A 121,896-nucleotide genomic window follows, 5' to 3' on the forward strand; every position below is an offset into this window, starting at 1 on the left:
CTTATTTTGGTAAACTCACGCGTAGACAATCGCCTGTTGACAGATTTAAAAAAAAAAAAACTAAACATCGCTCATCGGTCGCTCAAGCAACAAAATGATCGAGTAACAGCCGATAAAGCGACTCCACAGTTGTTTAAACGACAAGAAGTTTACGGTACTCTTGATAATTATGATCAAATTTTGTGATCATGGTCAATTTCGAATAGGAGATCACTACCTTTATTTTTTTTTCGAGGGGGAAACCTTCAAAAGGTACCCTATGCCGTGGGAGCGATACGGGGTTATGTGGGATTCTTACCGCACTAAGACCCCCCCGGTGGCCGTCCTCGGTGCTGCGTAGAGGACTCCGGGATCTCCAAAGGAACGCAACCGGAATCCTCTTAGCGCGTTGCCCCGTCGAGGAGATCACTATTAATAATGAATTAAAAAAGAAAGACGAGACTATTTTATCGATATAGATAGTCTTCGCGACTGTACAAGTGCTTAGTTCAGTAGCACGCTGGCGATTAGTAAAATAATGTCAATGCTGAATACCTAGTGTCAGATGCGCCGTGATCTCCTTACATTATCTCATCAACTAGCTGTAATCTGCCACAACGCCACAGATTGTAGAAAAAATGGATAGAGCAGCACTTCACGGGGACTTCGAAACAGTGTCCCTTACTCATTCGTATGGCTCAGCTTTTTTACTTTTTAGGATTTGCATGCTCGTTTATTACTTCAAATTTATATAAATACCTAATTGGCCGAGTCCAATATTGTATGCGGAGGGTTCCGTACCACTAAAATGTCATTTTTTTATTTTTAGTATTTGTTATTATAGCAGCCATTGAAGTACATGCATTGGGAAAAATTGGACTCTCTGTGTATTACGGTTCAATAGACATAGCGAAAATTGACGAAAAATAGCGGTTTCTTGTATGGCGACACCCATTTATTTTCAACCATTTCATTTACTAATTGTTGTAATAGCGGCCACCATTATACATACAATGTGAAAATTTCAAGTGTCTAAAGCATTGCGACAGACGGACAGAAAGCGGAGGCTTAGTAAAGGGTTCAGTTTTTATTGGGTACGGATCCCTTACTTAAAAGAACTAAACACTGTTTCAATGCACTGTGTATTATTTCTATAAGACTGGCAACTGCTGCCTATAGATACCTGTAAACAATAAAACAGCGGTTCTACTTGAAGCCGAGCATTGCCATTCCTGAGGATTAAACTGGTAGATTCATAAATTAATTACATTACGTTAGGATTAAACATTAAGTTAGGATTAAAACTACTTCGCAACAATCCGCTACTAACATGTATGATAGCGTTTTTATCAGTGATCGAAGATGATAGCATATATTTTAAGCCATGCAGTATGTACCACCCTCCTTTCCACAAAAGATGCATGCAGATGCAAAAAATAAAATAACACCATACATACACAAACATACCACCACCATGGACCACCAACACGTATTCCGCTCAAAAACGGAGCATCATCAGGGTAAGTTGACTCTACGACGGTTAATCGTTGAGCAGTTGGCATCTGCTTCACGTTAGAAATACCTGTTGCGGTGGTCGATCCATACCAGTTCTACCACCATTATATTATTATTTAACTACAAAATATCATGGTAAAATTAAATATTTGATTCAAACTTGAATAAAATATTTAAATGTTGATATTTGCTACTTTTATCAACAAGGTATACTACAGGTATACCGTGGCCAGACTGACCTACTGCGACCATCATATGTTCCCGTCACATTAGATGAATGAGCGAGTTGGCAGGCGCTAGCTCACGCGTGACTCATCTGTAGGGTTATCAGGCGAAAATAGATAACGGGACTAGGGGATAAATAATTTATCCCCTAGTCCCAATATTAGTGTAAGCTACGTACCATGTTTTCGTAAGGTTATATCAAAAAAGTTTTAAACTGTTTTGCCTTTTATTTTAAGCGTTATTACAAAACGGACATAACAAGATTACATATCTTTCGTTTGACATGTTTTTTGAGATTTCGTTGAGGTATATCTAATTAACTTGCATTAGTAGAGTGTGGTCTCCCCAATTTCGGGGAGGGCCGAGGGATACAAAAAGGGTTTTAGTCACTAGTAGCCTGAGAATAATATATAACATATTTCAAAATAGAGTACTTAGTGTGTTATTATCCAATTTTGCTATCAACGAAAGGTAACAGTGAAAGAAAGAATTCTTGTAAATTTGTCATCGTCTAAAAAATGCAACATGTCCTGTAATATTCGGACGCCTGGTAACCCTATCTGGGACAACCGCACGCTTATAGCTTGTTGCGTCTATTCTGTGCGGTAATCGTAATGATTTTGATCTTTATAATTACTGAAACTGAAGCTTTGAAAGGTTAATTAGTCTTTTTATAAGTAGAAGTAGCAAACGAGCATGCAATCCACCTGGTGGTAAGTGGCTACTGCCGCCCATGAACATCTGTAATCAACCCCAGATAGGATTACATATTCCTACCTTAGGTCGGCCACAGATGGGCCGCTACCCCTGAGGACTAAGCTGGAACGCCTCGGAAAAGTCTGTCTCCCTTACCACACCCTTCAAATTGGAACACAGTATCGCCTAACACTGCTGTTATTAGATAGAAATAGGTGAGGCGGTGGTGCCGCCGGAGTCGAACCACAAAGGGTTCTACCACCAGCAACTGAAGCTGAGTGTACTACCTTAGTTCCCTGCAATCCCTGTGGAATAAGTTGCAACACCTATGTCTCCCTTATGTTTCCCTTATGACATTCTTAAGACTAGAACACAACAGCGCTCAACACTGCTTTTATTAGGCACAAATAAATGTGGCAGTGATGTTACCTGATTCGGACCACAGAGGGTTCCACCACCTTCTAACTTGGCTACTTAAAAAGTCAAAGAATCTTACTCGTTCCTTAACAAAACCTCTTCTAGTTTTTCTATAGCTGTTAAACGTAATAATGAAAAATCCAATAACGTATCAGAAATAGCATTGAAGCATACAGGTAAATACTTCAGAGAGATATTTCTAAAACAAACAGCACAACACTTGAGCATTCCCTCGTCGGAAGCCAGCTCAAGATTGATCAACACTTCAGTATTATCTGTATTAAATACCAACTTCTCAATGTAACATATACCTATCATTTAATATAAATGGTATTATACAAAGTATTGTAATGGAAAAAATATCTAAATATATTTTGAAGGTGGTAGAACTCTTTGTGGTTCGACTCCGGCGGCACCACCACCACACCGATTTCTGCATAATAACAGCAGTGTTAAGCGCTGCTGTGTTTCGTTTTGAAGGGTGTGGTAAGGGAGACATACTTTTCCGAGGCATTCCAGCTTAGTCCTCAGGAGTAGCGGCGCATTTGTAGCCGACCTCAGGTAGGTATATCTAATCCTATCTGGGGTTGATTACAGATGTCCATGGGCGGCAGTAGCCACTTACCATCAGGTGGACTGCATGCTCGTGTGCTACTCCTGTATTTAAAAAAAAGTGCTGGTGAAGATCCGCTTCAAAAAGTTCCCGGTATCTACACGGTCTCTTGTGTAAATCAGCCATCCATTCCCTTCCATCGAAAGGTGGTACCTGAACCCTTTGTGGTTCGACTCCGGCGGCACCACCGCCACACCTATTTCTGCCTAGTAACAGCAGTGTTAGGCGCTGCTGTGTTCCATGGTCTATATTATAAAAAAATGCTAGTGCTACAGAAATTGCTGCACTAGTAGCATACAGGCACTCAATGCGTTTATTAACAAACACGATACCATATCGCCTAACAATAAATCGAGCATCTGGCTTCAGTCAAAGGAATTTCCAGCACAAACAATGCTAGGATTCTTGAACCCTTATTACACGGAATGTACAAACATTGTTGAGATCAGTTTAGATTATGTCGCCTTGCACACAACCTCGGGGTAAGTGGGTAGATAGGTATTGTTTATTTAAAAGAGTTTATAGCTTCGTGGTTTGGAATTTGGTCCCTTATACTGGAAGTCCAGGGTTTGCACAGTTGCCTCTGATTTTCTGATTTTTATTTGTATATTAGAAATTAATTATAACTCGTTTTAATGGCGAAGGAAAGCATCATAAGGAATAACTTGTAAAAGGTACTCTACCTTCCCAATTGTAGAGACATTTTTGAAGGTGGTAGAACTCTTTGTGGTTCGACTCCGGCGGCACCACCGCCACACCTATTTCTACCTAATAACAGCAGTGTTAGGCGCTGCTGTGTTCCGGTTTGAAGGGTGTGGTAAGGGAGACAGACTTTTCCGAGGCATTCCAGCTTAGTCCTCAGGGGTAGCGGCGCATCTGTGGCCGACCTCAGGTAGGAATATCTAATCCTATCTGGGGTTGATTACAGATGTCCATGGGCGGCAGTAGCCACTTACCATCAGGTGGATTGTATGCTCGTCTGCTACTCTTATATTATAAAAAAAAGACATATCGAGCTATTAGCATAACAGTAGAGAATTAATATAAAAACGAAAAACCCGACTGCTTCGAAAATAAAACCTATTTCACTACCACTATTTGGATGAATTCCACGACGTCTCTTATGTTAAAATCCGTTAATCCGTTTGGGCTGCAGGACATGTTATAAAAAGAAACATACATACGCTCTAAATAGATTTCTTTCGCAACTATTATATTACTGAGTGTTTAGTACTGTCTATTGTATACCCCCCCCCCCAATTACGTGAAATTCGATCAAAATCAATCCAGCTCTTTCGTAGTTAAGTTATGCAAATAAACAAACAAACGTTTAATTCCTATTAGCATTATTTTACATAATAGAACGAGCGTACCCCTGTGCAATGGCTCGTATCTAATACAATAGGTAACAGACAGACAGGCCTTGTTATCGCATTAATTGAGACTTGAAGACGGAGCACAATAACATAACATTGAACCCGAGGTAATGCTGAATATTGTTATTTCAAGATCTGTTTCACGACCGGTCATAGGGTGGTCTAGAGTTTGATACAAAGCAGGATATTTTAATTCCTTGTTCTAGATTAGGACTGAATAAAATAATGGATTTAATCGGTAAGTACGTTTTTTTAAAATAAATCGATAAATTTAAATAAGCCGACTGCAAAAATTTGAAACTTTTTTTTTATAATATTGAAATAGAAAAGGAGCATGCACTCTCCGTTATGGTAAGTGGCTACTGTCAACTGGACGTTTTTAACCCCAACAAGATTAGTATTCTAGCTTACGTCGGCAACAGATATGTGCTAATGTCTCCCTTACCACACCCTTCAAACCTGAACACAGTAGCGCTTAACACTGATGTTATGAGGCCGAAATATGTTAGGCGGTGATGCCGCTAGAGTCGAACCACAGAGGGTGCTGCCACCTTCGAATTTACAAGTGATGTACTAAAAAGATAAAGATTGAGAATATTCGATTTGACAGACTAGGTATATTATGAGTCTCAAACCTAACTTAAATATCCACAATAAGTTTAGTACAGAGCGGAACCCAATAATTTAAGTTTGGTTTAATAATTGCAATTGGGTTTCGGCTTTGGGGCTATCCTTGAAAATATAAATAATTGGGCACTTTACAACGCATCTTGCGTATCCATAAATATAAATCTATCAATCTGTGAGTCTGAAGTACAGGACGGTGAATTTGGGCTTCTATGTAAATTATGATCTATTTTAATGGAGAATGTAAATGTGAGGAAACGTGTAAGCTATTGAGAATACCATAGTATTCTCAAGAGTGTACAAAGTCAATTCACAGTTAGTTATTGGTATATTTAAAGGTAGAACCCTCTGTAGTTAGTTTGTAGGTAGTTTGAAGGTGGTAGAACCCTTTGTGGTTCGACTCAGGCGGCACCACCGCCACACCTATTTCTACCTAATAACAGCAGTGTTAAGCGCTGCTGTGTTCCGTTTTGATGGGTGTGGTAAGGGAGACAGATTTTTCCGAGGCCTGTAGCCGACCTCAGGTAGGAATATCTAATCCTACCGGGGTTGATTACAGATGTCCGTGGGCGGCAGTAGCCACTTACCATCAGGTGGACTGCATGCTCGTCTGCTACTCCTATATTATAAAAAAAATAGACTCCGGCGGCACCTATGTCTGTATAATATTTGCATTGTTTAAGCGCTGCTTTATTCTGGGTTGAAGGGTGTGGTAAGACAGACATACTTTTCGAGGCATTCCAGCTTAGTAGCGGCGCACCTACGACCCGCGTGGCGGAGCGGTTACCATACCCATTTGACGCGCAAACGGTTCCGGGTTCGGTCCCCGGCCAGATATATATCTGAACGATGAATTTAGATATCTGCTCTGGGTCTGGGTGTTTGTGTATTCATCTTTGTGTGATTTCATGACATCCACAGTACAGGGATACCTAGTGTGGGGCTGTGAGTATAGGAAGAGTTTATTTTATTTTTATTTTTTTATCTGTTTTCGAACTCAGGTATAAATTAACTCTTATCGGGGGTAGTTCACACATATCTATCCACGGGCGGTAGAAGCCACTTATCACCAGGTGGACAGCATGCCCAGCTACTTCCATATTATAAACTGGCTGGCCCGGCAAACTTTGTACCGCCTCAAAATCTATTTATCAAATATATTTCATATAAAATATAGCCTATGTTACTCGTAGATAATGTAGCTTTCAAATGGTGAAAGAATTTTAAAAATCGTTCCAGTAGTTTTTGAGCCTATTCATTACAACCAAACAAACAAACAAAGTTTTCCTCTTTATAATATTAGTGTAGACAACCGCTTGCTTACTACTTCAACTACCTAAAAACTAGACCTAATCTAAGATTTTGACCTATACCAAACTGCGAAGTAATATTGATTAATGATCTGCTTAAGATGTTTCGCCTTACGTATATGAATTGCGAATGATTTACGTGTAAGTGTTTATTTTCCTTGTAACGCTGCCTTTTGTGTTTTTATGGTCCGCGAATAAATATGTCAGTTCAATGCAGTGGTTCTCAACCGGTTGTTAAGAAAAGTCGTTGTCTAAAACAGAAAAAAGAACTTTTTAATTATGTTTGCTTATCTGCCTTCAAAATGGTCACTTAACTGGGTTATTTTCAGGTGGTACCGTGTTCGATTCGCGATAGGTACATAATCATTATTAGGAATGTGGCAGTACCTTATATTATATATAAAAAAAATGATCGTATCACAATGTTAGTTACCGTACTCCTCCGAAACGGTTTTACTGATTTTCACCAAATTTCATATGCATATTCAGTAGGTCTGAGAGTCGGCTACTATCTATTTTTCATACCCCTAAGTGATAAGGGTTGTTCCTTAACATTTTTATGTATAGGCAACACAACGTTTGCCGGGTCACCTAGTTCTTTTATAATATCTTTTGATCCCTTTGGCCTTACTAACATTTATCAATGAGTCGCTACAGGTTGAGGACCACTGGTGTATCTTTTCATAGGAATTGACACCTTATAATTGTGTGCACAGTTTAAATATAAACGTGATTCGATGGATTTGCTGTATAATTAATGAGTTAACTCGTTTTACTTGTGTGATGAAAATACTTAGAAAATCGTGTATTCAATAGTACAGACAATATATCTGCCTTACGACAATAGTGATAAGGGCTGCTGTGTTCAGATTTGAACTTTGAAGAGTGTTGTAAGGGACAGACAGACGACGAAATCTAACTGGGCAAGTTAGAAAGGCGCTAGAACCCTTTGTGATTCGACTCCGGAGGCACAACCACCACACTTATTTATGCCTAACTAGCTGATCCGGCAAAATTTGTACCGCCTCAAAATCTATTTATCAAATTTATTTCATATAAAATATACCCTATGTTACTCGTAGATTATGTAGCTTTCGAATGGTAAAAGAATTTTTAAAATCGGTCCAGTAGTTTTTGAATCTATTCATAACAACCAAACAAACAAACAAAGTTTTTCTCTTTATAATATTAGTGTATATAGTGTAGATTAGTGTAGATAACAGCAGTGTTAAACGCTGTTGTGTTCTGGTTTCTGGTTGTGGTAAGGGAGGCATACTTATCCGAGGCTTTCCGACTTAGTCTTCATTGGTAGTAACACATCTGTAGCCAACCTCAGTTAGTAATCTTATCTTATCTGGGTTTGATTACAGATATTCATGGGCGGCAGTGGCCACTTGCCATTAGACGGAGTGCAGACGGGCGGATAAGACGGATTCCTCTTTCAGTGATAATAACAAATAGAAGACTTATTTATTACATTTTTCGTATACTTTTAACTCAAAGTTTAGGAACATCCTTATGTTCCTAAACTTTGAGTTAAAAGTATACGAAATAGGAGCGGGAATTTTATTGTCATCTCCAATAAATTATATTTAACTACGTCATTGGTTAGCCCGGGTTTTTTGTAATACTACGTAACATTTAATAATAGTTTTAAAATGATTTCGTGTTAGGATTGAGGAAAATTGTGTTGTTACGGCATTCTATTTTAGTTCTTCATTGTATTATGTTCTCACGATCAATGTGTAATGAAAGGTTGGAGGCAGGACGAAGATATGACAAGTGGATTGATAGGGTTGCCATCTTCGATCAGTTCCTATTAGTGATCGAAGGTTTCCATAAAATAAAAAATAGGTATTTATTGTTACTTGTAGAAAATGCATTTTAATTTAGTCCAGAAGTACAACGTAAGGCTATGATGATGCGATTTTACTTAGTCCAAAATCGTGACCATAACCAAATCAAAATATTTTTGTCGTCCATTTTATTTTGGTGAAACAATTAGGCGTCATTTTTAAAGATAATGAGTTGCATTATTGAAGATAATTTTTACAAGATTTTTTATAGCAACAAGAATTCCATAAGGTAAAAATCTAGTCTTATTTGGGATAACAGATGACCATGGGCGACAGTAGCTACTTACCATTAGGTGGACTGCATGCTCTTTTATATGCCATATCAATATTAAATAAATAAAATACAATATATACTACAACCCTGATAAATGACACAAGTAGATGTTCTAAGAAATTTCCTTTTAAATACATTTCGTGAGACAATAGTAACTTAACAGACAGGCCTTTTTATGACAATGACGTGTAATTACGTAAATAGTTACGTTTAAAAAGATTACGTGTAAATAGTGGACAGGTATAGATTATACCTGAAGCCTCGGGACCAGGATAGAGTTATGGTATCCCGTGTCTGTCGTGAGAGGCGACTTCTGGGTTTGCGGGTGGCAAGAGTGGGTGATCGAAGCGTCCACTTATCCTCTTAATCACCAAAAAGAAGTTGTGAGATGAACGTAAATCTGCGTGTAACTGGGGCACAACGCTCTGAGGATTCTGGTTGCGCCCCGATGGAGATCCCGGTGTCCTCTATGTAGCACTGAGGAAGGCCATCAACGTCTTGGTGTATGAAATCCCCATTATTTGGTGTCGCTCCCACGACGTCAGCATAAAGGTATAACCATATATGAACATGTATTATACCAACATAAATGTTTTTTCTTGTATTTTTCTTTTGCATCCCCGGGAGCCCAAATAGTTTGACGGATTTTAACATAATATTATGACGTGTGGCTTGAATTAAATTGTAGGAGTGACCTATTTTGAAGTCGTCGGGATTTGTTATTGTACAATAATTATTTAGTTTATATTTTTTGATTTAGACAAAAGGCGTTGCAGTTTTACTCTGTTGTTGTGTTGTGAGTATCTTATGTACTGCCAACAAACCATATATTTATTTTATATGATATATTACTTATTACAAATGTTTTATGTATTTTTTAGTATTACAAATTGAATTTATGAGCACAATTTCACATACATACTTTACACGCCAAGTGCAGTGGCATAGCTTTTCAACCACAGACGAAATAACTATATAGACTAGTAATCAAATAAATGATGTGAATAAATGAAAACTAGGTGTCTGAATGGAGTTTATCGGGCTCTTATTAAAATATTAATATTATAAATATTACTGGTATAATATAAACTGTATCTACGTATTTGTGGCAAGGGAAATCAACATTTCTCATTTCGCAGAGGCATTCCAACTTAGTCATTAGAGGTAACAATACATCAGTGGCCCAAGCTAGGACTCTGATCTTACCTGGGGTTGATTACAGATGACCATGGGCGGCAGTAGCCACTTACCATCAGGTGGACTGCATGCTCGTCTGCTACTTTTATATTATACTAATACCAATATTAAATCTCCAACCAATATTAAATATTAAATACTCAGTAAATCAATCACCCACCCACACACACACACACACACTTTAAATAAAAAAATAAATAAATAAATAAATAAAACCAAAAAAACAAACAAAAAATAAAAAAAGAAACTTTACATAAATATACCATAAATAAACTAACTTACCATTTAGGTACGCTCGAGCCGTATCTAGTAGCTTTATGTCGTTACACTTCCTTATCTCTTGACTCGACGTGTCGTATACGTTTGTCTTACTACCCTCTTCTTAAGATAGCTAATTACTTTAACAAATGTAATTGTACCTACCTAAACACGCTTATGTACGCGTAAACTAATATGTAATATTTAAGTTTCTCATGTAAGTGAATTGTATAATTCTTAATGGGAAATAAAGTTTCTAAAACCTAAAATACCTTTGCATTCCTTGACTGCAACATCGAAGATTACAAGTACCTTCAGTGAAAAATGCAGTCACATGCTGACATCTAGATCACAGACTTACCCTTGCACATCTCGGAGTCTATAACATTAGTTCGTCTACGTGTTACATACTTGAAGCGGTGCCAAGTGTGCCGTGAACTTCTGTCTGTGACTGTGAATGGGCCGAGTTGCGAAACAAGTTAATTTATACACCTCCTGTTACATATTTCAAGATTATTTGGCAAAATGTTATTGTTATTGTTATTACTAGCACGATTTAGTAGTATGAGTAGTGATTAGTAACTTTGAAGAAAATGATACATTCGTTATATTAATGTTATTAAAGAATTTTTTATTGTATTTTTTGTTAAATATAAGAGAGGCTGACGAGCATGCAGTCTCATCATCAACCCATTATTGTCCCACTGCTGGGCACGGGTCTCTTCTCAGAACGAGACGGATTAGGCCATAATCCACCGCGCTGGCCAATTGCGTATTGGTAGACTTCACATACCTTTGAGATGTTTTTTTATAAATCTCTCAGATATGCAGGTTTCCTCACGATGTTTTCCTTCACCGTTTTAGCAAGTGATAATTAGTTTCTAATACGCACATAATTTCGAAAAATCAGAGGTGCGTGCCTGGGATTTGAACCTCGGACCCCTCGATCGAGAGGCCGAGTTTCTTAACCACTAGGCTATCACTGACTTTATGCAGTCAGTCTACCTAGCATGCAGTCTACCTGATGGTAAGCTACCGACGCCCATGCTCGTCTGCAATCAACCCTAGACAAGATTAGTGTCCTTCGTGAGGTCGGGCACAGATGCGTTACCTCTGAGGACTAAGCTGGAACGCCTTGGAAAAGTATGTGTCCCTTACCATAGTCTTCAAACTAAAACACAGCAGCGCTTAACACTGTGTGTCGGTGGTGCCGCTAGAGTCGAACCATAAAAGGTTCTACCACCTTTAAGGCAAGATACATGCGAACGAACAAAACTAAGGCATTCCAGCTTAGTCTTCATGGGTAGCAGCGCAACTGGCCGATCTCAGGTAGGAATCTAATCTTATCTGGGATTGATTACAGATGTCCATGGGCGGCAGTAGCTACTTGCCATCAGATGGACTGCATGCCTCTCTGCTACTCTTATATTATACAAAAGTTTGTAATACCACAAAATACTTACATAGGGACGGAAGTTGCAATTATATACTTATATATAGACATTTTTTGTTAAGAATTTCGGGGACATTTTATCAGCTGTCTATCTTTCAACCTTTGCCGTCCAAACGAGGTATTGTTACAACAAATATAGAATTTCCTTTCAAAAGACAATATGCTTAACCTTGACTCCTGCATGTGGGCGCACCTGGCTTCGTTCATCATTGTCTAGAATGATTTGTAAGAACTGACTTTGAACTGAACTGAAATGAATTTATTTTGCCAGACTCTATGAAGTTGAACATATTTAGTAGGTAATTTATTGTTGGTAGTTTAAAAAAGCAGTGATAGCCTGATGGTTGCAACTTGGCAATTTGCAACGAGGAGTCCGAGGTTCAAATCCTAGGCTGCTGATTTTTCGAAATTATGTGCGTATTAGAAATTGATTGTCACTTTCTTTAACGGTAAAGGAAAATATTGTGAAAAACCTACCTACCAACCTGAGGGTTTTTTTAAAAGTTCTGAAAAGTAAAGCTCTGAAAATATCTACCAATTCGCACTTGGCCAGCTCGGTGGACTATGGCCTAAGGCTTCTCATTAGCTTAATTCTTAGAGATATTTTATTTGAGCATTGTGCACTGGAACAACTGTCCCGTCATGCTCCATGAAAACCAAAGTTATTGGGTACTCAAGTCTACAACGGCAGAGCGTACACTAAAACTTGCAAAGCCTAGCCCATTTTTGCTATGGCCTATCAGATGGTAACATATGATAACATATCGAGAAGATATTGATATAGAAGAAAGATCCCCGAGTGGCGACATCGTTCAGGTAAAAGTAGCACGGTCGCCCCTTGCTCAGGTGAACCGAGGACCTGTACCCTTACCATGAGTTTTTACGTTTTGACAAATATGACTGTTTTGGTATTTGTTTACGTATTGGCCCGTACTATTTGCAAGATCTGACACAATCCGCTAGGGGCGCTGATTGGAAATTGTATGGGCAAATACGTAAACAAATACCAAAACAGTAATATTTGTCAAAACGTAAAAACTCACGGTAAGGGTACTGAATAAGAAAACGGGCAACTGCTGGAGTCAGAGAGCACGGGAGCAGTTTCAATTATGCCAATTAGGAAGCCTATGTCTAGTAGAACATTGCTGATGGATGGATGGATGACAGAAATATGTATACACAGTTCTCCATCTTACCCATCAGTTATAAATCATCATGAGTGTATTGCTTTGGAATTAGACCGTGAAGAGAATGTGGTTTATGATCGCCCAGGCACGTAGGGCGGGCGGGACACGTGTAAGTGTGTGTACGACTACACGTGATGCGTAATTGTTGAGTGGCTTGGCCTGCGGTGTCTAGATCGTAACTTATCTTGGATATCTATGATCAACCCTAGATAGGATTAGACTCCTACGAGAGGTTACGAAGGGTTGTCACTCTTGTAGAATAACTTGGAATAACGCATATAAGTACCCCTTATGTGTATGTATAGTATATTTCATTCATTGACACGCCCCGTAGCCCAGCTGCAAGCTTACGTCATCCTACTTCCATTATATAAAGAAATACTTACGATTATCCCTAACCGATTCGTGATGACATTGAAACTCTCTCATGCAATTTAAACTCTCTCATATCATTGAAACTTTCATGACATTTAAACTATTTAAAGTCTCTCATGACAATAAATCTCTCTAATGACAATAAAATTCAGTGACAATAAAAATCTCTTACAACAAGAAAACTCTTTCATGTCGTTGAAACTTTCATTATATTTAAACTCTGTCATGACAGTAAACGTCCCTAATGACAATAAAAATCTCTCACGACACTAAATCTTTCTCATGTTATTGAATCCCTCTCATGTCATTAAAACTCTCTCATGTCATTGAAACTTTCTCATGACGTGGACAAGCGTAATCGCTAACTATAATGGATTAGAAATGACGATTCGATTGCCAAGAAAAGCTACATGTGGAAGCTAAATCAAAGCTTGCCACCGAAGCTTTTATTACTCGCTATTGTTGACCATAGATCACGTTTTGGCCCACGAGATCAAAAGATTTACGCGTGCAATAAATGTGTAGTGCTATTTTGTAAAATACAAACACGAATTCGATACATTACAATCGCTGTAAGTCAATTTAGATTTCGAAAACAGGGTAATTGGAATTTTTGAAGGTGAAGTAGAATCATTTGTGGTTTGAGACCGAAGGCACCATCATCAAACCTATTTCTGCCTACAATCAGCAGTTTTAAGCGCTGCTGTTGCGGTTTGAAGGGTGTGGTAAGGGAGACATTATTTTCCGAGGCGTTCCAGTTTAGTCTTTAGGGGAAATAGCGCATCTGTGGCCAACCTCAGGTAGGAATCTATTCTTTTCTGTGAGTCCTTTCTTGATTATAGATGTCCGTGGGCGGCGGTAGGCACCATCAGGACTGCATGTTCGTCTGCTACTCCTATATTATAAAAAACCAACTGTAGTGCAAAAAAATAATATTCTTCCGTCTCTTGTTCGTCTTATTGTAAGTATGGTATGTTGGTATGCACGAACCTTTTAACTTTTCTCTCATCTTTTACCTAACGCGCACATTGCACAATCAGTCAATATGGTTATTTTTAACTCCCCGTCATGGTTAAATACTCTGTGTCGTCACATCCTAACTATTTCATTCATCGTATTGCGGTGCGCGGTAAAAAGTTGTTTGTAAACACATTTTTTTAAACGTGAACGTGGAACGACTTTTTTTACTTTTTCCTAATCCGATCCTAAGTATTTCTAAGGTTTTCAAACTGCGTGGCGGAGCGGCGACCATTCCACCCTGACACAGAGGGTTCCGGGTTCGATCCTCAGTCAAGCCCTAAAAGATGAATTTATTATTTTGTTCTAGGACTTTTGTGTATTTGTCTTTGTACATGTCCATAGCACCCACGATACTACCATTTGATAGTAAGTGGCTACTGCCCATGGACCCATGGACATCTTTAACCAACACCAGATAAGATTAGATATTCCTACCTGAGGCCGGCCACAGATGCGTCGCTACACCGGAGTACTAAGCTGGAACGCCTCGGAATGTATGTCTCCTTTACCACACCCTTCAAACCAGAACACAGCAGCGCTTAACACTGTCTTTATAAGCCGAAATAGATGTGGCGGCGGTGCCGCCGAAGTCGAAGCACAAAGAGTTCTACCACCTTATAATGTGTGGATGAATAGTACTTATGAACATTCTATTATGGTATTTATGAACATTCGAAAGCACGAGTTTACATGAGTAAATTCTGAAAATAGCCACAATTTAGAAGATAAATGGTCTCTCGGGTATTTTTAGTTTCTCCTCAGTTTTGTTTATGTATTTCGAGTCATTTAACGTCACAAATAACCAATATTTTGTAATTTAACAGCGGATGTTGAAGGGCGTGGGACGTTTTGCAGTCTCTAGTCAAAGGGTCATAAAATAAATCTATTTCTGCTTAATAAAAGCAGTGTTAAACGCTGCTGTGTTCTGGTTTGAAGCGTGTGGTACGGGAGACATACATATCCGAGGCATTCCAGCTTAGTCCTCGGAGACAGACTTTTCCGAGGCGTTCCAACTTAGTCCTCAGGGGTAGCGGCGCATCCGTGGCCGATCTCAGGTAGGAATATCTAATCCTACCTGGGGTTGATTACAGATGTCCATGGGCGGTAGTAGACTTACCATCAGGTGGACTGCATGCTCGTCTGCTACTCCTATATTATATAAAAAAAGCTACCTGGAATGCCTCGGGCTAGGTAGGAATCTAATTTATTCAGGGGTTATCTGCTATTCGTAGATAATAAATACTCCTATATTAAGAAAAAAAACTCGCCAAATCATCTAGTGTGTACAACGGTATGCCACCCTTCTCGCAACCCTAACAGCCCCTCTTACGACATGCAGAGGATACCGTAGCCTGGTTCCGGAACTAAGTACAGGGACCAATTATATTATAACTAAGTGACTAATAAATAAGGAATATCAACATCTTACATAACGAATACATTGTTAACGTCTGCTTTGATTAGAATCGGGGTGATTAGTTTGTTAATTCATATACATGTAAAAACAGAAGCAATTTACCGTAAGACCTAATGACTTAGTGTAATTATAGTTATGTATGAAACGACAAGCAGTGAGCCTAGTGGACAAGAAACTCGGTTTCTTGATCGAGGGGCCCGTGGTTCAAATCTCACGCCTCTGATTTTTCAAAGCAGCCCACAGGGCTACATAGATTTTTACACATCGCTTCTTTGCAAAAATAATGGCACAAGTAAAAAAAGGTAATTTCCAGGAGAGCCAGTTTAAAATTAAACAATGATTTTGTTTCGAAATCTTCTATTTAAATGAGAATAAAAATAATGATAAATACAATTATAAGTAGTTATGTATATAAGCACAGTTGAGACCCATTAAATAGGAAATATTTGGGTTTAAATTGTATTTTTAACAGAAAAGTGAATTTTGAGTTCTTGCAAAGAAGCGATATGTGGACTCGTTGAATTCGTTGTGGGAGTGACATGGGCTATTTCAAGAAGTTTCTAGTTACTTAAAAGTTTAAAGATAATTTGAATAACGTTGACGTAAAGATGTTATAAATATACAATAAAGGAACGTCAATCTGAATGTATAAATGAATACGTTATATCGCTTCCGCAGGCTTGCCAAATTGTAACAAGTTCAAACGTATGGATAGAACGTTTGATAGAGTTTGTTTAGTTTTGCAAGCGCTTGTGGCATAGCTTATGATCAAGTCAAATGTTTGTAGACGTTTTTTTATAATGTAGGAGTAGCAAACGAGCACGCAGTCCACATGATGGTAAGAGGCCATTGCCGCCCACGGACATCTGTAATCAAGCCCAGATTAGATTAGATTCCTACCTGACGTTTGCCACAGATGCGCTGCTACCCCTGAAGTCAAAACTTAAATGCTTCTGAAAAGTCTCCCTTACCACACTCTTCAAATCAGAACACAGCAGTGCTTAACACTGCTGTTATTAGGCAGAAATGGGTGTGACGGTGCCGCCGGAGTCGCACCACAAAGGGTTTTACCACCTTCAAAGAGGTTTGGTGTCTTCGGCAAACGTCAAGCGTGTGGACGACCATTATACAAATAATGACGAATCTTTTTACAAGACGTTAACCCTAATATACTAAATATGCAACGTGAGAGATTATTTTAGGGTACTGTTGATTTAGGGTTAGGGATTGGGCTGGTATTGTTTATTTTATTTATTGTATAAATTAAAGTTTAAAATATATTTGAAGTATACCGAGAATGTAAATGATTCAACTCCAATATCTTAAATAGTAAATATAGATATATCAAAAATGAACTGTTAATTATATGTTCTGAAATAATAAATAATATATTTACTTTGCAGATTGAAGGTGGTAGAACCATTTGTGGTTCGACTCCGGCGGCACCACCGCCACACCTATTTCTACCTAATAACAGCAGTGTTAGGCACTGCTGTGTTCCGGTTTGAAGGGTGTGGTAGGGGAGACAGACTTTTCCGAGGCATTCCAGCTTAGTCCTCAGGGGTAGCGGCGCATCTGTGGCCGACCTTAGGTGGGAATATCTAATCCTATCTGGGGTTGATTACAGATGTCCATTGGCGTCAGTAGCCACTTACCATCAGGTGGACTGTATGCTCGTCTGCTACCCCTATATTATAAAAAAAAAGTTATTAAATAGACATAAATTTTTATTTATAAAAAATAATAAATGATTTTATTATTATTATCTTATACATAAAATTCTTGTGTCACAATTTTAGTTACCGTACTCCTCCGAAACGGATTTACCGATTTTCACCAAATTTTACATGCTTATTCAGTAGGTCTGAGAATCGGCTACTATCTATTTTTCATACCGCTAAGTCATAAGGGTTGTTCACCCTTAATATTTTTTATTTATATGGCAACACAACGTGTGCCGGGTCAGCTAGTTAACTATAATTTCCATGTATCGCGACGTTTTCCATAAATATTTTATCTTTTTTTTAATTGGATCATCATCAAATTTGTCTTTTAAACATATCAGCCACTTAAAAATATTAAGTTAGTTTTGTTATACCTAGTTATAAGCATTTCTTGAATTTTTTTTTTCTTTTGATTTTAAAATGCATTTTTTATACTGAAGACCCGGTGCGCCTTTGAATTACAAAATTTGTAAGCGTCGCATAACTTTAGATCTGTTAAATTGATACTATACCAGAAGTTATATTTCTCAGTAACAATCTACTATCCTCTTCCTCCTTCTATACATACTTGTTGTGGCAACACGTCAGCAACTAAATGGGACTTTGTCCGAAGTTTACCACTTGACCTATGTCCTGCTAATTGAACGCGTAGTGTGGATAGCCAATTTATGGTGACTAAGGTTTAAATTGATGTGAGCATAACTTCAAATGACCTCACTGTTTAATTGGCTGTTTATCAATATTTGTGGGCTGCATCCTGAAATTTCGATAAAATACGTTTTCAAAACCACAGCACCACTAAAGGTATGTTTGATGGTGGTGAAACCTTTTGTGGTAAGGGAGGGATTTTTTATGAGGTATTATTCCTATTTGGGAGGCTGAACGGGTAACATGGAAGCAGCTCGTCAGATCATCCAAAGAGGCTAACCAGAACGAGCTCGACCTACAGAAATGAAGAAAACAACGAAGAAGATTCCTATTTAGTCTTAACAAGTAGCAACGCATTACTGTTGTCGTCAACCCTTTACTATCCCTTCACTTTACTGATAAGTAAACATATGAAAGTGGTAAAACCCTCTGTGGTTCGATTCCGGCAGCACCACCACCACACCTATTTCTGTCTCATATTTTCCGAGGCGTTCCAGCTCAGTCCTCAGGGGTAGCGGCGCATCTGTGGCCGACATCAGGTAGGAATATCTAATCCTATTTGGGGTTGATTACAGATGTCCATGTGCGACAGTACCAACTAACCTCAGGTGGACTGCATGCTCGCCTGCAACTCCTATTATAAAAAAAAATGGCTAATTTCACCCATACTGTCCGCATTCCAACCTGAGCTACTCGTATGTCAATACGCGCAGCTACCTCTGAGGACTAAGCTGGAACGCCTCGGAAAAATACGTCATCCTTACCACATCCTTTAAACCAAAACACAGCGCTTAACGCTTCGTTATTTGGTTTGTTGGAACCACAGAGTTCCACTATCTTCAAATTTTATATAATTCATCATTACGTCATGTAGATTACTATGGTGACCAATATTCTGTTATATTTCACCGGAGGGGACTTTTTTACCAACCTCGGTCACGGCCAAGGCGATCGCTTATTCAAGACGCGGCCGAGTGAATAAACATTAATATTAATGACTAAACCCACGGCTAGAGGGTGACCAGGTAACTCGAAGGCGCGGGACGTCTTGTTGCAGTCTTGACTATAATATTTTGAAAAAGCATCAAAGTGAAAGGATCAAAAGTGTCAAAGCTAATAACGCCGAAAAAGCGGATTCTTGTAAGGAGATCCCCGTTTGTTTTCATTTTTTTTAGTATTTTGTTATAGCGGCTACTGTTGTACCTACTTTGTAAATAAAATTTCAAATGACTCTATTACAATTTAAGAGAAAGAGCTCATGTGACCGACGGACGGACAGCGGAAGCTTAGTAATAGGGTTTTTAACCTTTGGCTACAGAACCCTGAAAAAGGACCACAGAAGACGAAACTACTCATACGAGACAGAGACAGATAGCGGTAGTAAATCCTTACTTCCTTACTAATATTATAAATCCGAAAGTAACTCTGTCTGTCTGTCTGTCTGTCTGTCTGGTTGTCTCTTCTTCACGCCCAAACCACTGAACCGATTTTAATGAAATTTTGTACAAAGACAGTCTGAGATCCGAGAAAGGACATAGGATAGGTTTTATCCCGGAAATCCCACGGGAATTAGGGATGGCGATCTAAGATCGATTAATCGGAGAACCGATCTTTTGGACCCAAAACATCGATTATTATTATTGATATTAGTAAGGATTGAATCTTAAACTATTCATTTGATCAAGTGATGATCTTTAGCAAAGTTGAAGGTACGAATTTTCAGTTTTATGTATGTTATATTATCTTTTAAACGCGGGCGAAGCCGCAGGCAAAAACTAGTAAATAATATATTTGAGACATATTCCATCAACCTAGTGGTTGTTTGGTCACCCTACATGGCCACACACGTCGTATATGTAACGTGTTGTTTGTTGGTTAGTAAATATTTCTTTGTTACTGACCGTGTTGCTATACTTATTCGGGTTTTTTGCAACGGGGACTTCTTTCAGTCTCGGTGACGTTCGGTTTAAATTGTAGACTGTGATTTTTTGATAGCGAATAAGAGGATTTATTCGTAGCAGGGGATGCCGCCAGTAATTTAGGAATCGAAGCCCACGCTACTATTTTATTTAAGATAATATATGTTTTTCATTTATAACATTTCTTGTTTATTCCCGCTGGTTGCATAATATCTTATATATAAAATTCTCGTGTCACAATGTCAGTTAGCGTTCTCCTCCGAAACGGCTTTACCGATTTTCACCAAATTTTATATGCATGTTCAGTAGGTCTGAGAATCTGTTACTATCTATTCTTCATACCCCTAAGTGATAAGGGTTGCTCACCCTTAACATTTTTTTATTTATATGGCAACATAACGTTTGCCGGGTCCGCTAGTATAATATAATATAATGTAAATTAGAAGTATTATTATACGTATGTGTCTATTTGGTTTTTTAATTTTTATGCATTTTTTTATTTTTGAAAATGTACAATTTATATTTAATTATTTAAAATTTGAACCTAATAAAAAGTATAAAAATAATATGTAAAACAGGGTTTAAAACACTTATGGTAAAAAATTAAATAAGTGTATTGTATAATTATAGATAAGTATAGATATCTCACCGCCTTGTAATTGAAGGAAGCCATTAAATGACTTAAACAGCTGACAATTCTGTCAGCCGTTTAATGGCTGTCATGCTGTAATTTACGCGGAACAATGCCGACATGTGCAGTTAAGACACGAAATGGAAGAAAAGAACGAAATTTTAATATTTTTCAAACACGAAAATAGATGACAGTGACAATTGTCAAAAGGTTACAATTTCTTGTTAGGATAATAAGCTTTATCCAAATTGTTGTCCTTTGGAAGCATAGATTAGTAAAGATTACTCACTCCTAACAAGAAAATGTACCCAGTTTTGAGAATTGAAATAGTTGCGTAAAAAAGTTTTGCCACGTCTCCGTGCTAAAATGTTCCTAAAATATTTGAAATAATTATTTATTTATTACGTAAATTACGTAATTATTACGTAAATTAGTTATTTATTCGTAAATTTTCTCTAAAAATGTTTTTATTTGTCAAGGATTCAAAACTTACTTACTAAAATAAGCCGTTTGTGGCTTCATTCAAGTACAAGGCGGCGAAGTATCTTTACTAATCTATGTTTGGAAGACTCCAAAATGTGTTTTAATGTTTTCTGAGAAAAAATATTAAAATGAACATAATTATGTAACTGCTTGTACTTATACCTACAGTTTATGTTTATAAATATGACTCTTTAATTAGTTAAATGTGAACGTTGAACTTATTTTTTATCTTCGAAAATAATTAATTCACTAGTTAAAAACGGTAATGCTTGACTGACTGTTTTATTTTTTCTGTCGTTACATTAGGGTAAAACTATATAAAAACATCGTAAATATAAATGTAAATTTTTTGTAAAAATACAACAACGAGACATATGTAAACACCGTTATCTGCAACCCATTAATGTCCCATTATATCTGCCTAATAACAGCAGTGTTAGGCGCTGCTGTGTTCCGTTTTGAATGGTGTGGTAAGGGAGGCAGACTTTTCCGAGGCGTTCCAGCTTAGTCCTCAGGGGTAGCGGTGCATCTGTGGCCGAACTCAGGTAGGAATATCTAATCCTATCTGGGGTTGTTTACAGATGTCCATGGGCGGCAGTAGTCACTTACCATCAGGTGGACAACATGCTCGTCTGGTACGCCTATATTATAAAAAAATAAGGTGGGCATGGATTTTCTTTCATAGTGGAAAGGAGCATTTCACCACGCTACCAAATGTAACTTAGTTTGTTGGTTCAATTATTTCACCTTTGTGAACTTTTTAAACAGAAATCTTAAGTTTCTAGGTTTCGTCACGATGAACTCTTTCATAATTTGTTGAAAGAAAATGGTGTTAAGCGGAAATTCAACCATTCAAGAATCCATCGAGATTACATGCTTGCGGTCGTATTGATGACCAATTGGAAAACTTTTTTTGAAGGTGATAGAACCCTTTGTGGTTCGACTCCGGCGGCACCACCGCCATACCTATTTCTACCTAATAACAACAGTGTTAGGCGCTGCTGTGTTCCGATTTGAAGGGTGTGGTAAGGGAGACAGACTTTTCCGAGGCGTTCCAGCTTAGTCCTCAGGGGTAGCGGTGCATCTGTGGCCGACCTTAGGTAGGAATATCTAATCCTATCTGGGGTTGATTACAGATGTCCATGGGCGGCAGTAGCCACTTGCCATCAGTTGGACTGCATGCTCGTCTGCTACTCTTATATTATAAAATAAGCAAAAAAAGAAAATTAAAAGAAAAAAAATCAAATAATGATGTTAAGTGGAAAGAGTCAAAAAAGATATTCCATGCTTGCGGTCATTGTGATGATCAAGTGGAACATCATTACAGTGTTTGCACAGGAAGCAAACTAAATATTCCCACAGTTTGTAACAGTAAATTAAATCCACAACCAGGTGTTCTCGTAAATGTTTTGTTGTTGCGCAAAATATTATTTTTCGAAGATTTACACCGCTATTAACATAACAGTCGCATTAATATTTAAATATCTTGAAGCTTCGTCTAATTTACAGTATGTTATCTGTGGTACTTCCCGCGCTTTTCTCAACGTCAAGTTACTAATGTCAACTACAAATAAAATATATTTTGGATACATATTAAATACGCAACAGATTATACAAAATTTAAATCATTCTTCTAATATAATTTCGTATCGCCACCTTTATGACACGTAGGGAATACCGTAGCCCTATCCTGGTTCCGGAACTACAGGGACAACCACCATACCTAACTTCTATTTCTGCTTTAAAGCAGCAGTCTAATTGGTATGTTCTGGTTTAAGGGGCGTGGTAAATCAAGTGTAAGGGACACGAAGCCTTCCAACTTAACCCTGAGGTCTATAAGAACGGGGTAGCTATGCATTTGTAGCTAACCTCAAACACAAAAATCTTACATCAAAGATCATCATCATCAACCCATTACTGTCCCACTGCTGAGCACGGGTCTTCTCTCAGAATGAGAAGGATTAGGCCATAGTCCACCGCGCTGGCCAAGTGCGTATTAGTAGACTTCACATACCTTTGAGATTTTTTTATAAATCTCTCAGGTATGCAGGTTTCCTCACTATGTTCCTTCACCGTTTTATCAAGTGATAATTAATTTCTAATACGCACATAATTCAGAAAAATCTGAGGTGCGTGCCTGGGATTTGAACCTCGGATCCCTCGATCGAGAGGACGAGTTTCTTAACCACTAGGCTATCACTGCCATCAAAGATCACAAACGATTATTTATTTCCATGAGCAACAGTGATCACTTACCAATAAGACACTGCCTGCTCATTTGTTATTTTAAGGCTTAAAAAAACTACACGTAAGTATACATATAAATTAATTACCAACCTATTAATTAACATAATAAGTCTATTTATGTTCGTGAACAAAGCGAAATTAGCAATCGGAACCGCTTTCAAAGCAACGGCCTCGAGCCACTACCTTCACTTCCTTCACCCAAATACATTCACTCGTAAACTAATATAAACTTCCTTCAAACTCTGGTGTTTCAATTAATATTTAAACTATATAGTGAATTACTTAACTACTACAGTAAGTGCATTAGTATGTAGTAGTAGTAGTACCTGATGGTGGCTACTGCCGCTCATAGACATCTGTGATCAACCCCAGAGGAGATTAGAGTCCTATCTGAGGTAGGCCACAGGTCGTCGCTACCCCTGAGGACGAAGCTGGAATGCCTCAGAAAAGTATGTCTCCCTTACCACATCTAAAAAGCCAGAACACAGCAGCGCTTAACACCGCTGTTATGAGGTAGAAATAGGCGTGGTGTGTGTACTTAATTGATAAATGTACATTAAGTAATGATACTCATAAGTTAAAAGCAGTGGTTAAAAACTCGACTTCTTATTCGAAACAAAACCATACTTCTTATTTTATTAATTATGTGCTAATTTAAAATATTATAATTCGCTTAAGTTGCAAAGGAAAACATCGTGAGGAAACCTGCATGTCAAGGGATTAAAAAAATCTTATAGATAGACTTCACACAGTCTACCAATTCACACTTGATCAGCGTGATGGGCTATGGACTAAATCCCACGCACTATAAGAGGAGATCCGTGCCCAGCTGTGGCATTAAATGGGTTGACGACGTTGAAAATCTAGCTTATTGCCAAAAAAATTCTAGCAATTGAAACTAGCACGCAATTGTGAGGTCGTGCGCCCTAATGATAGTTTATTTTAAGGGCCTTGCCCTTAGATTAAGGGTTGCAGCTCTAATTGGAAGATGTTGACATCTCGACCGCTAGCTAGCTTTTATTGTGTCAATAAATTAAAAAAGACAATAGACTTTAAGTAGGTGTAATTAATTAAAGGACATTATTGACTTCAGTATTAAGAATTACAGCTTTTGTAAATGTTTCTCTATCACAAAGTACTCCTAGTGCCTAATAACATAGAAGGTTAAACGCTGATGTGTTCGGGTTTTTAAGTGTGTGGAAAGGGAGACATCGGTGGCAGAACTTACGTAGGATTCTTATATGGAGTTGATTACTGATGTTCTTGGGCGACAGTTAAGACTCACCCTCGGGTGGACTGCGTGTTCGATTGACAATTCTATTCGAGGTATCTATTGGAGTAGTAGCAGACGAGCATGCAGTCCACCTGATTGAAAGTGGCTACTGTCGCCTATGCACATTTATAATCAACTTCAGAAAAGATTAGTTTCGTGCATGAGGTCGCCGACAAAGGACTAAACTGGAATGCCTCGGGAAAACGTGTCTCTCTTACCACATCCTTCAAACCATAACACAGCAGCGCTTAACACTGCTGTTATTAGGTAGAATTCGGTTTGGCGATGGTAACGCCGAAGTCGAAACGCCACACCTAATTCTATCATGAGGGTTGTATACATCGGCGGTTGTGTACTTTTACTGATTTACAATCAGATGGACTACAACCTCCTTTGCTACTTAATTTTCATTTAATTTTTCTCTCTTTTAAACCATGCAATAATTACCCGTGATATATTACAGAGCCTTCTTTAATTGCGCTCATATTTTTCTTTAAACTTTTCATGTAAGATGGGTTTATGACGATGAACTTTAAAGATTTATGAACCTTATCTATATCTTTTCTGTATATAAACCCGGAAAACGAGTGAAAGGGTTAATCTAAAAAGAAACGTAAGGTCACGGAGGAGTCTTGGTTCTAAGATAAGGTCATGTTGGGCCGTTGTGAGAAACCTGCGCTTGTAGGGTTGTAACTCGTACTAAGGGCCCTTTTCATATGCTTAATGTAGGAGTAGCAGACGATGTCCCTGTAGTTCCGGGACCAGAATAGGGCTAGGGTATCCCCTGCCTGTCGTAAGAGGCGACTAAAAGGGGCTTCCGGGGTTGCGGGCGGCAAGAGTGGGAGCTCGAACTGCCCGGCTAGTGACCCCGGGAAGGACGGCGGTATGTGCGGTCGCATACCGTCGTGCCCACCAGACGGTGTGGCGAGCGTCAAGCTGACCTGGGCAGAGCCCGATGGGGCAACGCGCTAAGAGGACTCCGGTTGGGTTCCTTTGGAGATCCCGAAGTCCTCTACGCAGCGCCGAGGACGGCCACCGGGGGGTTTTAGTGCGGTAAGAATCCCACATAACCCCGTGCCGCTCCCACGGCATAGGGTACCTTTTGAAGGTTTCCCCCTCTTAACCAAAAAAAAAAAAGGAGTAGCAGACGAGCATGATGGGAAAAGACTGCTGCTGTCCATGGACATCTATAAATAGTTAACCTCTGATAAGGTTTACATTCCTACTTCAAGTAGGACTAAGCTAGAATGCCACGGAAAAGTATGTCTCCCTTACTGCTAATACTGCTGTTATTAGCAATTACCATTCGCAAGCGAAATTGACAGGAAATGTATATGCCGGAAAAGTATGTATGAAACCATAGTATTTATGTTGTATGAGCGGACATCCATGTGACTGAAAAGGGGAAGAATTACACTACTGTTTTACAGATCCCTGTATGCATTATGTCCGAAGTTTCGTATAAAGTGTCAAGCAGTTTATACTCCATCGAAAGTCTGTATATCTGTCATCAACAGATTCAGACAGAATTCGCTTTAGCATACTTCAAATAGAAAATATTTTGTTCGGAAAAAACAAAATATTTTCTTACAGGTAAAGTCCACTACTACCATTTCTTTTTATACCATTGAAGTAACAAGGGGTTATTGGTCACTGCTACTCATGGGCATCTGTATTCACTTCCATATAGTAGTCGACCACATGTATACATAGTATGTAACTATGTACAATAATTATAATAATTTAATTATTTATTTCAAGTAACAAAGACTTATTTTTTAATTACAATTAATATTTTAAGTTACATTACAATTTTATATGTAGAAAACTGCAATGAGAAATAAATCTACAGTCTACTCTATTACTTATCATCTTAATATCATATATTATATCTCAATATGCATAATAATAAAACTTTAAAAATTTTATTAAATCATAATCGACAGCCCTAATGAAGTGAAACGTTCCGGGTTCAGTACCCGACGCTACAAGATTAATTGTAGGTGAATATTAAATGTTTTCTTTTAACTGATAAAATATTGAAGCAATTTGTCAATTTCGTTTTTAACGGCAGACGGATAACTATACATAATTGAATTGTGATAACCATAAATAAGGCGTGATTTTGCAGGGAAAAGTAATTAGTGCGTGAACACCATTAATAACAATGAGGAAATCAGTTAAGTATTTAGTATTATTTTATTTTTATTTTTTAGTTTTATGTAATGTGACTGTAACACTCGTGCTGGAGCCTAGTCACACCCTAGACACCCTAGTCTTTTCCGAAAAGAGAAAGGCACTTCAAAGATTGAAGGATTGATTTGAAGGTGGTAGGAGCCTTCGCCTGTAGTTCCTGCTGTTCCTTGAACTTGTATTTCGACTCTGGTGGTACCACCGCCACACCAACTCTCTGCCTAATAACAGCAGTGTTAAACGCGGCTGTATTATGGTTCGAAGGGTGTGGTAAGGGAGACATACTTTTCCAAGGTGTTCCAGCATAGTCTTCAGGGGAAGCGGCGCATCTGTGGCCGACCTCAGGTAGGAATACCTAATCCTATCTGGGGTTAATTACAGATTTCCATGGGCGGCAGTAGGCACTTACCATAAGGTGGACTGCATGCTCATTTGTTACTCCTATATTATAAAACTAGCTGACCCGACAAACTTTGTACCGCCTCAAAATCTATTTATCAAATATATTTCATATAAAATATAGCCTATGTTACTCGTGGATAATGTAGCTTTCGAATGGTGAAAGAATTTTTAAAATCGGTCCAGTAGTTATTGAGCCTATTCATTACAACCAAACAAACAAACAAAGTTTTTATCTTTATAATATTAGTGTAGAAAAAAGATAAACAAATATTTATTTATTTATTTATTTAATTTTTGAAACACCTTAAAGTAAGTGTTACAAGGGTAAACTTAATGCCTAATGGCATTCTCTGCCAGTCAACCCTGGGTGATGGCGATAATATGTGGTAGGCTAATATAAAGAAAACAGTAACCTGCATACGATGCAAATGAAACAAATTAATACATACAAACATACATATCTATATAATATATACATATATATATATACATATAAATATATAATATATATAATACAACATAACAACATAACAAATATGTTTCGAGTAAGAAGGTAGCATCACGACACCTATTTCTATCATGAAGCAGTTTTGCGTTTCGGCGGTAAGGTGTGGATGTCGGTTGACTAACATATGAACTGACTTTTGTCCTGGATGATCTCAGTCCTCGGGCGTGGCAACGCATCTGTGGTCGGTTTCAGATCGAACCCCTATTACAAGAAGTGGATGACAGATATCCATGTGTGGCGGTCACCATTTACCATTAGGTGGATTGCATCTTTTCTACTTCTGTATTATAAAAAGCGAGAAGAAGAATTCTACCACTTACTCAATACTATCATACGTTTACCCAAATCCGCGTGCGCACATATTCGGGTTGAGGTTATTTATTGACTTATCTTCACTGACATCAAAACCGGTCCAAAAACCAATTTTGCGTATCCTGCGTCAGAATGCCGCACGTAATACGTTTTTGTACTTAATTGAGTAGCCATGATGGAATAACTGCTTTTTATAATTATAACAGCAAGAACAACTGATATTTTGTATCATATAACTGTTATTATTCAAATATATAGCAAGGTACTGGAGATGGCTTCATGTTTCATGTAAAAGCAGTTATTAGACAAATGTAGGAAAAGATATTGGGGTTAGTTTTATTCCATGTAAGCTTAAATGTGGTAGATGCTGTGTGATTCGTCCATAGGCACTACCGCCACAATTGTTTCTACTTAATAATAGCAGTTTTAAACGCTGCTATGCTCTGGTTTGAAGGGTAAGGTAAGGAAGACATAGTAATCAGAGGTCTACCAACTTAATCCTCAGGGGTAAAAAAGCAAATGTAGTTGATATTATATCTAGCCTAGTACGTCACTGGCCATAATTAAGACGAATAAAATGACACCTCATATGTTAAATCTGTCGTACCGTTTGCTACAGGGCGTATCAAAGAATGAGACTTATCCATATACCCTCGAAAAATAATAATAAAAAGTTAATTTATTATTGTAAAATTGAATACTAAACTTAATTGAAACATTACTTGTCGTAAATTAATCATTTAGCGATTACCTACATTTGTTATTCAAATAACCCGTGATTGTAACACTTAGCTATTAATATTTAGGTATGTATTGTACTGCAAAGTATAAAAAACAAAATAATTAAAACCCCTTCGTGGTAAAACACTTAAAATTAATATTAATGAATTGTAACAAACATTACCTTTTACCCCATTAGCATGCTAATTAATTAGTGAACACAATGAGAATTAATTTCTAACATATATTTTATTATTATAGCTATATATATAAATTATATATAAATTAGCAAAAAATAGTATGGAAATCAAGGTTATCGTAATATTAATTAGTCACTATTTATTCTAGTAAAACACAGTGTGTTGAAAAAGTAATGTTATTGCAATGTAAAACCCACTGATAAAGTAGTTAACTCTTATATTATTCATATAAAAGTAATGATAGCATGTATCATGTATTTAAAGGTGGTAGAACCTTTTGTGGTTCGACTCCGGCGGCACCACCGCCACACCTATTTCTACCTAATAACAGCAGTGTTAGGCGCTGCTGTGTTCCGGTTTGAAGGGTGTGGTAAGGGAGACAGACTTTTCCGAGGCGTTCCAGCTTAGTCCTCAGGGGTAGCGGCGCATCTGTGGCCGACCTCAGGTAGGAATATCTAATCCTATCTGGGGTTGATTACAGATGTCCATGGGCGGCAGTAGCCACATCAGGTGGACTGCATGCTCGTCTGCTATTCTTATATTATAAAAAAAAAAAAAAAATAGGTTTTTCAATATATTTTGCCAACGAGACTAAAAAAGTCAGACAAAAACAGTGATAAGATAAAGTGTAATCCGGGAGATCCGAGTTCGAATCCCGGGCATGTCTCTGGGTTTAATGTATGTTCTTATTTATTTATTTATTTGATGGCTTATTTTATTTATAATTTTCTTGTATTTATTTTGTAAATTAGTACATTTTGTAGTTTATTTGTACACAAATAGATAATTAATATAAAATACTTATAAATAAATGTCGTGCAAAGGTACTTCTTATTCCTAACGAAATATCTTCCAGCAGACCTGTAAAAGGAGATGGGTTAACAAATGATGGATATGCGTGCACGAGACTGAATAAAGATATGTAATCATATTTTTAATTATATACATTACATACATATAATACCGAATAACGCAATGATATTTAACATATAAATAAACGTACATTTATAGATATAGTTATATAAAGAAAACGGTGTAATACATATTATTATAATACAAATATAACAATAAATAATATATAATCAGTTAAATTACAGTTCTTCTTGAATCAGGGGATTTATCGAAAGGAAACCAAAATGCCTGGGGGTTCTGTAAAATAAGATCTCAAATCGTTGTCGACCCCCTATATAAACCCTTCTAAATCTGTGACATCTATTCATAGATGGATTACTTAGATTCAACAGAAATGGATTGAAAATTATGTTTCTAAAAGAAAATCATTTCTCAACTTAAAGATTGCGTTCCCCTAAAGAACCACAAAAAATATGTTTATATCACGGCGTGCGTAAATTGACGTTTTACGCACGCTTCGCGTGCGCAAAACCCCCATTTCCGACCCCGTAATATAAAATTTTATACAACACGCGGACGAAAAATGTTTTTCTGACTCGTGTGATTGCAGTCCTCGCCTGCGGCTCGGCCTGCAAACTCACACTTGTCAGAAAAAAATTTTTCGTCCTCGTATCGTAATGTACTATTTTCAACAATTTCAGCTTTTCTTAGTTGTTGGTTGAAGAATAGTGTCATATACAATTCCTTTGAGTCAGTTGACAGTAAGTCTGCTACATTTGACCTTGACCTCAGGTCCCTACTCATTTGAAATGCAATGATTTGGCTTAAATATTACGTTTATACCTACAAACTTTACAAAATACTGAAGAGATTTGATATGGTAAGGATACTTATCCGAGGCACTCCAGATTAGTTCTCAGGGGCAGCGGCGCATCTGTGGCCGACCTCAGGTAGGAATCTAATCCTATCTGGGGATAATTACAGATGACCATGGGCGGCAGTAGCCTACCATCAGGTGGACTGCATGCTCGTCTGCTACTCCTATGTTATAAAATATATAATTAAAATGGACATGTTTTCGAAGTAGCTCCAGCTCCATATGTTCCATTAGGTTAAGTTTATCATTGTAGATTAAATTTTTTTAAAGATGTGTGTTATGGAGTTTCTTTCGCCGCTTCTTCTTCATAACGGAACACCTTGCGAAGTGGTGGTAGATATGACGTTCAAAAAGAGTTCTGTAAATAATATCATCATTATCATCAACGCATCAACCCATTACTGTCCCACTGCTGGGCACGGGTCTCCTCTCAGAATGAAAAGGATTAGCCCATAGTCCACCGCGCTGGCCAAGTGCGTATTGGTATATGAATAAAATATTTTCGATTTAATTTGATTTGATTTGAAACTAGACGAGAGTACCTACTAATAAACATTTTTATGCGAATTTCTTAATAACCGTAAAAAATATTTTTCCGATAACTTTATCACATTTCCGTATTTGCGAAATACAAATAGCATAAGGTCACTCTTGAACAAATTGCGAACATTTTAATTAGCGCAAAATTACGTAATTGATCGATTATCATTATTGAATGAGATGTCAAGTGCATATGGTAACCGGATATTATTTGACTAGTTATGCCAATAAATTATTTTTAACTTTTTTGGTAATGCTCTTATATGCATTTTTTATATTAAATTGGACAAATTGTTATTATTTACTTGCCCGTCAATTAATAACCCATGATATCTAGATCAATATTTGGCAATTTCTTACCACAAATAATCAAATCTATCCAACATTTTTCTTACTGAAGAAAAATTGTCATGTTTCGATATTCGGTAGGCAAAAATCGGATAGATGGATTTTTAATAACGGGCGGTAATCATTAAAGGTAATAATTAATTATTTTAAGAGTGGTAAAATCGTTTGTAAACAATAGCCACCAAGACATATGAAGATTGAAGGTGGTAGAGCGCTTTGTGGTGCGACTCCGGCTGCACCACCGCCACACCTTTTTCTACCTAATAACAGCAGTGTTAGGCGCTGCCGTGTTCCGTTTTGAAGGGTGTGGTAAAAGAGACATACTTTCCGAGGCGTTCCAGCTTAGTCCACAGGAGTAGCGGCGCATCTGTAGCCGACTTCAGGTAGGAATATCTAATCCTATCTAGGGTTAATTACAGATATCTGGTGGCTCGCCTGCTACTCCCATATTATAAAAAAACATAAAGCTCTACCACCTTCAAACAGCCACATTAAATTCATAATAAAACGCATCCTGCCCTAAATCTAGTTTTTCAAGACATAAGGGCACCTGACCTCGGCTTGGGCTGCCACTGTGGCACATCTTTGTCTCCCTCCATTGTAAGGGCAGTCACGTACGTCCCACTTAGCTGTCCTTGTCGCACGCGGAACACACGTGTTTAACATTATCATGTGCTTTCTAGTACTTTGTTTATCTGTTATCTATAAAGGTTCTATACTGCGACATTGTTATACTTGCATTGTACCTAATGCATTGTTGACCTTAAGGTCTAAGGCTTGTAACACATAAGCGACTATATGCGTCGATGACAGGCGCTAATGGTCGCTGGTGGTCAATGGTGATTGTTGGCGACAGTCGACGGCAACTGTTAATGACAGAAATCGTTCTGGGCCTTCGCTCGTGTAGCAGCTACCTTAATTGGAACATATATATATGACGGAAATGGCGGTACTGAGGCGCTTCCGGAGCGCTAGCGCCATCTAGTGGTACTTGATAAAGTTAGTGTTGGAATGCGCCGGTGTGGGAACCGACCGGGCTTGCGAGCGAGACGAGACTAGACTTTACTGTTGGCGGTCGGCCGGTGCGGACACTAAAATTATCACGCGTTCCTCGAGCTACTTATACCTGCCTACCTAAGTTAATTCTAAATCGAAGCGAATTCCTGTGTTGTAATAATGACCACTGAAGCCCGCAGAAGATTACTATGAGCTATAAAGAACCACCTATTCCAAAAAAAAAAATATATATACACAAACACACAGACACACACACACATGCACACAATCACGCACAATTTACCTACGCACACATTCACACGTAAACTACATACAACCGTAAAACATTATCGTTTTCTGAGGCAATTATATTAAACGTCTTTAGTTCACACATTATTAAAATGGTGTTATGATTAATCTATTAATAAATTCTTGAAATTGTCTCTACAGCAATAATTACAATAGAATCATTTTCCACTACGTGATTCTTTTATCTTTCGTGTTATTTTTATACATTTAATTAATACCTACTTAGGTTTTAAGCGAATTATATTGGCTCTAATGTATTTTCAACACAATCATCTGAAACCCATTTCTGTCCCACTGCTGGGCTTGGGTCTCTTCGGCAATTGGATTAAGCCATAGTCCACCGCGCTGGCACAATGCGAATTGATAGACTTACACACCTTTTAAGATTTATTTCAACGAATTCCCAGGAATTTAAGTTTCCTCATGGTGTTTTCCGTCGTCGTTTTGACAAGTGATAATTAATTTGTAATAAGCACGTAACTTTGAAAACTCGGACGTGCCTCATGCGAGATCTTTGGACCCCCAACTGCGACCCAAAGTTTCTACTACTAAGCTATTGCATAATAATTTGGACATCCTTAAGTAATTATTTTCGCAAGCTGGTATGTTCAGTATAAAATTACATCATCAAGAACCTATTACTGTCCCACTCCTGGGTTTCCTCTCAGAATGAGAAGAATTAGGCCATAGTCCACCGCGCTGGCTAAGTGCGAATTGGTAAATTTTACATACATTTAAAAACTTTTTTTTTTAATTTCTCAGGTGTGTAGGTTTTCTCGCAATATTTTTCTTTACAGATTTTTTTTTATAGTTTAACCTAACGATTAGGCAGACGTGCTACCTGATGGAAAGTAGTCAACGCTGCCTATGGACATTTGCAACACCAGAGGAGTCGCCAATGCATTTCCGGCTTTGTATGAGAGCTCTTTTTGCACCTTTTTTGAAAAGCCCCATGACATAATTACATGAACCCATGTTATAACAAATGATATTTTTTTTTATTTAAACATTTATTTATTTTACATCATAATTTATTTTTAATTTATTTGACTTTACTTTTAATTTATTTTACTTAATTTTTAATACGTACGTAACTTTGAAAAATCTGGGTGTCAGGTTTTACGAATATCAGACACCGCAACTTAAAGGCTAAGTTTCAACCGGCTATCATTACATGATCATTTGACCACCCTGTAGTTTATTTATATTTTCGCAACCTGGCAGTCCCCAGTATAAAATTACAAGGTATCAGAACGGTTATGAAGACGATATAGACACAACGGATTCATATTTCTCAAGGCTGGAACACTACCGTTTTTCTAGGTAATTCTCGGCTACGATATCTTCTAACTATCGTAAAGGCGAATATAAGGGAGCTTCAGCGGTTGTGGGCGGCAAGAGTGGGAGCTCGAATCGTCCAGAAAGCGACCTTGGGAAGGACGGCGGTATGTGGTCGCATTCTGTTGTAATCGTTAGACAGTGTGGCGATCGTTGCTCATCTGGGCGCTGCCTGAAGGGGTAGAGAGTCCTCTACGTAGCGTTGAAGATGGCCTCCAGGGAGGTTTAGTGCGGTAAGAATCCCACACAATCTCGTGTCGCTCCTACGGCACTAAGTACCTTTTGTTTCGACATTGCGGTTGGCGGACTTCGGTTGTGTTCCGTTGGAGATTCCGGAGTTCTCCGCCAGTGCCGAGGACGGCCACCGAGGGTTTTAGTGCGGTAAAAGTTCCACATAACCGGCGCCGCTCCCCCGGTCTCTGATATATTTTAAAGGTTTCCCCCTCGATAAAAAGTACCTTTGAAAGTTAATTAAAAACGGTATCATAGCATAATCATATGACCACCCTGGCAATCCCCAGTATCAAATTACAAGGTATTATTACGATGGAAATGGAGACGGTATAGCTCCGTGGATTCATATTTCTCAAGGTTGGAACACTACGGTTGTTTCGAGAATAATTATGTAAACAGAAACATTGTTATGTAAACAATGTTATTAGTGATTATGGTTATGTAATTGTGTGATAATCGATCATAGTTCAATTATATGGGCAAATTATTGTTTGAATTTCATGCGGTAAAATAGACATTTTGAAGGTGGTAGAACCCTTTGTGGTTCGACTCCGGCGGCACCACCGCCACACCTATTTCTACCTAATAACAGCAGTGTTAGGCGCTGCTGTGTTCCGGTTTGAAGGGTGTGGTAAGGGAGACATACTCTTCCGAGGCGTTCCAGCTTAGTCCTCAGGGGTAGCGTCGCATCTGTGGCCGACCTCAGGTAGGAATATCTAATCTCATCTGGGGTTGATTACAGATGTCCATGAGCGGCAGTAGCCACTTACCATCAGGGTCCACCTGGTGCATGCTCGTCTCTTATATTATAAAAAAAATACAACTAATTTAATTACATCAATTGGAAGTGCTTTGAATTGGTTTGAAAGATGAAAGAATTAAGTTCTTAAGGTGACAAAACCTTTGTAGTTCGATACCGGGCGCATCACAGTCGCAAACTAATTTTTGTAAAATTACAGCAGCGTTGATTACGCTTTGAAAGGTGTGGTAAGGAGACATTCTAACTTACCGAGGCGTTCTAACTTAGTCTGTGTTTGACGCTTGGTAGGATTCCAATCTATCTGGGATTGCATCCAGATATTCACGGGTGGCAGTTGCAACAAAACATTAATTGAATAATCAACTAGATCTCGTGCCTTCCATTCATAAAGCATTTCGTTATGGCAATTGCATTCCGTTTAATCACCTTAAATCACACAAAAACCTTAATTAGGAATAATTAGAAATAGTAATTACGCTTAAACAGAAGACGTTCGTGTTGTCAGCAATAATGTGTGCCCATTACGATCCTTGAAGATCGAGAACGGGGTGTCGGAGTAAATAAAACTTCATTGGGGTTAATTACTGTTCACAAAAAATGGTCCCACGAACAATGACCGGAACGACCTGTAGAAGACATTAACGGGCCAATCGCCCGAACCGATTCCCTAGGTCCCTGAAGATCTCGAACCGTCCAGCAAGCGACCTTGGGAAGGACGGCGGTATGTGTGGTCGCATACCGTCGTGAACACTTGGTTTGGGAGGAGCGAAAATTGCTCTCCCAGGGCAGAGGATCCTCCGATTCCGATAGGGATCGGGTCATCGCGCTTGGAGGACTCCGGTTGTGTTCCGTCGGAGATCCCGAAGTTCTCCAACAAGCGATGAGGACGGCCACCGGGGCGGTTTTAGTGCGGTAAAAATCCCACATAACTCGACGTCGCTCCCACGTCGTCGGGTACTTTTATGAAGGTTCCCCCTCGTTAAAAAAACAAAATAAAGGTCCCTGAAGATGTTCGGCCCTCCATTTTTTACGAGGGAAAACGCATGGGTTTGTTATAGCCCCTCACGGTGTTCCTCTGAGAGCCCTTCGTCCACGGTCCTGACCGCCGCAACCTAGCTCATCTCGATAAGTTTGCTTCCCCTGTGAGATTTTTATAGTGAGAGACCTTGTGTTCTTCATTGTTCACTAAGTGGTATTTGATGTGCTATTTGAAGGTGACCTTTGTGGTCCGACTCTGGAATAACCACCGCCACACCTGCGTATTTCTGTCTAATAACAGCAGTGTTAAACGATGCTGTCTGGTTTGAATGATGAGGTAACGGAGACTCGTTCCAACTTTGTTTACATCAGGAATCTAGTCTATTTGGAGTTTATTATATGTATATATTTAAGGGCGGCAGAAGCCACTTACCATCAAGTAAACTGCACTCTGGCTTGCTATAAATTCTTATTTATAAAATTCTCGTGTCACAATGTTAGTTACCGTACTCCTCCGAAACGGCTTTGCCGATTTTCACCAAATTTTATATGCATAGGTCAGAGAATCGGCTACTATCTATTTTTCATACCCCTAAGTAATAAGGGTTGTTCATCCTTAACATTTTTTTATTTACATGGCAACACAACGTTCACCGGGTCAGCTAGTATTATAATAATAAAAGGACAATGCCCATGAAAGTATGGACCGCCGTCCAGAGTTGCATCAAATTGACACTTGTTGTGCACGATGTATAATTAACCAAATACTACCACCAATAATTATTTTTTAGATCAGCACCCGGGTTCTGAAGTTATTTACAGAAATGTTACATAACCTCAAAATCGAAAATATCCGACGATAGATTGATGGTCGGTTTTAACTGATAGTAGGTACCTATAATGTAGTTCGATTAACATATTCCATTTACTTTTAAAGGTAGTAGGTAAAAAAACCTAAAATAATGAATTCCGAGTATAAAATACCACCATTTTAATTTTTAAGAACAACAATCAACATTTCGTCTTATTTTATCTTAAATGGAACCCCCTTGTTCAAATAAAATATTCTGATCGACAAACTATGTAAAAAAATCAAAAAATAATTTTAATATTACTTTCATTTTGACGCATGAGAAAAATCAGTACCAAGAATGGGCATTCTCCTTTGGAAAATTAAAAACTAATCTAACAAACTAATCTTAGTCTAACAATTGCCTCGTGTGTCGGTTCATCAAAATGACCTTCTAGATCATGCCTCACTCAACAATTTTATTATAATTATATAGCGTTTATTGTACATCGTTGCTAAAAAGTCACGTTCCTGTCAATGAATGACCCCTGGGGCTGATGCATCCATTTTTAATGTAAACAGGATCTTACCTAATATTACTTAATTTTGTTTTTATTTATTTTTTTATAATATAAGAGTAGCAGACGAGCATGCAGTCCACCTGATGGTAAGTGGCTACTGCCGCCCATGGACATCTGTAATCAACCCCAGATAGGATTAGATATTCCTACCTGAGGTCGGCCACAGATGCGCCGCTACCCCTGAGGACTAAGCTGGAACGCCTCGGAAAAGTCTGTCTCCCTTACCACACCCTTCAAACCGGAACACAGCAGCGCTTAACACTGCTGTTATTAGGTAGAAATAGGTGTGGCGGTGGTGCCGCCGGAGTCGAACCACAAAGGGTTCTACCACCTTCAAAATTGTTTAATCATTAATTGTTTCTATTGCTTCATATTTATGTCATATTTGTTATGTATCTAAAAATAAAACTTATACGCGTAAAGAAGAGTGTGGTAATGTGGATGCTTATGAGGCGACCATAATTATTCTTCTATCGACCTTATTTTTAATCCGTGGTCGTCTTTATGTAGAACCGTTGGTCACTTACCACCAGAATGAAGCTTATGATTTTTTTCACATTGATTTAATACATTTATACCTATTACGCTATTCATACTAAGCATATTTACATTATATTTACACATTTACATTATATTGTAACTATAATTATGTACATTGTACATATATAAATAATAGATTTTAGACTAATATTATCGTGGAATTCAGATATTTTAATAAGTAAAGGCATAGATTAGTAAAGATTACTCACTCCTAACAAGAAAATGTACCCAGTTTTGAGAATTGGAATAGTTGCGTAAAAAGTTTTGCCACGTCTCCGTGCTAAAATGTCCATAAAATATTTGAAACAATGATTTATTTATTTCGTAAATTACGTAATTATTACGTAAATTACTTATTTATTCGTAAATTTTCTCTAAAGATGTTTTTATTTGTCAAGGATTCAAAAAAAGAACTTACTAAAATAAGCCATTTGTGGCTTCATTCAATTTCAAGGCGGCGATGTATCTTTACTAATCTATGAGTTAAGGGTACTTACAAAACACGCTTTTAATGTCGTGGCTCAATTTGCAGTAACAAAATAAAACCGCAAGTCGTGAGTACCCGTTACATATTAAAATGACTGCAAGTTTGTTTGTTATTTGAATCTTTTAATTTTTCGTTCTAAATTTTATATTATGACTTCGAGTACAGATTAATTGAAATCTGAGGATAGTAACTTGAATCTCACATATAAGTAACGAGACATTTTTTTTTTATCTTTGTTCGTTTTATTTGTATGGCCATAGTAAGTAATAGTGGATATAATTGTATCTTCATAGTATTAGTATTTCTTAGAAATCTGATTAAATCTCTACATGAAACAATACGTGCTACTAACCCAAACACGTGGCCTTGATTAATTATATCTTGCTATTTTATAGGTAGGTAAAAAAAATGGTTGCCTGTAAAGTCGGTTTTACGGGCGAAGATTTTACGTGACAACGTCTTTTTCTCGGTAGAATATTTATTGATATGAATATAATTAAATTCGGCGGGCCTCTCTCTCGTTCGGTGACTCATCGTAACGTTACCGGGCGTTACACTTTTTCATAAGTGACTCCCAGCCGCAACCTAATTTAAGACGTTGTCACGTCAATTACAAGAAAATCAAGTATTCGCTTGTGTCAGTTTTTAATCAACCCCAGATAACATCAGTCTTACCTGAGGCTGTTAACAGTTTCCAGCCTGAAGACCAAATTGGAACGACTCTGTAGTAGTGGTAGAACCCTCTGTGGTTCGACTCCGGCGGCACCAACGCTACACCTATTTCTGCCTAATAACAGCAGTGTTAAGCTCTGCTGTGTTCTGCTTTGAAGGGTGTGCTAAGGGAGACAGACTCTTACGGGATGTTCCAGCTTAGTCCTCGGGGGCAGCGGCGCATCTGTGGCCGACCTCAGGTAGGAATCTAATTTTATCTGGGGTTAATTGCATATGTCTATGGGCAGCGGCAATCACTTACCATCACGTGGCTGCATATTCGTCTCCTACTCCTACATAAAAATATATTATTTTCTTTTTAATTTCACTTTATTTTGTAGTAAACGGAAGGCTACATTGTTTTCGATAAGGAATATCCGGTTAATGGCTACTTTCGGCAGTTAATTATCGTTTGACCTTGTGTACCCGGAAAACCAGAATTTCTCAGTAATAATGATAATCAATATTTTTGAACGCAGTTGTTTGAGACTGATTGTGTTCTAGTGTTTGTGGTTTTAGTTTGTACTAATTACAAAGAATTTATATTAAAATCAGTGATAACCTTGTGGTTTAAACACGATCTCTCAACAACGAGGTACAGGGTTCAAATCCCAGGCTTTTGTGATATTTTTCAAAGTTACCTATGAGCATATTAGAAATAAACTAAAACGGTGAAGGAAGATATCATGAGGAAATCCTTTCATGTAACCGTTCCTTAAAAAATGTTCTTAAAAGGTGTGTGAAGTCTACCAGAACACACTTGGTTTGCGTGGTGGACTATGGCCTAAGACCTTCTCACTTTGAGAGAATCCTCGTGCCCACTGCCAGTAATAAGTAAAAATAAATAAACGTCATTTGATTTTTTTTATTAAGTATCATATTTATCGTATTAAATGATCTCAAAAAGTTTGGACCTTTGAAAAGGGGTTGAGAAGGAGTCCTGAGGAATCATAAGCATGAGTTCCTCACGATTTCTCAGGTTTCCTCATGATATTTTCATTCATCTTTTCAGCAAGTGATAGGTACTTATTTTTTAATACGCACATAACTTTAAAGAGACCACATTTTATTTTAATTATAACAATAAAGTATGAAATCCTAAATAAACAATAAAGTTTTAATTATTCAAGGCTCTGACCCGGAATCGAACCTATCAAAGGATCTTACATATTTACATTAACGATATCCGTACACTTAATGGTTATTACATGAAATTGCACTCACGGAACGAATAACTGGCACATCACAATAACTTTAATGTTTCAATTCTTTACAAGTGACGTCAAGGATGCAATAACTTTTCATTCAATTATTTCGTCCCAGACATCGATTCTCAAACTTTATGCTATCATTATCTACTATAAATCAGACGATAAATAAAATATTTATTTAAGAATTTAGCTATAAATGTGTATCAAAAAATTTAAGAATAATTTAAATTGTGTATTAAACGATCTAATTACTCAATCTTATTATTTAGTTGTATTAGTAATAATTACTTCTATTAGAGTTAACTCTAATAGTTCAATTTTTAAGCCATTTTTTTGTTATTTTACATTATTTAATTAAACATTTTGTGTAAGTATTTTAGTTGTCATAGTAATTATTTTATTTTTTAATTTTTCATTACATTTCATGATTGATTGGCTGAATATTTGAGATATATTACAAGAATCTTAAGTTACAATCTACCCTAGCTTTAGTTACTACAATTTTCTACACGTGATTTTGAGACTAATTAGGGAAGTGCCATATAGTTCTACTATGCAGCCTTTAGTCAAAAAACATCACTGATAGATGGCCACAAACAACTACAATACCGATTTGAAATGATGCGTACTTTAAAATTTTCCATTTCTCCAATTTGAGAACCACTATCCCAAGTGATGACCAGCACTTAAAAACCAGTATCGATATTGATTAATCGACTTCACGCACGTAAATATACTCGATATGGTATGGACAATCGTATTTCGACAAGTTGGTACATATTTGGACAGACGTAATTTTAATGATGAAGTGCAGTGAAGGTCAAAGAAATTACGGGACAATAAATTTATAGGCCTTATTGTGTACGTGGTAAGAATTGTATTGATATTTCGTTTCGATGCTTTTGACGTATGCGACGGGCGAATGACGTCAACTTAATGCAAATGATTTTGTTTTTGCAAATTCGTGATATCGCATATCGAGTGTTAGATAATATAGTATTGTGGTGATGTAATAAAATTCTGTATATGGCAGAGTTTGGCATAAATTAAAGAGGTTTGGCATAATTAAAATTTTTTTTTCTTTTTTTATATGTAACCTAACGCTAAGGCAGACGGGCTACCTGATGGAAAGCAGTCACCGTCGCCTATGGACATTTGCAACACCAGAGGAGTCGCCAATGCATCGCCGCCTTTGAAGGATAGCTATTTTGACACCCCTCTTGAAGAGCCCCACGTCAAAGTTCTGAGGGAATACCTCAGGACTCAGGAGGAAGTTCATTCCACATTTTGCACGTACGTGGCAAAAATGAACGATTAAACCGAACCGTGGAGGACCGCCACGGGTCCAGTTGATGTGGGTGGAACTTCATCCGTCGGCGAGTGGTTCAGTTTAATTTTCAAGATGACGAACCATTTTAAAAATCATGCACTTTTAATAAACAACTAGGTATCGATAACATAACAAATGTAGTATTTTTGAATAAAATAGATATAGATAGAACAAAATATGGTATTATATGAGAAATAATAAGAAGTAGATATGCCTTCAATTGAGTCGATTTTAGGAATTTGCTTTGATTTTAACGCAAGTTAACTAACCGTCATGCTCGTTTTTCGCTTGGGGTAGCTAAACAGCTCTCATTAGATATGTAAAGTTTCTCGCGTACACCCGATGATTGACTCGCCCACGTCCCCCACTTTGAGAAACTCTGTGGAATTCATGTATTACATCCTCATGCTACGTCTTAATAACATTACATAATTTTAGTGTCGTTAAAACCTAAGTTAATGTATTTTTTATAATAACTATACAAATCGCAAACAAACAAACCACATACTACGAATGTACTACCCATTATACTCTGTGGCACCTATTTTACCTTACAATAAGTTCTAATGTGTTCTGATTAAAAAATGACTTAAAACATTTAATAAAAAATCCAAGGTTCAAAACTGTGTAATTTAAAAATTGTCCAGCAATTTCGTTAGTATGTTCCTAAAATTCCTATGTACCTATGTAGCATAAAGGAGCTTTAGCGCGCAGCTTAGCCTATACATAGTTTTTAACTTTTATTAAGGAATGGAAAGGAAGGATGAAAACATTTTCTACACAGCCTCACACTAGGATTCCGTGTCGCGGATGCCATGGACACACAAATAGATAAATACATAAACACCCAGAGCCAGAACAGACATCTAAAATGATTATCATCAGATATATCTATAATCATTATCATCAGATATTTACCTGGCCGAGGATGCAACCCGGAATCTTTGAGCTCCAGGCCGATATGATATGTATGTAGTTTACGTTATTCTTAAAAACATTAATCTTTATGTTAAAGTTATATTCAAATCGGTTTAATAGACCCAAAGCTAAGCTTATACAAACTCAGCCAATATCTTCATCGTTTACATTTTTTTAATATACAATCAGACAATTCGATTTCATTTATTTGTATGGAATTGACAAAAAATCTTTTATTATCTTAAAACATACCTTTTCTGACAGTTGGCCTTACAGTTCACCTTCTTATCACTGCAATCTAACACGCTGTCATTATTACAATTATAATTGCGTAATTATTCCGATAGTGGTACAAATTGTTTTAAATAATCGATAAATGAATAGAAATATAAGTAAATATAATGTCTGTTATTTTTAATAAAAGCCTTAGTAGCTCTATAAGTCACTGAAAGTCTGGTTTCTGGACCTAGATCTTGCATTGTATCCTAAAATTTTAAAGGTGGTAGAACCCTCTGTGGTTCGACCCCGGCGGCACCACCTCCTCACCTATTTCTGCCTAATAACAGCAGTGTTAAACGTAGTCGTGGTAATCTAGTAGGGTGTGGTAAGGGAGACGTACGTATCCGAGGCATTCCAGCTTAGTCCTCAGGGGTAGCGACGCACCTGAGAGAGACAGGTGGGAGGTCTTTTCTGGGGTTCATTGCAGATGTGTATGGGCAATACCAACCCTTTGTGCGTTAGACCGGTATGGTGACCGCTCCGCCACGCGGATCGTATATAACAGGTTTCAATAAAGATTGTAATATGTAATGGCAGCATTTCTATTTGTAATATATATTTACAATTTATATAAGCGTGACATGCACTAATCATATTTAATTTAATGTATATACAAGGTTTTGTGAACTAATTAAGTGTACGAAAACTTATCGTACAATCGGATCAATTTAAATATAAATTGTAAACAAATCAGTTTGTATTACCAAAGCGCATAAAGACATTGTTGAATTCAATAATGACGTCACCAATCTCAGATACAATGATGCTGTATAGTCCGAGATCCAACTGCATGATTCTAACATCCATATGAATTTTAAATTAAAGTATATGTTTTTAAATAAATTCTCATTTATGTGCAAAAATAGAATAATTTTAAATATTTTAATCTAAAACCTTTATTTATTTTAGAATGTGTCATTGTTATTAACAAAAACGAAATGTTAATTTAATTTTAACATTTATAAATATAAGTATATAAATTAATTAGTTAGTATAATTCGTTTCGTAGAATAGAGAATATTTTAAATCATTAATTAAAATTTTCATACTACAATTTCCTGTCACATTTTGATTTGCTGTATTACTTATTCCTTTATTAAATAATTATTACTATAAAATTATTGAAATCTAAAAGAAAAAATTGAAAAGAAAAATAGGAAATCAGATGTACAAGCAGTTTTGCTGTCGAATCTTGGACTATAAGTATTTAACAAGACATGCAGTCTGGGGTAAAGATTTACGTCAGATGAAGCTGGCTGGAAGTTTCCGAAGAAACTTTTGTATTGTTGACATTGAGATTTTTGCGAACCGGATATTTAAGCGCAGTGTACGAGTATGTAGCTTCAGAAATTATAGGTACTTTAAAATTTCACAATTTTGAGGTATCATTCAAGGATGAAAATATATTTAAAATGAAGTTCAGACTATGGAAGCTACATAAAGTGCGGACTTTGGGCGTTTTTCTGTCCAATCACACACACACACACACACACAAATTTAATAGCTACAATCTTCGCGACCCAAGTGCGTGTATGTGACACGATAGGAAGCTAGTGGCAGGCGCGCGGGTTACGTGCGGTAGCAAACATACGCGACAGGAAAAGCACTTTATGGAAGGACCACACGCAGTTGTAGTCTGCATTCAATTAAAAATTAAAATCAGTCAGCTAACATCATTCGTTAGAAAAAGCTACAGTACGTTCGCTGTATAGCGACAGAAATCTTTTTCAAAATTAAATGTTTTGAAGTACACACATCTGTTCTTATTTGGTGGATGTGTTTAAGAAGAGATACTCAGGTATACGAGGTCGGCATGTTGGGGCGGCTGCGTATTATTGGGTTTAAAATAACGTTACTAAGCTAATGATGCATTACATGATCACCTTCTGCGATGCAGTCATGTCCGGAAAGGAAGACGCTGAACGAGCAAGGGAGCGCGCTGAACCCGCTCGGAGGAGGAGTCGCCGCGGGCGTACGTAAAGGCCCCAGGCGCTGTGCCCCTGTAGTTTCGGGACCAGAACAGGGCTACGGTATCCCCTGCCTGCCGTAAGAGGCGACTAAAAGGGGGCTTCCGGGGTTGCGGGCGGCTACAGTGAGAGCTCGAACCGCCGGTAAGCGACCCCGGGAAGGGCGGCGGTATGTGTGGTCGCATACTGTCGTACGCACCAGACGGTGTGGCGAGCGTCAACAAACTCCGGTTGCGTTCCTTTGGAAATCCCGGAGCCCTCTGCGCAGCGCCGAGGACGGCCACCGGGGGGGTTTTAGTGCGGTAAAAATCCCACATAACCCTGCGTCGCTCCCACGGCACCGGGTACCGTTTGAAGGTTTCCCGCTCGTAAACAAAAAAAGCTAATGATGTATTGTCATCCAAACCAAACGTGTATTCAAAATATCAACTCAATTGGTAGAGGTTAACTGGTAGAAAATGCAATTGCAAGTTTTGACCCTTATGTACGAAATAATGTAAGCTAAATAAAACTTGTAAGAATATATGAGCGATATCCCAAACTATAAAATAAGCTATGTTACCTATTGCAGCCGCTTACAAAAGGACATTAAGATTATTCTTTCAAAAACATTTGACCCACAAACCCAGCTTTCATCATATCCTAACCTCAATATTTTATCAGTGTGTAATAGTGACAATGTGTTCTTTGTGAGTTGAACCACAATCATAATATTACTTGCAACATAGCTTGCAACTGTTGTAGGCAGTAGTTAAGAAACTCGGCCTCTCGATGGAGGGGTCCGAGGTTCAAATCCCAGGCCTCTGATTTTTCAAAGTTATGTGCGTATTACAAATTAATTATCTCTTGCTAAGCGGTGAAGGAAAACATTGTGTGGAAACCTGCATACCTGAGACATTTGTAAAAAAATAATTCAAAGGTATGTGAAGTCTACCAATACGCACTTGGCCAGCGCGGTGGACTATGACCTAATCCTTCTCATTATGAGAGGAGACCCGTGCCCAGCAGTGGGACAGTGATGGGTTGATGATGATGATGAGCTTGCTGAACTGACGACTTCGTAATTTTATTGTAAAAGGATGTGCAGTCTATCCGTTGGTAAATGTAGTATATGGACATATAAAATCAATCCTAGATAGGATTTGAATTCTACCTAAGGTCGGCCACAGATGTTGCCCCTTAAACTAGAACAAGTAACAGTAGCGCTTAACTCCTCTGGTATAAGACAGACCAAATATCGATGTTTTAATCGATACTTACTAAGCAATGAATCGATTTCAGATACCTACTCAAAAATCACTATTTTTTTTTGTAATAACTACATATTTTTTGTTCTAAAAACATTAAACTTATGTTCATCTCGTGTTTTTTTTTGTAGTATAGGTAGTTTTATTAATTTTCTTTTTTTAGTATTTTTTCTGAGCAGTGCGGAAGACACCGCGGTGACCTTCCATTTTGTTTGCCGATACATTGCTAAAACAACAATAAATAACCAATTTAAAGAAAGATCCTGTAATTTTTTTAATAATTTTGTGAATAACTTTTCTGATTCTGACACTTCGTGTCAATAATCGAATTGATTTCAAAATCGATGTTTTCTCTGGTGAAATCCCTATTTAATTATGAAATGATATATGGAAATTAATATTTTTCAACTCGAATAAATTCCAAATATACTATCCATACTTTATTGTATCGAATACTTTTTCATTCGATACTAATACTTTAATCTCTCGACATTTATACAGATTAATTCAATGAGTACTTAAAATCGGGCTGTTTAGGGAAAATTATTCCTGAAAGCAGCTTTTTATCGATATCAATATAATATCTGAGATAAAAATATGTAACAATACACTTACAAAGTACAAAGTTTAAATATTCAATTTATTTTATTTTACGATACTACTAAACAGTATCGATATTTTCTATTCGATACTTTCGATAATCGACACCGATACATTGCGGTGACCTTAATGTCTAAGACTAAGTATTTCTAAGCACATGGGGATTAATCCATGTGCTTAACAAAAATAATTTTCAGGATTTCCTGCCATTTTTATAATAACATGGTATTTAATTACAACACAGAATAGGTTATCTCACTTCTTATAGTAGCTACAACATCACATCGTTAGCGTGATTCAGAAATCGTACAACGCCATCTACTGTAAAGGCAGTGACAACTCAATGGACTCGGCCTATCAATCTGGAGGTCTCGGGTTCAAATCACAGAAACTCTCATTTTTTTAAATCATGTGTGTATTAGAAATTTATTATCACTTGTTATAACGGTATAGGAATATCGTGATAAAAACTACACACCACAGTTTTTTTTTAACAAAAAAGTTTTTAAAATATGTGAAGTCTACCTAACCGTTTATGGCCAGCGTGGTTGACTGTGGCCAAACCCTCTGAGAGGGAAAAAATTAAAATAAAGCGCAATCCGAATTATGTGGTAGAATTGTAATATATTCATTAAAAAATAAATCGTAACTCATTACTATCGATAAGTCCAACAAACTAAGCGTAGAAGTATAAAAAAGGATAAAAGAAATAGAATTGAAACATCAAGACCAGGTTGAATTTTTTTTATAATATAGAAGTAACAGACGAGCATGCAGTCCACCTGATGGTAAGTGGCTACTGCCGCCCATGGACATCTGTAATCAACCCCAGACAGGATTAGATATTCCTGCCTGAGGTCGGCCACAGATGCGCCGCTACCCCTGAGGACTAAGCTGGAACGCCTCGGAAAAGTCTGTCTCCCTTACCACACATTTCAAAACGAAACACAGCAGCGGCTAACACTGCTGTTATTAGGTAGAAATAGGTGTGGCGGTGGTTCCGCCGGAGTCGAACCACAAAGGGTTCTACCACCTTCAAAAGTTGTTTATAGTTTTCATTTCAATATCAGAAAAAGCAGATGATAAAAAGTAGTTACATTACTTATATGCATTATTATAATTGTGTATATTATAAAAATAATGGAAATTTAATACCTAATTCGATTTAAGAATGAAATATAACAATTTTAGCTAAACATTAGACAAAGATTTTAGCTAGATAGTTAATACTAGACTACATAACGGTTCCGCTTGCTTTACAAATATAATACCATTAGATTTGTTTTTGCTGGTTATCTGGCAGAAATCTATTTATTTATTGAACGGACAAAATATTGCCTACCTTTTACAGATATATTGTCAAGAAAAAATGTACTTACTAGTGTCTACCAATTCGCACTTGGCAAGCGCGGTGGATTATGGCCTAACTCTACCACTCTGTGAGGAAACCCGTGCCCAGCAGTGGGACAGTAATGCGCTGAGGACAATTTATTAAAGTAAGATTCACCCAAAATCTAATTGGCCGTATGATGAACTCTAAATGCTGATGAAAATCCTACAAGCCAATAATTATAATACAAATATTCCACGCATATTATATCGTATATTCGTACCTACTACAGTTAAAATCAATTAAGCCAAATTACATACGCGCGATTCTATTCTAATAACATACTACGACACTAAAACGTGTCTCATTTACATTTTTATGATACACATGCCGCTTGCCGTTTTTTTGGCTTGACTTGGCGGAGGCACTGCCGTGCCTCCAGATACCGTATGGCCAAAAAAACATTTAATTCAATTTAATACTTTTCATTTACATTCTTGTTCGAAATTCGGAATAAAAAGTATATAAAAACACTCTTATATAAAAACGCAACATCATGTCAAAATTTCAAGTCATTCCATCAGCTAATTTTGGAATTCTGCGGATACAAACATACGGAAGTAGACTTTTTATATAAAGATAATACAAATGCCACTCTATAAAACTCGTTAACCTGATACTTAATCACATGTTTGAAGTATGGCCACTTGACACGTGATACACACGTTCTACACCACGTGGGGGCATTGGGCAATGGGTCATTATATTTAAATGTAATAGAATTATCATTTGTAGTAATGAGTTACACATTCTTATGAATATTTCTGCTGATTACATACTCTTTGTCCGTTGACATGTAGAGTAGGCAGATGATAGAGCTATCGTGTTTTACTCGTGGAGGGTAATGTTTTTCGATTGTATGTATGTTTTTATATAACATACTTGTAGAAGTAGCAGACGAGCAAACAGTCCACCTGATTGGCAAGTGACTACTTTCGCTCATGGACATGGGTAATGAACCCTTGATAGCCTTACATATTTCTACCTGAGGTCCCCCCGCTACCCCTGAGGACTAAGCTGGAACGCTCCAGATCATTATGTCTCTCTTACCGCACCCTTAACAACAAAACACAGAAATAGATGTTATAAATGAGAAATAGATATTAGGCAGAAATAGATGCAGCGATGGTGCGCCGGGTTGAACCACAAAGGGTTCTACCACCTTTAAAGTTAAATAAATTAAAATTGTCCTAAGTTACACTGATCGCAATCCTTAGCTCGCATCCGTACATATGAATAACAGCTTACCTACCAGACCTTCCTAAGCTTAGTTGAGCTTGATTGAGCAAATGAAAATAAAGCAATTCTGTTGGTGCATTTCACATTCATAGCTTAGCCATCTCTTGTGTAGAGTCAACCTTAGACAATTAGACATGTCTTATTATGTGATGACATTATTATCTATCATTATAATAAGTGGCGCTTGGATACTCACCATTTTTAATGATTAACGCAATTCTTCCAGAGTTTAACGATGTTTTTCTTTTAAAGCCTTCCCACGACAATTTACTTGGGAATTACGAGCAATTTTTCAATCACAATCATGTTCAATTTGTGATTGTTGGCTATTTTAAGTGTGCCAAATAATGATTGATCGGAAGCATCAATGGAAAAGTATGTACGACAAATTGATAAATTCATTTGGGTAATTGGTTAATAAATCATCATTATTCAATCAGGTGGTTCGACTCCGGCGGCCTCACCGCCACACCTATTTCTGCCTCATAACAGCAGTGTTAAACGCTGCTGTGTTCCGATTTGAAGGGTGTGGTAAGGGAGACGTACTTTTCCGAGGCGTTCCAGTTAAGTCCTCAGGGGTAGCAACGCATCTGTGGCCGACCTCAGGTAGGAATATCTAATCCTATCTGGGGTTGGTTACAGATGTCCATGGGCGGCAGTAGCCACTTACCATCAGGTGGACTGCATGCTCGTCTGCTACTCTTATATTATAAAATAAAAAAATTACATGTAATCTCTTATCATTTTAGGGAGATGATTCTAAGATAAAATATATAAGGCATGTAAGTGGGAATCTGTATTCGTGACATGCAGTCGTCAAAGTACGGAAATAAATAAAAATGCACATAACATAGTAATTTAATAGGCATGAAAATACGAATAGCAGACATTTCTCCGTTTAAGTGCAGATTGCAATACTGATAATTAAATTGTAGGTAAGTACTCCATAAAAATAACTATAAATGCTCTTTCGTATAACTTGTCTATGGGTAGACCACGTAAAATGTAACAAAAAAAATTTATGGTCCCAATTACTCTTAAATTTCGATATTTTTAGAATTAGTTTTTATTAAAAATTTTAATAATTTAGATCATATCACAGGTCATTAAGATTTTGAGTTGATTCATTTTTTATTATTGTATTTGAAAACTAATTAGACACAGATTTAATGATGAATAAGTTGGAGGTCGTATTCATACTTAGTTTTTAGGGTTCTGTATCCAAAGGGTAAAAACGGAATCCTATTACCAAAACTTTGCTGTCTGTCCGTCTGTCACAGGGCTCTATCTCCAGAATTGTAATCCGCTTTAACAACAAATACTAAAAATAAAATAAAGTTGAATATTACAGGGAGCCTCCATACAACAAACCAGTATTTTTTAATCGTGTAGTCTGCATAGGGGCATTTCTCGGGGGCCGGACGCGGCCCGTACATAATCTCTGTTTATCATTAAAATTATTTTTCAACTTCAACACTTTACAAAATGCACAGTTTTTAATTTAACGAAATGAAACGAGCTTAACTGTGCAAATTTTTCGGCTTTTCGACTCGACCTCAAACATTTGCCGTTTGAAGAGTGCAAGCGGGCAGCCAAGGGCAGAGCAAAGCGTTATTTGTATAGCGGTTACAAGCCTCGACATTGAACTTGCGCCGCTGGCCAAGCCGCTGCAGATTTTAGAATAGGGCTGTCAAGAAAAGCTTTGTTACTTAATTACAAAAAAAAAGCAGAAAAAATACCTATTAAATTTGTAATAGAATTAAAAATGTATTCTGGTAACAACAAATCTAATTTTAAAAATCATGCATACTTTATTGGTTTTACAAAACATTATATTCTCGATTTAAGTGCTTTTCAGTGCCCTGTTAAGTAGATTTTATATTTAAAAAAATATCATACGTTCACAGTTTGACGGTGTAACAAAATTAAACAATCAAGTGATTAGGTTAGTCAAATTATAATTTCCGGCAAATTTTCCGGCATTTCGACTCGACTTCAAACATTTGCCGTTTGAAGAGTGCAAGGTAGCGGGCAGCCAAGGGCAGAGCATAGCGTTATTTGTATAGCGGTTACAAGCCTCGACATTAAACTTCCGCCGCTGGCCAGGCCGCTGCAGATTTTAGGACAGGGCTGTCAAGAAGAAGAAGAAGCTTTTTTTATCAGATTTAATTTTAAATGAAAAACAAACTTACATCCCAATTTATATTCGCTTTTTTTTTTTCGTAAGAAAATCTTAATCTAGCGACCGACTTAATTTAAGTTACTCATATTATTTTATTGAATGTTCTATTAATTCATTTCTTGTCTTCAATTTAATTTAATATAACATTGCAAATTTTGGAAAACTGATGATATATAATATAAATAAAAAAAATAAGTAATGAAAGGACGGCAAAAATCTTCTAACCCCAACATCATGAAATAATATGAAAGTGACAACCCTATAGTTATGCAATTCGACTCTGGGTTTGACTTGTGAAATGATTTTCATGACAGCTATTTATGTTCTTTTTTTATTAAATGTAGTGTTATTAAATTACGTTTGACAAAAGTAACGTATTTGATACATAGGGTATATTTTGTGGGCGAAGCGCTCAGAGGACTCTGGATGCGTCCCTTTGGAGATCCCGGAATCCACTACGCAGCGCCGAGGACGGCCACCGGGGGGGTTTTTAGTGCGGTAAGAGTCCCACATAACCCTGTGTCGCTCCCACGGCACCGGGTACCTTCTGAAGGTTTCCCCCTCGTTAACAAAAAAAGGGTATATTTTGAAGGGTGTGGCAAGGAAGAGACTCTACAGCGTTGTAACTTAGTCCAAAGAGACGAAAATGCATCTGTGGCCGACCTCAGCTACCTGAGGATACAATCCTACTTAGAGACATTTCATCAAAAAGTTTTAAGGTAAACACAAATTTTTTGGTAGATTATACAAGATATTAAGGTACCAACTCTACATTTTTAGGGTACCGTACCCAAAGGGTAAACACGGAACCCTATTACTAAGACTTCGCTGTCTGTCCGTCTGTCACAGACAAAAGTATAAGACATTTTTTGCAGCATGTAGAATTGTAGGAATAAGTACAATACAATGTTTATCTCTACCTCGTGTGCTAACATGCGGGATATGAGTTCTTGCGAAATTTCTCACGTGTGTAGGTCAATCCTTTGTGTCATTATCGTCTATACATATAAAGAAATAGAAGTGTCTGTCTATAATTTTTTAAAATGTCAGACAAATTCTGAGTATCAGTTCTTTGTCAATCAGTGCTAGAGTCGCTGAATTCGAAAAATTGAGGAAAATGAAAGTATGTTTAAAGAAGATAAGTAAGTAATAACACAAAAAAACATATACTTATTTTTGAATTTTTACTTTGCGTTTGGTTATAACAATTTAAAATGACTAAAAATCAATTCACCAATTATTAAATTACTAAATTTATTTTTAAACGCATTTTATTTGAGGGTTTTTGGTAAAGTACTTTTTATTTTTCTGTACAGAAAGATTAATTTATATCTCAAAATTTTCTTCCTGTCGAAAGTTCCTGTGTAAATATAGAAAAACGTTGTAAGTATAGTCGCGTTAGAAGTCATTATAAAAACAATATAAAATGCAATTGTGTGCATAGAATCTATGCCTATTATGTGTCAGCATGGGTTGCCATGTGCGACGTTGGGAAATCTAACAAATGAACTGAAATGAATGAATAAAAACTCCGGGATCTCCGAGGGAACACAACCGGAGTCCTCCAAGCGCAATGCCCCGATCGGGCTCTACCCTGCTCTATAAAATAAAGCCTATGGCTCTCCCATGATTTAGGCATACCTTTCCGAGGTATTTCAGCTTAGGTCTCAGAAGTAGCGGCGCATCTGTGGTCTACCTCAATTAGGAATCTCAGCGGGATTACAGATGTCCATGGGCGGCAGTAGCCACTTACCATCAGGTGAACTGCATGCTCGCCTGCTACAACTTATAAAAAAATCCAACGAAACTTTATATCTTACTTTAAATATTAACTAAACTTTAAATCCGTCTAACCGTTTGGACTGGAAACTATGCCAAAGAAGGTAACATACGTTCGAAAACCATTATTCTCCAGGCCTCCATAGTCGCTTAAGACACAAGTAAACCGTAATGTTTACATTCACATGATTATTGACCTGCACGATAATTGTAATGTATGTAACATGTCCGCGTGTAGTCACACATGACGTATTGCGACATGGAAGACGTCTCAACTACCGCGGAAGTGAGGCTGTAGTGTAGTGTGACTACAGAGTGAGAAGTAAATAAAGATTGATTTATTTGTGATGAAATAACGTAAGATATATTTTAATGGAAAAAAAAGATACCAGCCGAATTGATAACACCTCCTTTTTGAAGTCGGTTAAAAATAGCTAAAAACGCGGAATCCAAAATCATTCAAGTATTAATAGTAAAGTTACAATTTTCATGTTTGAATGATTCGAATTAATGAAAAAACTGGGGCAAAAAGGAAATAATCTAATACGTAAAAACAAGGATTACAAATTTACATATATACATGTAAGTCGAAAACAGAACCTCCTTTTTTGAAGTCGGTTTAAAATTGTAATTCATTTACTGTTTGTAACTATGTATATTGTTAAGGTACACCCTAAGGGTGAGCTTAAAAAGTCGCAGAAATCTATCCGCACCGCCGTTTCTAGTTTTATTTTGAAAGGTAGTAAGGAGACACCATATTATTCCTCAGGGATAGCAGTCCTGTAATCAACTTCCCATTGGCGACAATGACTTACCAGGTGCATAGCGCATTATATCACATAAATAATACCTTGTAATAATTATGAAACTCCAATATTAGCAAATGAAACTTGCGAAATTGTGTAATCATATAAGGGCTTAGAACACGTGCAAGAAACTATGATTGGTTCAATTGAGAGGCTGAAAGCGTTTTGTTGCGCGGATTGTTAAGATATAGCGTTTGGCGTATAATGTAGGAATATTATAGCAGGAAAAGGTGACCTTTTTATACTCGTTGAAGCGACGGACAAGCTAGATACGAATATTCTCAAATAAGTAATCAAAAAACAATATAATTATATCATTTTTTTCTCCATATTAATCAAAAGCTGCCTTTTAGTTGAAATATAAGTACTAGTAGTAAAGTGACGCTAGACTATTTAGATTTAGAGGATTTGTTAGAGGGTAGTAGAATCCTTTGTGGTTCGACTTAGGAGGTATCACCGCTTCACGTTTTTGCCGAATATTAAGCACAATAATAATGCTGTGGACTGGTATGAAGGATGTGGTAATGGAGAAGTAGTTAATGGAAGTTTTATTTCTAAGTCCTCAGGGGCAGCAACGTATCTGTGGTCGACCTCAGATAGGGCCAATCCCGCCCAAAGTTAATTACAAATTGCCATGGACGGCAATAGCTCCTTCTTGTAAGGCTTATTCACCGCTTAACTATTTCGCACAGCTCTAGCAGAAAAGTATTTACCGCTACCGCCTATAACTTTAACCCACGTATAACTTATTGTTCATTCCGCCGGCGTGTACACTTGTTCTTTGTTTGTTTGTTTATTGTACTTTTGTAGGTTATCGGTGTTGCCTCACCGTGTGGGAAGTGAGAACACTTTCGGGCTTCCGGAAACTAATGATTAGGAGGAACTATTATGAGGCACGGTTAAATAATTAATTGTTATATAAGGAAACACCGTAAGAAGTATTTCTTATACTGAAGTAGCAGATGAGTATGTATTCGACGTGACGAAATGGTTACTGCTGTCCATGGACATCTGTAATCAACGCGCGGTAAGATACGAGTCTTTTTTTATTTATTTTCTCTCATACGGTACATTCACACATATATTATTAGTCTGCCAAATTGTGTAACAGTTTGTCCCGTGGATAGGGACAGTTGTACACCTTAAAAGATACAAATATGTATATACTACAAACTACTACTAGTTAAGGCATTAAAATGATATAATAGAGTCCTACCTGAGGTTGACCACACGTGCATTGGTACCCTTGAGAACTAAGTAAGACTCTTCGAATAATTATATATTTCTTACCACACCAGAAACGGAACACAGGAGCGCTACTCTGCTGTCATAAGTGTAGTGGTGAAATATGTGTAGTGGTGGTAGAACCCTTTGCGGTTCGACTCCGGCGGAACCGCCGCCACACCTATTTCTACCTAATAACAGCAGTGTTATGCGCTGCTGTGTTCCGGTTTGAAGGGTGTGGTAAGGGAGACAGACTTTTCGGAGGCGTTCCAGCTTAGTCCTTAGGGGTAGCGGCGCATCTGTGGCCGACCTCAGGTAGGAATATCTAATCCTATCTGAAGTTGATTACAAATGTCCATGGGCGGCAGTAGCCGCTTACCATCAGGTGGACTGCATGCTCGTCTGCTACTCCTATATTATAAAAAAAAAGTGGTGGTGCCTTAGTAGTTGAACTATCAAATGTGGAACTCTTTGCACGTCAGACCAGTACGGTGACCGCTCTGCCACGCGGGTCGTCAAGAGATTTTGTTTTGCAAACATGTCTTTGTCTAGTGGACTTGTAAACTTTCGGATTGATACAATGGAATATAGATTAAAAAGTCTAAACCATCTGTTAAATTTTGCAAAATACAGTAAGATCTTACTACGCACGCTATTTTGAATCATTGGAGCGGAATACGTTTTGAATAATTAAACTGAAGCCTGTCTGCGAGTTTATATTTACACTCATTTTTATTTTCAAAGTGTGACGAAGAAAAGCTAAGCAACGACGCATCTTTTTTATTTTGGGTTTTTTATAATCGCTAACGAGCATGCAGCCCATCTGAGTGTATGTTGTACTGTCCATGGGTATCTGTAATCAACCTCAGATAACATTACATCACAAACTTGGAATTGCGAGTACATATAAAGAACAAGGCATTCCAAATTCGGACTATAATATTCGAGCAATTGTCCGACCTGACGACCTAGTCGAGGACGATAGTCAACCGTCACCTTTTTGATTGCTTTCGAGGGGGAAACCTTCAAAAAGTATCCGGTGCCGACACAAAAAACCCTCCGATGTTCGTTCTCGGCGCTGCATAAAGAACTCCGGGACATCTAAGAACGCAACTGGAGTCCATTCAAGGACCAGCGCCGTCTCCACTCAGGTGAGGATGATACTTGCCTGGCAGTCTGGTGTGCACGACGGTATGAGACCATACATACCGCCGTACTTCCCGGGGTTGCATGCTGGATGGTTCTAGCTCCTACTCTTGCCACCCTCAACCCCGGAAGCTCCTTTAGTCGCGTTACGACAGGCATACCGTAGTAATGATGTCCCGAGTCGGCCATTTTTGGTATTCGAGTACTTTAGTACTCATATAAAAAAGAATCGAGTCAGTACTCGAGTCCAGAGTATTCACAATGTACTCGAGTTATCATGAAGTACTCGAGTACTTTGTAACACACAATCCAATAGCACGGAAAAGCAAAAAAAAAACGACTCCTTTGCCTATATAAGGTACATAAGACTGGAGTCAGTGTATGAGTACCATCGTACTCTTTTAGTACTCGAGTATGCGATTTTATTTAAGTACTCGAGTACTGGCTCGAGTCGACCTGACTCGGCACATCTCTATACCGTAGGCCTTTTCTGGTCCCGGAACTACAGAGACCGACTGACTTCACCAACAAAATATTTTCAAGTTGAAACCCTTTTTCAATTTGGACATGAGCAAGGGCAAGGGCGACACGAGGCGTTCCACCCAATGGTCAAAGATCCACTAAAGTAAAAAGTACAAATGTAGTTTTTGCGCAGAAAGCTAATTAGAAAACTGTAGATTCCTTGCTAACTCTAACTACTCTAACGCAAAAAATAGAGTAAAAAAGCAAAAAGCAAGCATGAAAAAAGGCAAAAAACCTGTTCTAATTTGCATTTAACTTCCCAGTAGCTTTTTATTCGTCTCACAGTGACCTACAGAGGGAAAATTACGTGGAAAAAATGTAAACACTTTTCTTTTCTTTGGCGCAAAATAGGTTAAGTGAAAAAACGTAAATAGGAAGAGGAATCCAATTTAGTTTTTGTTCTCGGTACCTGTAAAAAGCGTAATTGTATAAGTGGTACCTATATTAAAAGATATTCTTTGTGAATCTTCTCCTATGGTACTGGTATACCTATTTCTGCCTTATAACAGCAATGTGGCCGTTTTATGGTTTAAAAAGTGCTTTTGAGGTAGTAGAATCGTCTGTAATTTCTGGGTCTACCTCATATGCAATCAATGTCATCGTCACTCTTTCACCAAAACTGCTTCATCCTAGAAAAAGGTGTGACAGTGGTACCTTCCTAGTCGAACTATACGGGATCTATTTTAAACTTTGCTACTTTAGAACCACAACAGTGTTGTTGTCAATATATTGTAGTTGCAGTAGTGTCTGGTTGCGTCAAAGCTAGACTGACCATTTTTTTTTACAAAATGGGACACCTATGCTATGGTAGGCAATTTTGGAAAATAAATCGAAAATACGTACAATGGAATGTTTCATTTCAGTGTAAAGCGTGTGTTTTTGCCACCCCCATGAGGAAAAGAATTCTAAAGATGAAGTAAATCCACAGACGTTTATTTGTTTTGTTGGTCTGTGAGTAAATCTCTAAAATGTGTATCTCTGTTGCAATTTGTCGTTTATTTTTACCTAATAACAGCAGTGTTAACATCTGTGTTCTGATTGTGTGGTAAGGGAGGCATACTTTTTCGACACATTTCCACTTAATCCGTAGGCGTAGCGGCGTACCTGTGACTGACCTTAGGAAGGAATCTTACCCGAGGTTGATTACAGATGTCCATTGGCGGCAGTAGCCACTTAACATCAGTTGCATCAGTATGCACGTCAGGTACTCCAATATTATAAAAAAAAATCAGCTTATTCTACAGGGGTAGCGGCGCATCTGTGACTGACCTTAGGCGTCACAGAGACGTCAAGAGATGGCGCTGCTGAATCACGCTATCGAAGTTTTCTAAGAATGTTGCATATATATAAGATCCGAATTGAGACTGTCGGAGCACAGCCGCTCCCCGGGCATGATCACCTAGCCCGGCGGGAGATCTCCCTTTGCCAAAAATCTAATCTTACCTGGGATTGAATGTAGATGTCCATGGGCAGCAGCAGCCAGAATCTTACCTGTGAATGTTTCCAGATGTCCATGACCAATAACAACTAACTATCAGGTTGTATGCTCGTCTGCTACTCTTCTATACTAATATTATAAAGAGGGAAACTTTGTTTGTTTGTTTGATTGTAATGAATAGGCTCAAAAACTACTGGACCGATTTTAAAAATTCTTTCACCATTCGAAAGCTACATTATCCACGAGTAACATAGGCTATATTTTATATGAATATATTTGATAAATAATTTTGAGGCGGTACAAAGTTTGCCGGGTCAGCTAGTATATTATAAAAAAGCTGAAAACAGGACAGTTTCAACTAACGCAAGGCCACATTAGTAATGTCTGGGTGCGTCGCATATTTGGACAGCTAACACCGAGTACGTCATGCTTTAGACCACGAATTATTTTAAGCCTATTTATCTTTATGATTGAGTGCTGAGAATTTTGTACTGTATCGACGTGTGTAAAGAGTGATTCTCTTTTAAAGAATTTAGGTATTATTTACTAGGTATTATTAGTCTCGACGAATTGCAGGTGACACGGCTTGTTTTTATTTTTATCTCATACGGAAGGTAATGTTTTTAGTGTATTTTGTATTTATTGTGGCGGTGGTTTTATCCGCGTTTACAAATGTTAGACATACTTATAACCGAAATCATATACTTACTTTCTACATGGTAAGGGAGACATACTTATCCGAAGCTTTCCAACTTAGTCCTCAGGGCAGCAACGCACCAACGACCTCAAGTAGGAATCTTATCCGATCTAGGTTATTACAATCTAAGGGCGGAAGTACCTAAAATTCCAAAATTGCTTAAGATGTCATGGATTATCGTGGCTATAGCAACATAATTAAAACAAAATTAACCTCTATAATAACCAAAATATTATAAAATGTATTCTGCCATAGATCCTTATATTGTGCTGCCACCCATCCGATTGCGCACATCTAGTGGCGAGCGACACTGAAAATTTACTGAATGACCCTGACAATGATGCAAGCCCTACATTTATTGATAAGGTTTCGTTGAACTCCTTTCATTTGTGGTAATGACATAGGCTATATTTTTAAGCAGTTGGGGTTTCATAATTATTCTCTAGTTAACTTCTAGCGATCGAAATTCGGGTACTAGGTCTTTTAAAAAATCTATCTTTGGGTTTTATTAAAATAATGGAATTTACAATAGTAATGGGCAAAGGAAAGGAAAGGAGTGAAAGCATTTGGGTATGGTATCTTGCTGGCCAAGTACATATAGATAGTCAAATGAAGGTTGCCTTGCGGTACTTAAATAATAATTATTTTTAATCTGAACTTAACTTCTGCACTATATGTAATATCCTTTTTTTTTGTTTACGGGGGAAAAACCTTAAAAAAAAGGTACCCAGTGCCGTGCGAGCGACGTAGGGTTATGTGGGATTCTTACCGCACTAAAACCTCCCCGGTGGCCGTCCTCGGCACTGCGTAGAGGGCTCCGGGATCTCCAAGGGAGCGCAACCGGAGTCCTCTTAGCACGTTGCCCCGGACGGCTCCGCCCAGGTGAGCTTGGCACGACGGTATGTGACCACACATACCGCCGCCCTTCCCGGGGTCGCTTGCTGGACGGTTCGAGCTCCCACTCTTGCCGCCCGCAACCTCGGAAGCCCCTTTTAGTCGCCTCTTACGACAGGCAGGGATACCGTAGCCCTATTCTGGTTCCGATACTACAGGGACTAACTTAACCACTAAATGACGGTTTATGACGACCATAGTTTTATCTAACTAGTTAAACCTTTAAACATATGACACATACACTGCGCACTGACACTTTTTACGAGTACGTTATGTTTATGTAGTGTTAAGTGAAATTATCTAATTTATAGACGAGTCACGAGTCGAACCCGCATAATAGATACGCACGCACTCACGTAGGTAATTTATCTTTATGTATATAATTCCGGTGTGCCTGTTTATAATTCGCATTATTTTTAAAATTATGACCATATTAGAAATTAATTATAAACTAAATATAAGCGTTATTTATTAAAAAATCGTTCTTATGGGAGTGAGAAGTCTACCAATTCGCACTTGGCCAGCACGGTCCAAAGCCCAGAACTTTTTGAATGATGTGTGCCTGGGATTCGAACCTCGAACCATCCACACCTTTTCGAACCTTTCGAAAAAAAGTAGTATTACATTAATTAATGAAAATGTTACAGATATTACGACATCATTGCGTAATGTTATCTACATAAATTAATTACGTTATAATCAGTTATGATAACGAGATAAAATAAAACAAACGTCAATATTTAGTGGGCGTTGTTAAATATTGTAATCATTCATTATAATTTATAAAATATTCATTTTTTGAAGATAAATTAATATAAGTAGGTAAGCAGTGATAGCTTAGTGGTTGAAAGTTGGCTACTCAAATGGTCCCAGGTTCAAATCCTAGGTTTTTAGAAGGATTTTCAAACTCGGGTCAACGTTACCTTTTCATTACGTTAACGATACGTTGTCAAAGTTACCTTCTTCGAATTTTCAGTTATATACGCATTAGAAATTGATTATTTCTTGGTGAAACGGTGAAAGAAAACTTCGTGAGGAAATCTGTACGCTTGAGAGTTCGAAAAAAGTTCTAAAAGATGTGTGAAATCTACCAATTCGTCCACGGTCAACGTTGTGGACTATGGCCTAGATCACTCACTTCGAGAGACTCCCATGCCCAGTCGTCGTAAAGAAGAATATCATACTACATACATACATACATACAAACATACATACATACATATACACATACATACATACATACATACATACATACACAGCACATACTACATACATGATATCATGGTTGGCACAGCGGAAAATCAGAGAAGTATGTCTGGGATGCGAACTTCGGACTCTACTAGAAGACTACGTTTCAAGTTTCAACCACTACACTATCACGCCAATTTCACTATCAATGTAATTGTCTATCATTTACAATTTAATCCAGACACTTAAATGTACGTGGCTATTAAAAACAATTCAATTGATGTGTGTGTCACGGATATAAATGGAATTTAATCTGAGATCCGGCGTTACAACTGATATAATTACTTCCGTCCCTATCGGCTGTTATCACTGGCTTAGGATCGTGTTATCAGTGACATACTATTTCACGGATGATCGGCGATTCCTATAATGGGCCAGATACTCATATTGGCCTAGTTATTTATCGGGGCGTTTGTTTACGCTCAGATTTGGTGTGGTTTAAGTGGGTTCTTGCAAATTGTTATTCAAATACAGCCGTCAATACAGCATCGAGTTGGTAGGACCGTAGAATTTTTTGTGGTTCAACTCTGGAGGCGTCACCGTATATTTTTGCCGCAGTGAGCGCTGCTGTGTTCCGGTTTGAAGGGTGTGGTAAGGGAGGCATACTTTTCCGAAGCATTCTAGCTTAGTCCTCAGGAGTAGCGGCGTATTCGTGGCCGACATCAGGTAGCAATATCTAATCCTCTATTTTTCTTTTTTTTTTTTTTCTCGAGGGGGATACCTTCAAAAGGTACCCGACGACGTGGGAGCGACTCCGGGTTATGTAGGATTTTTACCGCACTAAAACCCCCCCGGTGGCCGTCCTCAATGCTTGTTGAAGAACTCCGGGATCTCCGACGGAACACAACCGGAGCCCTACAAACGCGATATCCCGATCGGGTTCTACGCTTGGGGAGCAGTTTTCGCTCCTCCCACACCATGTAGTGTTTACGACGGTATGCGACCACACATGCCACCGTCCTTCCCGGGGTCGCTTGCTGGACGGTTCGAGCTCCCACTATTGCCGCCCGCATCCCCGGAAGCCCCGTTTTAGTCGCCTCCTACGACAGGCAGGGGATACCGTAGCCCTATTCTAGTCGCGCAACTACAGGGACAATCTAATTCTATCTAGGGTTGTTTACAGATGTCCATGGGCGGCAGTAGCCACTTACCATCAGGTGGATTGCATGCTCGTCTAGTACACCTTTGTAATTAAAAAAATAACTTCTTTTTTTGTTATAAAATTATCATGTCTATATGTATATCAATTTTTATCTATTAATTTAATTAATTTTTAGATAATGTAGCATAATCCATTTATATCGATTACAGATAATATCTCGGTCAAACGGGACTTCCCTCTGTATATGTAGGTCACATAAAAATAAATTGAATTTAACTGTATTTGTGCCCTTCGCAGTGAGACGACGGGACCGTGGGGACCGGAAGCGAAGCATTTTTATAAAGAATTGTCTTCGCGCATGATTGAGACCTCTGGTGACCCAAGAGCTGGAGCTTACGCTGTACGAGATAATGCTGCTAGTGTCGCCAAACAGTACCCTTACCAGGAGTTTTAACGTTTCGACAAATATGACTGTTTTGGTATTTGTTTACGTATGGGCCAATACGATTTCCTAGTTCTGACACTAGCTAGGTCGCAGATTGGAATTTGTATGGCAAATACGTAAACAAATACCAAAATAGTCATATTTGTCGAAATGTAAAAACTCCTGGTAAGGGTACAAGCAGACAGACAGACAGACAGCGGAGGCTTAGTGACAGGATTCCATTTTTACCCTCTGGGTACGAAACCCTAAAAAACAAAGCAGCCTAGCATAATAACAAGTACCTTTGCTTATATTCGTGCATATTTGCACAAAATCCGTTCTATCTACACACGGTATTACAGTTTTTGATAAGTGGCGATCAATCCGTAATAAGCTGTTTACATGTAATTAGCCAGCTCGAGTGGCTTATCTATATCACCCAGTTAACCGCCTACTGAGACTGACACGTCATCGATATTTTTGCTTTTTAGGGTTCCGTACCCAAAGGGTAAAAACGGAACCCTATTACTAAGACTTCGCTGTCTGTCCGTCTGTCACAGGGCTCTATCTCTGGAATCATAATAGGTAGACACTTGAAATTTACAGAGGATGCATAATGACTGCCGCTATAACAACAAAAACTAAAAATAAAAAAGTTGAAAATAAATGGGGGTCGCCATACAAGAAATCGCTATTTCTCGATTTTTCGCTTTATCTATTGAACCGTAATAGGTTTACCTATTACGTATCAATTTGAACATTTGAACTGTTTACAGTTCAAATGTTCACAATGTATTTACTTCAGTGTTATAACAACAAATACTAAAAAAAAATATGAAAATATGTGTCGTACGGAACCCTCGGATGTGCGAGTTCGACTCCTACTTGGCCAATTTTTGTGGCTATTCTTGTTTTTACCACGTTTCTAGATTTGGTTCTTGTGTTGTGGGCGTTGTAGATGGTTATGTAGAGATCCGGCATCAAGATCATAACCTATTACTTTTTTAAATAAGATTGTTGTAACGAGCTTGCAATCTATCTGATGGTCACTACTGCTCATCATCATCGTCATCGTCAACTCATTACTATCCACACTGCTGGGCACGGGTCTCTTCTCAGGATGAGAAGGGTTAGGCCATAGTCCACCGCACTGGCCAAGTGCGAATTGGTAGACTTCACATACCTCTTAGACCACACATGTTAGACTTTTTTTAATAATATAGAAGTAGCAGACGAGCTTACAGTCCACCTGATAGTAAGTGGATATCTGTAATCAACCCCAGATAGGATTAGATATTCCTACCTGAGGTCGGCCACAGATGCGCCGCTACCCCTGAGGACTAAGCTGGAACGCCTTGGAAAAGTCTATCTTCCTTACCACACCCTTCAAACCGGAATACAGCAGTGCCTAATACTGCTGTTATTAGGTAGAAATAGGTGAGGCGGTGGTGCCGCTGGAGTCGAACCACAAAGGGTTCTACCACCTTCATTGATTCCTTCAGTGACTATTTTATAATTAAGATGGGCGTGGTCGGAAGCTGGATGAGTGACCGCTAGTGACTTTTTATGCGGGTATTTTGGAGGGTTGTAAAGCGGTCCAGGGTTCTTAGCTTGTATAGTTATGACAACATTCATCTACGCTACATTGGAGGAGCATGGCCCAATATTTCCCACGTTTTCGGTCAGTGATCCGTAATGATGAGTGGGCAAGTCTTTCAACAACCATGAAACAGACATTTCATCATGTTTTTCAATTTGTGAAAATATTGCGTATTTTTGAAATATGAATACTTAGTTCCATTGTTCTGCAGGTGTTGCCAAAAAATCGCTATAATTAGCCGTCAGGTACTGGACTTACTTCTTTGAGTCAGATTCAAGCTCATTTACGAGTCATCGGTATTTTTGTATTGTCTATACCCACGACAAAAATGTTGAAGTTACAAAAACGTCACCCATTTTTGTACCTGTGGGCAGGGCCGGATTTAAGGGAGGGCAACCGGTGCTGCAGCCCCGAGGCCTCCACAAAAGAGGGGCCCCCACAATAGAGACGTCGGAATTTTTTTTAATTCCGACTAGTAAACACTAGTAAAATATATATATCTTTTCTTTTGATATTTTTTTTCGCTGTTTTACCTTTATCTACAGTACTTTGTACAAACATTAATACTAGAAGAATCTACATGTTTCACAATAAAATATTTATTGAAAAACTCAACTGAAAAAAATGTTTATTTTATTCGGAAAATAATTTGGGGCCAGGGGGCCTCCCCTCCTTTGTTGCCCCAAGGTCTCTAGACCTCTAAATCCGGCTCTGCCTGTGGGCACTGTACTCTCAGAGTGGGGTTAAGGCCAATATCACCACGTTGGTTTATACATACTTCACACACCTTTTATCGCTATTTTTTAGAATTAGGCTGTGTAGGTTTTACGATATTATCCTTCACCGTTATAGTGATAAAAAAATCCTTATACTTATGTGTCTTTTGACGACTGTAGAGAAATAGAGCATACATACGTTGCTAACATTTTCAGTGCGATTTGAAGGGTGTGGTAAGGAAGACACACTTATCCGAGGCTTTCCAACTTGTCAGCTAATTTCCAACTGTCAGAAGCGGCCGATCTCAGGTAGGACCAGTAGCGGACTATGGTAGTCGGAGAAACCGGGCGGAAATGTTAATTGAGGCCACCAGTTTGAGTTTAATTCTACAAAATTACATTTTTTTTTCGCCTGGGGAGGACTGCCCAATTCGCCCTCCCCTTTAGTCCGCTAGAGGGTAAGACTTCAATCTTTTACAGACCCATGGGCGGCAGTAGCCACTTACCATCAGGTGGACTGCATGCTCGTCTGCTACTCCTATATTATAAAAAAAAGTAAAAAATCAACCGGCATCCTCTAGTGATAATAATGACACATGAACCGTGTACATCGTTAATTAAATTAGCGATATTTGTTATGTGTTGATAGTAATCAATATTTTAGCAATCTTCGGTCTCGTGTCACCCCATGTGAATGTGCGATTGTGACGCCGATACGCTGATATCACTGATAACGGCTGCCAATCTTATTTTTAAATATTCGCAAATTTTATCTATTTTCTCATACCGGTTATATTCGGTTTACTGTACGTAACTAAGTTATATATGTCGGAGAAAGACGGCTCTCATCGACATCATCTATGGGTTTTGTGGGCGTTGTCATAGGGTAGATGCAGGCACAAACACAATAATCACAGTATTTATTGTTCTTAACATTTATAACTTCGGATTTACAAAATAACTATACTATATACTACTACTACTTTTACTTTACAAACAAAGGGTTTGACCAGCAGGTACAAGGTAGTGACCACACGATTCAAAGCACAAGAAAATAATAATCAACCTGGTTCGAAAACATCACTTCTTATCAATGTTTCCCCACCGCGCGGTCACATACGAGTACCTCGACTCCGTTAGAGACCTCTTAAAAGTGACTGCTCTGATTCGACATCTAATACTATTACAATACAATGACTGCTAATTATAATTTAAAACAATATTCCTTTCGATTGATCACGTATCAATAATATTACTTTGTAAAATACTAAAGTAACAGTAAGTCTAGCTGTATTAAATAACTTCTATGTTGTATTCGACTCATCCTCCGACATATATTTGTTCTTTACTCAGGTTTTCCTGTGTTGTAGATCGTGTAAACCTCTACTTTTTTATATAGGAGTAGCAAATAAGCATGCAGTCCACCTGATGGTAAGTGGCTTTTGCCGTCCATAGACATCAGTAATCACTTCCACATAAGATAAAATTATTACGTGAAGTCGACCACAGATGCGTTGTTACGCCTAAGGACTAAATTTGAATTCCTCGGTATTATATCTTTTCCTTTTTATCCGGGAGTGCTCACGTACCATCCCATCCGTTTTGACCTTTTGGGTAGGGAACCATATCACTCCTAAGTTGTATCACAGACGTGTTGCCACCTTTGTAGACTGAGTGACACTCAAAACCAGAACACCACCAAACCAGAACACATCATTCAACACTGCTGTAGTATTGTGGTGGTGGCGAGAGTGATGCTGCTGCTCTATCGCCACCTTCCTGCTCTCGGTACATAGCCTCGTTAGTGTGTGTAGTATATGCTTGTAGTTGTGTTCGATCGCATTGGCTCTCTACACGTGCGCGCAACAACTTCACAGCGGACTATAAGTTTGGCGCGACTATATCAATTTTACAACGTTCCTCCCTTCTCCCCGGACAATATTTAGAGTTGCTAAAATCTACACGTGTCTTGGCGGAAGTTTGGTGTAAATATATTTAAACAGCTGATCATATTTCTCTGGCGTCACACGCCGTCGACATCTTGTTTTTTATATTATTTTTCAAATATATTTTTTGTCGTCACGCCAAAACTCTCCTAATTATTCATCAACGTTAATGATTGAGACGTCATTTTGAAGATGACGATTGTTACTAATGATTAAAAATAAACAAATAGCCTTTTGTTAAAATGTATGTTTTTAATACGCGTTCTTTCGCCTTTAATGGAAAATTAAGTAAATATTTTAAATGGAAATTATAAATTATAAAAAAATTAGTTTCTAGTCTTATTATCTTTTGTGTACTTAAAATAAGAATAGAGTATTTCTAAGAAATTACTTGAAACACTAGTATTAGTCACATCCATGTTATCGAATCGCCAGTTTTTTTATAAGATCGATTCAAATTGTCGAAGGCAAGACAACTGGAGAAATTTCGAAGTCAAAAATCCTCAATTCTGTAATTACATTCATTAACGGTTTGGAACGTCAAGTTTATTATTTTCAAACACGGATTAATTAGTTTTAATTTCAGTTTTTTTATTAATCGAATAGGTGTTTATATTTAAGACATTAACAATATAACACATTCATAGTCATAAAGCATTATAATTACTAATTAGGTTAATTGCTGTAGGAACATAAAATTATAGTGTTTATAAAACCGTGCTAAACATTGTTTTTGCGATTCGCGAATGCAACGTAATGACCATTAGGAGACTCGTAGGTGTGAATGACCCTAAACGTTCTGGGTCAAAGCCAATTTGTATAGGTCTTTAGTTTTAAATCAATGATGACAGATTTGACGTTTCGTACCTATTGCCACCCGATAAATTACAAAATGAGCTGCCAAGTTTGTGGAATTCGGTGAAATTTAAAAGGTGGTTTTAATATTGTAAAGTTTGTTTTGAATCAATTTTACTTATTATTGTTAAATGTAGGTAAATATTAACTTAATAATAAGCACTGCAATATGTATTTTAAAATATTGAATATGTATTTTAAATTATTGAATTTATTAATATTGTAGACGAACTTATAACGAAAACATTATGAGGAAACCAGCTTACCTACTTAAAAGATATTTAAAAAATCCCAAAGGTATGCGAAGACTACCAATTCGCACTTGGCTTGCGCGATAGACAATGACCGAAACCTTATCATTTCTGCGAGAAGATCCGTGCCGAGCAGTGGGACAGTCATTAGTTGATGATTATGATGATGATTTTCGTTAAATAAGCTCAGAAATTTGTGGGCGGAAAAAGAAAGTTGAGCTATTTAAAATTTTGCCGCCCTCCAGATGTAAAGCAAAAGTTTTTCCTATATATAATACACATATAATAGAAAAAAAACTGATTTTTCCGCCGCCCTGAAAGACTACGCCTCTGCTCGAAAGACTCTTTAACATTATATTGTTTTTATTAGCAAGTATTTATGTAGGCTTACATTTTATATTTTTTATAAACTGAGGTTGAATTAGTTAGGTGTAGGTTGAAAATCTGACTCAGCCTGCCTTAATATTTCTGTTTTTCGTGCCAAACTACAGTTAGTGGGTACAGGTGAACACAAATACTTTAATACAATAATTTATCAAAATCCTACTTACCCGATGAGTTAACAAAGGAATGAAATTAAAGGCAAATATTTCAGCTTTTATTGTTATTACTGCCTTATCTTATCTATCTTTTAAAAGGGTTTCTTTTACCTGTATGTTACCCGTAACATTGGAATTTCGCTCCTATAATGATTTAGCTAAAATACTTAAAGTTAATTTAAAATCTAATTAATTAATTCCGTATATACTTTCTAGTAGTAGTATTTACTTGTATATAAATATATTTGTTTTATAATTACGTATAAATCTTATATATAAAATTCTCGTGTGAATATTAGTTACCGTACTCCTCCGAAACGGCTTTACCGATTTTCACCAAATTTATATGCATATTCAGTAGGTCTTAGAATTGGCTACTATCTATTTTTCATACATAAGGGTTTTTCACACTTAACATTTTTTTCTTTATATGGCAACACGATGTTTGCTGGGTTAGCTAATAAGCTATAAATATAAAATTAATCGACCGAAAGTTAAGTTTTTATTTTGTGGTTAAAAGACTAAAAAAATATACACAAATTTTGTATTTCTATATAAGAGTGTTTTATAGTAGTCAATAAGTACAAAGAACAAGCTGTACAAGCTGGAACGCCTCGGAAAAGTCTGTTTCCTTACCACATCCTTCAAAACGGAACACAGCAGCGCCTAACACTCCTGTTATTAGGTAGAAATAGGTGTGGCGGTGGTGCCGCCGGGGTCGAACCACAAAGGGTTGTATCACCTTCAAAGACTACAAAATTTCTACATAAGAGTAGTTTTTTATCCTTATTATCTTGAAGTTCCCAAGGGAAATATGGGACTAAACCACAGCGAAGCGTGGCTGCATTAAGCTAGCATTTTACTGACTAGTTAACTAAAAGTGGGTTAGTATGTCTTTATATTTATCTTTATGTTAACCAATACATTATATAGAAAGCACTAAAGTCAAAGTCGGATAATTAATATGTGCTTCATCACTCACGTCTAGATCTACTGTCGTACTTTGCGCTCCTTACTAACAAAAATACCAAAACCATAGATTAGTAAAGATACTTCGCCGCCTTCAAATTGAATGAAGCCACAAACGGCTTATAAGTAAGTTCTTTTTTTAGAATTCTTGACAAATAAAAACATTTTTAGAGAAAATTTACGAATAAATAACTAATACTGCGTAATTTACATAATAAATAAATAATTATTTCAAATATTTTAGGGACATTTTAGCTCGGAGACGTGATTTTACTTTTTTAACTTTTGGGAAAACTTTTTTACGCAACTATTTCAATTCTCAAAACTGGGTACATTTTCTTGTTAGAAGAAATCTTTACTAATCTATGACCAAAACAATATAAAATACAACACAATAGTACCAAAACAATGCATGCAACTCCTTGCATAGCGACAATGCGATTCTTCACGCATTCCGAGGGTTGCTAATTGACATTGAAAATAATATACCTACATTAATATGTTATAGCAATTTATGTTTATTTATAGGCTAAAATTGGCAGATTGCAACATAAATATTTTTTGTTAGTTTCTTGTTTACAAAATATATACGTGCAGTCTAATTATGTAAGTACTTACTTTCTTTATAGCATTATTGGAAGAAATGGAGCACCAACTCAAACTTACTTTAAACCACTAATTACTTAGAACTATTGACAACCCTGTACACCACATACTTATATGCCTCTCTGTATATATTCGAAGAAAGAAGTTTGTTTGATTTCGCGGGGTGGGGATGACCGCGCCACGCGTTCGCAAGCTCCGAGCCGCCAGTCTAGTTCAGACGGCTCAGTTGTCATCCGACTGCCACGCGAGAAAGACGCTGTGATAAACTCCAGCGTGTTCTCAAAACTTTACGCGACTACTAGCGAATCGGACTGTGTTAGATCGTGCAGTGTTTAACAGTGGAAGTGATGACTATATGGAACATTCGGCTCTCTTGTCTCCTGGACGAGCGTTGATGTCAGGGATGGAACCGAAGGACCGATTGATCGAGGAGGTGGTACTCCTTACATTTTTCCTCGTGTCCACGGCGGCCAACTCGCTCTCATTGTTGGTGTTCTGCAGACGGCCCGGATTGAGGACTATATCCAATCGGTGAGTTAACGTGAACACAATGACTTGTTTTAAATTAATGCATGTACAAAACATTCCGTTTGCGGTCAGTTTCTTTGTTAATTAACTTAGTTGTCAGTAAGGATCAAAAGATTGGAAAGCAACGTCGCTCGAAAGTAACTAAGTTAGTTTTCAACCTCTCGACTTGTCATTTGTTAAAGTAGGGTTGTCGCCGTGGATAAGTTTACAATATTTGTAAACTAAAAATACGGGAACATTTGGGGTACGTTGAGTTTGATTAATGGATCATTTCAAAACGACATCGCCCGTTACTTGATTCCTTTTTCTACCCAGTTCCATACACTGTTGGGTAGACGCCAAAACAGCTATTATTATTAGACTAGCCGGCCAGTCTACCTGTGGTTTATTTGTTTGTATTGTAACACGGGTTTCATTAAAGTTATGTTTGTAGTTTGTGAAGTTTTGTTTGTAAAGTGTAAATGTTATTCGGCACTCTTCCCACGGCAACAATTTCGTCATCGGCTTAAGGTCGAAGCCAAAACCGTTTTCCATTCAGTCTAAAATGTTCTGTAACGGTCAGTATTGCCATAAAACTTGTAGGCAACTGTACGCAGCTTACCTATTTACCTATTTAATTAATAGGTAAAACAAACTGTAAAACATTACTGAAATAAACTTTGACGAGCGGTATTTTTATAAAGTAATAAGAATGTTTTACAACTTTTTTTATCGTAATCGCTTAACAAAGAAAACTAGTATGTACTCTTTAACTATTTAGAACCCATTAAAATCCTAAATAAGTAAGCATTATTTTATATTTTGTCATTTGTAGTCTTTTAAGGTGCCTTTTACGGGTAATAAATATTTACTTTGTACCAATTAGAAGGTAATTTTTAGGTAGAGTAAAGCTTAAGGTTTCTAAACAAAAGTTATTGATTTTACAATCGCGAACGGAAAAATTCGTGAGTCACAGTATTATTACTTGTAAAATGTATTTTAGCTCTAAAACCTGTAACTCGAATGATGTAGGTTGTTACATGCGCAGTTAATTTGGGAAATCCGGTAAATTGAACGTTCCCATATATTTTGTAGATAAGGCAGTTTACACATTAACGGCACATTTAAAAGCCAGTTAAAACAATGTGTAAAGAGCCTTAGTATCACTGATATTTTTGGCAATATTTTCATTGTAAAAACATGTCTTTATTTTCGCCTGTTGCGTGCAAGATGCCTGTTGTGTTCCATTTCGAACTCTTAGCTGTTAAAATCACACAACAGCATATTGTATACAGAAAATATTGAATTAGTTAACAAAAAACTTACGAAATAATATGACCATTAATGTAACTGCAGTTAAACTTATGTAGTAATGCGGCGTTTATCAAAACAATAAACATAAGAATGTTAATGAATATCATCATTGTTAAGTGGTCTAATCATCTCTGCAAATATTACATTTTGTAAGATTTCGCTCAATGATAAAGCATTTTCGCTGTTAAGGAAAAATATTGTAAGTGCGTTTTATAATTTGTTCGTTAGCTTTTTGTTAGGTTTCCACATACCTTTTGGTTTTTATACCTAAGAGCTTAATAAGATTACATATATATTAAAATCAAATATCATCCTATAACTTTACCGCATGAATCTAAGGCAATATTGTCGAGTCATTATTACTTACCTTTTTTTTTTTACAAAAACAATTATACTGTTAACATATCGGCAAGTCAAAATGAATACATAGATTAGTCATTTAATATTATGTTGCTAAACCTAATAAAAAGATTAGACCGAAAGTTCAACAAAGAATCTGTCTATTACATTTATTGCCTAACATTTCTAATGCAACGAAACTTGAAACAATTGATAATAATATTTATTGTGTACACAATAAATGGACCTTGGCTTGCTTTCTCCGTTTTAATAACTAAAGTTATAAATTGTAAATATAATTAAAAAGTAAACACATTATAATACAATACAATAGTTCTTCCATTCGTTCTAGTTTCTTATATTTTTAAATATGAACAAAGAATTATTTAAAAGTGTCCCTTTGTTTGCGTGATTACTTAATAATATCAAAATTAATAGAATTCCATTGAATTGTAACATCATCACTACTTATTTCTGTCATATAGAACTGTTTGCTGCTGTGTTTGGGTTAACCGTGTTGTTAAAGACTTTATAGACATCTAAAAGTAGCGATTTATTTGGTTTATTTTAGTCTCCAATTGTTTGTGGTTGAAAACAAACCATGGGAAGCATCGATCGGACGAAATTAGGTTTCATTTATTTTTAATAGCACCATAGGATGTATTGACAAAATTACGTGACCTTTGTTTTTAAATTAATTATTAATAATATAAAATCGATACATAATAAATAATACACCGGTCTTATTTATCCCTTTCAAAAATAGACCGACCCATTTTCGTACTCGCTGCAACATTGAACATCGAAGTAATTTATTATGTAATTTTAGGACTCTATTGCTATTGTCCAACTAAAGTGTCGAAAAAATACTTTTTAATGAAATTTAGAATTAAATACATCATGTACGTACTTCTTGCCACACTCTTCAAACAAAAGCGTTGCTAGATAATTGTTATAACTAAGGCAGAAGTAGGTGTGGCGGTACCACCGGAGTCAAACCATGAAGTTCTCTCTCTCAACTTTCTTACATCAGATGTATTCTATCATCACCCTTTTCCTGTTAGCATTTTACAGCGATATTTTAGCACTTTATTTTCGACCAAACAGATCGATTAGACGCTAAATTTACCGTACCGTGGACAGATAAGTCCTAAATTCGCTTGATTTACTGCAATTTGTCACATCAGAGAGAATTTCGCCAATCGGTAGTTTGTTTTGGATTAACTACAGACGGTCTAATAGTTTTTTAGTCTCGACGAAAGCTACGGATTTATCTCTACGTGTGATCCTGTTAATAAATTGGATCTTTAATTTTTGTTATTTGCAAGACATTTGGACTTCGACTTCGCAAAAATCTAAATAAAAATACGAAACGTTAAGTTATTGTAACTACGTGTGTAACTGGAGGCATTCCAACTTAGTTTTCTAGGGTAGTAAAGGGTCTCCGACCACCAATTTTCTATTTTATTTGAGATTGATGACAGATGCCTATGGCGGCAATTACTAACTTTTAGATTCGCTTACTACTTGAATTTTCATTTCATTTCTAATGAATGCTAACCAATCTTAATATTTAGCTTAAGTAACTATCTAAATTATAATTGTTTAAATTACTTTAATTGTTTTGTTTGCTCTAACCTATATTGGTAAATTACATTAAATTACATTGTTCAGTCAAAGTCAACACCATTATCTTGATAACTTCTGTATCGAGGAATTAATAAGCAAACGTTGGACCACGTACCGATTGAATGAGTTCTAGTGACCTGTTTTACTGCAAGATGTGAGCTATAAGATAAGTTTTTTTAATAATATGGGAGTAGCAGACGAGCATGCAATCCACATGATGGTAAGTGGCTTCTGCCGCCCATGGACATCTGTTATCAACCCCAGATAGGATTAGATATTCCTACCTGAGGTCGGCCACAGATGCCCCGCTACCCCTGAAGACTAAGTTGAAACGACGCGGGAAAGTCTCCTCCTCCTCGGATCCCTCTCTTACCACACCCTTCAAACCAAAACACAGCAGTCCATGATACTGCTGTTATTAAGCAGAAATACGTGTGGCTGTGGTGCCGCTGGAGTTTAACCAAAAAGTGTTCCACCGATTTCAACTATTGTGGGTAGACACATAAATATCCAGATTTATATAAAATTATAATTTTTGCAAAAGATTATTAACACTAGCTTGACTCATTCAGGAGTTGAACATTCGAATATCTTAACTATGTTCGTCAATGGTTATACAAATACCTAACCATATACTTGAACTATCATTATTTATTACACAATGCGTTCAAAATACGTGTTTGATTGTACTCAGGGACTTATTTTAGAAGTAATGCTTTGTTTTATATCAGTGTTATGAGTCGGAGTAATTAGTCACGAGCTTTGTAGGTTTTCTTGCTCTTACGAGGAATCCCTGCATATTTTCGAAAAAATAAACAGCCTATGTTATTCCTTGTGAAATTCTCTATCTTTAGGTGTAAGTCTAGTCAATTTTGATTCAGTCTTTTCTGAGATAATTCTAAACAAAGACAGGCGGAAAAAATCTTTTGTATTTTTGGTCTAGACTTTTAGTTTAAATTAGTCCAAACTTTATAATTAATACAGTTATTGAAGAAAACTACCGCAAAATAGAAGTTGTCTTTTTGTATAAATTGATCTAAAAAGTAGTAGGTAAGCGAAAAAACATCTGTGACTAACAATGGTTTTGTGACAAACAAATGTAAACATTATACAACATGACATTATACTTAATTTTATATACGTGGATATATCTCTTTAATCTTAATCCGCGGATTTCTTATCTTTCTTTTAGAAGGGGGATGAATGTCTTTAGACACTCAAAACACCTTATCTTTTGTGAAGCATTGAAACCAAGATCTTATAAATTCTCTAAAAAACAGATAGTCAACCAGATAGGATAGGAGTCTTCCCTGAGGTTAGTCACAAATACATACGGTGCTACTTCAGAAAACTAAATTAGAACGACTCTTGAAAATGTCTCTCCCTTATCACACTCTTTAAAACAAAATACAGCAGCGTTACACTGTTCTGTCAGGCAGAAACAGGTGTGACCATAATGCTAAGAGTTGAACCAAGTAGGTTCCTAATACCTTTCAAGTTTCACAAAAAAACTGATACGACTATCTCAAAATGATACTCATTTGACACAAAGCCCATTCAAAACAAATAATCTGACAAGACATTACAAGTATGTTATGTAATGTACGTATTTATCATTTTATCTTAGTAGTATGAATTTACTTTCGCTGGGGTCATAGTACTGAAATATATCGTTCATTCTCTTTATCTACACTAATAAAATTGATGTCTGTCTGTACAAACACTTTCAAAGCTTGTAAATATAAATATCTATAAAGCTGTTAGCCTAGCTGACTGATTAAAGGTGCTTTTCCTGTCGCGCGTGTTTTCTCACGCGCGTTCACACATAAATGAATTAAGTTGCTGCAGTCTCTTCGGGACGCTTGTGCATGTGTGTGATACGATAGGATGCAAGACACGCGTGCGGGAGAGACAACACGCGTGAGAAGAAAGCACATTGCGCTACAGCGGTTTTCCTTTTATTTAATACTAGCTGACCCGGCAAACATTGTACCGCCTCAAAATATATTTATCAAATATACTTCATATAAAATATAGCTTAAGTTACTCGTGGATAATGTAGCTTTCGAATGGTTAAAGAATTTTAAAATCGGTCCAGCAGTTTTTGAGCCTATTCATTACAATCAAACAAACAAACAAAGTTTTCCTCTTAATAATATTAGTATAGATTTAGTTTTATGGGCTGTAAGACGCTTCTTAATGTATTATTTGTTACAATTTTTAACTTATTATGTATTTAATTGATTTATTTCATAAACGTTTGTACACAAAAATATAAACAATACACAAGTCATAGAATCTTAATATTATATTTGGTTTATTTATTGTAGTTTTAATTTTATGTGTCGTTTATATTCTTATTATTATGTAGTGTCAAACTTAATAACTTTTTTTAACTAATACTACTTCTACTTTTAACTAGTTCACACTAGATTCATGGGTGAGTAATGTATCCTGATGGTTCCTGACCCCAAACGGTTATTCAATTAGGAATCAATAGGCGTGGGTCTGGAGTTAGGTCTGTATCGGAAACTATGTAAAATATTATTTGTATTTTATCTGTGGTATTTTCATTTGTCTATGGTCAATGGTTTGTACATACAGTTCAACTTTAAAAAAATCATAGACAACTTAATTCTCCAGATACGTTTTTATCTGTGATTTAATCCGGATACGTATATTCTCTGTATTAATTATAAAATTAAATAATTAAACGATATTCTCTGTTACTAAGCTCGCAACATTCAAGTATCACTTAGTTGAATATTAAACTTATTTTTGGCCGCTACAGCAAAAAATATCAAATAATAATTGATAATATGAAAATCTGTAATCGTGTACCGAAACAATCAAGTATTAGTTAGTTTAATATTAACCTTTTTTTGTTGCGAAAGGAAAAAAAATCAAATAATTGATGATATCAAAATCTGTAATCTTTCATACGTAAACGTAATACGAATTATTTTTTTTTATTTAAAATTTTCAATGTAGCAAGTCTCGTCTTTACTGTGGATTCGTATGTAATATGTTTGGTAATATTATTAATATAATAACCCGTTTCTTTGTTGCTTAAGCGTGAGTACTGAACAATAATTAATATTTTACGTATTACGATACATCATTTCATAATTGTAGACGCGGGAAGCTACAGAAATGGCATAAACTGTTTTGATAAATAGTCACGTCTATTCAGTTAGTAACGTGAAAATTTATTAAAATATGAAGTTGCTTAGCAATGCAGTCGTGAATTAAAGAGACTCGTTAAATCTTTATTATTATAAATTTAACTTCAAACATTTTAGTACATTTAAATTTGGTTCATAGATTAGTAAAGATACTTCGCCGCCTTGAAATTGAATGAAACCACAAACGGCTTATTAGTAAGTTCTTTTTTGGAATTCTTGACAAATAAAAACGTTTTTAGAGAAAAATTACGAATAAATAACTAATATTGCGTAATTTACCTAATAAATAAATAATTATTTCAATTTTTTTAGGGATATTTTAGCACGGAGACGTGGCAAATATTTTTTACGCAACTATTTTAATTCTCAAAACTAGGTACTTTTTCTTGTTAGGAGTGAGTAATCTTTACTAACCTATGATTTGGTTCTATAACTTTGTTCCATTGTGAAGTGTAATTTCGTGCAACTGTCGTTAGGTTAATGACAACTCGTCTGCGATTGAAACCCTTTTTCGGTTGTGTAGTACTTGTACTTTGGACGTTTCAAGTTCAGATCTGACGTTCATTAGTAACTACATCACATCATTCTACTCATAATGATTAATTTTAATTAGTTTGAGTCGCGTCATTCCTCTGGTCCGGTTTGCGTTCTTTATACCGCGCGCGCAAATTTAGGAATTTCTTTTTGATCAATTCTCAGAACCGTATGACGTGAGGGTTTTCAATTAAGGCGCAAAAAGAGGTCCTTAAAGTTATATTATCTTGAGAATGAAGACTTGGGGCTCCTCTGTAATGCACGCGAAGATCATTTATCATCAGGGAAAACATCTTTTTTGTGTTACACAAAAAACGATGAATGAATTACACAAATATGATGCGTTTGGTTTGTAAGTCTGCGAATAAGATCAAATCTTTTAGATTTTATTTTGGATATAAAAATCAATGCGTTGATTTTAAGTAACTTATTGTGCGCTTTTTTGGAAATAAGTACCGTATTAAAATATAATAACGAATGAAGATAAAATCTTTATTTGTAATTATAATTTTTGGAGAGACATTATATAGGAACAAAACGCATACAAACTAATTAGTCCACAAAAGCTTAAATCACTAAAAATAAAATTGTGACATGTCTAAATGATGTGTAGTCTGTGATGAACGTCGTCACGTCTTGGAATGTGCTCAAGATATTGATTGAGATATTGTAACACCAGTATCTAATCGCAAAGATCATTGAAAGAAAGCCTTGTTTTCTTGTAATATTCCTCCGTTCTTAACTATCAGTGAGTAATTATTACATCATATTTTATATTATTCCCAATAACTTTCCATGAACTCGGTTATTTTTTCAAACTGATACGGATTTGTGACATAGAGTCATAGACAATTAAAGTGACCATTTATTTTTTATCTGTCATTTAATGTTGCTAGTTTGACATTCGGTATTATGTATTGTACCCATAGATTAGTAAAGATTCCTCACTCCTAACAAGAAAATGTACCCAGTTTTGATAATTGAAATAGTTGCGTAAAAAAGTTTTGCCACGTCTCCGTGCTAAAATATCCCTAAAATATTTGAAATAATTATTTATTTATTATGTAAATTACGCAGTATTAGTTATTTATTCATACATTTTCTCTACAGATGTTTTTATTTGTCAAGAATTCAAAAAAATAACTTACTAATAAGCCGTTTGTGGCTTCATTCAATTTCAAGACGGCGAAGTATCTTTACTAATCTATTATGGTTGTACCTACATATGTGAGGAAGAACCCATTTTTCATCAGTATATCGTCACAGCTAATCCGTAGCGTAATCCGTTCTGACATAGGATTAAGAAGCAGATTTTCTAGAAGTAGCTGTTTACATAGTGATGCGTAATGTTTTTGGCATGAATTTCCACTAAATTTTACCTTATAATGAAAGAATTCGCATAAGACTTGCGTGAACGGTATTTTTTGGAATTACAAATCCCTCCAATTTTGTTTACTTATTTAGACTAAATTTTAGTTTGTGATGAGTCTTAAGTTTTTTATAAGATATTTTTTTTTTTAAATAAATATTTTATTTTTAAGTGAAAATTTTAGCGAAGGTTATTGGCACCTTTTTTTTTTGTTGACGAGGGGGAAACCTTCAAAAGGTACCCGACGCCATGGGAGTGACGCCGGGTTATGTGGGATTTTTACCACACCAAAACCCCCCCGGTGGCCGTCCTCAGCGTTTGGTGGAGAACTCCGGGATCTCCAACGGAACACAACCGGAGTCCTCCTAACGCGATGCCCTTTTATCGGGCTCTGCCCTGGGGGCAGCAATTTACGCTCCTCTCACATCCCCTGGTGATTACAGCGATATGCGACCACACAAACCGCTGTCCTTCCAGGGACCGCTTGCTGGACGGTTTGAGCTCCCACTCTTGCCGCCCGCAACCCTGGAAGCCCCTTTTAGTCGCCTCTTACGACAGGCAAGGGTTACCGTAGCCCTATTCTGGTCCCGGCACTACAGGGACAAGGTTATTGTCACCTACATCATATCGCCTTAGAAAGTAGTTTTGAACGGTTTTGTTTATCTGCAACTACGTAATACATACTAATTAACTAATGTTTGTTTATAAATATTTGGATACATCGTGTCCTAATTAGTTATTGTTACTAACAAATGTATTGTTTCTGGATATATTACTATTATGTTAAATTATAAAATTCGTTCAAAGAAATTAAAAATAATTTATTTATAATAATTACAATAGTATTATTATTTAAATGTCTTAGGTACACGAGTTCCTTGCGGTTTTTGCTAGTACCATAGTAAATATAGCGTAGATTAAATAAAGTATCTATGGTCGGTAGTTTTCCATCGTTTCACCTAGTTTTAAAGAAGTTTTTGATAAATGTTATAGGTCTATCAATTAGTATAACTAGATGATCAATTATTACCGGATGTTTTATTTGAATATATTTAGATGTTTTTACTCTTATATTTATATTTTAGAGGAAACAGTTAAGTTATTGTATTAATGGGAATTGAACTTTAAACAAAAAAAAATATTTACATGTTTTAAGCCAAATGTTTATAGGTATTAAGAAAAAAATGTGAGCCGTCACGGGACGCCTGGCAGATGTGAAACATCGACATTATTTTGTAAAAGTAATATGCAGAAAAGAACATATTGTGATAGGAACTAAATATGTCATAATGATAAAATAAAATATTACGATTTTTTCCAGATAACGATGACTATTTATTGAATAAACATTTATTTTCATTAAATACAAAAATTTACGAATTTATTTCAAATCGTGACTACTTAATTCGTTTAATCAGTGACTTCACAGTCGATTGCGCATGGCGACGCGTCGCGACACCGTACACACTACTGCATATAGACTGTATATACTCGTATATATACCATGCGTCGCCACGCCAGAAATCGGTTTTACGTGCGGCTATAGATGTTTCACATCAAAAATCCGTAGGTACACCTACAGCTAAAAATGAGTGTTTCATTAAAAGTTTGGACTGGGAAAGCAATAACAAACAAATTCATAATAACATGCCTAATATTAAAGTATGTACCTACATAAATCCTTAACTCTGGCGAATTCGAGGAATCACACGATAATGTGTATCGTGTTTATGTTATTATCTGACATGTTTTAAAGTAATATTGGCATTAAAAATCCATTTGCGGCATAAATATTGATATTCAAAGTATTTAGCTAATGCTCCCATAGATGTAATGAACGTGTATTTGATTATTTTTTTAAATAATGTTGTTTGTGCAAAGGTGGTAAATATTCGTCATTCTGTTATGGAAGTGTGGTTAGGAATCGAAATTTTACAATATTTGCCTAATAAAAAGTGGTTTTTGATGTCTGTTAAGTAAAATTTGTAACTAATTCATTCAAAAATATTGTTATAGATTAAAAATAAAATATTTTTAACAAGAGCAGAATACTAATTTTTAAAATATTCCACGTTGAGCTTGGCAACATTAGTATAATATAAAGGTCGCGCCAAAATTGGGTCGGCAGATTAAACAGCAATTATTCAAAGAGTATGAAGCGTATGTAACCACAGATTAAATGCAAAGTAGAAATGATGATATATGCCCGGATACTGCCAAACATAGGAAAATATTCTGTACAGATTAAAAAGTAAAATGATATGACGTAGCGTTTTTTAAACGATTTCGTAAATGAAAAAGTATTTAAATTCAATACTTAGATTTTTTACCGAATCTTCAGTTTTTATATATTTTTTGTATTAAATTATAAATGATTCTGTATCAGACTGTCAGTTATAATTAAGATATCTATATTATTTTGAGTTTGAAACCCGGATGGATTCTCCATTTTCTTTTTATACCTACAGATGTTCTGCGAAGCGTTATAATTTTGAACTGACTGACACAGACATTAAACAAGCTTCTTCTTTAGTATTACATTATCTGTGTCAAGAACTATGAACTATATTTATTTGCATCGAGTATAAAATATATCGAGTATTAATTACGTTTTATCGATGATATAATTATCTTATATTGAAATATCGTATTTCTGTCCGTAAGCATGTCATGACTGAGATCATGACCAACTTTTTATAATGACATTGTGCTAATCTGCTTCGTATAAAGTCCTAGATTCGAATCTCCGGTTGAGCTTGAGCACACATGAAATTAGGAAATGATACTTCTGTTTTGGGTGTTTATATATTTATGACGCCAATTTTTTTTCAATTAAAATTGGATCGTAGCAATTTCTCGGTAAAACGGAGAAAAAGTTATTCCGTCTAGCAATTATAAGCAGCCATTTTATTTTCCTTGTTTCCTTAATTGAGTTATGAGCGAGGTTTTAAATATCGGTATAAATACTTTTATCGTGCTATAAATAAATTTGCGTCGAATTACCGACGTTAGGAAAATTTCTATTATAACAATGGGCTTGTAATGTTTTGTTGGAGTCGCCTTTTTTCGTTTAGTTCTGCTGTGTTGTATGTAACAGTTAATTACTTTACTTGTAATTACTGCCACATTGATTTAGGATTCTAGATGTTATATCGATATGCCAACAGTCGATTCAAGTTGGTTTGGTTACATATAGTTAAATATCGATTTCAAACTTTGTCTTAATTGGCAGTATTGTATCTTTGGTCGACCTCAGATAGGACTTAATTCTATCTGGGGTTGATTATAGGTGACCATGGGAGCCCGTGATGACCTACCATCATGTACGTCCTACCTACCATCTCTTTTCGTACTTCAGTAGTATAAAAATATCTCGCTCATTTTTGGATTAGTTAATAACGAAAAAATAATAAAACCAAATATTTTGTTCGATAAAATAATAATAATTTATAAATAAATTTATTTAAGAATAGTCTGATAAGGAAGATTTACTTTATACAGTCTTCAAGTTAGTACAAGAGCGTTTCTACAACAGACCTCATTTAAGACTTCCATAAAGAAATGATTAATAGTTATACTTTGTCGTTTGCGCTAACATTAGGCACATTTGATATCAATAATTTATTTAATAGGCAATGGAATACGCCGCTGACATAATAATGAAATAATACACGATAGGTATTCTTATCAATTACACTTCAAAGTTCGCTTACTGTTGGCATTCGTAGCTATTGTATGTAAATCACATATTTGTATTTCTTGGCAACATTTTAAAGGAAGACGATCATTTGTTCGGTGCTACGTAGTGTGACGTCGGTGCCTACATGATGAACTTTCGGTGTCATGTAAATATACGTCGGTTGACAATTTTTTTTCTTTTAATCACTTTGGCGCGTAAATGCAGTTGACAGGTTCTCGCTTGGCGCGTTTGTTTTTCACCACAGATTATTTATAATATTCTTTTCTCTATTGTTTTATTAGTTGAGAAAATGTACGTACGTGATGATCTTTTGGCGTCATATACTGCGTCAGTTGACAGTTCTTTTTCTTTGAAAGATTTTGGCGCGTAAACTATTTGACAGGTTCTCGCATGGCGCGTGTATTTTTTTGAACCACAGAAAATTTATGAGATTCTCCACGGTTATTGTTAGTTTAGAAAATACAGTGAGTTATTTTAAATCATAGATTAGTTTTAAATGTTAAAAAATATGTAAATAATATTTTCATAGTATTTATAAAAGTATTATGATTCATGAGACTTTAAAACTGAAGATAAATCGAGTGATTCTTGTTATTTCCTATACATTTCTATTAATAAAACAGTATTTTTATATAATTATATGTTTTGTCGCTAGAAGTTGTAATAATTCAATGTAAAAGTCGAAAAAACATTAAAGTTTCACAAAAGTAGAGGCAATGACACTGAAAGAGTAAAGCCATTAACTTGTATTTAGGTTTATTTCGAAACGTTACCACCATTAACTGCTTGATAACATATTTATAGCCTTTTTAACTTTTACTTATACATATAAATTAGTTAAAACATTTTTAATTGTTATACAGCGGCGTTAATACGTCTTGGTTAAGTTTGAACCGTGCTTCTAACGTCATCTACACACTTAAAACCAAAAAACAGTGTGATGTTGCTTTTATATAACAGAGATAAGTAAAGCAATCAATCCAAATAAATCTTAAAAAGTTCAAACAATTGAATATCGTTAAGATTGGATCGTCTTTTTAAAAGAAGCGTCAGCCATCTTGTGTTATTTCGAAACAAAAACATTATCCAGAGAATTAAGACCAAGTGTAACGCTATTGCCCAAGCAGTTCAGTATCGCTTAAGTGGTTTTCTAAAAGCATTTCTAATTTATTATCTAAATGAGTTTTAAAATGCTAGAAGACATTTCTAAGAAGCATGGCGCGTACGTTAAATGTAAATGGCGCGCTATGTTAAACGCTTTATGTTGTCTTTCTATCTCTTTCTTGAATTATATTTAAATTCTAGAAGCTTCGTACACTAAAGACGAATTGATAGATACCTCATTTATCAAAATCGGTTCGCTAGAAGAAACGTTATAGTCGATTGATCGTGTGGTCTGAAGTAGTTCCAGCTCCCCATGTAACTTTAGGTTAAGTTTAACATTGTAAAAAACATTTTTTTTAAAAGATGTGTGTTATGGAGTTTCTTTCGCCGCTTCTTTTCCGTAACGAAACACCTTGTGAAGTGGTGGTAGTTGTATTGACATTCAAAAAGTGCTCTGTAAAGAACCTATTTTTAATAAAAAAAAAATATTTGAATTGATGAGACACATACATGGTATCATCATTACATACATTACTTACCTTCCGTTTCTTTCGAAGTCAATAAGAATTAAAATAAATTTTATTCATCAGCTACTGATGGACATAGGTCTTCCTACTGTCTTTTATAGTTTTACTTATCGTAGGGAATTGTAATAAACTGTGATTTTGTGTGCTTCCTTTGCCACTATAAATAAACAACTTAGCAGAAAGAAGCTATGATTTTTGAATTATTCCGTATCCAATACCACTATAGAAACAATAAATAACCTGCCAGTAGATATCATTAATTGGGTAGATTATTAGATATTCCAAAGATAACAAATATGTTGTTAGCTTCATATTGAGACAAACCTATTAAACGTTGCGTTAGAAGTGTAAATATAGCTTCATTATTTGTTATTATCACACATAGATTAGTAAAGATACTTCGCCGCCTTGAAATTGAATGAAGCCACAAACGGCTTATTAGTAAGTTATTTTTTTGAATTCTTCAAATAAAACATTTTTAGAGAAAAATTACGAATAAATAACTAATACTGCGTAATTTACATAATAAATAAATAATTATTTCAAATATTTTAGGGACATTTTAGCTAATCTATGGCCAAGATAGGCAGATATTCGGTTTAAAATTTACGATGCTCTATGACTCAACGTTCGAAATAGATCGACCGTGGGCGCGTCTCTATATCGAATTTGTCAATTGCCTTGTTCATAATATATTATACATTATACAGGTTATATAAAACACCTGCGATATAAATTATTTGTAACATTTGTATAAATTGATTGTCCCAGACTGATAAATCAATTTAATAATTTATTGTTTAACTGCGCCCTTGTAATAAAATATTATTATTGTTATTATTTGAAATAAAACTAATGTTTGCAATAAAATCATTAGGATCTTTATTCAATTTAATTATGCACGAACAAAACGTGTTCTATAAAATTACAGATTATATAAAACATTTATTATCTGTAAAGGAAAAATGTAATGTGCCTATTCAAAAAATTTTGGCATTTACAATAGGTACTATTCAGGAATTTCCTTAATTATGTTTACAGTTAATTAGCTAGTTAATTTAACTGAGAATACTGTGTTATTATCATTTAAATTACAATTTAAACTTATTGGTAAAACCTTTCATTCCTAATTTAATATTTGACAGGAAATAACATTATTTTATTACTATTGTACCTAATTGAAATATTATGTAAATTATTGTAACTAAAACTAGAGAGAAGGTATTTTTTCTTTCTTTTTTTCAACGTGGCGAAAGATTTAATAGACAAAATGTAATTTTATTTAGTCGATGTTCGCGTGTCAACCGGCTGTTTACGTTACTGTTACTGTTACGGCGGGAAAACTATACTGACGTCTTAAGTTTTTTTTCGCCATTTTGAAACCTGATCTATTTTCCAATTGTTATTAGACCATTTATCTTTGCCTCTAACATATAAATTTTATGTCTATCTTAGTATGATAATTATGCATTCGGATAACAAGTTTACTTTCGCGAGCAATGGATTGTAGAATCTAGAACCTGGTCTTGTTTTATCATTGTTGTTTATTTTCTTAAAATCATGTTCTCTATGTTTGAATAACATTTCTTATTCTGCCAACAGTGTTTCCAATATAATATGGTTATTTTTAATTAAAAATTCGTATAAACATAATGAATTTCATATAGAATTCTTCGTTTAAAATTTAGATATTATTAAATTGTCGTTACAAAATCGCCATTCAACAGTAGAAAAAGAAAATGGCCATAGACAAGCAATATAACTTTTTAAAATTCAAACCCACGCATGGAGAAACTGTCACGACGTTCCCTCGTGCGTGTAGAAGTCGCATTGTAATTGTGTCAATTTAAAATTATAATTTCACTGACATTTGACACATTGCATGCCTTTTCGAACTTGCAACATGTTGGCTAAAAAAGAAAACAAAGTCAAAATATCTTTGCTGTCCAAAATATGTTTTTCTTACAGAATAAAGATAGACGTTGATTTGACACCAAATATTTATGGTTGAAAGTGAAACAGACATCAAAATCTGACGTGTAATATGGAAGTCTTTACCTTACACTTTCTTGTGTATATAAAAATACATGACCATAGACTTTTTTTAATGTAAGCGAAATACATTTATTCAGCCAATACTGTTCTCAGAGATGCTGCGTTCCGTTTAAATATTTACATTTTAATCTTATCAGTGTGCGTTCGCCCAAATTGTTCAATGACTTCACGACTGAGATTGAAAAAGATAAAACTATTACCGAATATCTTTGTGTAATATTTTGTAACTGATTTGAATTTGAATTGGCGGGAAATGAGTCTGTCGAATGTATTTTTAACAGACTTTCAAGAAGGAATTTCGACGCCATTTTGTATATTTATGAAGTAATTTATACAATTTATAATCTTTACATTTATTTATGTAACCTTGCTATTCATAATTTTAAATAGAAATAAAAATTCCGATTCGTATCGTCACAATACAACCGGTAAAGTTCATTAAAAATCCAATTAATTTCAATAAGAAGGGAATTGATTGAAGGGTATCGCAAAGGCCGTTAAAGTGGCTAATAAAATTGTTTATTGTTATTATTTTATTGCTTTATAAAAGGCTATTTAAGGACTGATATAATTGTATAGTGCAGTACTGACATCTATTGGATACACTTGTAAACACTTGTGTACCCGTCATGTGAACAGATCACATGTGAATAGGGTGATATAGTCCGCGTAAAACTGCTAGTCCGCTCTGAATATAGATATGATCGCGTAGCCATAGCAAATTGTATGACAACAACTGCTCGCAACAACTTCAGAGTGGACTAGCGGTTTGGCGCGTACTATACTTGGGTACTCTACTTGTGAACTCTGAGATAGTGAACAGTACACATGGGTTGAACGGTTTAGTATTTAGTAGTGAAATGTAATCTTTAACAGAATTAATATGCGAAACGTGTACACATATCTATCTTATTATATAGAATGTTTAAAAGAAAAATGCGGATTTAAAACTGATCCAAAATGTATAATAAAAACCTTATATAAAAATATGTGGTATTTAAAAAAGTAAGCAGACTAGCACGAAAATGTACCTATATTTACGTAAGTTATAATTATACAAGGAAATATGTAAACAGTCTACAATTACAATTTAACACATGATTTTGCGGTTTCCAGTATCTTGAGTACCAATGCGATCAATGCGCAGTTACTGCAAACTGAGGTAGTATATTATTATCTAATATGTATATAAAATTCTCGTGTCACAGTTTTCGTTGCCATACTCCTCCGAAACGGCTTGACCGATTATGATGAAATTTTTTGTGCTTATCCGGTATCTATGAGAATCGGTCAACATCTATTTTTCATTCCCCTAAATGTTAGGGGTAGTACAACCCTAATTTTTTTTTTATTTATATGGCAATACAACGTTTGCTGGGTCAGCTAGTAATACCTATATTATTCTGGGTATCATATCTCAATTTTTTATAATCTAACCGATCTCATTAGTCATTGCCCCTTAGGAATCTATTTTTTTATATTGTTACTTTTTAAGATTAAGATAGAATTCCTTACAAAAGAGTATCTTATTTACCTTCAAACCCGAACATAGCGCTTAACACTGTTGTTAGGCCGAAATAGGTGTGGCGATGGTACCTTAAATATATACTAAGGTACACCTTAGTAACATCTTACAACAGATTAAACATGAATGAGTCATGCAAGGATGTGAACTAAAACCAGTTTATAACTAACTAATAACTTTAAAGTCATTTGTCAAAATAAATGTTAATTTATTCGACGATACGACACACTGTCTACTCTATTCTTATTTATTATCTTTATATAAGCTACATATTATAAATTATAATAGTATTAACCTGGTATATAACGGTTTGTACTAATTAAATGTATAAATACCTTTTATTACATAATATTGATGTTATGTTACGCTATTTACTCGTCCTATTATACATAACAGATAAAAAAATGTATATATAATTTTAGTACTAAAACGGTTTTAAAGCAAGCAAGCAGAATTATTAAAAGGGAAAAAATAAATTGTCTACAGTTATTCTCTATGACATATTTTATTCTCATTTCATAAAATAAGAATATCAATAACGTTTTTTATAAATTACTTATTTGCTTTTACAGATCAGAATTTAAAATCGTACATTAATAAAAAATATTAGTATTAGTATGATTATACCAAAATTTTAAATTTTATACGTCAACACTGTCACCCCATTCTGACATAGGCTTACAAGGAATGCCAAACGCTCAGAGGCGGATTTTAGGGTTGCCTCACCTTGAAAATTTGCCCGCCTTACAAATGTATAATCAAAGCAGTTAACAGCCATTTGATCAATAATTACAGTTTTAAGGTGATCGCGGCCCTGAATTATGGGCAGGAAGTGGTAATTGTCTTCGCGGTAATTTTATTACGTGGTCAGTGTTGCATGCTTCGTTTGCACGACTACAATTTTCTTAACAGAGTTATAATTGGCAGTAATAGTCTTTGATTTGATGACTTGAAGAGTTATATAAAAATAATATATAGACAGATAAAAATAATAAAAAACTGGCTTAAATTTTGATAAATATACAAAGAGGTATATTATGTAATTCGCAAAAATGTCCAATTTAATTTATTGTTATACATAATCTACGAGTTAATTTAAAAGTACACGCAAATTGTACAAGTAATAAATATTTTAATATATCAATTTGTCCTTAAAATATAATTTCCCGTTATCATCACGTAATTCCCGCCATATTGATTAAACATATTTCCGTCTAGGTTTTTTCTTATCTTGTACGCATTCATTATTAAAACACATGACATTAAAATATTGTTACTGGCAATTTTTATGATTCTTGGAGTTGTGTTTAAGAATTTGTATTTTATGTGATTTTCTATATAGATAACAAATAAGTTGTTTATGTATAAAATCACAAAATTTGGTTGTCCAACCAACATGTCACACGACACCATAGACACTAACGAAAAAACAAAATTCAGAAGGTCTATTGTCTATAAATTGGTAACACCAGTGACATGGTTGTCCAACCAACACATTTCGGCCATAAACAACGACAAGTAAATTTTTTTATGCGAGAAAAACACGTAAATCTACGATTTGTAACCAAAGATCTCGTAAACCGGAGTGGAACTTTTCCCATTAGATTTAAGGTCTGCGAGGCCTACAGTGTTTTTCCTACCACTAACCCACAAACGCAGGGTGTATGACCGATGCGTCCTGGAGTGCTGCCAGACACATTTTATTGGACTTTGTCACTGAACCGGAACATTAGTCAGTTATACGAGCCACCTTCGAAATTAATGGGAATTACTGTAATTTGAGTACATTTTAAATTGTAATTTCATATGTTTTTCTCAAGATATTAGAGGAATGTTTTTTTACTTGAATGCCTTTTAGTATGTGGAATGTTTCATGCTCTCGTGTGATCAATCTTTTGTACAGATGAGACTTAAAATTGTATACAACAAGTGGTTAAAAAGTAAACAATTTTGGTTGACGGCCATTAAGTTAAATCATATAATAAAACATGAATATTAAATAAGAAATTAACATTAAATTATTCAATATTTTGTATCAAACTTAATCGCAAATATATTTTATAAAGTTTTTTTTTTTTTTTTTGTTTGTATAAAGTACCAAGTGACTAATAGGTACTTTATATTAATTACGATCTAGCCTAATTTATGACTAATGAGTAATTCTACGTTAACTTAAACTGCTAAATAATCATATAATGAAGGTGGCGTCCTCTGACACAGCACTTCTTTGTTTTAACACATAAGGGTATTTTATAAAGTTAATGTCATAAGTTATAAATATTCGAAGAAAAGTAGTAAAATTATTAAAATGAGACGTAATAATAGAATAATGACTGTTTTCGTATCCAATATTTATAACTGTACAATATAAACTAATTCGCAGAACTAAGACATGGCATATTCTCATAATCATGGGAAAGAAACACAAAAGGCTTATTAAAATAACAGAAAATTATAATTAAAATTGTTACAAGCTATTACTTGGGGCTTTACATAGTTCCGGCTTGGCGAGAATTAATACTTTTTGCCGTTACAATGTAGTTCTAGAATCATTATAAATTTTTAATTATTAATAATTAAAAATTTATAATGATTCTATTATTAATTATTAATAATTAAAAATTTATAATGATTCTAGAACTACATTGTAACGGCAAAAAGTATTAATTCTCGCCAAGCCGGAACTATGTAAAGCCCCAAGTAATAGCTTGTAACAATTTTAATTATAATTTTCTGTTATTTTAATAAGCCTTTTGTGTTTCTTTCCCATGATTATGAGAATATGCCATGTCTTAGTTCTGCGAATTAGTTTATATTGTACAGTTATAAATATTGGATACGAAAACAGTCATTATTCTATTATTACGTCTCATTTTAATAATTTTACTACTTTTCTTCGAATATTTATAACTTATGACATTAACTTTATAAAATACCCTTATGTGTTAAAACAAAGAAGTGCTGTGTCAGAGGACGCCACCTTCATTATATGATTATTTAGCAGTTTAAGTTAACGTAGAATTACTCATTAGTCATAAATTAGGCTAGATCGTAATTAATATAAAGTACCTATTAGTCACTTGGTACTTTATACAAACAAAAAAAAAAAAAAAACTTTATAAAATATATTTGCGATTAAGTTTGATACAAAATATTGAATAATTTAATGTTAATTTCTTATTTAATATTCATGTTTTATTATATGATTTAACTTAATGGCCGTCAACCAAAATTGTTTACTTTTTAACCACTTGTTGTATACAATTTTAAGTCTCATCTGTACAAAAGATTGATCACACGAGAGCATGAAACATTCCACATACTAAAAGGCATTCAAGTAAAAAAACATTCCTCTAATATCTTGAGAAAAACATATGAAATTACAATTTAAAATGTACTCAAATTACAGTAATTCCCATTAATTTCGAAGGTGGCTCGTATAACTGACTAATGTTCCGGTTCAGTGACAAAGTCCAATAAAATGTGTCTGGCAGCACTCCAGGACGCATCGGTCATACACCCTGCGTTTGTGGGTTAGTGGTAGGAAAAACACTGTAGGCCTCGCAGACCTTACATCTAATGGGAAAAGTTCCACTCCGGTTTACGAGATCTTTGGTTACAAATCGTAGATTTACGTGTTTTTCTCGCATAAAAAAAATAATTTTACTTGTCATTGTTTATGGCCGAAATGTGTTGGTTGGACAACCAAGTCAATGGTGTTACCAAATTATAGACAAAGTTTATCATCTGAATTTTGTTTTTTCGTTAGTATCTATGGTGTCGTGTGACATGTTGGTTGGACAACCAAATTTTGTACCAAACCAAGTTTTATACATAAACAACTTGTTATTTATATAAAAAATCACATAAAATACAAATTCTTAAACACAACTCCAAGAATCATAATAATTGCCAGTAACAATATTTTAATGTAATGTGTTTTAATAATGAATGCGTACAAGATAAGAAAAAACCTAGACGGAAATATGTTTAATCAATATGGCGGGAATTACGTGATGATAACGGGAAATTATAATTTACATAGTTCCGGCTTGGCGAGAATTAATACTTTTTGCCGTTACAATGTAGTTCTAGAATCATTATAAATTTTTAATTATTAATAATTAAAAATAAATCATTTTGCACTAAAATCAGATATGGACACGTGAGGACTAAGTCACAAGGTCCCATTTTACTCGTGTAACTATGTCTGCTAATAAAGGTTCAAAGAACACAGCAGTTTTACACAGCTGTTTATAGGTAGAAATAAGTGTGACGGTGGTGCCTCCAAGAGTTAACCATCTCTTACTTACTGCGGTTATTCATTTCTAATTAAGGTTGTTTAATAGATCTATTTAATATATTTAAAATTCGTATCACTAATAACGGTCTAAGAACATAGCAACGCTTTACACTGCTTTTATAAGGCAGAAATAAGTGTGAGGGTGCCTTCAGAGTCGAACAACAAAAGGTTCTACTACCTCATAATTTTTATTTACTATGGTCATCCGTTACCAATTATGGCTGTGTTTAGCAGATATATCTAATATATTCAAATTCAGTCAGCGATCATTATTATGACGATATTTAATTAATTCAGCCATAGACATCATTCGGATACACTTGACCGAATGTTGCATTATGATCTGTACTGAGAAAATAGTTTCATCGATGACTTTCCTGCTGTGCTATTAATCATAGACAATTTGATCTTGACATTGATAAACTTGTCTATTGCATTAAAAATTTATCCGTCTGTACCATTTCTCTATGGTCTATCATTTTCTATTGGCTGTATAATTTATCTATGATCCATTAATTTCTTTTTATTTTTTTATGTCTTGCTGTTTTTTACTTAAGGGGTTCGAAAGTAATATTTAATTTAAAATGTAAAATTAGATTAAACTATTACAACTAACTTAATTTGGTTTATATGTTTAAAATGTCGTTTACCTAAAAATTTACTATTCTTAAAATAAATTTAGATTTATATATTATACGCCGTAGACAAACTCGCAGTCTATAATAGGCTGGCTGAAAAAAAAAACATTTGTAGGCAATAAATTGATAGTATTGAGACACGACAGGTAAATCTAGGTTTTGCCTTGTCCCCGGGCTTAGTATTTCAATGACCAAGGCCCTAATACATTTATAAGCGACAAGAAATATTTTTTTCATTACATAGTAGAACATTGTACCAAAGACTCTTAAAGTAAAATTTATTTTAGGATTAAAATTTTCACAGTAATTTTCATGGTACAAAATTAATAGAGGTTAAATATATTACATATGAGGCGGTGTTATTTCTCAAGCGAAATGATGTGCGTATTAGAAATCAATTATCACTTGCTAAAACGGTGAAGGAAAACATCGTGAGGAAACCTGCATTCCTGTGAGATTTATAAAAAAATCTCAAAGGTATGTGAAGTCTACCAATACGCACTTGGCCAGCGCGGTGGACTATGGCCTAATCCTTCTCATTATGAGTGGAGACCCGTGCCCAGCAGTGGGACAGTAATGGGTTGATGATGATCATCATCATCCCATTACATTTCTCATGAGTAGCAGCTAATCTGCGATTTTAGTTCCATTATAGGTAGTCCATTGGTAGCAATGGCCACTTACCATCAGATGGACTGCATGCTCGTTTGCTACTCAATCTTATAATAGTTTGTCTAGCACTTTTACATCCCTGTAATCAACCTCAGATAGGATGTTTGGTCTTTTTGTTTTGGGTCGATTTAGACGTCCATTACGGTAATTACTTCAACATATAATCATGATCGTTTGCAACTTCCACTCCATTAGATAATATCTGAACTAAAGTTAATACTGGGGCATTTTGCCAAGTTATCTGAAGTTGTATTAAATATTTACAAATGGTTTTTGTTCACGTCTACTACGTCTATCTACATAAACAGGATGCCGATCAATCCACAGTAACTATTTTTCATTAAGTTTTAACTGAGATTAATCACTTTAGTTGTATTCAAAATAAATCGGGGAACGCATGATCGGACGTTAAAAATAAAATTTATATTAAGAAATACGTTTTAAAATTTAAATTAATTATTTATATTGTATAAATGCTGTCAAATTAAATAAGGGAATAAAATATAAAATATGAAACAAGGAAAAAGATGTTACGAAGATTTATATCCGACTAGATGGCGTCTACACGAACCACTCGAATATGATATAATTTATTAATGTTAAACAGACACGCGTCGATATCGTGTACGCACGAACACTGGATCATATCTTATTGGACTGATGTTCGGAAAAGCGATATAAACTTTGATCATAGATTAGTAAAAAATTCTCAGTCCTAACACTCCTAACAAGAAAATGTACCAGTATTGAGAATTGAAATAGTTGCGTAAAAAAGTTTTGCCACGTCTCCGTGCTAAAATGTCCCTAAAATATTTGAAATAATTATTTATTTATTATGTAAATTACGCAGTATTCGTTATTTATTCGTAAATTTTCTCTAAAAATGTTTTTATTTGTCAAGAATTCAAAAAAAGAACTTACTAATAAGCCTTTTGTGCCTTCATTCAATTTCAAGGCGGCGAAGTATTTTTACTAATCTATGACTTCGATATTTAATTTCGGAAGCATGCCAGCTATCTATTTCTTATGACAGCAGTGTTAAGAGCTATGTTCTGGTTTGATAAATGTGGTAAGGTGGAATGCATTCTCAATTGCAATTATATAAAAAAACTTGGCTGTTAGTTTTGCCCCGCAGTTTAAGTCATGTTTAAAAAATAATGTCGATTATAGTAGGTACAGTGTTTAATACGTTTTTTTTTATTTGATCTATCAAATTACACTTAGATTTTTCTTTCAAATCTAACAAGAGATTTTAAAAACAAGCACGTCCAAATAATCTATTTAGCTTTATATTCTTATAATTATTAATATAAATAATGATATAACGAGACTTTCCTGACAGTCTAGAAGTATTTTATGAGTTTGCTTGCAATGTGTAAAAACTTGATGCTGAAATAACAGCGCTAATATGTCTCTCACGACTTTCTCAATGACATAAGACACGCTATTAACTATTGATTTAATATTTGTTAATATCGTTACTATACTGCAATCGTTAAAGTCTATTGTTGCTAGCGAATTTGAAACTAATGGAAAATTGTTAAAAAATCTGTTGTATTATGTACTTAAATTTGTTCTGGCTAAGTGTGATGTACCATGGTACTCGCATTCTCCATTTATACGGAAAGATTCGTATGCTTCGCTATTAGCAGTTGAGTCCGTTAATGAAGATCACAAAAATATGATTGTTGTAAAAATAGATGATATGACTTTATTTATAGAGTTAATTTTCTACCTACTAAACGCGTTCCGCAAATGTCTTGAAGGCTCTTCCTGTCTCTTAATTCTATGGAGATACCATACTCAGCAGACAATTGATATGGATCACATATAAGCACCTACGCACGGGAATTTAAGCAACAAAATTTTATAAATGAAGACGTTTTCAAACGTCATAGATTTTCGTAAAATGCGATAATTATGTCATCTTGTTATTTACGTTCTAATTGTGTACAAGGACGACTAACTAATGTTTTGCTAACGAGCTTCGCTTGTTTGCATATTTCAATCTGTCCACGGTTATATTTCCGATTACTTCCGTTATTTTTTACATACCAGACGGTTATCTTACGTATTCGCGTATAGTCCGCGTAAAACTGTTAGTCCGCTCTGAATATAAAAATGAATCGCGTTGCCATAGCAAATTGTATGACTACACCTGCTCGCAAGAACTTCAGAGCGGGCTAGCAGATTGGACTATAAAAATGTATTTTTTATGTTTCTGTAATACAAATACATTTATTTTATTTTAAGACAAACATTAAATAAGGAAAATGTCAATGAATAATCGTCAAAGTTCGCCTGATATTTATCAGAGTAAACAAGTCAAAAACCGAACGTATGGCCCAATCATTTAATGTTTTCTGCGTGTTTGATGTTTGAAAGATCTGTTTGGCCAATTGATTTACGCACATTTTTGAGATGAATAAACCTTTGGAATATCTATATAAAATAAATTTGCAGTGTCCGTTTTCCTAACTCTAGGTTATTCGGACTTCATAATATGATTAACGTTTTTATCATTAATATTATATGATTAATAGCAACTATAAATTAATAAAAAAATCTCTGTATCATATGTGGTAATATACCTATTTGTGTAACCCCGATCCGATTAAAACCGGACTTTCTCCTAAAAATTCATTATTTTATGAATGAGCAATAGATCAAATCCGCAAAATTCCTGTTTAATAAATAATAATACATTTGGAACAGAAGTTCTTTAATTTAATACAATTTTATAAAAATCGTAATTTTACAAAATATTACAAAGTACAAAACAAGACATTTTACAAAATTTCTGCTGTTTAAGTTTAATGTCTTCAAGATGTAATACTATCTATTTGTTAAATCAAATTTGGGTCACCGTATCTAAGATGACATAGTCAACTTTTTGGGTTAAGGTTACATATACCATATAAGCTTTGCCTACACGTATGTAACATACACATACACTTGTACTTGGCCGTTTTAAACATTGTATTAGACCTTTTCGTGTTTGGTTATTTGATTTTTAACTTGTAATATATGAAGTACGTACTTAAGTTTTTCAAATCATTCGATAGCCATATTGCTTTTAATTTTATGATTGTTTATAATAGTTACCACAAATTTTCGTAACATTTTCTTAAATTACTTGATTTGATCTTGTATTCATAATTTTAACATTGTACTTCATTTTAATATACTTAATTATTATAGGCATCACGCGTCGCTGTTTTCGCATACGCTGATCTCGTAACAAGATCTCAATGAAATTCTTTTTTATTATGGTTCTATGGTCGATTCTAGCTTGAATGTTAATAAATTATGATAGTTTCAGGCCTGGTAGGGGGTGCTATCATCAAAAACAGCCTTCTTTTGGCAAAAAAAATCTAATATATTCACTGGTCTAATATATTCAAGATTTCTATAAAAAACTATTTTTAGTTTTCAATTATTGGCATCAAATTACGTTAGATACAAGTCTGTGGTTAACATTCTGTTTACTCTTTTAAAAACAAAACGCGTTAATACCGCGAAGCATTTGTTTTCCGAACACCTGATCGGTGGCGGCCATGTTGGCGATGCGCGGAACAATGGTGTTTCCGCCTTGACAATAGCTTGCATGCTTTGTACTGTTCTGTGTATTGTTGATTTGCATCACACTGTTGGTTTTGACGCTCGTTTTTTTTTATGGCGGGAACTTATTAACACTTCGGAATGCCGGTTATTTTTGGAGTTTACTCCTTAAGAAACGATTTGAGTTATAAGGCCCGGTACGGAAATTTTATGAGGAGTAAAATCAAGTGTAACACGAAAAGTTGAGGCGTAACGTAGAAAGAGACAAACATATATATCTGTAGGATTGAACGTGTAAAAGAATGAGATGGAATACATTACACAGCGTATCTCATTCTCGGGGTCTCCTCTTTGCGCGATACTTCGTAGTCTCACTGTATAGTTCACTACCTCCAGTCTGAGAGTTAAATGTGTGCGTATGTTTGTACGTGTGTGTTGCGCGCCTGCGACTAGATATGGTACAACTATTGATGCGGTGTTTTCACGATTCATAACTCATGTAACTTCCGAAGTTCACGTATCGTATTTCAGTTACCACAAACCTATAATTACAGTATTTAAGAATGATATTATAATTCAAAGTGAAAGAAATCAATCATCCTAAAATTGGATTTGTATAAATTGAACACAATTATTATTATTATTATTTATATTATTTTGTAACATACTTTATGTAATACGCATTATTGAAGTAATATAAATAATCCGAATAATTACAGATATATGTTTGTTTCTGTTATCATTTTAGCAGATGCGTTCATTTACCCTTTTTTTCTATTCGATATATATCATAATTATCGTTCGTAAGGAGTAAACTCCAATCGTGCGTCGTAGCTGACACACACACACTTTTTTTTTTTTATGGCGGGAACTTTTTTAACTTCGGAATGCTTAATTTATAATTTATATATTTACCTGCCGATTGGTGTTGTAATTTATGTCCAAAATTTTTAATCTTAAAGCTTCTTTTACTACTTTTTAAAATATTTAAAAACTAGTAACGGACTATCAGTTTCCGATTAAAGTTCTGTATTTTGTATAAACGTGCTTAAAATTAAATGTAGGATGTATTATATTTCTCCCTCGTTCGATCTCTATAATATGTGAGTGGGGAACAATAAAAAAAACAGCCATTTTTTCGAAGATAATTTCACAGATAATGTAGTTGCACAGATAGACACAGCTAATTCCTAAAACAAGTAGTTACATAAGACTTAACATATATAATCAGTAAAATGGACATACAATAACTGATAATTCCCACGGCATCTGAATAATTAATGATAAACGCATTATATTGTGTATAGTTGTTTAATGAATTATATAATTCGCCAGTCTTAATGAAGAAAGCTACGTGGATTTCTTTAATATCCCACTGATGGGCAAAGATAAAAGGATTGGTGGATTATATATTTATTAGCTATTTACTACACATACTAGCTTCCTCGCGATTTTACAATTTACTTACGACTACACAAATTTTATATTTTCAACATAAAAAATAGACTATGCCTATGTAAATCAATTCTAATGATTAGGCCATTTTAAATCAATAGACAGTAATATTGCATATTTTATATAGATTATAAAAACACGTGTAAATAGTCTAACATTAAAATTTACAATATAAAATGGCTGTAAAGTATAAACGGAGGTCATAAAATTGAGCATTAAAAATGCTATAACCCTATCAAGTATAAAAAAACCCCTATTCTGACACTTAAAGTATTGGTAAGTGAGTTTTTTTTAATCGGTGGTTTCTTATTGCATTATTCAACGGTGGTCGCATTGAAGGTCGCATCTTGCATTGAAACAAAGGTGGTTTGTATTCAAATGCCTTGATGCTCTTGATAAAAAAAAAAAACGACCGCTGTTATGGCGGGATGTCAATTTAGTTCCAATAATAGAATCCAACCATAGATTTACGAAATTCTAGATGATAGATAATAAAATAATCATAAACAAAATAATTATTATATTTTTATTGTTTTTGTATTTCACATAAACTTGAAAATACATATCATTCCATTCTTTTAAATTTCTTAAAAAATAAAATACCTATATTTTTTATACATACATTTTTAGACATCTTATATTATTTTGTATGCAATTAACATACATAAACAATTTTAAATATATATTTGTATGCTTATTAGTGTTAAATACATAATGAATATATTACACCTTCAACTGATTTCCTCCTCACTGCTAAAACGTTAAATTAAAGTCGAAAATAGATCGCCCAATATGTTATAAACTTACTCATGTATATTAATTTTAATTGTATCCGTGTTATTGTACCTGTTTATGTAAACAAAATACTGAAGAATGTATATGTAATATGTATGAATTAATTATCATATGTTTTAGCAGTGAATACAAATATAGCGAAGAATACTTAGGTATATAATAGTCCGCGTAAAACTGCTAGTCCGCTCTGAATATAGAAATGAATCGCGTCGCCATAGCAAATTGTATGACTACACCTGCTCGCAACAACTTCAGAGCGGACTAGCAGTTTGTCGCGGACTATACCTATCACTAAACAAAGTTTTCAGAAACTTCACAATCGTATGTGAAGTCTACTAATCCACACTTGGACTAGCGTAGTGGATATATTTTTTTTTTTTCGTGGGGAAACCCTTCATGGGTTCCTCTCAGCCGCGGGGGCAGCGGAGAGGATATGCCGGACTCCTACCGGCTAAAACCCCACGGTGTTCCTCTGTACGCCCTTTGTCGGGACTGCGGGTACGCTATGCATTCGTCCGCGGTCCCGACGGCGTCTGCCCACCACAGGGCCCGTCTCTGTGTGAGATGGAGCTGGAACTCACGAACTCTAGTTAGGTTAATAAGCTCTATAGAATGGCCCATAAATAGAACAATTCTGAAGCCATTGACCAGTAAATGTACAAAAAAGGGCCATAACTCCATACTTGTGTAAAAATCATAAAAGTGAGTGCCTCTTTCTGAATAATAACATTTTATGCAGATCTTTTGAGTTCATAACACCTAGACGCTTTACGTAAGTACCTAGATAATTGTGAAAGTAACATTTATATTGACTACGATATTAAATAGCTGAGGTCTTGAAGCGTAACGAAAAATTAAAAATATTGCATTTTTATCAAGGAATCAATATGCGATACCGTTGAAAAATTGACAAAAATCATAAGTTATTATTACCTACTTAGTCTCTGACCAGTTACCATAGGTAAATTATTTTTTTCTGTACATTAACTAAAGATTATGATACATATTTATTATCTATGACCGGTATTTTTTTTTTAGTATCTACACTTTATTGGCCAATAAAAACAAGTGGTACAATAGGCGGACTTAATGCTAAGTAGCATTTTCTACCAGTCAACCTTAAGGATGTGTAGAAAACATAAAGGCGGCGCATAATACATTTAATATTTAAGATAATTAAAAGAAGAAAAAAATAAGAAAAAGAAAGTCAAACATGAGAATATAAAGAAAAGAGAGTGAAAAAAGGACATATAAATAGATATATAGCAAGTAAATAGATAACTAGGATAAGCAACGAACAAATATAAAATGCAATTACTTATTTAATATTAGATATTTTAAAGAGGTATTCATAGACGAGATTTCCCAATGCCATTATCATACAAAGAAATTAATTTTCTTCTCCATGTAATTTAATAGAAATTGTAGAATTTATATGTATATAGTAGTTACTGCCTATATAAAGCGGATGTCATTATAGGTAATAAACGAAATAACCAGCTAATTTTCTCCAATCATTAAGAAAGTCTAGAGAAATTCTGAAAGCTTCGAAGATCGGACTCCATCTTACCATGTTTCTAAGACTTCAAGTATTACCTCTAGATACTAATTAGCATTGCATAACTTGTTAAATATAAAATAATTTTGAATTTATTTTGTTAAATAATACGAAGTTTAGTGGAAATTAAAATTTTATTTGGGAAAAAAAATGATTTGACATTTTAACATTTCATCATAGATAAGTAAAGATTACTCACTCCTAACAAGAAAATGTACCCAGTTTTGAGAATTGAAATAGTTGCGTAATAAAGTTTTACCACGTTTCCGTGCTAAAATATTTGAAATTATTATTATAAATTATTTAATTATCATGTAAATTACGCAGTATTAGTTATTTATTCGTAATTTTTCTCTAAAAATGTTTTTATTTGTCAAAAATTCAAAAAAAGAACTAACTATAATAAGCCATTTGCGGCTTCATTCAATATCAAGGCGGCGAAGTATCTTTACTAATCTACGCATTTCATAAGCAATGGCGGTGATTTATATTCATTGCATTTTATAATAACATTTAATTGGAGGAAATAACACACAAATTTGTTTTGCTATTTATAAAAATCTTTGCAAATATCCGGCGTATGTACAAATATGTATTTAATTATAATCGTTACATACGAAATCCTTATATAATCTACTTATTAAGACTGAAATTTGCTTAAGCGCGCGCCATCTTGGATTGAAAGACTTTCGCGTCATTTAATCCTTAACATTTCCTACATATTGTGTTGAATATTGCAGGAAATTTCCTATAATTAATTCCGTTATTATTGTTAAGAAATGTCAATCGATGTTTGAGTAATGAAACCAATATTAATTATAATAAGTGATTTATCCAGAAGGGTGGTATTTCTATTTACCTCTTATAGGTATTTTCTCTATTTTCTGTAGAGCGAAGTATGTGCAAAGCCGCCATTTTGTATTATTAATATTTATTGAAACTATATTTATTTAAAAAGGGTACATACTAACACAGATTAAAACTCATTTTTTATTGTAATTGCTACTTCCATAACTTTAATAAAATAGTGAACAAAAAAAATAAAATTTTCATTATTGTTGAAAGAATTTCATTGGAATGAAAGATCATTTTATATTATTCGATATTTAAAATTGTTTGTTCACTTACATTATTTTATTAAAATCTTAAGTCTGTTACAGACTGTACGACTGTGTACGCCACACCTGTACAAATGTCAGGGAGCATAAATTATACGATTGTTAACAAAATCAACAATTTACTGCGGAATTATTAAGACTAATATTAAGGAATATGTTTGGATTTTTATATAGGTATCATAGATTAGTAAAGATACTTCGCCGCCTTGAAATTGAATGAAGCCACAAACGGCTTATTAGTAAGTTCTTTTTTTTTAATTCTTGACAAATAAAAACATTTTTAGAGAAAATTTACGAATAAATAACTAATACTGCGTAATTTACATAATAAATAAATAATTATTTCAATTCTCAAAACTGGGTACATTTTCTTGTTAGGAGTGAGTAATCTTCACTAATCTATGATAGGTAGTTGGTCAATATTCTTACTTCAAAATGTAGATTGTTAAGTAAGGGGTAAATTGTTAATTCAGGGGTAAAAGTTAAATACTTTCAATTAAAAAAAATGTCAAATCATCGATTATTTGAGTTGTGCGGATATAGACATACGGAAGCTGAAAGTATATTGGTACAAATAAAGATAAAATGTCAATATTATTGTCCATGACTTTATGTTATCTGTACATTAGTAGCTATTGAAATGGTTTTATTGATGAACACAATATTTGCTACAAAAAAAGAAAATAAAAAGTCACACTAGTAGTCGGTGAGAGCGTCCTTTCTACACCGCGAAACTGGTTTTTGCGAAGTATTAGAGCTTATCCCATTCAAGCCGCTCAAACTAACATGTCCATCCTTTTCTTCCCTACAATTAAAAAGAGACAGAAAAACCCCATCCTGTTATCTAAACGGATACAATGGTTAAAGATAAAAAATATCTTTGTAACCTCGGGAACAGATTAAATAGATGTTTTAATACGCATATTTTTAAAAGTACCTGTTGGTATGTGTTATATAGAGGCCTTGAATTGTTTATTATTAATTTTGTTGAAATAAATTGTCACTTTCTTTAACGGTGAAGGAAAACATTACGAGAAAAGACTTGCTGGAGAGTTCTCCATTGTACAGCTATTCAATTTGCATGTGACACGTGGTTAATATAGTCTAAAAGATTTATTTTCTAAAATCCATGTTAAAATAAATCCATGTTCCACTCTACATTAGCAAAATGGGCGGCAGTAGTCACTTACCATCAGGTGTATTGCATTTTCTTTCGCTTTTTAATATTAAAAAAAAACCCTTGTAGTACTAATAATTATTAATTTCAAAAATCACAAATATTAACTTAGTATAGTCCACGCCAAACTGCTAGTCTGCTCTGAAGTTGTCGCGAGCAGGTGTGGTTACAATTTTCTATGGCGACGCGATTCATTTCTATATTCAGAGCGGACTAGCAGTTTTACGCGGACTATACTATAAAGTAACAATTATACAAAGAATCAAACTAATTGGTACTTACCAATGAGGTGCGAATAGTGTTCGACTACTTATTAAAGAATGGATCAATTTAACTGTTAATTTCATGGCCTTACGTTGGCAATGGAAACTTCCGAAAACATTTTAGTTGGCCCTTGCATCCATAAAAATGATCGATTCTTAATAACAACGATCATATTTGGAAAACAATGATAAATAAAAGGAATACTTAATTATTTGAATCCTTCGTGGTTCATCAGAGGTATCTCCGTCACAAGTAATTTTGCCTTATAAGGGTAGCTCTGCTGTGTTGTTGAAGGGTGTGGCAAGGGAGACATACTTATCCGAGGCGTTCCAACTTAGTCCTCAGGGTTATCAATTAGGATCGACCGATGATGTATACTGCATGCTTCTTTGCTACTCCCATATTATAAAAAAGTGATCTATTACATCAACGTGCATATTTTATCTGCCACAAATGGTAATGTTGGCAGCTAACCAGAGACAAAAAAATAGAGCAACGATCAAAGTCAAGCAAGTGAGTCACAGATAAACAAAAATGGTTCGCCGATACAGATTATAAATGTTACAAACTGGGTCTATTAATTAGTTAAACGTTCTTGGAGGCGTGATTCTATTGTTTTCATAATTGTTTCATTCATGGCTTTTATTTACTTCCTTGTATAAATTGTTGTTGTAACTAAACTGCATCTGTAATCCTACGTCAATATTACGTATATAACAAGTTAAATGACGTGTTAACCCATTTTACGTAAAAATCATTTTTCCCATGGTTTATAATTAACGTCATTCATTATAGATTGACGCTCTTGACGTTCCAACTTAGTCTCAGAAGGATAAAATTGCACTCGAAAACAAATTCTACTGATTGATATTTACCTAGTTCTATGCCATACAATATTTTTATCTGTACTTAACGGTGTAACAGTTAAAAATAATAAAGTATGCTACATAAAAACTAATAGTCAATGAGAAAAAAAAGAAAATTGTGTCTATGAACGCCGAAACAGTTCTAAGTAAAATAAAACGAATCAATTCTAGCAACTCGAGTGTCCTTGGCATAATATCCTTTCAAAATCGTTTTGTGCCATTTAAATTAATAAATGAACCTGATTTACAACTACTTAAGTAGAGGACGGTTTTTATATTGTCTTTGGCCTTTGTGCTTATTGCAAAAAATATTTTATCTATGGATAGCTATCTACATTAGGTGTGGTATCAATTCTGCCATATTTAATTATGGCGGAATGTATACTGTGTTTTATAATTAATTTTATGTTTACATTATTTTTAAAACCATCGTAATCTTAAATTACTTTTTATTTGCCTCTCGCTCATATTTAAAATGTAACTAAAACAAGTACAATTTAAATTCTATATTTAAACAAGTTATTTTATGTTTGTTTATTTAAATTATTTATTGTACTGACTAAAAGAGAACAGGAAAACCATTATAATTAAAATTACATTTATTACAACGTAAACTAAAAAGTAATAAAAATTAAAAATATTTGTTCTACACGCTCGGTTTAATTACTTTCACATTCCAATAATACGCAACAGACAAATACAGATAATATATACTAAGTATTTGGGGAAACCCGCAACACAGACTATTTATAGATAACGTAAAAGGAAAAACATATTTAACAGATAACAAATACCTTATTATATTGTCGATTTGTATTTGCGACATTTTATTATTTAAACATAAGAGCGGTTTAAAACATTCTCATTTTATACATATTTTGCTGAATTTATTTTTGATATACATTATACTTAATTATACATTATACTTATATTATCATAGTTAAATGGCACAGATCGAAACTAGTGGGCAACAGTTGCGGTTGTTTCATTATTACCATGCTCAGTCGGCATTATAATGGTTGCGTATGGTTCGATTTGTTCCATACAAATTAAAGATACAGACTAATATAATATAAACGTTGTTCATGCCTATAATTGGCACTCATACGAACCTTATATTATTAATACTACTATAGTGTACTTCTAAGTACTATATAAAGTATTGTGTGTGTTGCTGTTGGCATGTAAATAAATAAATAAATAAATACTTAATTTTGTTTTCATACTGTTAATTGTAATTATATTTATCGTATATAAAATGCTCTGCCGCACCCTTCCGGGCAGTGTACTCAAACCCTAAATCTTTGAGACTATTAGTCGATAGTCAGTTTTAATAATATTATTAACGAGCTTTTGCCCGCGGCTTCGCTCGCGTTACGAAGTAATATTTGCATCCCCTATTTTATCCCCTTGGGGGTAGAATTGATCAAAATCCTTTCTTGGCGGATGCCTACGTCATAACATCTACCTGCATGCCAAATTTCAGCCCGATCCGTCCAGATGTTTGGGCTGTGCTGTTGATAGATCACTATGTCAATCAGTCACCTTTGAGTTATATATATTTAAATAGAAGATAGATAGTTAGCCCTTAGGTAGGAATCTTACACCAAATCATGTCTTAGTACCCTTTCCATAAGTATACTTCAAATTACGTCATACTTCATTAAAATCGATTGTGATATCATTCGATAGTTAAATGGTCGATAGAATCAAATATCATTTCAAGTTTGAGTCAACCATTACAAAATACAAATTTGTGTATCAAATGTCGTGAAGTGAAAGGTTATTCATAATACAATTACTAGGGCATAATTATATGTTATTGAGCTAAATATTATATGAATGTTTAATTTCGACAAATGATATTTTGTGTTTGAAAAAGTTTACAAAGCACTTGTGTATCATAAATATCATAATCAACAAAGTTAAGCAACCTCGGGCGCGCTTAGGAGTTGGATGGGTGACCGTCAGTGGCTATATGTACACTTTTGTACTTCCGAGACCACGTTTATAGGAAGGTCGTTGTCATTGGGTAGCAGAACTGTCTAAAACTTAAAATGATTGGTAACACTTATGGGTGGTTTGATAAGTCATGGATTGACCATGGTTTGTAGTTATGGGATGTAACCCTTGCCCAGCAGTGATATAGTCCGCGTAAAACTGCTAGTCCGCTCTGAATATAGAAATGAATCGCGTCGCCATAGCAAATTGTATGACTACACCTGCTCGCAACAACTTCAGAGCGGACTAGCAGTTTGGCGTGGACTATAATATTAGTATAGTACAAAGTTAGCATTGTCCTACCAAAAACAACCACAGCCGCGGTATTCACTAGTACACACTTATATTTGTTTCATAATATAAACTGGGTTTCCCCGGCCTTGTAAGAACATTTTAGTCTTGTATATAAATCCGACTCATTTGTTTACCGTTTCTAAATTGGAAATGAATAATGTAAAGAAAACATTCAAGTGTTGTTAAGGTAGATCCACACTAGCGTTGTTCGTTCGCGCTCTAAGGTAATGTTCGTGCGAATGATTGGTTGGTGTGTGGTTGACTTTATTTATTTTGGAAAAAAAACAATTTAATTGTTACTTAAAATACTCAAAGACGTTTTACTAATGAATAAATGCAGTTTACATTGTTAATTATGAAATAAAGAGCAAAATAATAAAATTTGAGACAGAAAAAATAATAGAAAAACATACAAAAAAGAATTGCCGTAATAAAAGTACATATACCAGCTGACCCGGCAAACGTTGTGTTGCCATATAAATAAAAAAAATGTTAAAGGTTTATCACTTAGGGGTATGAAAAATAGATAGTAGCCGATTTTCAGACCTACTGAATATGTATATAAAATTTGGTGAAAATCGGTAAAGCCGTTTCGGAGGAGTACGGTAACTAACATTGTGATACGAGAATTTTATATATAAGATTAACGCTTGATTAATTGCTAAAAAACAATACAATAAAATACGTTTTTACATAACATGAGAAGTGCAATAAGAAATCTTACCACTAAACAATCTAACTTAGAATAATCTAGAATCACAATTACACTAATGAATCAAGTATAAAAAAATATTATGACATAACTTTTAAAAGATCGTGGAAATATTTTTCCTTAGCGTTACGTAAATGGACCTAAGTAATATAATTTTAAGCCAATCTGCCTAAGGTTCTACAAACCGATTACGTAACCCAAAAATATATATATATAAATTGATTGGGTAATGTTAGGTCTGAATGGGATTGAATGAAAGAATGAATGAATTTAAATGAAGTAACTTAGCGTACAGTAAGTGCATCTGATGGAAACTGGTCACCTTGGACATATGTGAGTCTATTATTATTAGTATGTAATATTATTGCTTCCACCACAGATAAGTAACGCATCTGTGTAGCCTAAGGACCTCTACAGACAGTGAACGTTTCGTGTCAGACAAGATAATATGTTTCTATGCAATATATTGACGGAGACAGTTTTTTTCTGCGCTGTCTTATTACGGAAGAAACAAATACATCCAAACACATTTTATAGAACGATATAATTTAGATGTCTGTAAATATAAATGCATCATTACACTGCTGTAATAAATAGACTAGTCGGCAGTGTAGATGAGGCTTAAAATAATTTCTTATTAGTTTAAAAGCAATCTCCTACCGCGTTCTGATTTCTCCATTTATATTACGGTAATCTAAATGTTATAGTCCGTTGGTATGTTTAATTAAATTAATTATTGTTAATTATAATTACATGTCTAGGTAATTAATTTTTGTTTTATGTGAAAGATACAGTCAGCGTTAATTATACATGCCACAATTATGCTATTCATTTTATTGGCGATCGTGTAATTTTTTCGAAGGGTGCAACCCTTTTTGTAATGACTTACCGAGTATGAGGTCACTCAAAATTGGGCAAGAAAGGTAAAAAAAGTGGCCGACGATTATAGGATGTTTTCGAACCACTCCTAAGTCCTCCGAGGACAGCTGCTAGGTACGTGCTCTTCGTGCCCAAATCACTGAAACTCATACATTTTTTAGTAATTAGCGATCACCTATTCAAGTCTACCATTCTTGACGTCACTGAACGTGTATATTTTATTCGTTATTTTAGTTTTGACTAAAAACTAACTAGCTTTTGTTTTTAGAGAAAATATAACTTCGGAGAAATACCGAATGCCATGACGCAAATAATATTAAAAATATATATCATATATCATTTTAAACCTCTTTGTGATACTCGCATATTTGTACTTAGGTATTCAAAAATAAAATAAACCACAAACAATTCGATTGAAACTTTATAACTAACGACAATCATCATTCCAATATTCCAATGTCAATTATGAAAACTTGAACTCTGAATAATGGAATACAATTTCCATCTCCACCAAGGTCTTGAATACGATGCAATTCAAAATTCTTGAATAAAATAAGAGCAATTCTTTGATTGTGGGCGTCATCAACCCATTATCGTTCCACTGATGGGCACAGGTCTCCTCTCAGAATGAGAAGGATTAGGCCGTAGTCCACCGCGCTGGCCAAGTGCGTATTGGTAGACTTCACATATCTTTGAGATTTTTTTTTTAGTGATTGTGGTCATTGGTACTTTATTTTGACAAAATCGTTTGTAGTCAAACAGTTTTGGACTTATTACCATGTGTGGTTGATATTGACCTCGTCACAGATAAAAATGGCTCTAAATTGATGACAGTTTGAAGCGTCAAAACCCAAATTTTATTTTCGAAAATTAACTGTTTATGCGACGGGCAAATTGTTTTTGGTAAAGATATTTTGGAGAAAATTGTATCTGGGTTGAATTCGCAGAATATAATCTAGTGAACTAGGTTTCTTAATGATGATAAAGTTTTTTAATGATGCAAATTTTAGACGGCAGTTTCGTTTTTTGGGTTACCCGTCTTAAATATTTCTGAAGTAAAAACTTCCGGAACTTTTTCAGAAATAAGTTCATGTTTCTCAAATTAGACGTGTTGGACTTTTGAAAATATTTTACTCAGTAATTTCATTTCGAAAATTAAATAAGGTTTCGTAAACCAAATGCCCATCTGGGCAAATTGACCTCGACACACTTAAATGACCCTATTGTTGAGTATGGTAAAATGTAATCTGTAAATCTACGAGTATGTTTGTATGACATATCATTTATGATGCATACATTATAATTATTTTGTCTTGATGAAGAATTAAAAATGTCCTTTAACATTTCGATATGAATATAACAAGAGGACGAAAAAAATGATTTTAAATATATGTATGTCATCATCGGAGACATAGGTACACAATTTTGATTTATAAAACGCTTTTATTAATTTATAAAACAAATGTTAATAAAATATGTCATAAATAAAAAAAGAAAAACAGAGTGAATAATTAAATAATTTTCTGTGCGACATTCCCACAGATACTTAAAATTGAATGCATGTGAAATATAATAACCGTATCGTTTGCAATTAATTCGTATGTAAAATAATTTAATTTATACATTTAATATTAAAATGCGAGTAGATTAGAGTATTTTCACGTCCTTGGCACCATGCATGTATTCATTTATGTCAGCATCGATTCCGCCTACAGCAATATGCGAGCATGCATATATGCGATTTTAAATGTACGATTTGTTTTTCAAATAATTCTTGTACACAAGGTCTGTTCAATGTCACAGCTTATATTGTGCAAGGCAGTTTATCTTGCATATGCAGATTAGGGAACATTCTGGATTATTTAATAAAGATGCATCAGTCGCTATGCAGGCATCATGAGCTACAAATATCATCATTCACAGAATTCAAAAAGTCATTGATTTTGGTTGTTGCGACTTCAAGGTAGCTTATGTTCGAAGCTTTTATAAGCTAAACTCTTTATGATATTTTCTTATACTATGCTCTTGTTTATTTATTTTATTTTGGATACAGACAGTCATGTATTAAATTATGAAATCTTAAGCTAACTTTATATAATAATATGTATTAAAAATTTATTAATCCTTTGTAGTAGTACTTCAGCTTTAGTTAATATGTTATCTAATATTTTTTCTTTAATAACCTATGAAATTGGCATTAATTACTGATTGTATATTTCTTAAATTGTTGAGATAGGAGGTAGTTAAACTTTCGTCTCTTTATTTAGTTCATACATTGTTAGATTTCGGAATTACTGGCACTGGAAGAATGATAAGGTACTTTTCCAAAATGGCAAAAAACGCAGAAAGCAAAATTTTCAGCTGTGTATTGTCAATACCCACTAAAGATTGAATTTAATGTTTTGTTTACGTTTAATAATAGTTTTTATTTTATTCCAGCTCTCTGTCAATCCACGCTATTAAGGTCGAATTTGTTTCCAGCAATTCGGGATAACCTTCCCTTGAGCTCTGGAGTTGAATAAAAAGTCATCCGGATATAATAAATTGTTTTAAAAACATCTTCTTAAAATATTAGTTGTTTCAACGTTATATTTCTGTCAATTCTTTTGATTACTAACAAATGTATTCATAAATTCAATCAAGAAGTGTTCTTTTAGTTTTATAGATTCGGCCTTATATTCTTCCTTGTAGTGTTTGCGAATTTTATAGACATTTTAAAATTACGATGTATTTTATGTGATATATCTCTTTGTGGTTCGTCTGCGACGTCTGTATCTGCATTTATATTTTGAAAATGGATATAATACCTATATTATATACCTAAGTAATGCGAGAAGTATATTATATATACCTTAGTAGGTCATCCATTGTTATGTATGTATGTTTTAGTCGATAAATTTCAAAATAAGTAAACTAATCAATTCAGATATCTCTCAAAAAGATTATCTCGTCTTTATATTATTTTATGAAAGCAATCCGACTCTTAATATAATCTTAATAATGATGAAGTCCTAATAACCAGAGGGACTAAAAATAATTTTGAAATAGGCGTACTTCAAATTCAAAATCATGGCACTGGTGCATTGTGTGAAGTATTGTTATTTTTCATAATCCCTTACACAATAGTGAATAACGTTGACCTGCTCATAAAAATGAGACATGATTAGGCAATGTTACAGAATTGGTCCATCCAATATCACATTTAGTTCAACAAATCCACTCAACATTCATTGTTATTGTTCCCATTCAGAAACAGGTTAATTGGCGGCCATGTTGATTCGGAATGGATAATCGAATGACACGAATTATGTGGATAATGTATTTCTTAATAGGTTATCACTTATGTCAACACCATTTGTGGCACAATTCCCTTTTTTCGATTAGAAATTTTCATATTTGTTTTTTTTTTCTTGTTTATAAGTTCTTGGGGTTTTTTATATGATTACATTTCTTTTATATTTCGGTCTATATTTCGTTCGTTCCTTATTTTTGGAATATGAGTTCAAATTCAAAATAATACTTTATAGCTTATTGATGTTTGAATATTTAACTAAATTTTACATTCAATAAATAAATGGTAAATAGAAATAATCTCATCCATTAAGTTAATCATTTTAAAACATTTTAATTTCAATTCTCGATTCGAAAAACGTCGTGTTAGACATCGAACAAGCAACTATAAACTATGTATGTCTTTGCTGCGAAATTAAATTGTACCACTTCTAGACATTATTACATTTCCTGAAATTGGAATGGGTCAAGACCACAGTCCACCCTCTTGGGCAAAGCTTTTTAAACTGAAATATATCATCCTCAAGCTATTCCTAGTATTTAGTATTTACTGAAAATCACTTTCACGAACAACGTCTCCTATAACCATTACATTATTATATCTTTTCTCTCTTTACTCGCTAGTAATAAAACAAGTCCTGTAAGAATTAAAATGATTGAGTGTGGTAATGAATTGCTCAATCAATTGTATTTACGAATTGCGATGAAGTAATCATGGGAGACGAGATTGAAATCTATTAATACGATAACTCTCGCAATAAAAGTCAAATGTGTTAATATAATTGTGCTTTACGATCAATTATTGCTGTAATTCTTTAGGCAATCCCACCGAACTTACAAGTATAAGGACGAAGGTCACCGAAGATAAGATTCTGATTGTTTTCGCTTTCAAACTTGTTTTTACTTATACCTAAAATGTTTTCCCTATGATTTCCACAACGATAAAAATATCTGTACTATTACCGTGTCTGCACGTTAGAATTCTCTGCCTTTTATGGATTATTAAAAACAAACGAATTCGGATCCACAACAGATTTCGCAACACTTTAAAGATAGATTCTTTATTTTACCGCATTACTTTCTTAAACTTAAAATTGTTTCCAAATTCATGTTCCTACGATACGATTCCTTCTGACTTCTAATGACTCTGAAACATCATCAAATTGGAGTGTCTAGTCTACTATAATGATGATGATCTCAATTTCTGCGATGGCGCGGTCATTTTGTTTTATTCCAATTGTATTAACGTATGTATGTCGACCATTGACTTATCAAGGAAATCGTAGACTAACTAGACCGCTGTCGTAAACACCACGTGAACGGTTGCAAATAGCTTTATGTTAGCAATTGTGAAAGGTTTGTGGCAACTGTGTCCTGAGGGTCCAGCTCCGTTAATTTCATTTGTGTGATGCAGGAACATCACGACAGGTTGACCTATCGTGAACTTTCACCTTCTTTCAAAGTTAAATTTGTTGGTTTTTGGATTGGCTTCCTGTATTTGTCTCCTACGGGAGAAACTTTTTATGTTTGCGATGAAAAAGTTGTGAAGCACTAGCTGTTCAATTTTGATATTTACTTAAAAATTATACTGTTAGTAAAACATTTATTCTTTATTGTACGCCATTATTTTTGCTGTAAACAGGGGATTTTTTTACATGATTGTTCAATTTGAGTATAACATTTAGATTTAGAATTTCTATTAATAGTTACAATGTTTTTCGAAAACCATCCACCACTCCACTCCCAAACAACATCTCTTGTAACTCTGAGGATTATTAATAACCAATCTAGCCAATTGTTACGGATCTTAAATTTGACAGTGTCTAGTATGCCAAATGTGGATCTTAGTAGGCAAAAGCAGTGTGTAGATTGGACATTAATAACAGGGGTAAGTGGATTGCATCGTTGAATATATTTAACGTTTAACTATTACTTATGTCAGTGGTCAGCATATTAAAAATAACCGTGTTAGTCCACAATACGTGAACACGGCCGTGTTACAAAAGGCCCTTGCAACAAATGTAGACTATCAGGCATCTATTCACGCAAGGATACTTTGAATACTTGCGTAATTACGAGCTGGGTGTATTTCCTTGCGTGGTTTCAACATTACATAGACTAAAACAAGGGAAGAAATCTACTAAGTAAAGCTGTCGTATTTCTTACTTATACGAGTATTTTGTAAGTTTTTTTACCATTATTTTCTTTCGGCTGGATAAGATGTTTTCCTTGGTTCGTTGGTTGTAAGATCGTCTATTTGTGCTTTATTTCTTTTGACTATTGATTTTATAAATTAGGTGTTCAAATACTTGTTTTACTTGTATTTTATTGTTCATCTATAGGTTGTAATATTGCGTATCGTGAGTTTATTGTCTTATGATTGTCATAGGGTTAAAATTGATCAACGGATTTGAAATATTCGTTACACGACGAATCAAATTATGAATTCGTCGTAGGAAATAGGGAGTGTCATGTTCGGAATAAGCGAATTTGGTTCAGGGTCGCACAATGCTATTTCCTCCGCCTATTGACTTAGGATGTGGTCGCCATGTTTGTAAACATACCACGCTGACACTTCGGACATGAGTGATTTCAGTGTTTTGCGTTCCAGACCGAAACGGAATATAATCGCTCACAACTCAATTCATGTTTTGGAAAACCATAATACAAAATAAATCGCGCAGTCGTTTGAGACCTAGAAATATTTTTGTTGTAAATCCCAAACATCTAGTCGCTTACTGCGCAGTCGATGTAGATTCTTAAACATACTTATGTTTGTTTTATCTTGTTACAGGTTCGTCATAAATCTACTGGCGACGAATCTCTTGACAACCTCCCTGCTTGCGCCCGCGCTGTTCGGCGAGCACTCGGCGAGGGAGGAGGCCGCCTGGGTGGAGGCGGGGGACGCTGCGGCCGCGGCGTGCAGCCTGGCCGCGCTGCTGGCCGTCACGCTGATCGCCCTCGACCAGCACCACGCGGTCACCGACCCCCTGCGCTGCCACACGCGCTTGCTCCAGCGCAGGCCCGCCACGCTCTGCGCCATCACCTGGCTCGCAGCCGCCGCCGCGGCGATCGCGCGAGGTGCCATATCAGTATTTCGACACTACTACCCGCTCGACCCCGTCGTCCAGGGAGTCCAGCTCGCCTATTGCGTCGTGTACTTAACCTTCGGAGTCGTCGCCCCGACGGCCATCGTCTGCGTCATGTACGCTAGGATCTACCGCGCCGCGCGCTCCTCTGGCTTACGAGCGCGGGCGCACGGAGCCAGCGCCCTGCAACTCCATGAACCTCACGTGAACCTACCCGATCTGATCGAGGAGGGAGAAGGCCTCACGCTGAAGATCGATGGGTCCGATAACGTCGTGTCTGACAGCGAACGCAAGTTCGGCCCGTTCCTACTTCCACCGGAGAGGCCGATGCGCTGTCCTTCGGTTGCCAGTCTCCGCAACGCGCGGAAGGAGGGCAAGTCGAGCGAGGATCTCAGAAAGGGATTGCCTTCGGTGAACTCGGCGCCGTTACTAGCAGCGCCGCTTCTTGCCGTTCAACACAGGACGCCCGCGCCCTCGAACTGCGGGTCGAAGATAACGTCGATCCGATGTCGGATTTCGAACGCATCGCTGTTTCGATATAGGGAAGAATCTCGTGCGGCTCGCGTCGGACTGTTGACGGGTGCGCTAGTGATGTTGCACGTGCCGCACGCGGTGGTGGCGGTGGTGTCGGCGGCGGCGCCGGGGCTGGCGGAGAGCGTGCGCACGCCTGCGCTGGCGCTGCTGCTGCTGTCGTCGGCGGTGTCGCCGTTCCTGTTCGCGCTGCGTTCGCGACGCGTGCAGCGGGAGGCGAGGCGGCTGCTGCTGCCGGAGAAGAGCGCGTGGGACCGAGGGTCGGGCGCGGCGGCCTCGGCTGCTGCGGATGGCCAGCGGGCCCGGGCTGCGCTCGAGCTGCTGAGGACGTTGTCCCCGGGAGAACACGGGGAAGAGGTGCGGGCGGGAAACGCTTCGGAGGGGGGCGTGTGCCGCGGCTCGTTCAGCTCGGGGGGCAGCACGCAGCTGTCGTCCGCGTCGGACGAGTGACCGCCGCCCCCCGCGCGGCGCCCGCACCCCGCCCCGCGCACCCCCCCGCGCCCCACCGCTCTACTCATCTGTGATACTAGGCTAAGACGACCCGCGCTCGGCGCGAACGTTAGACTGATTTAGCGATAAGTTAATTTATTACGTGTCCATGTACCTTTCCGCTGAGCGGACCGTTTTTATTACCTGACATGAGTGTATGAATATTAAAATTCGTATCGAAATTACTTATTGTTTGATTTCCGAGGCCTACAAGGATGATTCATGCTTACAAAATGCACATAATAAACTGGAAACAGTGAAGGTTGTCGGCGAAGTAGTACATTACGAAAATGGCTGTTTCACGACTTCTTGCACATAATTTTCCTAATGCAAAGCAATTTGCTATTGTGTGGGCAAACTAAATCTCAAGGAAATATGACCACGAATAAGTTATTACACGAAACATTACCTTACTACTCATTAACTTGAACTTAACTCACATGATAAGAAATGAGAAAAGAAATCTATTTACCTACAGACATTGAACGTGTCAGACACGGCTCGTAACAGACGATTATCTTTATCATGCAATATTCTGACAGGCACGACCCGTGTCTGCGGAACTGTGAGACTCTAGATATAAATACATTAATACACATTACATACAAAAATACTATGTCTGTCACGCCACGTGTCTGACACGCTCTCTGCCTTTACAAGTAAATAAATCCTAAATGATGCATATCTAAAGTTAGCTCAATCCATAACACAAGACAAGTTATTTAATAACTTTAAGTATCAGTATTACAGATACGTTTTCTTGATCCGATATCACTATGAGGAAGTATTATTTTACAGAATGAGACATAAATAACACAATAAATACCTAAATAGCAAGAATAGTAATTTAAAACATTTAATTATACCTAAGCGAAAATACTTTTATCAGCTCGTAAATGTGACATATATCAACTAAGTTAAATTGGTCATTGGCTAATTGATATCTGTAATTAAGTTCATAAAATTTGAGCTGAAATCGATCATATATGCGTTGCTACATACTGAGGACTAAGAGGAATGGCTTAAAAATATCTTTATATCACTGGATGCCTAGTAGATACGAAACATCGAAATTGAGGGATATTGAAAAAAATGAAAATTGAAGAAGATATTACAATTATCTAAATATGGTGGAAAAATAAGTAAACACAGTTTCTCTGGTAAAAACATTATTACCCATACACAGAGAATACAAAGTAGCTACATAAGTCAAATAAATAAACACAGTTGTTTAGAGAATCTATCTACTTATTACTATTAAATCATTAGTTACTCACACACACAGAGACAAAACAAAGTAGCTATTTAGTATACATATAAGCACACTCATAAGGGAGTAGACTGTTGTGGTAGTGAGTGAGCATGACGGCTTAGGAGAGCGTCGTGCCGTCACGGCATACGAGCCTACCTTACCCCCAAATGGAGTCAATAGATATTTCTTAATAATAAAGCAAACGAGCTTGCAGTCCACCTAATGGTAGGTGCCGGTGCCGTGGGAGCGACACAGAGTTATGTGGGATTCTTACCGCACTAAAGCACATAAAGCCTTAAAAAACCTTAAAATTATAATGGTGTTTGACGTAGTAAGGCGTATCCAATTTAGGCCCAACTTTATCTATCTTCTTTAGTTCAAAGGATATCAAATACAAAACCTTGATGAAAGTTTCGGTACCAAATATTCAACAGTCCCCTGGCAACAGTAATTATCGCAAATCGTTCCCGAACACGCCAGGGTATTACCAGCACCCTACTCAGCAGGGTAATGACCTTTGTAATTAATGAGTAACTTATCTTACACGTAAGAAGAAAGTGGAAATTACATGTTTTGTGTTTGTAAGGAAGGATTATTTTGTGGGATAGATATACTCGTAATAATAACGCTATCTTGACTGAAAGTATGCTCTGTGTCGGGGGACTTTTCTCCACCAATCAGCATTGGAATAATGTAGTAGTCGAAGCCTCTTTTTTATAATACAGGAGTAACAGACGAGCATGAAGTTCACCTGATGGTAAGTTGCTACTGCTGCCCATGGATATCTATAATCGACCTCCGATAGGATTAGATATCACTACCTAAAGTCGGCCACAGATGCGCCGGTACCCCTGAGGCGAGAACTGCTGGGAAAAGTATGTCTCCTTTACCACACCCTTCAAACAGGAACACAGCAGCGCTTAACGCTGCTGTTATGAGGCAGAAACAGGTATGGCAGTGGTGTCGCCAGAGTTGAACCACAAAGGGTTCTACCACCTTCCATGAATGGTTATCTGCCCACTTTTCTGTGGGTCATTCGTAGTGATTCCTATATAATAGGTAAAAATAAAATATATAAATAAGTTCCCATGTACCTCAGTCATTGCCAATGCCCTATTGGCAACCACCCAGATACGACATTCTGGAGAATTCCACCGTAAATCCATTAATTACAGTACAAATATATTAACAATGATATATTTGATACTAGCTAAAGGCGGGCGTTTTGGATTGGTCAGTATCCGTGGGAAAGTACAAAAGAAAGTTAGGAACCCTTTGAAAGTGGTAGAACCCTTTGTAGTTCGACTCCGTCGGCACCACCGCCACACCTATTTCTGCCTAATAACAACAGTGTTAGGCGCTGCTGTGTTCCGGTTTCAAGGGTGTGATAAGGGATACAGACTTTTCCGAAGCGTTCCAGCATAGTACTCAGGGGTAGCGGCGCATCTATGGCCGACCTCAGGTGGAAATGTCTCATCCTATCTGGGGTTGATTACAGATGTCCATGGGCGGCAGTAGCCACTTACCATCACGTGGACTGTATGCTCGTCTGGTACTCCTATATTATAAAAATCCTGATAATGTGGAGGGTTAATGTTTTTCAAACGTATGTATGTTGGATTCTTTGGAATGGCCTGCAGCCCAAACGATTTGTCGGATTTTAACATGATGTGTCGCTGGATTCGTCTAAATTCTGAGTGTAACAAAGGCTACATTTTTAAGCAGTTTGGTAGCAGGATTTTTTGTTTTTATAGTGTTTCTCCCTTGGTGAAACCCTTCGTGGATTGATACCAGAGGCATACTTATTTCCACATCCATACTTATTTCTGCCTAATAACAGCTGTGTGGCGTTAGTGTATTCTGGTTTAAAGGGTGCGGCAAGGGTGGCATACTTATCCGAGGTAATGTAAATTAGTTCTCTTGAGTAGCAACGCATCTGAGACCAACCTTATGTAGGACTTATCTGAGGTCGATTACAGATGTTCATCGACTTCAATGGCCTCATACCATCAGATGGCTCGCTCGTTAGCTACTTCTTTAATAAAAACATATAAAGACATATGATTCACACGGTGAGAGTTTCGTGGTATTATGTAAACATCGTGCTAATTAAAGAACAATGCGTATTGTCCTCTACTCAGGTCAGCCGCTCGTTGCGGTAGCCGCATTCGATACGATTCATTGTACTGTTCATAGGACATTCTTATTTGCGGTTGACTGCAGATGTCCACAAGCAGAATAAACTACAAACCTAACTTATATTTCTACCTTAATGTAATAATACATTTTTTAATAAAAAAAAGGTTTTAAAAATAAGCTTAATCGATCGTAAATGGACTTAGTATAGTCGAAATTGATTGAATTTATAAGAATATGAGATTTATCCAATAAAATGAATGTGAGCATTTAAAACTGTTATAAGGTCAAGGGATACTATAAAACACATTTTTATATCTTTATCTGACTTTATTGATTTACGGACCAAATGAAAACACCTTTAAACTGAAAATAACGACAGTTAACTGCCAAAACGAACAATAGCTATTTCCTGACTACAAAGGCAAGCACGTAGTCGATATTAAGATACGATTAAAAAGTTCGATAAATCCAAGGAAATTTGTGAAGACTAACGATTAGATAGCTGTTAGGATTGAGAAATTTGAGGCCTCCGATGATAACATCGGCCTGGGTGGCATAACAACGAAAGCACTCCAACCCAGCAAATTCAATTTAAACATACTTAACAATATATTCGCGATATGCCTATATAAATTGTGTCATTAAAGTTATAAACGGGTACGCATTTATAAGCAAATTTTTGTCATATTTCAAGGCTTCGTTTATTTACATTTTATGCTAATTCCCATTCATAAGTTCATTATTTATTAGCACGAAGATTGACAAAGTGACACATCGGTATTTATAACTAATAATATTTACTGTCGTGTCGCCAAATCTGGGAAAGTGTGTTACTATGAATTGTGACGTCGTCTTATCTGTTCGCATAAACTTGAAATGTATGTAAACAAGAATAAAACTGGTGCTTTTTGCAGTGATAATGTTATCTGGTAATATATTCCCATATTTTAATAACAAAATAAGGAAGTCAAAGTCAAAAATCATTTTCTGCAAATTTTATGCTGCGTATTTATGGACTTTCCTCTAAATATCTTTTACTGTAGGTGGTAGCACCCTTTGTGGTTCGACTCCGGCGGCACCACCGCCACACCTATTTCTACATAATAACAGCAGTGTTAGGCGCTGCTGTGTTGCGGTTTGAAGGGTGTGGTAAGGGAGACAGACTTTTCCGAGGCGTTCCAGCTTAGGCCTCAGGGGTAGCGGCGCATCTGTGGCCGACCTCAGGTAGGAATATCTAATCCTATCTGAGGTTGATTACAGATGTCCATGGGCGGCAGTAGCCACTTACCATCAGGAGGACTGCATGCTCGTCTGCTACTCCTATATTATAAAAAAAAAGTAGTTTCACATTCTTGTCTTTCCTCCTGGAACAAGCGAGTAAAATTTTTGACAATTATATATGAAGGACCAAATTCCTAAAAACAGATGACATTTATTCGAATAATCTTTGGGCGTTTTTCCTTCCTTCACGAATGCGCACGGCGTGGCACTATAAATTTAGAGAATTTACAACTTACGGTATACATGGTGATAATGTTTGTTCGAAATATTAATTGATTAATTATTAATAAATTAAAAAATACAGATGGTCATTATAACTACCCTTGACTCTCGCAAATAGTACCATTAGTTATGAAGTATCGGTAAGTATATAGGCTACCCTTAGTTATGATATATAACCATCGGTAAGTACCTATATAGGCCGCGAGTTTATCAGCCGCCCTCGTATATCTCATTCTTTGGTGTAACCTATTCAGTTTTTTAAAACTCCTAATGGGAAATTTTAGTTCCGATACGCTCCACGGGGGCGCTCTATGTCCTAAAACGTAAACGTTGATCGTTTTCGAGCAAACGTAAAAACTCATACTAAGGGTACTGAAGCCCAAAGGGATTGACAGGTTTTTAAAATTATGAGGTGTTGCTAGATTCCTCTGAATTGTGGAAATGACGTAGGCTTTATTATTAAGCAGTCGGCATGTTTTTATTATAATTCTTTATTTGTACGTAGATACATATAATTTTTTTTAACAACCAGTAATATTTTGTGACTTTTTTAGGTTTGCTTATTTGGTTAATTTAATAAATAATAAGTAAATTTTTAATATATCAACTAGGCAATCTGTTGTTTAAGAATGTAGTCCACCTTGTTATTTCGCGAAAATGCGTCGTTAGGTACTAGTCACTGCGATTTAATTACCCTTTAGTTTTATTTATGAACGTGTAAAGAATTTCACAAAAAAATATATTCCTATGGCGTTTATCGTCGCTACTAAATAAAAAAATATTTACAAAATTCCTTTACTTCAATTTTATACTATAGATAAGTATAGATATCTCACCGCCTTGTAATTGAAGGAAGCCGTTAAATGGCTTAAACAGCTGACAATTCTGTCAGCAATTTAATGCAGCAGTTAAGACACGAAATCGAAGAAAAAGTGCGGAGAAATATCGTTTCATTCGTAAATGATCTAAAAACTACATTTTTTAAATATTTCTCAAACTC

General features: G+C 35.6%; 1 protein-coding gene across 1 annotated transcript; it reads left to right on the forward strand.

Moving 5' to 3' along the window:
• The first annotated feature begins 70,707 nt into the window (after positions 1-70,707).
• On the forward strand, positions 70,708-116,187 carry LOC140746126 (uncharacterized). The gene is made up of 2 exons (XM_073078138.1): positions 70,708-71,052; positions 114,688-116,187. Exons 1-2 carry the CDS (start codon positions 70,877-70,879, stop codon positions 115,961-115,963), a joined length of 1,452 nt encoding a protein of 483 aa, XP_072934239.1. The 5' UTR covers positions 70,708-70,876; the 3' UTR covers positions 115,964-116,187.
• The last annotated feature ends 5,709 nt before the right edge of the window (positions 116,188-121,896 follow it).

This window comes from Epargyreus clarus, unplaced genomic scaffold (assembly GCF_041222505.1).
Source record: "Epargyreus clarus isolate Ecla_fem2 unplaced genomic scaffold, WU_Ecla_fem_2.2 ptg000012l, whole genome shotgun sequence".
NCBI classification, from domain to species: domain Eukaryota; kingdom Metazoa; phylum Arthropoda; class Insecta; order Lepidoptera; family Hesperiidae; genus Epargyreus; species Epargyreus clarus.

Bases quoted from the DNA above. Each gene is read 5' to 3' on its own strand.
- LOC140746126 (XM_073078138.1), top strand. From the start codon at position 70,877: ATGGAACATTCGGCTCTCTTGTCTCCTGGACGAGCGTTGATGTCAGGG. The intron at 71,053-114,687 runs GTGAGTTAACGT...ATCTTGTTACAG, and splicing joins TTGAGGACTATATCCAATCG to GTTCGTCATAAATCTACTGG.